Source organism: Lynx canadensis, chromosome E1 (assembly GCF_007474595.2).
Source record: "Lynx canadensis isolate LIC74 chromosome E1, mLynCan4.pri.v2, whole genome shotgun sequence".
Classification (NCBI taxonomy): Eukaryota; Metazoa; Chordata; class Mammalia; order Carnivora; family Felidae; genus Lynx; species Lynx canadensis.
Window position 1 is genome coordinate 17,835,058 of NC_044316.2, and position 101,632 is coordinate 17,936,689.

At 51.7% G+C, this 101,632-nt stretch overlaps 9 protein-coding genes across 12 annotated transcripts; 5 read left to right on the forward strand and 4 right to left on the reverse strand.

Annotated features, from left to right (window-relative positions):
- The first annotated feature begins 21,009 nt into the window (after window positions 1–21,009).
- SLC46A1 (solute carrier family 46 member 1) lies at window positions 21,010–27,740 on the forward strand. Its single transcript, XM_030295386.1, is given in 8 exon segments — window positions 21,010–21,067; window positions 21,070–21,105; window positions 21,108–21,250; window positions 21,661–22,024; window positions 22,027–22,512; window positions 24,928–25,011; window positions 26,460–26,616; window positions 27,156–27,740. Coding segments are annotated over 8 exon segments (1,371 nt in total). The 5' UTR covers window positions 21,010–21,024; the 3' UTR covers window positions 27,214–27,740.
- A 3,226-nt stretch (window positions 27,741–30,966) lies between these two features.
- On the reverse strand, window positions 30,967–48,461 carry SARM1 (sterile alpha and TIR motif containing 1). The gene is given in 26 exon segments (XM_030295387.1): window positions 30,967–31,151; window positions 31,236–31,357; window positions 36,410–36,459; window positions 36,462–36,598; window positions 36,676–36,740; window positions 36,742–36,779; window positions 38,741–38,842; window positions 38,845–38,973; window positions 39,064–39,100; window positions 39,102–39,142; window positions 39,145–39,157; window positions 39,421–39,449; window positions 39,452–39,472; window positions 39,475–39,597; window positions 39,600–39,630; window positions 41,601–41,936; window positions 41,938–42,066; window positions 42,068–42,100; window positions 42,102–42,183; window positions 42,185–42,242; window positions 47,586–47,630; window positions 47,633–47,779; window positions 47,782–47,893; window positions 47,895–47,951; window positions 47,953–48,030; window positions 48,032–48,461. Coding segments are annotated over 26 exon segments (2,169 nt in total). The 5' UTR covers window positions 48,056–48,461; the 3' UTR covers window positions 30,967–31,021.
- Window positions 48,462–49,664: 1,203 nt separating this feature from the next.
- On the forward strand, window positions 49,665–52,665 carry VTN (vitronectin). Its single transcript, XM_030295177.1, is given in 14 exon segments — window positions 49,665–49,874; window positions 49,977–50,043; window positions 50,046–50,096; window positions 50,175–50,275; window positions 50,277–50,493; window positions 50,573–50,595; window positions 50,597–50,713; window positions 50,969–50,980; window positions 50,982–51,126; window positions 51,320–51,472; window positions 51,898–52,064; window positions 52,066–52,240; window positions 52,477–52,511; window positions 52,513–52,665. Coding segments are annotated over 14 exon segments (1,404 nt in total). The 5' UTR covers window positions 49,665–49,811; the 3' UTR covers window positions 52,591–52,665.
- TMEM199 (transmembrane protein 199) lies at window positions 52,584–61,488 on the reverse strand. Of its 2 annotated transcripts, none has more exons than XM_032591127.1 (6): window positions 61,270–61,480; window positions 60,189–60,262; window positions 59,740–59,829; window positions 59,182–59,224; window positions 58,851–58,962; window positions 52,584–54,072 (listed from the first exon to the last, which is right to left on the reverse strand). In XM_032591127.1, exons 1-6 carry the CDS (start codon window positions 61,478–61,480, stop codon window positions 53,664–53,666), a joined length of 939 nt encoding a protein of 312 aa, XP_032447018.1. In that variant the 3' UTR covers window positions 52,584–53,663. The 2 variants fall into 2 exon arrangements, with proteins under 2 accessions (XP_032447018.1, XP_030151036.1); XM_030295176.2 differs by lacking the exon at window positions 52,584–54,072 and adding an exon at window positions 57,177–58,581 and having other exon boundaries at window positions 61,270–61,488.
- Window positions 54,102–54,915, forward strand: SEBOX (SEBOX homeobox). Its single transcript, XM_032591192.1, is given in 6 exon segments — window positions 54,102–54,113; window positions 54,213–54,269; window positions 54,271–54,399; window positions 54,535–54,604; window positions 54,607–54,896; window positions 54,898–54,915. Coding segments are annotated over 6 exon segments (576 nt in total).
- A 189-nt stretch (window positions 61,489–61,677) lies between the features above and the next one.
- POLDIP2 (DNA polymerase delta interacting protein 2) lies at window positions 61,678–70,276 on the forward strand. The gene is given in 13 exon segments (XM_030295173.1): window positions 61,678–61,723; window positions 61,726–61,852; window positions 63,192–63,273; window positions 64,138–64,167; window positions 64,169–64,236; window positions 64,927–65,023; window positions 65,194–65,269; window positions 65,505–65,612; window positions 66,075–66,211; window positions 66,980–67,006; window positions 67,212–67,337; window positions 68,377–68,456; window positions 69,229–70,276. Coding segments are annotated over 13 exon segments (1,104 nt in total). The 5' UTR covers window positions 61,678–61,692; the 3' UTR covers window positions 69,344–70,276.
- A 159-nt stretch (window positions 70,277–70,435) lies between these two features.
- Window positions 70,436–81,311, reverse strand: TNFAIP1 (TNF alpha induced protein 1). Its single transcript, XM_030295174.2, is given in 11 exon segments — window positions 70,436–73,003; window positions 73,006–73,069; window positions 73,071–73,088; window positions 74,751–74,839; window positions 74,842–74,945; window positions 75,918–75,970; window positions 76,046–76,134; window positions 76,549–76,719; window positions 77,322–77,454; window positions 77,456–77,645; window positions 81,177–81,311. Coding segments are annotated over 10 exon segments (1,053 nt in total). The 5' UTR covers window positions 77,636–77,645; window positions 81,177–81,311; the 3' UTR covers window positions 70,436–72,851.
- A 236-nt stretch (window positions 81,312–81,547) lies between these two features.
- On the forward strand, window positions 81,548–88,067 carry IFT20 (intraflagellar transport 20). Of its 3 annotated transcripts, XM_030295639.1 has the most exons (6): window positions 81,548–81,693; window positions 84,789–85,031; window positions 85,197–85,325; window positions 86,487–86,572; window positions 87,095–87,198; window positions 87,657–88,067. In XM_030295639.1, the coding sequence occupies exons 3-6, from the start codon at window positions 85,199–85,201 to the stop codon at window positions 87,736–87,738; spliced, it is 399 nt and encodes a 132-aa protein (XP_030151499.1). In that variant the 5' UTR covers window positions 81,548–81,693; window positions 84,789–85,031; window positions 85,197–85,198; the 3' UTR covers window positions 87,739–88,067. The 3 variants fall into 3 exon arrangements, with proteins under 3 accessions (XP_030151499.1, XP_030151501.1, XP_030151500.1); XM_030295641.1 differs by lacking the exon at window positions 84,789–85,031; XM_030295640.1 differs by lacking the exon at window positions 81,548–81,693 and having other exon boundaries at window positions 84,056–85,031.
- A 104-nt stretch (window positions 88,068–88,171) lies between these two features.
- Window positions 88,172–96,033, reverse strand: TMEM97 (transmembrane protein 97). The gene is given in 4 exon segments (XM_030295638.1): window positions 88,172–89,479; window positions 90,545–90,568; window positions 90,571–90,688; window positions 95,823–96,033. Coding segments are annotated over 4 exon segments (531 nt in total). The 5' UTR covers window positions 95,952–96,033; the 3' UTR covers window positions 88,172–89,219.
- Window positions 96,034–101,632: the final 5,599 nt, after the last annotated feature.

The following is a 101,632-nucleotide window of genomic DNA, read 5'->3' on the forward strand; positions in this document are numbered from 1 at the left end:
GCCTTGGGGCACCTAGGTGGCTCAGTCAGTTAAGCATCCGACTTTGGCTCAAGTCACGATCTCGTGGTTTGTGAGTTAGAGCCCTGCATCAGGCTCTGTGCTGACAGCTCAGGGCCTGGAGCCTGCTTTGGATTCTGTGTCTCCCTCTCTCTCTGTTCCTCCCCCTCTCGCACTCTGCCTGTCTCTCTCTCAAAAATAAATAAACATATTTAACAAAAAAAGGATGAGCCAGCCTTGTCAGACAAACGTCACTGTGCTGGGCGGGACAGGACCCCAGAGGTCACTTCCTCCAGGGCCAAGTCTCCATGTTGTGTTCCCTCCAAGAGGTGACCTGCTTGTATTCCAGGGGCCCATGCAAGAATCGGGAGATTCCTGGGACACACCGTCACCCCAGATCGCAGAGTCACTTTGCAGGGCACAGGCCAGAGGCAGGGGCCACCACAGAATTCCCCACCCAGGGCAGCTCCGGGATGGAGTGGGTGGCGGGGGGACAGGCAGTCTCTCCACCGAACAGGAAAGCATAAGTACTGGGGAAGGGGGTCTTGCCCACAATGCCAGCCCCTAAGCACGACTCCCCTGACAAAGGTGTGAATGTTTTTGGACATTTTGGGGACTTGGGTTGCCACTGACTGTAGGCATTTTGTGGCTCTTAAGTTGTCTCGTTGTCACATCTTTATATTCCACCCTTAGTCCTCCTTGGTCTGATCTTATTCTCGATTTTTAGCCTATGACATACAGTCTTTTTTTCTTTTTTTCTTTTTAAAGTAGGCTTCACGCCCAGTGCGGAGCCAAACACAGGGCTTGAACTCAAGACAAAATTCTCTAAGGCTAAAGACTAGAAACAAAGGAGAGACTGTGACTGGCTATGAAGAACAATATATGGAACATCCATAAGAAACACCAGTGCTACATAAAAGTATTTTAGTGAGGCGCCCTGGGTGGCTCAGTCAGTTAAGCACCCAACTCTTGGTTTGGGCTCAGGTCATGATCTCATGCTTCATGAGTTCGAGCCCTACATGGGCTCTGTGCTGATGGCACAAATCCTGCTTGGGATTCTCTCTCTCTCTCTCTCCCCTCTCTCCCTGCCCCTCCCGTGATTGTGCACGAGCATGTGTGCTCTCTCTCTCAAAATTAAAAAAAATTAAAAAGTATTTTAAATTCCTACAAATCACTAAGAAAAAGACCCAGCACTTTGCAGAACAAAGCAAATGACCAAAAAACATGAAAAAGACGAAATTTCAGCAATAGGCAAATAGTCAAAGAAAGCACCATTTGCCCATTAGATTGGAAAAAAATTTTTTTTTCAATATATGAAGTTTATTGTCAAATTGGTTTCCATACAACACCCAGTGCTCATCCCAAAAGGTGCCCACCTCAGTACCCATCACCCACCCTCCCCTCCCTCCCACCCCCATCAACCCTCAGTTTGTTCTCTGTTTTTAAGAGTCTCTTATGCTTTGGCTCTCTCCCACTCTAACCTCTTTTTTTTTTCCTTCCTGGAAAAATTTTTAATTGTAAGAGTGAGGAGTGGGAGTATAAACTTGTACAATTTGTCTGTGGAAGTAATGTAGCAGTAACCTTCCAAATTTTAAATGCAAATCCCTTCAACTCAAGAATGTTCCTTCTAGGAAATCTATCCTACAGAATTATTCAAGCGTCCAAACATTTTTGTACAAGGATATTCATTGAAACTTCAGTTTTTTTAAATGTTTATTTATTTTTGAGAGAGAGAGAGAGAGAGAGAGAGAGAGAGAGACAGAGCGAGAGTAGGGGAGGGGAAGAAGAGAGGGAGACACAGAATCTGAAGCAGGCTCCAGGCTCTGGGCTGTCAGAACAGAGCCTGATGTGGGTCGCGAACTCACCAATCAGGAGATCATGACCTGAGCTGAAGTCGAACGCTTAACTGACTGAGCCACCCAGGCGTCCCGAAACTTCATTTTTAAGAACTAATGATTACACAGATAAATTATGAAGTAATCATACAATGACATACTTTGCAGCCATTAAAAATAATGACCTATATGAATGAACATAGAAAAATGTTCACTGTCTACTATGAAGTGAACAAAGCAAGGTGATCCTATTTTTGTAATTAAAACAACAACAAAAACTTTTGAGTGTGTATCAACGTTCTTAAGTAGGTTGTTTTAGCAGAAAATAATTCATTAAAGGCCTTTGATAAGTCCCTGGGACAGCCAGAGGTCAGGTTCAGAGGCTCTGCCACTGGTAAGAAGACTCAAACCAGACCAGAAGACTCCTCCAGCAGAGCATGCTGTCACAATTCCTGGGCACAGGCATCACAGTTTACGTCAATAACACTGAGCAGTTGTTACCAGGATCTCCTTCATGCAGTATCAGGAGGTATCTCCCAGAAATTCCTCTGGATTCTGACAGTTCTTTTTTGCTCGCATTGCACAACAACCAATTTCTCCTTGGAAAACAGATTCGATGGTCTAAGCTAACATTGAAATCCCATCTTTTGCCTGATCAATTGGTGGCATAAAAGCCCACAAAGCCCAGGGGACCGTTTCACTTCCAATTCAGTGCAATCACTCTGTGTTCTCTGACGGAAGCATTTCTCCCTTCCTTTGGATGTTTTTCAATGTTCTTTTCCTAATTTCTTAGTTTAAGACCTAGCTTAGTATAAGCCCTTTTGCTTCCCAGTATAGGCACTTAAACTTATATATTTCCCTGGGAGGGCCATGTTGGCTTTATCATATGTGTTTTAAAAGGTCTTCTGATGCCTGGCTGGCTCAGTCAGAACATGCTACTCTTACCCTTGAGGTCGTGCGTTTGAGCCCCATGTTGGGTGTAGGGATTACTTAAAAAAATTAAAAAAATAATAAGTTGGGGCACCTGTCTGGCTCAGTCAATGGATCATTTGACTCTTGATCTCGGGGTTGTGGGTTTGAGCCCCACACTGGGTATAGATTACTTAAAGAAATCTTTTTAGAGGCACCTGGGTGGCTCAGTCGGTTGAGCATCCGACTTTGTCTCAGGTCATGATCTCGTGGTTCTTGAGTTTGAGCCCTACGTGCTCCCTCCAGTTCCATCCACGTTGTTAGTAACTGCTTGTTCTAATCAATTACTGAGAGAAGGGTGAAAAACTCCAACTATGGCTGTGGATTTATTTCTACCTTTAGTTCTTCACATTTAAAATTTTTTTTTTCCAACGTTTATTTATTTTTAAGACAGAGAGAGACAGAGCATGAACGGGGGGGGCAGAGAGAGAGGGAGACACAGAATCAGAAGCAGGCTCCAGGCTCTGAGCCATCAGCCCAGAGCCCGACGCGGGGCTCGAACTCACGGACCGCGAGATCGTGACCTGGCTGAAGTCAGACGCTTAACTGACTGCGCCACCCAGGCGCCCCTAGTTCTTCACATTTTAATTAATTAATTCATTAATTAATAGAGAGTGGGGGAGGGACACAGAGAGAGAGAAGCAGGTTCCCTGCTGTCAGCACAGAGCTCGATTTGGGGCTTGAACTCACCAACCTGAGCTGAAATCAAGCCCGAACCACCCAGGCACCCCTATTTATTTTTATTTTAAGTAGGCTGCATGCCCAACATGGGGCTTGAACTCATGACCCCGAGATCAAGAGTCACATACTCTACTGAGGGAGCCAGCCAGGTGCCCCTTATATATTTTTTCTTCATATATTTTGAATCTGTTATTAGATACAAACATATTTTTAAAATACACTTGGAAATATTCCTATCATATTACTTTTGCAATTCCATTTTTCTTGATTTTTATTTTTATTTTTTAAAGATTTTAAGTAGGGGTGCCTGGGTGGCTCCGTTGGTTGAGCGTCTGGCTTCGGCTCAGGTCATGATCTCGTGGTCTGTGAGTTCGAGCCCCGGGTCGGGCTCTGTGCTGACAGCTCAGAGCCTGGATTCTGCTTCGGATTCTATGTCTCCCCCTCTCTCTGCCCCTCCCCTGCTCATGCTCGCTCTCTCTCTCTGTCAAAAATAAACATTAAAAAAAAATTTTTTTTAAGATTTTAAGTAATCTCCACACCCAACATGGGGCTCAAGCTCTCAACCCTGAGATCAAGAGTCACATGCCTTACAGACTGAGCCAGCCAGGCGCCCTTTTCTTGATTTTTCTACGCTTAATTTTTATGTTTTCCTGCTTTCTTTAGGATTGAATAGAGTTTCCAAGTTAATTTTTATTTTATCAAAATAAACATCTCAATAGCAAAATGCAAAATAACACATCCAAATAGCCAAATATTCTGAGAGGCTAAAAACAAAATATAGAGGTTTCTGGCCCCACTCCTTCTCACTTTCCCAGTATCCCTCCTCAGCATCTGACATTTTCAAATCTTTTAGCCATTTGTTTTGGCATTTATATGATCCCTGTTTCTAAATGGAATGCGTACATGGATTAAAAAAAAATTTTTTTTTAAAGTAGGCTCCACACCCAGCACAGAGCCCAATGTGGAGCTTGAACTCACAGCCCCAAGATCAAGACCTGAGCTGAGGACAGCCTGAGTGGCTCAGCCGGTTAAACGTCCAACTCTTGACTTTGGCTCAGGTCACGATCTCACGGTCTGTGAGTTTGAGCCCCGAGTCGGGCTCTGTGCTGACAGCTCGGAGCCTGGAGCCTGCTTCAGATTCTGTGTCTCCCTCTCTCTCTGCTCCTCCTCTGCTCTCTCTCTGTCAAAAATAAATATTAAAAAAAAAAAGACCTGAGCTGAGTTCAAGAGTTAGACACAACCAAAGCCACCCAGGTGTCCCCATACACCCATATTTTGTTCATCAATTTTGAATGTTATCTACCAGCTTCCTATTAGAGAACAATTTAACTACAATACACTATATTGGGAAGATTTTGCTCTCTCAAATCAAGTGTGATTATAATTGAAAATTGAATCAGGGGCGCCTGGGTGGCTCAGTCGGTTAAGTGTCCGACTTCAGCTCAGGTCATGATCTCGCGGTCTGTGGGTCCGAGCCCCACATCAGGCTCTGTGCTGACAGCATCAAGCCCGCTTCAGATCCTCTGTCTCCTTCTCTCCCTGCCCCTCCCCAAAGCTGTCTCTCTCTCAAAAATAAACGAACATTTAAAAAAAAAATAATCCCCCATTCAGCAGCTGGGGTGCCGGAGAGTTACCCCAATGGTTTAGAGTAGCAGAGGAAATTTGACACTTCTCAGCTTTCACCCAATCCTCCTTAGTTTATTTATTTATTTTATTTATTTGTTATGGATATATATTTTTATTATACATATACATATATATACGCACACACACACACACACAGAGAGAGAGAGAGGGCATGAGTGGGAGGGGAGGGCAGAGACAGAGAGAGACACAGAATCTGAGGCAGGCTCCAAGCTGTCAGGACAGAGCCCGACACGGGGCTCAAACTCACGAACCACGAAATCATGACGTGAGCTGAATTTGGACCCTGAACCGACTGAGCCACCCAGGCATCCCAATCCTCCTTATTTTAAATTTCACTCCATCTTCAATTCCAGACATAATTTCAGCTTCTGATCAGGAACGATTGTGAGAATCCTACGGTGAAATTGCTTCCCCGCTGCTATGTCAAAATTCTGCGTCTCTGTTCTGCTAAGTCACTTGGCCCATATGCTCATTGTCCTGTGAAATGTTGCTGTTGTTCCCTTCTCTCCAATTCTTCTCCCCTTCCTTACTTTGGAACAGCTAGTTATCTTGGGGGCGCCTGGGCAGCTCAGTCAGTTAAGCATCCGACTCCTGGTTTTGGCTCAGGTCTTGATCTCACCACTCACGATTTCAAGCCCCTCATCAGGTTCTGCGCTGACCGCGCGGGGCCTGCTTGGGGATTCTCTGTCTCCCTCTCTTTCTGCCTCTCTCCTGCTTACACTCTCGTCTCAAAAATAAACAAACAAACAAACATTAAAAAAAATTTTTTTAACGTTTATTTATTTTTGAGACAGAGACAGAGCATGAGCGGGAGAGGGTCTGAGAGAGAGGGAGACACAGAATCTGAAACAGGCTCCAGGCTCCAAGCTGTCAGCACAGAGCCCGACGCGGGGCTCGAACCCACGGACCGCGAGATCATGACCTGAGCCAAAGTCGGCCGCCCAACCAACTGAGCCACCCAGGCGCCCCACAAACCAACATTTTAAAAAGAGAGAGAGAGGGGAGGAAAGAGAAGGCCCTGAGTGGGTGACTGGTGTCAAGGAGAATGGGGGAGGAGGGGTCTGGGAGGCAGAAATGGAGACACATCGGGGCAACTGAAAGGTACAGAGTAATGGAGGAAAGAGAATTAAATTTTCTTCCCTTGAGATCAATATCCATAAAGGGTGCACAACTGAATGCCTTGCCACAGAGTGAACACACGTAAGCAGCACTCACATCAAGGGACGTTAGCACCTCCTCCCAGTTGCCCTCAAACTGCCTCCCAGTTACCACCGCCCGCCATCTTCCTGCCAAGAGTAACCAGTGGCCTAATAGTTAATAGATTTTTTTACTGGCTCTTTGTAGACCATGTACAGTATCTGACTTCTTTCACTCAACACTACGTTGTCACATGTCCTCGTAGTTCTTGCTATTTAATATTCACTTGTGTGAATGCCCACAACTTCTCTGTCCGACTGACAAACATTTGAGTTGTTTCCAGAGAGTTTGGCTACTCAAGTCAAGACTTGATATTTATCTTCTTTTTTTTAAATTTTTTTTAAACATTTATTTATTTTTGAGACAGAGAGAGACAGAGCATGAATGGGGGAGGGTCAGAGAGAGGGAGACACAGAATCCGAAACAGGCTCCAGGCTCCGAGCTGTCAGCACAGAGCCCGATGCGGGGCTGGAACTCACGGACTGCGAGATCGTGATCTGAGCCGAAGTCGGCCGCTCAACCAACTGAGCCACCCAGGCGCCCCTATATTTATCTTCTTTTTCCTTTGAGCTATTCCGGTGTGGTGATGCTGCGTTGTGGCTTCAATGTGTGCTTCCTTGGTGACGTATGAAGTTGTCCAATTATTCATATGTTTATCAGGCATTTGAATATTCTCTTTGGTGATATATCGGTTTCTACTCCTCCTTTTCTTCCTCATCCTCCTTCTTTTCTTCTCTTTGAGGATGAGGTATAACCCACCTTCCGGACATGCCTAATACACGGGGGCTGGCGACGAGATGGGGTGAATCAAAGGCTGATGGGATCTAGAGAAGAAACACTGGCAGTCAAGCCTGGAGCGGGGAAGAGGGGTTGTGCGATCAAGGAAGCCTGGGAAACGAGCTGTGTGTGCTGAGAAAGAAGTTTCTGTAGAAGAGCATGCGACGTGTTGATAGGCTAACATTTCGATGTGTGCACCATTCTCCCCAGTATAAAGCCCCGTGGAGCCAAGAGGGCTGGTCTCTCTGACAGTTGTAACGCTCCAGGAGAGTCCTGGTGTCACGCACTTCTTGTTTGTAGGTGACTAAACTGTGGCTTGCTGGATGTAATTGTTCATTCGTACCTTTATAGGACTGTCATTCATTACACAAATCAATCCATCAAAAAAAAAATCTTCTGTCTTGACAGTTCTTTTTCGGGAAAGTATGCTTGCCTCATCAGCTAGGCTCACTTTCAAAATGGTTGGGGACTTTTTCTTTGAGACCAGAGGGCATTGTCATACCAGGCATGGCCACCAGGAAGCAGGCAAGAGCAGCTGGAACTGGGTCTGGAGAGTAAATCCATTAGAAGAAGGACCCGCTGAGAGAAGGAAGGAGGAGGCAGCTAAGCCGGAAAACCTCCTAGGCTGTGGAGATTGGAACTGTCATGCTACTGAAGCCTGGTTCCTGGTGCTAACCGTGGAGTGGTGAGCACTGAGCCCAGGCACACTCCTTAAGTCCTAGCTTGTCCCTTGGTGGGCTTGGCTCTGAGTAAACTGGTGTCCTAGAGCCACACGGCTGCCCAGCTGCCCTCAGGACCACTTGCCACGGTGTTAAGCTACTCAGAAGAGAACCTTGGGTGGACCCTGGTGAAGCCTGACCCAAGTATCCTTTAAGCATTGCACGGAATCTTCCCCATCCTGGCTTCCTCGATCTTCAGAATTTATCCAAGTTGTAACAAAAGGCCAGCAGCATGGAGATAATTGTTTTCCCCTAACTCACCTTCTGATAACAGCATCTTGCACCCACTGGGTGCAGCCATGGAAGAATCAAGGCGCCTCCCTCCTTCCTTGTCAGGGGGCGGGCATGTGACCCAGCCAGGCCAGCAGCCGGTTTCCTGGGAAGCGGAATCTTGAGAGTGATAGAAATGGGTTACGGTGACGCCCTGTAAAAGGTGTCTGATTATTCCTACTGCCCGGATTCCCAGAACTGTCCTGTGTCTTGTCCTAATAGTGACCTGGCTGTTCAGCATCCTTTTATTGAGAGTTTCCCTTCCAAGGACTTCAAACAAATTCATTTTAAAAAGGCACCCAGAGGGGCACCTGGGTGGCTCAGTCGGTTAAGCGTTCAACTTCAGCTCAAGTCATAATCTTGTGGTCAGTGAGTTCGAGCCTCACATCGGGCTCTGGGCTGACCACTCAGAGCCTGGAGCCTGCTTCGGATTCTGTGTCTCCCTCTCTCTCTGCCCCTCCCCCACTCGCGCTCTGTATCTCTCTCTCTCTCTCTCAAAAAATGAATAAACATTAAAAAAAAATAGATAGCCAGAATGTATTTCTTTTTCCTTGAGACTAGAGAATGCTAAGTGACACAGATGGGCCGAATCTGACAAGGTGACATCACATGCAAGGGATACTTGTATGGGACTGACAAGGGTCCCAAACCACCTGCATGTGGGCCTGGTGGTAAAAGTGGACCCAGGAGTAGAGCGTGGGATGGGAGTTGGGGGATTCTCAGGAACAACACAGCAGAAGCCAGCAAGGCAGTGAGAATGCCCTTTCTCCCTCCAAATTATGGTTTCATTTAAGATGGCATTTATTTGGACAAGCCAAATGATGCTCATGTGGCTCCTGCAGAGTGCTCTGTCCCTGCAAGACAGGCCACTTGGGGCACCTGGGTGGCTCAGCTGGTTAAGCATCTGACTCCTGGTTTCCACTCAGGTCACGGTTTTGGCTTAGGTCATGATATCGAGGTTCATGGGATCAAGCCCCGTGTCAGGCTCCACGCTGACAGAGTGGAGCCTGTTTGGGATTCTCTCTCCCTCTCTCTCTCTGCCCCTCCTTTGCTTGCACTGTGCTCATGAGCTTTCTCTCTCTCTCAAAATAAACAGACTTAAAGAAAAGAAAAGAAAAGAGAAAAGCCACTATGGGGAAGAATCTGGAAATCCCAGCAAAGGAGGAGTAGTGGAAGGAGCTAAACTCCAGGAGTTCAGCCTGGAGCCAAGAAGGCACGCAATCTTAAAATGTCACTTTTTCAGTCCTCTGACGATAATTCCTGGCTTGTTGGGCATTGCTAGGTAAGGCAAGACATACTCTCCTTCGGAGAACTAACAGTCTAGTACCCTGATGGGGTGGGGGGGGGTACAGGGCTCTGTGGCAGTGCCGTCTCCGGGTGGGGAGTGGACTTCTTGGAGGAGGGGATATCTAAGGTGAGTCTAGAAAGATGTGCAGGAAGGAGTCACTTCAGCAGATGGACAGGTGGGGTGGGCACGGGAGTGGGGCCTTCTAGGCAAGGGCAGTAGCTGGTTCCAGGGCTGTATGGGGAGCGGGCATGGTGTCTTTCATGGAGTGGGGACTGAGTGTGAGGGAGTTGGCATCAGATCAGAAAAAGCCTTAGATGTCATGTCATGCCAAGGGAACCACTGAAGGCTTTTGTTTTTTTTTTAAGATTTTATTTATTGTGTGTGAGAGAGAGGGCATGCACACGTGCACAGGGGAGGGACAGAGAGAGGGAGGGACAGAATCCCAAGCAGGCTTCATGCTATCAGTGTGGAGCCCAGCGTGGGGCTTGAACCCACAAACTGTGAGGTCATGACCGGAGCCAAAACCAAGAGTCGGATGCTGAAGCGACTGAGCCACCCAGGCACCCCACCACTGAAGGTTTTAAAGAAGGAAGAAACCAAATGAAATCGACATGAAAGAAAATCACTGTGGAAAAGATCTGGAAGCTGAGCAAGACTAGAATACATGAGACAAGTCAGGAGTTGGTTGGAATAGTCTGAGAAGGGAAGGGTCTGGGCTGGTGCAGTGGCAGTGGGGATAGGGAAGGAATCGTTGGAAGGTTACGGGGGTGGCAGCATAAGGGGAGGAAAGGAAAAGATGAGGTCACAGAAGGCCTGTCCACCAGGTAAGACATTTAGTGATGAGGATTGGCAGGTGGTCTTCCAAAGAGCCATCCTGGCCATGGCAACAGAACCTTGGGCAGCCAAGTGCCACTTTATCAGAACAGCCAGACCGTCTGGTTGTCAGAGGCTGACACGCAGTAAGGAAACCCATAAGGGACCGCTTCATAGTTTCAAGTACCGATGCGTTAACTCCCAGTAGAAAATCAAACTTAAGAGGCACCTGTAGGTCAAGCGTCTGGTCAAGCGTCTGGCTCTTAATCTCAGGTCAGGTCACGATCTCACGGTTCGTGGGATTGAGCTCCTCATCAGGCTCTGTGCTGACAGTGTGGAGCCTGCTTGGGATTCTCTGTCTCCCTCTCTCTGCCCCTCCCCTGCTCACGCATGCACTGTCTCTCCCTCTCTCTCTCAAGACAAATAAGATGTTAAAAGAAAAAAAAAAAAAAGAAAAGAAAAGAAGAAAGAAAAGAAGAAAGAAAAGAAAATCGAACTTCAGAAAACCTAAATAGATCTTCCCAGAGGGACCGAGTGCATGGGTCACTCACCAGGCATCTCTACCCACTCGTCCAGGACCCTGGAGGCTGGAGGGTCATCAGAGGTCACCAAGGGAGAAGGAGAATGAAGTGCGGGTATGGGTATAGGTGTGTGGGGACACTGCGAGGCTATTTATGACGACCACGAGCAACTTGCTGTGAGGACTGCTGTCCACTGATGCATCGATGATGCTTGTGAAGGGAAGGCTCACGTCTACTGGATTCAATGCCTCTCGCCCTGGAGTGGATAAGTTACCAAATTCCATCTCTCCCTTTGGTGTCCGTTTTCTGGACATCTCTCCCACCCTACTTTGGGCCACTTTTTCCTGTTGATACATCTTCCCACTACAAGCAGTGCCTTATTTCTCACATATTGTGGCAGTGAAGGATGCAAAAGGTGGGAAATAGATTTACCTGTCATATGGTGGAGTCTGTTCCTGGAACCCACAAGTGCTATAAAACCCCTATTTATTATGTAAATGTTTATGGGTATTTTCTTGTATGACTCAGTAAAAGCAGTCACAGGGGACGGTGGGGAATGAAGAGACTGTTCCGGAACAAAAGAGATTTAAGAGCCATAACATGCCCCGAAAATGCATGGTGTGGGCTTATCTGAAGTCGAATTCAAGTACAGCTGTTATAAAAAGACATTTCTTGGGAACAATTATTGAATACTCAGTATTAGATCATGTCAAAGAATTGTTAAATTTTAAATTTTTTAATGTTTATTTTTGAGAGAGACAGAGAGAGACAGAGAGATAGACAGAGAGTGAGTGGGGAAGGGGCAGAGAGAGAGGGTTGGGGGAGACACAGAATTCAAAGCAGGCTCCAGGCTCTGAGCTGTCAGACAGCCCGATGCAGGGCTCCAACCCACAAACCGTGAGATCATGACCTGAGCTGAAGTCAGATGCTCAACTGACTGAGCCACCCAGTCGCCCAGAACTGTTCAATTTTAAGGGGTGATAATAACATGGTGCTTATGTGAGAAAATGTCTATATATTTTAGAAATGACAGAATATCATAATGTCTGGAATTTGTTTTAAAATACTTTAGCAAAGGACAGAAATAGATGAATCTATGGCAAGATTTGATCATTGTTGAAGTTATGAGTATATGGGGGTTCGTTGCAACATTCTATTTGTGTGTGTGTGTGTGTGTGTACATTTTCATAATCATAAAAAAGTTAAAGACAGATCACATAGTAACATTAAACATAAGTAGCAATAAAATTAAAGTTCCTAGGGTAATTTCTTACCACCCAACTCTTATTCTCTCACCTAAGAGACGAGAAAAATTATTTTTTAAATTTTATTTATTTTTATTGAAAAATTTTTAAAATATTTATTTTTGAGAGAGAGAGGTAGAGCACAAGTGGGAGGGGGCAGAGAGAGAGGGAGACACAGAATCCGAAGCAGGCTCTGGGCTCTGAGCCGTCAGCACAGAGCCCAATGCGGGGCTTGAACCCACAGGCTGTGAGATCATGACGAACTGAAGTCAGACGCTTAAGCAACTGAGCCACCCAGGTGCCTCTTATATTTTATTTTTAAGTAATCTCTATGCCCAACGTGGGGCTTGAACTCACAATCCTGAAATCAAGAGCCACACGCTCCACTGACCGAGCCAGCCAGGTGCCCCGGGAAAAATTCATTTTAAAGCCTTGCTGATGCTGATTTTTCAACAGAAATTTTGCACAAGATAGTGCTGGAGAGTCTGATGTGGGTGGGTTTTAGTGGCTTTTCTTGAAAATTTTCAAGAGGAAATTGAATACTTATTTCTTCTCTTGAGAACAGATTCTGTAATGAGCTGGCTGTCACCAACAGCTTTACAGACCTGGGAGGAGGCTGAGGGCAGGGCTGAGAAGTCTGGCTTTGGAATCAGACACATGAAGTTCCAGTCCTGACTCTGACCCTTCATAAGCCACAGGATCTTTGGTAAATCACTGAACCTCAAAAAGCCTCAGTCTCCCCCTCTATAAATGGGAATGTTGATAACCACCTTGTAAAATTTTATTAGAATGAGTTCTTTCTTGGGGCGCCTGGGTGGCTTGGTCGGTTAAGCGTCCGACTTCAGCTCAGGTCATGATCTCACAGTCCGTGAGTTTGAGCCCCGCGTCGGGCTCTGTGCTGACAGCTCAGAGCCTGCAGCCTGTTTCAGATTCTGTGTCTCCCTCTCTCTCTGCCCCTCCCCTGTTCATGCCCTGTCTCTCTCTGTCTCAAGGATAAGTAAACGTTAAAAAAAAAAGATTAAAAAAAAAAAGAATGAGTTTTTTCTATCCTTGGCATATGCTAAATGCTCATTAACCATTAGCTACTGTTATTATTCTTGCTACATTTGGGTCACCGACATTTCTTTGTCATTATTATTATTTTTTTTGGTAATATGACTTTCTCAAAAAATATGGATACAGGAAAAGGTGGGGTTAGATTCCACTATCTACAAGCTGGACTGCCTATATCACGTTTTGCAGGTTCTCTCTCCCTCGCGGGAATCACCCGAGATTTCTCCACGCCACAGCCACCTTGCCAGAAATCGGTGTAACATCCACGGGGAGGGATCTTACACTCCCCTTGCACTCTCGGTGGACACACTTAGAGTACATATTTGGAAAGTGATTCAAGTGCACACTTTGACAACAGAGGAAATAAAGAAACTGTAGACTTAAAAAGAGATTCAAATATACATTTTGCAAACAAGAGGAATTACAGCGCGCAAAGTACGTACCTGAAAGGAAATTCAGACACACGTTTAAAGAGAAAGTCACTGTTTTCGCTCAGTGTTGTTAACACTCAGAAGGTCTGATATCATTTGCTTGTGATTATGGGAAGCTCATCTTCCTCTCCCTGAGGATATACAAGCCCCATGTTTATACCTGTCCATTCGATAGGCTCTAAAGACACCGAGAGACCCAGGAAGAGAGGGACGTGGGGAGACACTGGCAACAGCCATCACAAACTGCAGCTGCAAACAAGGTCAAGAACTAGGAATCCTGGCAGGTCCTCCCTTTCTGGGTATCTGCCTGAAGAAATGAAACCACTGTCTCAAGGAGATATCTGTACCCCTATGTTCACTGCAGTATTGTTTACAATAGCCAAGATGTGGAAGCAAGCTAAGTGTCCATCGATGGATAAACGGATGAAGAAGAGGGGCGCCCAGGTGGCCCAGGTGTCTAACTTCAGCTCAGGCCATGATCTCACGATTCGTGGGTTCGAGCCCCATGTCGAGCTTTGTGCTGATAGCTTGGAGCCTGGAGCCTGATTTGGATTCTGTTTCCCTCTCCCTCTCTCTGCCCCTCCCCTGCTTGTGCATTCTCTCTCTCTCTCTCTCTCTCTCTCTCTCTCTCAAAAAATAGATAAATAAACATCTTGAAATCATTGTTGCACCATGCGCTAACTTGGTGTAAATTATAAAAGTAAATAAATTATAGAAAGAAAAAATACACTTTTTAAAAAATGGATGAAGAAGATGTGGTATTCATATACTATGGAACATCATTCATCCATAAATAGGAGGGAAGTCCTGCCATTTGTGACAACAGGGATGGACCTTGAGGACATTACGCTAAGCGAAATAAGTCAAACAGAGAAAAGACAAACACTGTATGATCTCACCTATATGTGGAATCTATAAAACCAAACTCACAGGGACAGAAAGTAGACTGGTGGTTGCCAAAGGCTGGGGCGTGGGAGAAATGGGTGGTTAAAGGGTACAAACTTCCAGATGATTAAGTATTTTTTATATGTTTATTTATTTTGAGAGGGAGAGAGAGAGCTGTGTGCGCGCTAACAGAGGAAGGGCAGAGGAAGAGAATCCCAGGCAGGCTCCGCGCGGTCAGCGCAGAGCCCAATGCAGGGCTTGAACTCACAAACCGTGAGATCATGACCTGAGCCGAAACCAAGAGTCAGACGCTTAACTGCCTGAGCCACCCAGGCATGCCAATGAATAAGTTTTTTTTTTTTCAACGTTTATTTATTTTTGGGACAGAGAGAGACAGAGCATGAACGGGGAGGGGCAGAGAGAGAGGGAGACACAGAATCGGAAACAGGCTGCAGGCTCTGAGCCATCAGCCCAGAGCCCGACACGGGGCTCGAACTCACGGACCGTGAGATCGTGACCTGGCTGAAGTCGGACGCTTACCGACTGCGCCACCCAGGCGCCCCGAAAAAGTATTTTTAAGATGAGTAAGTTCTGGGGGCACCTGCCTGGCTCAGTCAGTGGAGGATGTGACTCTTGGTCTCGGGGTTGCGAGTTCTGGCCTCATGTTGGATGGAGAGATTACTTAAAATTGGAATCTTTTAAAAAAAATAGTAAATTCTGGGATGTAATGTATAGTGTGGTGACTATAGTTAACACTGTATGATATACTTGAAAGTCGCTAAGAGAATAGATCTGGAAAGTTGTCACCGTCCCCACACAAAAGGTACCTATGTGAGGAGACTGATGTGTTAACTAACCTTATTGTGCTAATCATTTTGTAATATATCCATATCAAATCATCATGTCGTACAGCTTAAATTTACACAATGCTGTATGTCATTATATCTCAAAGCCGGGGAAAAAAATGAGGAATCCTGCAAGAACCCTCTGTTGGCATTAATCATCTGAAGTGGTTTATCCAGGTGGGTGTTTTGATCCTTAATCCATCGTTTTTAGAGACATCCCATTTTGTTATGTTTCAGACACACCCTTGGAAAGGCAGGCCCGTCATTTCACACGTGTGTTTTTGTTTTTTGTTTTGTTTTGCTTTGTTTTGTTTTGAGAGAGAAAGAGAGTGTGTTTGTGGGGGAAAGAAACAGAGAATCTTCAGCAGGCTCCATGAAGCCTGACTCAGGGCTTGATCTCAAGATCCTGAGATCATGACCTGAGCCCACATCAAGAGACGGATGCTCAACTGACTGAGCCGCCCAGGCACCCTTCACAGATGTTCTTTAAATTTGCCTTTGCATCCCTCACTCACCCTCAGGGCAATGAGCACTCACCTGTGGCCCAAAATGCCTTTCCAGTATCTCCATCTTTATCCGAAGCACACGGCACTGGGGTTAGCCCTGTGTTTTCCCTTTTCCGAGCCAGTCTTACAGAACAAGAGCAAATGCCAAGCAAATGTCAGAATAAGCACATAGAAAAGCTAAAAGTGGGGAAGGTACCGTGGGACAGCCTGAAGTATTGGTTTGGCAGGGCTGTGAAGGTGTCCCGGCTTAGCCCCCGACCGGTGACCCAGGAGGGTTGGAGCATAAGCAGGAAAGGGTCCGTGTGCAGACCCTGGAGGGCAGCTGGCTGCCTGGACAGGTTAATGCTGTGGAGAATTCGAGAAGGCATCTGCTGCTGTCATCCATGTAATCAGCTAGGGATGCATTTTTCGCTTTCTCGCTCCCCCTGGCTAGGTTTCAGCCTCAGCTATGCTTCTCTGAGATCGCATTGGTCACTGAGATGAGGCCTGCCTGTCCCCCCCTGAGGCTGCTCAGCTGCGCCTTTGAGAGAGGAGCTGACCTCACGCCAGAGCGCGCTGTATCTTGCTTGTTACATTCTCTAAGGGTGAGCTTCTCAAGGGGCACCTCTGCTTTGTTCCTCTGTCTTAAACATCCAGCTGATACTTAGCCCATTGTGATCTGATTTCCTTCCCTTCCCTGGAAGTTGCTAGAACTTCCAGCGTGCCCAGCACTGACCCCCTAATTGCTGACACTTCCCTAGACGTCTCTTTAGTAACCAGCACATCACCACTCTTGACTACGAATTCTCTTCTTGGCTTCTTCAATACTCTCTTCAGCTCTCCTCCTCCCTCTTCTTCCTCTGTCCAGTGTTCCCCACTGACGGGGGCTCTCTGTCACTTGGGTCCTCTCTGGAAGGTCTGTGCACTCCCATGGTTACATCACACAAATGCAGGTGCCCCCCAGGCCTACCCTTCATGAATCTGGGTACCACTGCCCATGGGAGCCCCCTTCCCCCTCGATGTCACACAGGCACCTCAAACTCAGTGAGATCCGAACTCAACTCCTTACGGGCATAATCTGGTCCCTCCCGACTTCTCTGGCTTCACGCCCTCTCTCCACAGCAACACCAGATTGTGGTGGGCTCTGCCCTAAGGTGGCCTTATAGCTAATTAAATCAACCTAATATGGGAGGAAGCAGAATGTTTTCAGACCCTTAGAATAGCAGCTTGGCATTGCGTCACAGTGGTCCCATCTGCTCTATGTTCAGAAAGCCTCAGTATAGAACCTATAGAAACGTTGGGATCCCATTCCCAGACAACAGCAGGGCCCCTAAAAGGGCCCCAAGCTCCATGACTTCCAGGATCAGGAGTCCTTCCCCTGAGTGAAGGTGAGTGGCGGGGCGGTGATGAACTGAAACACACAGTTCCCTCCTAGCATTACCCGGTGTACGCTTACGTGAATGTTGCCACAATCTCTGAGTTTCCAAGAGAATCCAGAAATCTGGATTTTCACGTGAATCTTCCAACTGTGAAATGTCAGCAACAAATGCAAAATTCAAAATACACTATGTGCGCTGTTTAAGAACACTGCGTGAATCACTCAAAACCATATCCATATCTAGCCTGCGGGTTATGGGTCTGTGAACTAGAAAGAATAGAAGGTGTGGAGGCTTTGGAGTCAGACAGACACCAACTCAAATAGTTCTCTGAGTTGTAACGAGGATGAGAGGTCACATTTGTAAAATGGCCAGCACAGAGCAGTCCCTAAATGGAAGTCAATTGCCACTTAATCAGCACGACTGACACATCTACAAAAAGGACATGTTTACCTGGTCAGCATAGGACAATAGGGAATATGAGCACCACCAAGGAAGGGAGACTGAGTCACAAACCCTCACAGCTCAGTAATTCCATTGCTCGTTTCCCCTGTACTGGAAATGGGCAGCTCTACACGAGCCATGTGGCCAGTCTGTGCACAACCTTCTGATTTATGCCCCAGTCTGGTTTGTGTTTAGCTCTCTGATGCACTTAGAAAAGCCTGGTGCCTCAGACCATCACAGCTGGGGTTCTGAGTCTGGAACTAGAGGGAGGACTTGGCCAAAAGACATCCTTCCTGAGAACCCCTAGACATTACCCACATTGTCACCCCCAAAACTGTGTCAGCCATGAGGAGTGCCTGCAAGGTCTCCCAGAGGTCAAGAGGCCTGGGGCCGCATCCCTTATTTGAGGATCCAGACAAATTAAAATGAACAGTTGCCGGGATAGGTTTTTATAGTATATTTTAAACATTTCCATTTAACAAATTCACACACACACACACACAGCCGCACACAATAGAATACTATTTAACCGTGCGATTCATGGGTAATTAGATGACCTACCTTATCTACAGAAAGCCCTTCTTCACTTCCTCTCTGTTCTCCTGCTGACTTCTCTTCATCATTTCCTGCCTCAAATTCAGCTCCTCTGCTGAGAATCCTCTGACTTCCTCTTGAGGAACCTCTGAACTGATTTATGCCGCTGCATACTTTTATTATTGTGATTTGGGATTTGTGGTGCACCTTCCACTGGCCTGGGAACTCCTCCAGGGGGAGGGACCGGAGTAAACTCTTTTGTGAGATCGAGCCCCACGTTGGGCTTGCGCAGACAGCATGGAACCTGCTTGGGATTCTCTCTCTTTGCCCCTCCCCTGCTCGTGCTCGTGCGCGCGCGCGGCTCTCTCTCTCTGTGTCAAAACAAATCAATAAACTTAAAAAAAGAAAGCGTTAAGGACCCCAAAAAGCTTTAAAAATAATGAGTCCAAGAGCAGGAGCTCCAAGACAGGAAGTGCTTCGGGGACTCGCTCCTGTGGGGTAAGTGGTTGGGCAGCCCTGCCTTTCTCTGGACTCTGGCCAGCATTGCTCTCTAAGACTCAGCTGATCCCCACCTGCAACCGCCTCACTTCTTTCTGGTGAGGTCCCTCCCCACCGTCAAGCTCAGCTCAGCAGAAACCACCATCTCTCACCTGGACACAGCCACACAGGGGTTTCTTCTCATTTGATCCTGACAGTCACCCCAGAGACAGATGTCATGACTTCACTCTTCACAGACAAGGAAACAGAGGCCAGAAATTCCTTCACAGATGAGAAACGGAGGCCAAAAAGGCACTTGGCCAAAGTCTCGCAGCGAGGGAGATGTAACTGCAGCTTCCACCTCAGGGCTCTGGACGCCGGTGGTTGTGACATGGATGCCGCTTTGACTTTTAGAGCTGGCATGTGAGGAACACACTCGAAACAGGAAATGGCTTTCCCCTCAGGCTCTCTCTGCCCTTCCTCTCAATATCCAAAAATGAACAGCTCGTCAGGAGCTGTGGTTGGTGACTTGTGAAAAGGAAGTACCGCAGAAGTGCTGGTGAAGTGAGGAAGCCAGTCAGACGGATATCTGGTAGGAGACCATTCCAGGCAGAGGGAACAGCAAATGCAAAAACCCTGAGGCAGGGGCCTGTTAGACAAATCGAAGGAGCTAGGAGGCCACTGTGGCTAGAGCAAAGGAGCAAAAGGGATAATGTAGGGAAGGGATCAGAGAGGGCACATGGTCTTAGGGCCCTCTTAATGATGTGGCTTTCACCGAATGAAATGGAAACCACTGGAAGGTTTTGCGCAGAGCAGTGACCTGACTGTAGCTAGGTCTTAAAAGAGGTGGAAGAGAGACCTCTTTTAAGAGCACCACAGGCTTCAGCTCTGGGATGAGCTACACCCTGACCCATTCCCAGCTGAGGGGCCTTGGCATTCTGTCTCTCATTCTTGGTTCTACAGGAAATAGCAATAAAATTTCAGCTGGGCACCCTTTCCTGCCTGCAGCTGACATAACTGGGCCAAACTTTTGTGTAGGCGATGGAGAGGGGAGGGAGTCAACTCCAGGGGCTTGTGTGTTTAATGTGGAATTTTCTAGACAGGTTGGTAATGGTCCCATGGGGGTGCAGGCCTCATTCGGTCCACCAGTATCTAGCCAGCACCCATCTTTTGGGAGCCTAGGACTCTTTCTGCCTCAGGGGAGGTGGGGGATGGTCAATAAGCCAGCAACAAGACCATGCACAGTCATGGTAACCAGAAATGGGTAGTCCCCACCATCCCCAAATTCAGGCCTGTGGGTCATGGCACAGAGCTTGCCTCTGGAAATTCATTCTACTGCTCTATTGTCAAGGCAAGCGGCCTTTTCTGGCCCTGCTCCTCCTAGGCCTGGCCAGGCTCCTGAATGAGCAGCCTTGGAGTCCCACGGCTCCTCTCCTTTAAAGGACTTTCCACAGTTGAGCTCTTACACAGATTAGTAGGATTCTTTGAGGTCTCTCCCCACCCCACCATTCTAAGAACTACAGGGCCTGGTAAAGGCTTTGTCCGTGTCCTTCACCGCTGTGTTCTAGGAGCACCCCGGCATGGTCCCTGACATATAAGGGTGCTCAAGAAATAGGCTGAAAGAGTAAATGATAAAGGAGAAAGGCAGGTAATGTTTTTCCCTTTTATAGGCAATAAAACATGCCCAGACAGGAGGTATGACTGCCTTCTGGCCCAGTTCCTATAGCTGGAGCACCCAGGAGCACAGGGCCACACCCATAGTCTCCTGGGCCCTCCACAGTCTTCTCCTCTGCTCCTCCGCAGTCACTGCGGAGCCAGTCCTGAGCCCCCCAACAAGACCGTTTCCCAAGGAAAAAACCCTAGGGCAGGAGTAGCAGTAACAGCCTATTAATAACAATAACAGCACTTAGAATGTACCACTCTTCTTTCACAGCAGCTCTTTGAGGCAGGTTGTATTGGCACCCTCACTTTAAAGATGAAGAAATGGGGCACAGGGAGGTAAGTGCCCGACCCAGTAGCAGAGTCTAGGTCGTGGAAGCGAGGCCGAGAGCGTGAGGCTGCACTGAGTTGCCTCTGCTGCAGCGCCGAACATCAGCATAGGCGTCAGAGGTCAAGTGTTCTTCGAGCTCTGCCTTGGGTGCCCCATGTCCTCATTTCCTCATCTGTAGACCGTGAGCATTAATAATGGCTAGCCTATAGGGTTGTCGGAAGACCAATGCACGCAGTTTAGTACGGTGCCCAGCGCACAGGAAACGATCAATAAATGTTAATTATTGATACTTTTTGTTATTGTTAGGAGTGTTTCTGGGCCTGGAATGGAGGGCTGTAGGGCGGCATCCTTGCAGACTACAGGTGAGGTCATCCGGTGAGCCAGGGGTGCGCGGCCCCTCTCCCTCCCTTACCGGCCGGAGCAGGCGGGGCGAGAGTGAAGGGAACAGCGGCCCCGCCCCTCCAGGCTTTTTAAAAAAGGGGACGCTGGGCGCAGGCGCAGAATCGTCCAGCCATCTGTCTCGCGCCGGCCCCGACGCGCACGCGCATGGAGGGGCGCGCGAGCCCCCCGGACGAGGCCCGGCGCGCGCCCCGCCGGCCGTGCTGTGCCGCGGCCCCGTGGAGCCGCTTATTTCCTCGCCAACTTCGCTTTGGTCCTGCAGGGCCCGCTCACCACGCAGTACTTGTGGCACCGCTTCAGTGCCGACCTCGGCTACAATGGCACCCGCGACAGGGGCAGCTGCAGCAACCACAGCGCGGACCCCATCATGAAGGTAGCGGCGCCGGAGGGGCGCGGAGCGTGGCACCGGGTGGGCCCCGGGCTGGAGCGCTGGGCAGCCGATGGGGGGGGCCTGCGTCTGGGTCCCGGCAAGCTGCGGGGGCGGGGGGTGGGTATGGAGACTGGGTAGTGGGGGGGCCAGAGCCTAGTTGGCGCCGGACCGACCCCTGCAGTGTGGGGGGTGCTTAAAGTTCCTCTAGGTAGAGCAAGGACGTGAGGATTAGCAAAGGGAGTAAAAGTAAGGGCCTGGGACCGTAGTCCATTCCACTTAACCCAGCACCGGTTCTCTGAGGTTTAGGGCTCCAAAGATAGTCCCCATCCCCGTCTCTCCCAGGATGGTGACGGTTGGGAGTTGGGCAACCCAGAGTGAGGAACAGCACCCTGGTAAGATTCATGTCCCCACAGGAAGTGGAGACCCTTACCTCCCACTGGACCCTCTACATGAACCTGGGCGGCTTCCTTGTGGGGCTCTTCTCATTCACCCTGCTGGGTGCCTGGAGTGACTGTGTGGGCCGCCGTCCACTGCTGGTGCTGGCCTCACTGGGCCTGTTGCTGCAGGCTCTGGTGTCCATCTTTGTCGTGCAGCTGCAACTCCACGTCGGCTACTTCGTGCTGGGCCGCATCCTTTGCGCTCTCTTTGGGGACTTCAGTGGCCTCCTGGCTGCTGGCTTTGCCTCCGTGGCAGATGTCAGCTCCAGCCGCAGCCGCACCATGCGAATGGCCCTGCTGGAATCGTGCATCGGGGTGGCGGGGATGTTGGCGAGCCTTCTCGGGGCCACTGGCTCCGGGCCCAGGGTTACGCCAACCCCTTCTGGCTGGCCTTGGCCTTGTTGATAGCCATGACTCTCTATGCAGCATTCTGCTTTGGTGAGACGGTGAAGGAGCCAACGCCTGCCCGGCTCTTCACGCTCCGTCACCACCGATCCATTGTCCGGCTCTACGTGACTCCCGCCCCAGAGAAGTCCAGGAGGCATTTAGCCCTGTATTCCTTGGCCATCTTCATGGTGGTCACTGTGCACTTTGGGGCCCAGGACATCCTGACCCTCTATGAACTGAGCAAACCCCTCTGCTGGGACTCCAAGCTGATCGGCTACGGTTCTGCAGCTCAGCACCTCCCGTACCTCACCAGCCTGCTGGGCCTGCGGCTTCTGCAGCACTGCCTGGCTGACGCCTGGGTGGCCGAGATTGGCCTGGCCTTCAACATTCTGGGGATGGTGGTCTTTGCGTTTGCTACCATCACACCCCTCATGTTCACAGGTAAAATGCGTGGGCTTGGGGACAGTGTGTCCCAGAGGCACTGGGTGAAAACTGGGGGTCAGACACTCCCTGCACCTGCAGGTTCAGGCCTGTGTCTGGAAACATTGTTGTGCTCCTTGCCTGCACTGGAGGACAGACGAAGAAACTTCATAAAAATGCCATCTTTGTCAAATGGAGAAGACAGACCTTCAGTAGCCTCAGTAGTTAATCCACATTATCAACTATAAATTGTTGTTAGTAAGATGGAACAAAAGACAAAAGTATGGCTCATAGGCTAATTGCTTCACTTCTTGGCCTCCCACAGCCAGTATTTATGGTGTTCTTAAACAAAGTCCATGCCACTAATGCCGTAATACTCACTTCTCTGATAAGAATCACAGGCCCTACCTCGGTATCTTTGGTCAGCTTCTTTGGGTTTTTTAAAAAGCCAGTCTTCTCAGACCACAGATAACAGATTCCTGCCTGCGTTAGTTCTTTTTCTTTTCTGTTCCTCTTTTTTTTTTTTTTCTTGGTAGGAGAGGGGTAGCTGGAAATGAGGAAGTTAACTTTTTTAAAGGAACAGATTAGGGGTGCCTGGGTGGCTCAGTCAGTTACACACTTGCCTCTGGTTTCGGCTCAGGTCATGATCTCTCGGTTCATGAGATGGAGCTTCATGTAGGGCTCTGCATTGACAGAATCCCAGCCTGCTTGAGATTCTCTCTCTCCTCTCTCTCTCTCTCTCTCTCTCTCTGTCTGTCTCTCTCCCCCTCTCTGCCCCTCCCCAACTTGTGTGCGCACATGCTCCCTCTCTCTCTCTCTCTCATACTCTCAAAACAAATAAACTTAAAAAAAAAAATAAAGGAACAGATTAATTTTGATAGAGTCCTAAAATACGTTGTTTACAAAGTCAGCCGACCAGTAATCACCGATTTCTTAACTTGGCTGCTTGCCTGGAGAGCGAGGCCGAAGGGGACCGGGGACCTTCCTCTCCTGCCCACAGCATCTCCCCTGGCCTCAGTGCTGGGCTCAGTGCCCTCAGGGGTGCAGAGATGATGAAGGCACTGTCATTGCTCTGGGGAGCCTCAGCAGAGTGGGGTTCGAGGGCCTGACACCTAAACGGGCCCTGGGTGCCTCATAAACCCACTTTGGAGGATCTACTGTCTTCTAGGAGGCAACAGTCCCAGAGGGATAGAATCGTTATGGAAGAAGCAGTGTGAGCCTATGAGTAACAGATACAAAGGGAAAAAGAACTTGCATTTGCTGTGTATCCTCCACAAATGTTACCTCACGTACCGTTTCCTGGGGCTGCTGTAACAAATGACCACAAACTGGATGGCTTAAGACCATGGAAATTTATTCTGGCACAGTTCTGGAGGCCAGAAGTCAAGCATCAGTATCACTGGGGTCAAAATCAAGGGGGCAGCAGGGCCACGCCCCTGGCTGCTTCCAAGCTCCGGAGTCTCTCGGAGGGAATCTCCCTTGCTTCTTCCAGCTTCCAGTGGCTGCTGGAGTTCCTGGCTTGTGGCCATGTCACCCTAGTCTCTGTCTCAGTGGTGACATGGTCTCTTCCTCTTCCATGTGCCTTCTCTGTTCCGTGTCACAGCTCCCTCTGTTTCCCTCATCTAAGGATTCGTGTGATTGTATTTAGGGCCCAGTCTGGTAATCCTGGAAAAATCCCTTCATCTCAAGATCCGTAACTTAAACATGTCTTCAGAGACCCATTTTCCAAATAAGGCAACATTTACAAATTTCAGGGATTCGGCCCTGAAATCTTAGGGGCCTTCTATACCCCAGAACCATCCTGTGAGGAGGGCTTTGTTATCCTTTCACAGATAGGAGTCATGTCCAAGGCCACACAGTTAGGAAGCGATGGTGTCAGGTTTAGAACTCAGGGCCGACTCCAAAGCCCATGCTTGTTTCTGGACATTTTCAACATTTACAATTTACAAATTTCAGGGATTCGGCCCTGAAATCTTAGGGGGCCTTCTATACCCCAGAACCATCCTGTGAGGAGGGCTTTGTTATCCTTTCACAGATAGGAGTCATGTCCAAGGCCACACAGTTAGGAAGCGATGGTGTCAGGTTTAGAACTCAGGGCCGACTCCAAAGCCCATGCTTGTTTTCTGGACCATGCCATCTCCCTTCTAAGTGCAAGATGGTTGGGTGATGCCTGCTGCGACCACAAGAGGTATTGCGACAAGAACACAATTGGTGGGGAATCAGCATTCATTCATGAAACAGGTAGCAGGTAGGTCAAGCTTTGAGAAAGGTAGTCTCCCTTCCTTCTTGGTCATTGTCTCCATCACCAGTAAGGAAGTCCTTCCTGTGTCCAACCTGAGTCCCACATGAGGTATATATAGGAGTTCTGCTACATAGGGTGCTTGGGTGCTCCTCTCCCTGACTCCATTTCCTTGATGATTGTTTCTTTCTCTGCAGGGTACGGGCTCCTCTTCCTGTCATTGGTTACCACACCCATCATCCGGGCCAAGCTCTCCAAGCTGGTGGGCGAGTCAGAGCAGGGTGAGTGTCAGGGTCACCCTGTATCTGGTCCCTCATACCCAGTGTTGCCTGAAGTGGGCAGAGGGCAGCTGTGAGCCGGGAGGCTGCGTACCTTCCTCCCCTCCACCCAGGAGACGTTAGTAGCCGAGACAAATGCACTTGTGTCAAATTGCCTGGGATTGGCAGAGGGCCACAGTGCCTTGGATTTTCAGATCACAGGGTTGGAATTTGCAGTTCGCGGAGCACACTTGTTCCTTCAGGTAAATCCCAAGTGCAGGATTTACTCTCCAGAACTCAGCTTTTCCAGCTGCAGAATGAATGAGATGATGTTTCACTAGGGTCAGTGTGTAAGCTTAGAGGAAGCAGACAACCTTTCGATATTTCCTTGTCCCCGAGTGACAGTTGAAGAAGCAGAGACCCAGAGGGTTAAATTGGGTCACGCAAAGTCACTCAGTAAGTGGTGGAGCTGGGATGCAAACCTGGGTCTGTTTTTTAAGAGCAGCAGGTCTTGGGATGTGGTTTGGGTCCTGACTCTGGTACCACTGGCTGTGAGATCTTGGGCAGGTCCCTTTCTGTCTCTGCACCCGTTCTCTCCTCTGTTACATGAGCGGTTTGCTCTTGATGACAAGGGCCTTCCAGCTCTTGACGGTCGGACAGAGTTCAAACTCAACTTCTCTTGGGTTGTTGCTCATTTTGCAAAATTTGGGTTCTGCTGGCATATCTATAAAGAATAGCCTCAGGCCTCTGGGTCCTTAGACCCTAGTCTGGAAACATCTGGCTCATGCACTTTTCCCCATCTGCCCTGGAAGGAGGATCTGGTGCCATATGTAGCCCAGTAGAGGTTTGTTTTCTTGCCTCCCAAAACCCATGTACCTTCATTCATTCACTCAGTAAGCTTTTTTTCTAGCACCTTCACTGTGCCCTGAGATGCCAAGGGGAACAGGAGAGAAGAACAGCACTTACTAACTTACTACCTCCAGGGGGCCTGTGGTGGATACTTTACGTGTGAATTTAATGTTGCCAGCAGTCAATGAAAAATAGGTCTTAGCCTTATTTAACAGAAGGGAAACAGAAACCCAGAAGGATAAGCAGCTGATTCAGTGATCACACAGATAATAAGTGTTAGAACTGGGAATTAACCCAGCAATTAATCTCAAACAGGAGATGATTTCAAAAGGAGATAAACCAAAAACCACTTTATCAGGCTTTTTGGTAGAAGATATCACATGTACTTTTAATACATGGATTTAATACCAGCCATTTGTTCTGTAGTCCCATGCGCGAAGTGCTTTCTGTGCATGACCTCACTGAATCCTTACCACAACATATGATGTAGGATTTATTGTTGAGGAAGATGAGACTCAGAGAGGTTAAGTGACTTGCCCCAGGTCACACAACAGCGAGCTAGGGGTGCTAGGATTTGAATCTAGGCCTTTCAGACCTCAGTGTGTGATGTTTATTCTTCACAGGTGCTCTCTTTTCTGCTGTGGCCTGCGTCAATGGCTTGGCCATGCTGATGGCTTCTGGCATTTTCAACTCGCTCTACCCAGCCACCCTGAACTTTATGAAGGGGTTCCCCTTCCTCCTGGGAGCTGGTCTCCTCTTCATCCCGGCCATTCTGATTGGGTAATGCAGGGCTCTGACCCATGCTCATAATGCTTTATCCCAAAGTTGTCCTCTTTCTCCTCCTCCCAACCAGAACACTCCTGGAACCATTCTGCTTGATTCTTGCCTTGCAGACAGCTGCTTTAATCATCTGAGAACCATTGCCCAAGGGCAAGGCAGAGGGGCAGCAGAGGAAGGGTCAGGCTAACACTGCTTGTTGGCAAGGCTGTGTTCTCCCCTCAGCTCCCCCGGTCCTCCATTACCATTTTGCAGATGGAAATATGGTGGCAGAAATGTTCTAAAGGGAAGCCTGGAAACTTCCTCAGCTAGTTATGTCTGGGCCACAGGCTAGCCTGAACTATTGACTTCCTCCCCCGTAGCCATAAGAGTTGCTTTCCAGAGTCCTATGTCTCTATACATTGCCTTGTCTTCCTCCTCCCACTGTGGGAGAAAGACCTATACCGGCCCACCCAATAAGGCCTTGATACATCTTGTCACATCTCTTAAGTTGAGGGTGTCCCCCCATGTCAAATCTGAATCCTTTCTCTGGTCTCTCACAGGGTGCTGGAAAAGGCTAATCCTCGTCCTGAATTCCAGCAGTTTCCTCAGAGCCCCTGATCTGCCTGGACCCGAGGACAGAGGGCAGTGGGAGCAAGTGAACACTAACTAGCTGAAAGCATGCGTCTGGCTCCCAGCAACGCCAGCACCACCCCGCAAAGGCAAGTGTCTGCCTTGGAAAAAGTGGTCAAGCTACACTGCTGTGCCAGCCTATGACTCTAATCTAGAATTGTAACCCACACAGCCCCACTCCAGGAGGCAGCGGGGAGCCATCTGGACTATTTACCCTTGATGCCATCAGTCGTATAGAACCCTCCAGGGGAGAGGAGAGGTCCCTAATGCAGGTGAAGCCTCAGGGACCAGTTGAAGCATGAGGGCTGGCGTCTGTGCTTCCAGCCCACACTGCACAGCTCACAGGGCTCAGTTCCTGGTGTGCAGCCACCAGTCACTTCTGGGGTTGGATGCGATTCTGAGGGGAGGGGTGGGAGGGGCTGGGTCCCTTCTGGAAAGTGCTGCTGTCTCTGGCTGGAATCCATCCTCTGGGCTTCACAGTGCCAATCACAATAAATCCATATAATCACACTGAAGTGAACCTTCTGGCCCCCAAGGCATTGGGCTGTGGGGCTCTCTGCTTTCCTGTTCCTGGCCTGCCCACCATAGGTCAGATAGCAGCAGCCTCTGGGCTGGGCAGGAGTCCCTGAGCTGCCATGGGATTGTACTGGGCATGGCCAGCCCCCCCTCCCCCTCCATCTGACTGCTCATCTCTTCCCCTGAGCTGCGGGGCAGAGGCCTGCCAGACTTGCATCAGGCTCGTGGGAGATCCGGGCAGGAGCCCATTCCTGAGGGTCAGAGATCCAGTCCCTGAAGGCACCTGTACTGGTCGACCCGGCTGTACCAGCCCAAGCAGGGTCAGGTTTTGTCACTGCTCAGCCCTCCAGCACTCTTGTTGCCACCCATTTCAGCAGGGCCATCCTTTATCTGTGGGTCAATAGGAACCTGGAGATGTGACTCCTCGATATGATCCAGGGGCCCCAGCTTCTCAGAGAATGAGGGGCTTGTTTCTAGGGTGTTAGGAAAGCCTGGACCGGAAGCTGGAAGTCAGAACTGGATTCAGTATCCAGGCACCAGCTTTGATGAGAGCTGCAAGCCCCTGCACAGACCAGAGCAGGTGGCACTTGACTGCAGGCGTGCATTGGCCACAGTGCTTGGCTCCTGCTACCCTCATTCTCTGTCCCCTGCCCCAGAAATCACAGGTGAAACGGGAGGGGGGGGGGGCGGGTGCAGAACAAATCATGGTCAGCTGTGGCGTCTGTAGCCTGGGCCTGTTTCCAGATTCCCATCTCACCGTCTCTGTCCTTGGAAGACCAAAGCAAGGAGAGGGCCTTCCACGGACTATCCCAGCATGAGGCAGTGAGGAGGGTCAGGAAGAGGCTCTGGGCTGGTCTCAGGCCTGGGCTCTACTCTGGGCACTGCCTCTGGCTTGCTTGTGATCATGAGCAAGCCCTCCTATGTAGGTCTAGATCAGCAGTGCCCCAAATTATCTGATTGCCGGTGGACAAGTTAGGAAACACTAGATTAGATAATGTTCTGAGACCTTTCCCCCTCCTACATGCTAAAATGAGATTCCTCTTCATTGGCATGCAGTCCTTAGTCCCTGGGGAGGGGTGGGTGAGGTGGGTAGGGACCTAGCTGATGCCCAGCCAAGCGGAAAAGCCAAACCCTGCAGACCTGCGTCAGAGCAGGCTTGGGGGAAAGCCTATTTCCCAGCCCTCTGTTTCAGGACCAGCTCCATGGGGCCAGGCCCAGGTGGAAGACGAGGGCCAGGTGCCTGTCCTGGCTGTAACCCGCGCAATGTTGGTCATGGCAGGAGAGGCAACCCACTGAACACACTGGCCTTGGCTGGGGGGTCACACCTGGGCTGCCTGGTGGGATTGGTGCTGGGCTCTGATTCCCCAGAGACAGGATGGGGCAGCAGTAGAGGGTGTCCAGACAGCCCTCAACCTCTCTGAATACTGCCCACAGGGCACCTCAGGACGGGGTGGGATTGATGGGACAAAGAGACAGAAGTTTCTCCTGGAGGGTAGTCATCCCACTGTATTGTTACTGTCTCTGCTCTGCAAAGGCAGCGTCCAGTCTGCCTCAGTCACCACCACACCCAGGGCCTGGCATGAAGGGCACTCGTGTGGCATGAAGGCATCAAGAGCAGTGAAGGCCAGAGCTGGGGCCAGGACCCGCTAAAGACAGTGTCTCCTGCAGGAGGGGGAGTGGAAGGAACGAGTCCCAAGCCTGAAGACCTTTGACTTTCTGATGATGTGGCTCAAGAGCTACACCGGCCAGCACCTGTGGGAGGTGGTTCTGGAAGCTGAGGCAGCCTGGTGTGAACTCACTGCCCGGGGAGGGAAGAGGCAGGGCAGGCTCTAGCTGACCCTATTAGCTGAAGCCTGGGTTTACTGGGGGGAGGATATTTTTGCTCTCCTACCCTAGTGGAGACAGGGGCTGAGGGACATTCCTGCTCATTTATTTCTGTACAGCTCCTGGGTCAGCCTTTCTTGGTGCAAACCTGTCTCCCCCTGCTAGCCTCTTGGGCAAAGGAGAAGCCAGCTGTCAGTCCGAAGCCCTGCCCAGGGCACAACCTCCAGGATGATTCTCAGGACAGGCAGTGGACGGAGCACCAGGCGGCCAGGTCTGGATCGTGGGGCTGCCGCTAATGATTTGGGAAATGGCACATCATTCTCTTCCTTATCTGTAAAATGGAGATAATACCGGGGAGGGTTGCTCCGGTGGTTCTGGGAAATGGCAAATATTTGTGAGGGATTTGTGTTTTAGAGCCTTGCTAGTTCAAGTGGGTCATTCCTTGACCACCGCATCCACTCACCTGGGAATTAGTGAGAAATGCAGAAACCCAGGCCCTGCCCAGGTCTCTTGAATGCAATTTTAGCAAAATTCCCGGGGGAGATTCAACTGCACTCCTTGCCCTTCTTCAGGATCTTGCCTCTCCAACGTGTTGCTGCAGGTTCTGCCCAGGCTATTGCCGCTGCCGCAGAGTGCTGCCTCCCCCGGCCTCCCCCTGAGCATGTGGGTGGGGGAGGGGCCAGGGAAGCCAGCTGAGCCAGGCCAGTAGGAACCTGAGGCACGGCAACAAGGCTAAGTAGGATGGCTAGCTGCCCACTGAGATGGCCTCGGCTGCCCAGGCCTAAGCAGGGGACTCCTTTGCACCACTGGGTGCAGCGAAACTGGCCGTAGCCACAGACCAGCCAGAGTGAGGGCAGGTTCAGCCCAACGCTGACCTTGGATGTGGCTAAGGGGGCTGCACCTCAGAAAGGCTGAGAGCGGAGGACCAGGCCAGGCCAGCTAAGGACACTGAGTGGTTACAGGTCAAGGCCACAGGGTGGCAGGAAGTGGTGAGAGCCAGGCATGATTTAGGCGGAGAGCCATCGCTGGACCCTCGTGCTGGCTGGCTGCTGGGCCCAGGCCCTGGGTTAGCTGAGAAGGTGGGCATGGCCCTAACCCTTGTCAGAGACTGCCTGCCTTCCCCCTATGCAAGCTGGCTGCTGCTGTCAGGGCAGGACGGGGCTTAGTGTGCTGTGAACCCTCAATCTCCAGTGCCTTTCCCACACCGGAGATAGAAAACCTGGTGGCAGGGCCTTGGGTGGGGGGAGGGTCTGACCCTTACCCCCCAATGCCTGGCTTCCCTTCCCTTTCCAGACACTGAGGAAGCTGGGTTTGAGGTGGCCCATGAGGGTGGGGAGAGAGGGACAGTCATTTCCTGAGAAGGGCCCAGGCTGAGGGAGGCCGGTTTGAGGAGCTGCTTCTTCAGGAGGGACGACGGAAATGGGGGTCACGGCAGGGCTTGGGAACGAAGGACTGGTTAAGTTGGGCCCATGGGTGCAGCACCCTCCAAACTGGTGTCAGAACCTGCAGATGAGTCCCGGGAGGAACGGCCCTGCAGGAAGCGGATGATCTTCTCTATTGTGGCCTCTTGGTACTCGTGGGACCACCTGTGGGCACAGAGGCTGGTGGGTCAGAGGGCCTGCCAGAGGGAGCTGCTGGCTGGGGGCTGGATACCCGCCCCCCCTCCTCACTTGATGCCATTGAAGGTGAGCACAGCCTGCATGTCCTCGGGCAGGTCCTGGGGCTCTGGCCACTCGAAGCCATCAATGACGGGCACAATGTTCTTGCCGTAGCTCAAAGCAGTCACGATCTCCTGAAGAAAGAAAAGAGGGGAGGCGGAAAGAGACACAGGTCCCCATCTAGGGACCTGGGAGGCCAGGCAGACGCTGGGAGGGCCAACCACCCAAGGCCAAGCCTGGGGTGGGGTGCTGGTGCTGAAGTCTACCTTGACTTCTCCCTCACCACTTGTGGTATATTTGGTCTTTGCCCCAGATCCTTGATATAGAGCTCCTGAAACCCTGGGAATCCCCAGATGACTGGAGGATGGGTTGGGGGTGCCTAGACAGCTTCTGGATGGGGACTGGTTGCCAGGAAGACCAAGCTATGTTGAAAAGGTTGGAACTTTTAAGTACCCAACAAACATTCACACACACACACACACACACACACACACTGCCTAGGGGAGAGGGGCAGAGATTGAGTTCACTCGCCAGTGGCCAATGACTTAATCATGCCCACATAATGAAACTCCGTAAAACCCCCCAAGGATGAGATGGGTTGGTGAACACATCTAGGTGTTGAGAGGGTGGCCTAGAGAGGGCATGGGAGCTCTGGGCCTCCCCTGCCCATGCCCGCATGCCCTGTACCTTGTCCTAGGCCTCTCTCACATTTGGATGTTCCTGAGTCGTATCCTCTACAATGAACCAGTAATAGTTGAGTCCTTTCTGAGTTCTGCATGTCATTCTAGCAAATTATTGAACTGGTCGGGGGAGGGATGTGTATGTCCCGGGAACTCCTGAATTGGTAGTCAAGTCAGACAAATGCGGGTAGCCTGGGAACCCAGGACTTTCAACTGGCATCTGAAGTGAGGGCAGACTTGTGGGGCAGAGTCCTTAACCCTCTGGAGTCTGACACTTCTGGGTAAGTCAACATCAGAATTGAACTGAATTGTGGAACACCCAGTTGGTGTTGGCAAATTGCAAGAATTGGTTTGTTGGTGTTAGAAAAAACCCACACGATTTGGTGTCAGAAGAAAAACATGACCCGCTGCAGCCAAACTGATCTGTCACCAGCCCTGGCAATTTGTACTTCTTACTTTTTTCTCAAATCCACCCATTTTTCTCTTCTTCCACCCCACCACCACCCTGCTCCAACCCCCTCATATTTATCCCCTGCCAGGTCTCTCCTCATCCACTCTTGCCCCCTCTAACTTGTTCTCTGCGTTGCCCTTTCACCTGGCTGCTGTTTGCAAAATGCAAATCTGATCATGTCATCCCCTGCTTAAAACTCTTCAGGATTTTACATGGCTCTTAGAATAAAATTCAAACTCCTTAATGTGGTCTGAAGGCCCTGTGTGGTTGACCACAGCTCACTTCTCAGACTCTACCCCTGTACTGTTCTCCCAGCCACAAAGATCTTGTAGCCCCTTAGATTTGCTATCCTCCCTCCCTGCACAGGGCCTTTGCACATGCTGTTTCCTCAGTCTGGAATGCTCTTCCCTGCCCGTTCCCCTAACTAATGCCTACTCATTTTTCTGATCTGAGCTCAATCCATACTTTCCCAGGGAAGTTCTCTCACTTCTCTGACTAGGCCAGTTCTCCCTATTGTAGGCTCTTGTAATAGGCCCTTCAGCATATGCTACAGTTGCAAACTTAAATTAGTTAATGAGTGATTTGCTTAATACCTGTCTTCCACACATGTCTGGTTTTTACCCATCTTACATCTCAGCATCTTTCACAAGCCTCGCCCATAGTCAGCCCTTGCCAAATACTTAATGGATGGCTAGATGGTTGGAAGGAAGGAAGGAAGGAAGGAAGGAAGGAAAGAGAGAAAGAAAGAAAACAAGCAGCAAAAGAGAGAAAGAGGAGAAGAAGAAAGAAGGAAGGCAGGTAGACTGAATGGTTAGAATGAAGGAAGGAAGGAAGGAAGGAAGGAAGAAAGAAAGGAAGAAAGAAAGAAAGAAAAAAGGAAGGAAGAGGAAGGAAGGAAGAAAAATAACATAGCATAGCAGTTGGGGACTGAACTCTGGAATCATCAGATGGGGGTTCACATCGAATCTCTGACACAGGCTTTGTGGCCTGAGGCAAACAACAGGCTCTCAAAGCCTCTGTTTTCTCATATATAAAATAAGGTTCAAAATAGGGTTCATGACAGTCCCTGTCTGGTGAGATGGTTGGGGATACCTGCAATGTCCCACGACAAGTGGTTAGAACAGTGCCCAGCATGCAGTGGGTGCTTAATAAAAATAGGTGTTATTATTTCCTCTTCTGTAAAGGAGAATAATAAACCTACTTCACAAGGTTGTTCTGAGGATATTACTTACTATTAATGGGTGCTCTGGTAAGTGCTTATTGAATGTTTTTCTCCTTTCAAGGGAGAACCTCAGGGATTGGCCTTTTTTGAGTGCAGTTCACTTGTGGTTTTCCATATTGATTACTCACTAAATGTGGCTTCAGGGAAAGAAATTTTAAAACCAGAGGCAATCAAGCACTAACAACAACCAAGGAAGGCTGATGGAGCCTTTGGGACTGGTCCAGTGCAAAGGCTTCCGCCACCCCGCCTGCCTCCTCCCTCCTTACATCTGCTGGGACAAGGCTGGATGTCCAGTACCCTTGTGGAGCAGAGCCTTCCTGGGGAAAGAACCTGAGGAGCTTCCACCTTGGTTGGCTTTGGGGGAACCTCTCCATTTTATGAATGAGAAAGCAGGAAGCCCAGAGAAGGAAAGGGACTTGCTCCCAAGTCACACAAATGCCCAGACCAGGAGGGGCCAGGTGTCTGAATCAAGCCTTCAAATTCCAAGTCCAGGGCTCTTTCAACCAAGCCCTCTGCCTCTCTGCTGAGGACCTGTATGAATTCAGACCCTGAAGAAATTTATTTGGGAGCCTTTAGACATTTGTTTTATCCAAAATTACACACACTGAAGACAGCACACTGCTCATGGCACAGATTCAGAGTCTGGCCAAGACAGGAATAATGGCTTGTTCAAGGTCACCCAGCAGGTTCAGAATGAAAACTTGATTAGAGTTGACCTGGTAAACCTGGTGGACATGTCTGCTTTTCCCAGTAATCTCAGCTCCACCTGTGTAATCTTTTTTTTTTTTTTAATTTTTTTTTTTTCAAATTTTATTTATTTTTGGGACAGAGAGAGACAGATGAACGGGGGAGGGGCAGAGAGAGAGGGAGACACAGAATCGGAAACAGGCTCCAGGCTCTGAGCCATCAGCCCAGAGCCCGACGCGGGGCTCGAACTCACGGACCGCGAGATCGTGACCTGGCTGAAGTCGGACGCTTAACCGACTGCGCCACCCAGGCGCCCCTCCACCTGTGTAATCTTTGATTCAATCATTCCATAAACTCAAGAGCCTACTTTGCAGCTTGCGTGGTTGTGGGCATCGGGGATATGGAGTAAACACGGCAAGGTCTGAACTCCCATGGAGCAGGTCACCTGCCACCTAAGCTGGGCCATCAACCATGATCCTCCAGGCGTCTCTTTGGCCCAACACCAAACCAAGCCCAATACTCAGCTCCTAAGACATGGCTTTGGGGCCTGACCCTCTTCCCCACTGTCAGTCTGGATGCACTCTGGTGTCAGAGCCTTCTCCCAACAACCCCTGGCCTGGCGTCACTGCCCTCAGGGGATCCCTCTTCCCTGTGCTTTAAACATGGGTCTTCTCCTGGCCTTTAGGTACTCTGCAAACTGGTTCTGTAGTTCTTATCCAGCCAATGGTGTACTGGTCAATGTTTAACAATGAGCTCTCTGGGAGGCGGGGGGTGGGGTGGGGGGGACAATCAACCAAATAAAACCCTGATTCGTAGTGTTTATCAACTTCCTTAGTGTCGATGCTCCCACCGTGGCTGATTTCAAGCTACCAACACGACGTCACTGAACGTGGAGTTGGGAAGAGATGCAGACAATCATTTCTGGTGCCGGCTGAACCCAGCCCTATCCCACCACCTCCCCTCACACCCCATCAGATCTGTGCCATGGAACGCAGTCAGGTCCTGGAAAGAGCGTGGGCTTTGGAGTCGGACAGATGGAGTTCAGAGCCCAGCTTTTCTGATTTCAACACCAGTGTGGTCATGGGAAAAAATATTGTACCTCTCTGAGTCTCCGTTTCTTCATCTGTAAGCAGTTACCAGTGATGCACCTTCCTCACCCCCACTTTTGTTCTTTTGCTCACGCAGTTCTCCTGCCTGGGATGCCTTCTCTTCCACTCACCTAAATTCTTAAGACTCTTCTCACATTCTGCCTTCTCCGTGAAGCCTTCCCCGGTTACTCTGGCCCTTAATGTTTTCTCCCTTCTCCATACTCCTATGGCAAGTAGGAGGTTCACCTACCTAGCTTAGCACTGATACCATCCTACATATGATCTGGTCGTTCTGGGCATATTTTTGTCTTCTCAGCTGTTTTAGGACAAGGGCTCCATCTCAGATGACTGCTTTATCTCTCAGCCCAGGCCCCCAGTTCCTACTCACTGATTAATTATTAATAACCTGCAGATGTGATATGGATCCATCCCTCCATTCTACAAGTATTTAATAAGTTTCTACCATGTGTCAGGCACTGAAAATACAACGGTATTAATTAAACAGTGGTAGTACTCATAAAAATTGCAATAATAATTGCTACCATTATAAAGCAATTACTATAGAGCTAGGCATTCTGCTGAGCACTTCACACATTTTAGCTCTTTTAATTTTATAACAACATCCTAGGGAGTTAGAGACTACACTTATCCCACTTTCCAGTCACAAACACGAAGCTCACTGGGATTAAGTAACTTGTCCAAGGCCAGAGCCAGGATTCAAACTCAGCTTTGTGCTCTTCATGATTCCGCTGCGTCTGGCACTAGGCTCTCTGGCCCCTCTCCCCTCACAGAGGTTATTTTTCAAAGCATTTTCATCCTTCTCGCAACAATCCTACAAGGCGAAGAACACAGAGAAGTTATCCCCATTTTCTAAATGAGGAAACTGAGACTCAGAGAGCCTGAGTGACTTGCTAACGACCAATTACAGTCAGAGCTGTGGCTCCTGACTTTCCGGCTGGGCCATGGAGGTTGCTGATGGACGCAGGGAGGAGGAACGGGAGGAGGACCTTGTGCCCTGGACACAGGCCAGTGCTGGGACCACAGAGGCCAGCGCCTACCTTGTGCACCCAGTCCTTGCAGTCATGGTCCTGCATGCACTTGTCCAGTGCCCAGCTGACAGCACCAGCACAAAGTTGCGGGCACCTATGACACTCTGGATGAGCTTGTCCTCGAACTTGCCTGCTTCCAGCTTCTCCACATCAATGAAGACACTGAAGCCGTGCAGCTGCAGGTGCACCTTCAGGAGGCTGTAAAGAGGTCCCGTGTCACTGCCTTGGCCTCCGCCCCGAGGCCCCAGCCTGCCCGCCTGCCCACCCCTTCTCACCTGGCCAGCTGGGAGCCTGAGTTCCGGCGGTAGCTGATGAAGACATCTGGGATGTCCCCACTGGGGCTTGCAGCCAGTGCAGGGCAGCGGGGAGTGTAGCATTTCTGAAGCAGACAAGAGACAGCTTGGTTCACCATGAGGTACATCATCCCCTGCACACCCGCCTTCTCAGCCCGGCCCAACCCCGCCCAGCCCAGGCAGGGTGGGCTTGCTTCAAAAAAGGGTCACTGAGATAGCGAGATGGGCCTACGGGAAGGAGGGCTGCTAACTCTTAGTGAGTGCGTCTCAGGAGGTGGGCATTGTGTTTTAGGGACGTGGATTTGCACCTCCAGCCCTGCCCTCTCTCTGGAGCTTCAGACCTACACGGCCAGCTGCCCCCACACACACGGCAAACCCAATATGTCCCAAGTCCTTCCTGGGACCCTCCCTTCCTAGTTCCCACCACAGCCAGCACCTGGGTATTGGCCTGAACCCCTACCTCTCACTCATTCATTCAAACAAGTATTTGCTAAGCATTTACTGTATGCCTGGCACTATCCCTTGTGCTTGGGCTACTGCAGTGAACAGAACAGACCAGTCTTCACAACCCTGACTCCGAGCTCTGTATCCTTCCTACTTCCCAGGGCCCTCCCGATGTCCAGGCTCCCCCTCCGCCTTCTCAGTGGTCTCCCCAAATCCACACTTACTCGGTCTAATCTGTTGTACAGCAACCAGAGGGATTTTTCTAAAATCTAAGTCTGAGTGTGTCATTGCCCCCACTTAAAAAAACGTGCACGGCTCTTTTTTAAAAAACGTGTAAGCTATCTTTGCAGTAGGACTTCCCTGTTTTTAAAAAATGAAATCTTAGGGTTTTATTGGACGCTACGATGTAAAAATACTAAAGGCTTGATCTGCTTTAGTTAAATTTGCTGAATGCAAAGAATCCATCTTCATGTAATATTCGGCTCTAACACTCACAGACAGCATTTGTCTGTTTATGAGCAGAAAGACAGAGGTTCAAATCCCAGTTCAGTTATTTAAGGGCTTTGAGATATGTATTTGGGATTTCCCAAGGGATAACGTTGGAAATGTATTTAAATTCTTTAAAAACCTTAGTTTCATCATCTTTTCAATAACCCCTCAAGGACCATGTTCATCTTGGATTACGATGGTAGTTACACATATAAGCATTTTTCAAAACTCTTCAAATTGGACACTATTTTTTCTTTTATTTATTTATTTTTTCAGGAATTCCACTCCCAGTGTGGGACCCAATGCCAGGCTTGAACTCAATGACCCTGAGATCAAGACCTGAGCTAAGATAAACAGTTGGATGCTCAACCTACTGAGCCACCCAGGAGCCCTGAAATTGGACACTTTTAAGTTATACCTCTTTTATTACTTACAAATTTTTTTAAGTTGATTTAAAAAATTAACACCCACTGCGCAGAATGGATGTAGAGATTAATGAGATATATCTGTTTAAAACCTAATACATATAACAATTGATAGATAATATCAGCTAAACAGTAAATTAGCAAATCAGAGTAGTAAGTGAAAAGGGTTGCTAGAGCCCTAGCATCCATTCTGCCCTCATGACCTCCCCAAAGCACCTCCAGAACCCATACTCTGCAGGCTGCTGGCTAGTGGCATAAGCCTCCCTCCCCATGTGACCCCCTCCTTCTAGTCCTTACCTCCACATTTGCATATCTGCTCCCTCCTCCTGAGCTGCTCTTTCTGCTGCACGGCCCTCCCAATACATCCTTCAAGACCTGGTCAGACATCCTCTAAATGCCCAGACCTGCGTGGACAGCCAGCGCTTCCTCGCAGCCCCCATTGGAATCCTGGACATGCTTCCTACTGTGGTCACCGACCTGCTTATTCAGCGACTACTTCCACCCCCTCCCCCCCCACCCCGACTCAGCTCAGACTGGGAACTTCTTGAGGGCAAGTGCAGCATATTGGTCTTTGCATCCTCAGAATCCAGTCTGGCCCCGGGGATGTGTTCAGACCATCTACCGTGTGTCTCCCCTCACCCTGCAGGGCTGGGCTAGGCAGGGGTAGGGGCCTGGGTGGGCAGGCTGACCTCTGGCGGCCGTGAGGATGCGGGTGCGGTGCACGCCCAGGCTGATGCCGCAGTCCTCCAGGAGCTGTTGCTCAGACACGCGGTGCAGCAGGGAGCGGTCCAGCCGCAGCTGACCAGGCCGTACGTGTACTGGCGGAAGCGCGGGTCCAGGCTGCCCAGCCAGTCGGCCAGGTTGCTGCGGTCGCACGTAGCGTAGTTGGCGAAGGTCTTGAGCTCCGTGAGCTCCCTAAGAATCTGCACCCCGGGGGAGAAGAGGACGCTGAGGTCCTAACCTGGGACTGGCTAGTGGCGGAGGGCGACGGCTGGCAGTCAGGAGGCTCCGTACCTTTTGCGGGTGATGCCCGATTTCATGCCCAGGTCGGGTCTGGAGCTCTTCCTCCGTGAGTCGCAGAAGCAGGTCCCATCCACCTGCTGCTCCTGAGGGAGGGTCAGATGTAAGGAAGGGCTCTCCTCCTCAGCCCTTGGACCCCAAGCATAACATGCAAGGAAAGGGAAATGTAGAGTGCGATGGGTGAGGCGGATGGGACCAGAGCCGAGTGACCCCGAAAGTGGCTGAGTACAGACTCCCATCCCCAGTATGGCCCCCTGGCGCCGCGGGCATGCAGGCGGAAAAGGGGCGCGGTGGCCTCTGTGTACAGGGCGCCCCTAGCGGCAGCGCGCCTTTGGATGCGCCGCTCTACCCGGAAGCTCTCGCAGTAGTGGGAGAACCGATCTGCTGCAGCCACGTCTGACCTCGGCCTCCTTCCAGCTGGCCACGCAGGGCAGAATGGGCCGCGGCACCTCCTCGCCCAGCAGACGTAGCGCACGCTTGGCCAGCGCCGACGTGGTGCCGTTGGTGGAATAGGAAAACAGGCGTTCAGGCTCTGGATGGCTCCGATGTCGCTGAATACCTAGGGATGGATGGGAGAGGGTTCTTGGGTCCACCAGCTCGCTCAGCCATCCCCAAACGTGCCCAGTCCCTCCCTTCCCCTCTTCTCAGCGCTGAAACTCCCATCATCTACCTAGCCCTGCTGCATCCAATATATCACCTAGTTCTGTGGATTCTGCCGTCCTGAAGCTCTCTCAACTCTTGACCTCATGTCTCCCCTCTAACAGCTTCCATCTCCCTGGATGAAGTCTGAGCTCTCAGTGTGGAGGCCGGCCTGGCACAGTGTAGCCCCTGCTCACCATTCTCAGCTCAACTGCCCTTTCACAATCCCACACTTGGCTGACACCCACCCACTAAGGCTCTCCAATCTCTGGGCTCAGTCATGGCTTTCCCAGACCCTTAGTTCTTCTGGCCTGCTTGTGGGAATCCTAGTCATCCATCGGAATTCAAATTGATTAGCACCCCCTCCATGCAGCCTACTTTGATTTACCCACAGTTTGGCCCATACCTCCAATTAGGCCTTGTACTCTACATGCCACTGTTGTTAATAGATAATGCACCTTCCACTGGATGATAAGCTGACGTCATGTTTTAGTCACCTTTGGAGTCCTGTACCTGGCACATTGCAGGGTACAGAGTGGTGGCTGACGATCTCTTTTACTGAACTGCATTCACTTGGCCTTGTGGAAAGGGGGTGCCATAGCTGATGGTCCATGCCTGCTGCCCAGACCCAATCCTTGGGGCCTCACTCCCTACTTCCCTTCAAGTCCCTTCTCCCAAAGCAGAATGACCCTGATTTATAAAGCCAGTCCTCCCATGGCCCACCTCTGGGGCATAGAGGGGAAAATCAGAAGCTTCTAGAACCCCAGACCCTGGAAGAGGCCTCCAAGAACCCCCCAACACAACAGTCTCTTTTTAATCTGTGGGGACACACACAATAGGTGACAATGATCTGAGACACTCTCCTCTGAGCAGCCCAGATGACAGCTGTGGTACAGACAGGATGGCCCACACTGTGCCCACAACTCCCTTACACCAGCTGTCACCAACTCCAACCCCCCAGAGGAATGCAAAGGAGGAGAGGGGGTTGTAGGGATTATTTTGATTCTCCAATATTTAAAAAACAAAACACAAACTTCTGATAATTTAGCTATTAGTAGCTTCACATGCAGGATAAGAACTGCTGCCATGGTTCGCTTCCTCAGTTTTCCAGGATAAAAAAGAAGCATAGAGAGGCCCAGAAAGGGGAAGCCAGCTAGCCAAGGTCAACAGCAAGTTAAAGCAGAGGGCAAAAGCTTCAGATCAGGCCCTAGGCATAGGGAGCTCTTGGGACCACAGGTGGGAGTTATCTGGTCAACGCACTGATGTTCTGCCCCGCCAAGCGCCTGTCTCTGCATTCCCTCTCCTTCCTGCACTCCAGACCCATGTGACAAAATGGCCCCTGAGGTACCCCAGCTGGTCATCGTTCATAGCACTCCAAGCCCAACCTGTCCCAGTGAAACTCACTTTCTTCCCCTCCCCCCCCCAACCTCTCTCCAGTTACCCTTAATTCAGTACCAGGTGCCACCAGGCACCCAGCGTCTGTGTCCAAAGCCAGGAGTCATCCTCAGCTCTTCCCTCTCCTTCACCCCCACCCCACCCCAAGTCCTAATTCTATCTCTTCAGCCCCTCTGAGATCTGTCTGCTTTTCTCTGCCTCTGCTGTCATGCCCCAGCCCACCTTCCCAACTGTCCCCATCACGGCCTCCTATCTGGCTCCCTTGCCTCTGACCTCACCCTTGCCAATTCCATCTCTACAATTGCAGCCAGGATAATCTTTGTGAAATGCATGTTCCTGCTGAAAATCCTTGCTTTGCCTTCAAGGCCAGAATGACTGGTTTCTCATCTTCTCCTTGCTTCACCTAACTCTTAACATGTACTTCAAGTCCCTGTCACTCCCTCTGGGAAGCTGGTCCGACTGTCTCTAACCCCGGTCCTCCCCCTCACCCCACACCCCCTTAGTCTTGCCCGTGAGGCTCTTGATGGCCGCTTCAGCACAGAGGTAGAAAGCCCCGATGCACTGGGCCTCCAAGCGCGACGAATCCAGCAGCGGCACGAGGCGCTGCAGGTCGGCGGGCCCGCGTCCCTGGCTCGGTCGTCACTGGCATCCACCGGCAGCGGGCGAAGAGACGGGGTCTAGCGAGGCCACGAGCGGCTCCACGAGCGCCAGGGTGCCGGAGCGCTCCACCTCCCGCTCCACCTCCTTGTTGGTTGCCAGCACCGCCACCGCGAGGCAGGCGTGCAGCCGCAGCAGCTCGTCCTCTTTGGAGAAGGCGAGCGGGAAGAGCCAACTCTGCAGCGCGCTTCTCCACCATGCGCCTCTGCGCCGCCTGGCCCCCGTGCAGCGCGCAGTTGCCCAGCGCCAGCGCGCAGTGGCGGAGCAGCGCCGGGTCCGTGCGGCGGCACCAGTACAGCACCGCCGTCCAAGCCACCGGCCGCCACCAGCCGCTGGCAACGTCTCTTCCGAGTGCTTGAACATTTGCTCCAAGATGCCTGCCACGCTCCGCGCCAGCTCCACCGCTCACGCTCTTTTGCCAATTCAGGATCACGCCCAACCCGATGCGCGCCACGCGGTCCCTGCCGAGAAAAAGTGGCACTGGGACGGTGGAGTGGCGGCAGTCCCGGGGATGGGGGTGGCTTGTCCCCTGGGGGCCACGGTCTGGTCACTTAACCTCTCTGGCCTCACTAGTGTCATATAGGACATGAGGGAGAGCATTATCCTCCCTGCCTCTGCCTTTCATCTCCTGTCTGGGGAGGAGCAGATTTCTCGGATTATAAGGGATGCTCGATCCTGGCCGCCCCACCTCCTCCCTTACCACTGCCTCCGTCCCCCCACAGTGCATGTAGCCGTTAAGGACCCTAACTCTGGAGAAGATTCCCTGGGTCCTGGTTTCTTCTAGAAAGTTGGGGGGCCTTGAGTGCCTTCCTTATCTTTCTACCTTTGTTCCTCATCTCATAAATAAAAGGAATACCTACCCCATAGGGTCATTATGAGAACGAATGGTGATAATCACGTAAAGTGCTCTGCACAGTGCCTGGCACAATACGGAAGACTCACTAGACGTTAACTTGTCATCAGTTGAAGTATCACTTGAAGTACAAGCACTCTTAGCCTGCCCTCAAACCTTTCCTCGTCACTCCATGCAGTGTGACTGGGGTGTATTTATTCATTCACCCAACAGATGTTTATTGAGGAGCTACTGTGTGCCAGGCTGTGCTAGAGGCTAATTAACAGTGCTTGGAACTTACACACAGCTAATATGGAGACAAACAATAAGCAGGTGAACAATGAATGAACAGGTTGATACTGATGCGGGCCGTAATGCTAGCAAAACCGGGTGATGTAATGGATAGTGCATGGGTGGAGAGATAGGTCTGAGGAGGGTGACATCAGAGAGTTCAGTATCTGGAGACTCCTGCCTGAAAGTGTCTGGGAAAAGAGCATGACAGGCAGAGCGAACAGCGAGGACAAAGCCCTGAGGGCTGGGAGTTTGGCATGTTTGAGGAATAGAAAGAAGGCCAGAGAGATCTGCAATGTTTATAACCGACAAGGAAGAAAACAAAATCAGCAAGGATTCATATATAGAATATACAAATATTCACATCAACAAGAAAAAGGCAGCAAATTCAATAGGGAATGGCAAAGGATATAAATGGCAATTTATAAAAGAGAAAATCCAAAGTGTTACAAACAAAATAATTTGTAATCCATTAGTAATCAGAGAAGTGAAAATTAAATCAGCTATCACATGGGGGCGCTGGAGTGGCTCAGTCGATTGAGCGTCTGACTCTTGATTTCAGCTCAGGTCGTGATCCAGGGTTGTGGGATTGAGCCCTGTGGAGCTCTGCACCGAGCCTCTTGGGATTCTCTTGCTCTCTCTCCTCTCCCCAATGCACATGCGCACACTTTCCCTCTCTCTAAAATATAAACAAACAAATAATAAAAATCACCTATCACTTTACAACCTATTGGATAGGCAAAAAGCAAAGCTGGGTAACACAGAAGGGTTGATGAGGTGTGGGGCCATGAAAATGCTGACGCTCTCTGGTGGGAGGTGCACACTAGGGCAGTCAACTTGGAAAACAGGCTGGGATGCAATGGTGAAATTAAGGAGATATACATCCTACAAGCCAGGAATTGGAGCTCTTGAGCTTACAGCCTCAAGAAAGTATCACAGTCCACAAAAGTCTGTGGAAAAGGTTCACTGCAGGATTGTTTTTGGTGGGGGGAAGATGGCAGCAGGCTGGTGTCAAGCCTTGGAGAGTGGAGAGGTAACACGGGCAGGGTGACCACTCTGGAGGACTATGGAGCAGTTACAAGTGACTGAACAGATGATAAAACAACAATATAAAAACATATTATGAGTGGGTGAAAGTAAGAAATGAAATGTGCTTTGTAACAACAGCACTATTTGAGGTAAACTAAAAAATATATGACCCCCAAACAAGAAAATAAAGATTTACCAGATAAGGATATAAAGATATGCATTAAATATACTGAATGGGTCCTATGGCATTAAATCAGAAAATGGTGGGACAGGGGTACCTAGCTGGGTCAGGGTCGGTGGCGCATGAGACTCTTGATCTCGGGGTTGTGAGTTTGAATCCCACGTTGGGAGCTAGAATTACTTAAAAATAAAATCTAGGAAAGAAAGAAGAAAGAAAGAAAGAAGAAAAGAAAGAAAGAAAAAGAAGAAGAAAGAAAGAAAGAAAGAAAGGAAAGTAAAGGAAGGAAGGAAGGAAGGAAGGAAGGAAGGTAGTGGGACATTAATGAAGAGGAGAAGGGAAGATTGTGGAGACTGTATTCTAGGCACGTAATGTATACAAAGGCTAGGAGGTATCTGAGAACTGGTGCACTTGGGGACCTGTCCCCACTGCAGCCACACTGAAGTGAAGCCATTTCTAGTGGCTGAGGTGGAAGTTTCAAGGTGGGAGGGAGTAGGGAGAGTGGTGGGGGCCTTCTGAACCATCTAGAGGCATTTGTGAAGTGCACATCTTGATCAAAAATGGGGAGCCACTGAAAGGCTTCAGGAAGGGGAGTGGTCTGCTCTTGCTTGGGTTGCATAGTGCACAGGAAACTCACTCTGGCTGCTATAGGGAGGAAGGATCCCAGGGAGGGAGCCTGGATGCCAGCAGGGCAGGCAGGAGAGTTGCCACACTCCAGGCAGAGGTTGAGAGTTTTCTGTTTCCTGACCTCCACAAATATGTCCTCCACAGTGACATGACCCCCGAAGATTCCAGCCATGGAGTCCTTGCCCATGAGCACCACAATGGACCACAGTGCTTGTGACTTTGTGTCCATTGCAGGTCCCAGCTGAACCCCTAACACTGGCATAAGGCCAACACAACTTTGCTCAGAGGATGATCAGAGATCATGATCCTTGATCTCTACTTTGTGCTTCAGAACAATTGACTACATAAACTCTGAGACTATCAGGACCAGAGTGTGTCTAAGCAGTCCTCTGATCCCAACACCTTCATTTCCTGAGAACCACTGAAGAGAAAGTCTTGCTCAGGAACATCAATTCAGAGAGAGGACTTCATTCTGAGTCTCTAATTCCCAGTCCTCCCCTTTCCCATGCACTTGACACCCTCAGAGAGCTGAACTGTGTGCTTGTGTGAGAACTATGACTCAGATCCCAGCTTCTGCAGCCCCAGAGGCTGTGGTTCAAATCCCAGCTCCAAAGGGAGGGCGTAAAATTGTACACATACACAGACACACATACAAGCAGGTATATATAATACATATGTGTGTAAATCCTTGTAAATGCACAGAATTTTCTCTGGAAGGGACATCCTGTGCAAGAAACTTGTTTGCTTCCTGGTTTGTCTCTAGGGCGGGGGTCTGGGTAGAAAGCGTGTATCTTTTTGTATCTTTGCACTTTTTGAATTTATATGCAATAGCTTTCTGGTTTTGTGGGGTTTTTTTTTTTGAGTTTATTTATTTATTTTGAGAGAGAGAGAGAGAGAGTGCAAGCTGGGAGGGGCAGCAGAGAGAGAGAAAAAGAGAGACGAGAGAGAGGAGAGACTGATGAGAGAGAGAGATGAGAGAGAGAACCCACGCAGGTTCCCCCTGTCAATGCATGAGCCCATTGCGGGGCTCGAATCCACAATACCGTTGAGATCATGACCTGAGCTGAGATCAAGAGTCAGAGGTTTAAATGACAGCCACTCAGGCACTCCTGTTTTTTTTTTTTTAAGACATGTCTCCTCCCTTATTTACTGTGTATTTCTGGGAAAGCCATTTAACCTGAGTTAAGCCATTTAACCTAATTATGGTCCCCTGAAGGGGCTACACTGTAAATTGCAAAGGCTAGCAGTCACACCCTCACTGGATGTCATGGGACCAAGTTCAAAAGTTCCTGTTGGGCTTTTCTTGGCATTTGGGAGTGAGGGACACTGTGATGGAGGCTCCCAGGCAGTGGGTGTGGCAGCACTATGGGAAGAAGGGAATGGGAAAAGGAGTGTGTGCATTGATTGAGGAACTTTCTTTAAGAGGAGGTTGGTTGATGAAGGAAGGGCAAGATTTCATAAACTCAAATTCTCAGTGTATCATCTCTCAAAATTTCGAGGGTGACAGGACGTGCTAGACGCTGTCCTTGGTCCTGAAGGGCTGTCAGCACCACCACGTTGTTTCCTGAGACCAGGAGTTAGTAATTCTAAACCAGAGGAGTGTGTTAGTTTCAACCTTTAAAACGTCAGTGCCAATTTGCATCTTGCAGCCTCCTCTTCCTCGGGTGTTGGCTGCACCCACTCCCCAAGAGTTCTCATTATAGCTGCCACATCTCACATATCAGACCTACAGGGTACACCCGCAACCTGTGTGCACCACATCCAGTGAGCACCCACTCCGTTTGCTAGCCCTCCAAATTCACTGATGTTAGATGGAAATCAATGACTTTCTGAGCAAGCAGAACCCTAACTTGCTCTCCCAGCTTCACTTGCTTCATTCGTGGACTGTACTATTTCCACATCCACAAAGTTATTTTTCATTTTTGAAAATGGCAAGGAAAGCACCTCTAACCCATGGCCTCACACTTGTGACAGCTGCATGAATTCAAAGTGACCCTTGCAAGACCCTTCTACACCTGAGAGGCCTGAGAATTCAGCATGAGACTGCTGCGTGACAGTTTGGTCTGCTCTGACATCAGATGAGAGAGAAAATGAGTGCGAGGGTCCTCATGGTCCAGGGGAGATCCCAAGAGGCAGACAAGAGAGTCGCAGCCAGGCCTCAGTTGGACCCCACCTACTGGATCTATGGGGGGGGGGCAGAGAACACATACTCTAGCCCCTGCCTAGCTCTGCACCTGTTTCCTCTTCTCTTGCCCATTCATCCCAGTAGAAAACCTTCTGTTCCCCATTAGCAGCTGCAGAATGAGATCATGTCTGGCCTGTTACATGGGCCAAAATGAAGAGGGAGGAAGCAGGTGGTGGATTGGGGGTGGCACAAAGGGGGCAAGTAACCCTTAGGTCAGCACTCATTTCAGCAATCATTTCTCCTCCTCCTACCCCATTTCCTGAGCACTGTTTTCTCTTCCTTTCTCAGTGGCAGAGTGAAGGTAGCAAAGAAGGCATCTGGCCTGTGGGGAGGAGGTCTGTGGGTTTAGAGGGCACTGGCAGCTCCATGCTGAACCAGCAACAGATTCCTGTCCAACTACTCTATTCTTCCTCTCCCTGTCTCATTCCTCACGTCACCAGTCTGGGGAGTGAATCCTGGCGCACTATTAGTTTACTGTTGTGGCAAATCATTAAACTTTCGAAGTCTCATTTGCCTCATTTGTGAAATGGACACGCTGATCCCCAGAGGGGGTGTAGTACAGGGATTTTGGTGAGGTGAGGGAGGAAAAGGCACAGAGAGTGGCCCGAGAGACCCGGGCTGTCGACCACACTTGCTGCCCCACAGCACCCCGCGCTCTCCCTCAGCGGTGAGCACCCCTACCGGTCTCGGCACCCAGGATCTGCTCCAGCAGGCGGGCGGCCTGCACCGCGTCTCCAGCTCCGGCGCCTGCAGCAGTCGCAGCAGCAGGTCGAGGCCGCCGTCCAGGCGGATGGCGTCGCACAGACCCTGGGCTACTTCTCGGCCCACGGCCGGCAGCAACCAGGCCTCCCCACTGAGTTGGAAGACCTCGGCAGGCCGGCGCCCACGGCCCGCGCGCCCCCGCCTGCCTTCAGCTCAGACAGCGCCTGCTGCAGCTCGGGCAGCGCGCGCTCCAGGGCGCCCTGCACCTCGGCGCCCGCCCCGGGCGACAACCTCGCGGGGCCCGCGGACGCCCGCGGTCCACCATGGGCCCGCACCGCCGCCCCACGTCTGGCCCCGGCACCGCTAGACGCTCAGAGCCTGGCCTTGGGCCCGACATGGTGAAGAAGCGGCACCGCTTATAGGCGCGAGAGGAGCAGCGTCAGGACCATGGGCGCGTGGCTGCGGGGTACAATCCCGGTCCGGAGGGGTGCGGGCCGGGCGGAGCGCCCCGGAACTTGGGAAGAGGAGGCCAGGAGATGGGGACCAGGTAGAAGGTGCAGGAGAGAGGGATGGATAAAAGGGTACCAGGCAGGGGCGCTGGCCAGAAGTTTGGGGGAGGGCGAGGGCGGATCTGGAAAGGAGCTTTTGGGTAAAAGGATGCAGGCTCAGATGTAGAGGGTGGGCAGGAGGAGCCAGAGGGGAGCGAAGGATGGACCCAGACGTCAGCCGGTCTGGGAGGCAGCACAAGAACAAAGCCGCGGCTCCAGCCAGAAGATGCTCTGCAGCAGCCCCGCTCGGACAAGCCGCAGCGAGGGAGCCGACACTCCGCCCCTCGGTCACGTGGGACTCCTCCCTTTGCCGCCTGCGTAGCCTGCACCCGAGCTTCCCCAGCCACGCCCACGCCCTGCGGAGGGGTGGGCGAGGCGACTAGGGGAAGAGGGTGCAGAGCGATAGGACAGCCTCACTATCCCACAACGCACCCCCCCCCCCCGCCGACCCCGTGCCCCCGACACTGCAACGAGAAGGCAACACCGTGGAGCGTGCGCCCCTGCCCTAACTGTGGTGAGATCAACCATAATAACGATTCGGTACAACTCTCGAGACCCTTTAGGCCCGTTTCTCAAGCCTTGCAACATGCTTTAGGGGGTCGAGATTAGTGTTCCCGTTTAACAGCTGAACCGACTGAAGCTCATAGAAAAGAGATTCCCCCAAGTCACCCACCTCTCTGGTTACGGAAGAGAAAAATTCAGTTGGAAACTCAGAATCATTTTTCTTCCAGGTAGTGGGAGGGTTTCAGGAAGCCTGTGGACCCCAACCCTTGGCACAAATCAGGCGTTCTGTGCCAGGGGCGTTTTCTGGAAAGAGGGATGCTACTTCTCAAAAGAGTCTAAAAGTGCCAAGAACTAGGCTATCTTTGCGGATGGGAGACTGAAGGTGGAGACAGGGAGCAGTGAATGAGCAGGAGACCGAGGAATCAAATCCAGTCCAAATGGTTAATATTCACCCAATTTGCTGTGCTGTGAAGACCAGCTTGGGGAAATCAATGCACCAAGAGGTGAACCTAAACACGAAACTCTGTTATTGTTTTTTTAAACAGAGTTTTAAAAAATTTCCCCCAGGGTGCTTACCAGCATTCCTTCAACCCCCCTTTCACTGCCCTAAATACACAACGGGTGGGTGACACACTCAGCCAGGGATGTGCCTGTTCAAACAGATCGCAGATAAACAACCATTTATGGAGAATGAAGTTGGCGCTACCCAGGCATGAGGCCATTTTGTCTGCTTTAGCTCATGTAAACCCCCAACACATCATGAGGTAAGTATTAACAGTCTCACTTTACCAAAAAGAATACCAAGGCAGGCAAAACAGTTTGCCCAAGGTCACGCAGCCTCTGAGTGGCACAGTGGGCCTTCTTTCTGACCTTCAGACCCATGGTGCTATTCCCCTTCTGACATGACACCGAGCTTGGCAGGATCCTATTCACTGTTCTCTCGGGTCCAGAGTTCCAGGAACGTGACCTTTGCAGCCACTGGGGTCTGGGCACTGGGGGCTGGGCCAGAGATTGAGCAAATAGAGCAGCAGAGAAGGCAGCTCCTCTCCTCTGGCTCCTTCCCTCCCTGTCCCCCGCTCTCCCGCACACAGTGGAGATTGGAGGGAGCCCAGAGCCCAGTTCGCCAGCCAGGCTAGGAGCTGGAGGCCCTGCCATGGCATCCCCAAGGCCCCTACTGATACTTGCCATGCTGGCATGGGTTGTTATGGCTGACCAGGTGCAAGAGGGTGTTGGTGGTCGTTTGGGTCAAGAAGGAGTGGGCGAGGGCGGTCTGGGCTTGGCCGTGCCAACTGATATCCCCTCTATCTCCTCCCCACAGAGTCGTGCAAGGGGCCGCCTGCACAGAGGGCTTCAACGCGACAGGAAGTGCCAGTGTGACGAGCTCTGCTATACTACCAGAGCTGCTGTGAGGACTACGTGGCTGAGTGCAAACCCCAAGGTGCAGTCACGGAGGGGCTGGATGGGCCCGGGGTCCCCTCTGCAGTGGAGACTCACCAACCACCCACTGTGCCCACAGTGACGCGTGGGGATGTATTCACTCTGCCAGAAGATGAGTACGGGGTCTACAACTACTTTGAGGAGACCAGAGACAACAGCAGTGTCCTCCCACAGCCGGAGAGGCACCAGCCAGGGTCCCGACCTGCAGGCCCAGACTGAAGTGTCTCCTGACCAGGAGACCTTCGAGGAACCTTTTCTGAACCCTACACAGGGGACCCTGGGGCCTGAGACCTCTGATCAAGACATCCCTGAGTCCCCGGTGGTGGAAGAGCTATGCAGTGGGAAGCCCTTTGACGCCTTCACTGACCTCAAGAATGGCTCCCTCTTTGCCTTCCGAGGTGACTCCAGGGGCGGGTGTGGGGGGTGGGGGTCTGCCTCTGGGACAACCCCTCCCTCACACAGACTCTCCCATTCTAGGGCAGTACTGTTATGAACTGGATTGAAGAGGCAGTGAGCCCTGGGTACCCCAAGCTTATCCAAGATGTCTGGGGCATTGAGGGCCCCATTGATGCTGCCTTCACCCGCATCAACTGCCAGGGGAAGAACTACCTCTTCCAGGTGCCAGGCCCGGGGGCCGTGGGTCAGAGCCAAGGGTATCTAGACAGGGTTGAGGGCTGCTGTGCCCAGTACTAGGGCGGGCAAGATGGCTGGATCACAGCCTGCAGTCCCTGGCTGGGGCTCTTGAGGACGGGAAAGCCCAAGGCTCCAGGTCCTGGGCAACAAGCCTAGACTTGGGACAGCTGCCTGGGGTGGGGACTCGGCCTGTGCTCAGCCAGCCACCCTCTCACTCCCCATTCCTTCCCTACCGCTTAGGGTCATCAGTACTCGGCGCTTCGAGGATGGTGTTCTGGACCCAGATTACCCCCGCAACATCTCTGAAGGCTTCAAGGGCATTCCGGACAACGTGGATGCAGCCTTGGCTCTCCCTGCTCATAGCTACAGTGGCCGGGAGCGGGCCTACTTCTTCAAGGGTATTAAGGGAGTGGGTGGGGAAAAGAGCAGGCAGTGGGGCAGTCTGGGCTTTCCCTCCACACTCCTCTATGGGGAGGCCTCAAATTACGTTCGGCACTCCCACTCCCCGGCCAGGAGCTCCTGTCTCCAGCAGCCTTGGCGCTGGCTTTCTGGCCTCACTCATGAACCTCCCCCATCCCATTTCCCCACTCAGGAGACAGTACTGGGAGTATGAGTTCCAGCAGCAGCCCAGTCAGGAGGAATGTGAAGGCAGCTCCCTGTCCGCAGTGTTTGAACACTTTGCCCTGCTGCAGCGCGACAGCTGGGAGACCCTCTTTGAATTTCTCTTCGGGAACAGATTCTCTGGTATGGAGGGAGGGAGAGCAAGCCTCGCTTTCCTCCTCAAGAGGGCTGGGATCTCCAGGGTAGGGACAGGGCAAGGCTGGCCGGAGGGGGCCGTGATTGCGGAGCTGGGGTTCAAAAGCTGTTTGCTCAAGCCAGACTTTGCTTCTGTTGACCTTTGGGGGGAGGTCCACCTGGACCCCACACCTTGGACTTGCCTAGTGCAGCTGAGGGCACAGCCAGCAGGAGGAGGGCCTATGACTGAGGCAAGTGGGGAGGGATGCAGTGGAGGAAGGCTAGGGAAAAGAGCACCGAACAGAGTCAGAGGGCTGGGGTGCTGTGCTCTGCCATGAGCTTGCTCTGCCCTCAAGCAAGGCACGGCCCATAGTTGGGCACCAGATGAACTCTCCAGGCCCACCACGCTCTCATTAACCTCTTCCCTGCCACAGGCGGTGCTGGACAGCCCCGGCTCATCAGCCGGGACTGGCCTGGTGTGCCCAGGCAAGTGGATGCGGCCATGGCCGGCCGCATCTACGTCTCAGGATCAGCTCCCCAATCCTGGGCCAAGAAGCAGAAGTCTAGGCGGCGTAACCGTAAACGCTACCGCTCACGCCGTAAACCGTGGCCGAGGCCGCAGCCAGAACCCCCACCGGCAGTCCCGTTCAGCCTGGCTGTCCTGGCTCTCCAGTGAGGAGGACAGCCTGGGCATCTACAACTATCGTGACTACGACATGGACTGGCTTGTGCCTGCCACCTGCGAGCCCATCCAAAGTGTTTACTTCTTCTCAGGAGGTGGGAGCCCGTGCCATCCCCGTAGCTGGTCTAGCTGGGGTCTTCCCTGCTGTCCTGGTCCGCATGGGCTGAACATGGCCCTTGGGAGGTGACTCCAGAAAGCCAGGCTGGGAGTCCTAGGCTGCGTTGTGGATGTTCACTCACCCTTCCGGGAGAGACCCAGGGCTTCTTTCTCAGGGCAGGGGTGTGTGGCAGGGCCTGGCTGGTCTCACACCCTCTGCTGATCTCTCTTCCAGACAAGTACTACCGAGTCAACCTTCGCACACGGCAAGGTGGACACCGTGAGCCCTCCTTACCCACGCTCCATCGCCCAGTACTGGCTGGGCTGCCCAGCCCCTGGCCGCCAGTAGGAATCGGAGCCTGCACAGCTGGGCCCTCCACTGTTCCTTCCTCAACCACTTCCGCCCATCCCAATAAAGACCCCTTGGTCCTGAGTTTAAGACTGCTGTCCTGACTGGAGTGGACAGGCAGAGACCGGGATCTGCCTGGGGAAAGGAGGGGAAGCTGGGCTGTCACGAAGTCTTGGAGGAGGAGAGTGTCCTTGTGTCCAGTCCAGGTTGGGCTCAGGCTTTCTCCGTGAACCGGAAAAGCTCCGGCCTGGGGAGGGCCTCACGAGTGCTAGGCTTCCTCTTGAGCTAAGGAGCCCCTACAGCCTACCAACATTGGCGGAGCTTGAACAGCTCTGGTGATGACAGGAGCCACCAAGTGCCTTTCCCCAGCCCTGGGCTTCCTTTGCCTCTCGGAGTTTACTAGGGTCTTGGAGGAGAGAGGATGGGGCAGAGGGCAAGCGGTTCTGGTTCCGCTTTTCTGCCCCTTCTGAGCCTGCAAGGTGGTTAGCCTAGGACTGGTCAGCATGCTCCCCAAAACCCACCCCTAGGATGAGCCTTTCTTTGAGGCCTCTGTCTTGGGTCTGGGTCTGGGCACTGAGAGTAGGAGTGGAAAGGGCAAGAACTCAAGGAAATCCAAATGCACCCACTTCTCTTAGAAAAGGGACTCAGAAGACTTACAAGGATGAATACTCTGTAAACAAAACAAAACAAAACAAAACAAAACAAAACACAAACAAGCATCTTTCTTAAACTCCTCGATTGTACCTGTGAAACCTCCTCTGATTCCTGGACTCCAGGTTTCTGGACTCCAAGAAGCCCATCTGGGCTCTCAAGGGCCATGGAGACAGGGCTCGGTGCAGGCAATCTTTAAAGCAGACCCGAGGGCAAGCTGGTGGTAACATCTGCTCTCCAGCTCTGCTGAGGGCGGACTGGCTGAGGTTCATCTGCCGTCTCCCTGGTCAGCCTCCTCATCCTGTCCGGCTTCACCAGCCCAGCCCCAGGCTGTGGCACAGGACTGCATCCACCGTCCCCTGGGGGAACTGGGGCACTGGGGCACTGAGGGCTCCAAGGGGGAAGGTGAAGCAGTGGGAGTGCTAGAGAGAAGGATCTCTTTGACTTCCCTTCCGGGCAAATCCTGGGAGGATTTTCACAAAGTACAGGATTTCAGCCACAGACTGTGGGTGTGGGGTGTGAGGAGAAGGGCTCAGACCAGCTTTCTTTGTGAGGCCCTGGAGGAGCAGGGGCCAGAGAAGTTTTGCCCCATCCATACTCACACAAGCCCAAACGCTGTCCCTGGCTTCCACTCTTCCCTCTGGGACTTCTCTGCTCCCCATCGGCTCGAGATGAAACCTCTCCCCTCCTGGAGGCGGGGGGCCAGGCTTCTGAGCAGGATAAAACCCCACAAGGAGGGGTGGTGTGGGCACAGCCTTGGCATGGCCCTCCGGCTCCTCATTCTCTGCCGGCTCCATGGCCAGCCCTGTGGATGCATCCTCAACAGGTGATCTGGTGGGGAAAGGGTGGGCAGGGGGAGAATGAGGGGGAAGGTGTGATGAGGAAAGGCTGAAGCAGGGGAGTGGAGTAGAGGCTTCAGGGTCAGCTGGGGGTTTTGAGGCTGGGATGGAGGCTTTGCGGGGGAGCCCCAGCTGGACCCCTACTCCGGCCCCACAGGCCATGCCAGTGGGCTGGGTCCCCACCGGAGGAAAGCGGACCACTTTCAGCAGAGGGCAGCTGCTGGAGTTGGAGAGGGTGTTTGCAGCCCGGCCCTACCCGGACATTGGCACCCGTGAGCACCTGGCCCGGGTCACCTGCCTTCCTGAGGCCAAGATACAGGTGAGCAGTGACCCCCTCTCAGGGTGGGGTACTCTCACACAGCCCCTTTCCTCTGGGGCTGCCTCCAGGTTTTGCCTTCCCTGTACCTGGGGGAGGGTGGTTGGAGCCGAAGAGGATTCCTTTTTCCCTTACCAGGTGTGGTTCCAGAACCGCCGGGCCAAGAGAATCAAGAATACGAAGGCAGGAGGCCTAAGCCCGAGGCCAGAGCCCCCCCAAGAGCCCGTTCTCTTCCAGACACCCTCCAGCAGTCCCGGGAGCCCCGAAAACTAGGCCAGCTCCCGCCCTCCAACAGCACGCCTCAGTGTGCCTCACTGTGTAGACATGCCTCCTGCTCAGCTCCTGGCTTGGGTCCAGGGCAGGGCCGGGCAGGGGCTAAAGCTGTAGCCCCATGGGGACCAGCTGGGGCTTCAGCGACCCACCTTTCTTCAGAACGAGCTACTCCCCAGACCTCGTTGGGCAGCCTGTCTGACCTCATCTATGCCTCAGCCATTGTCACCCAACCAGGACCACTCCTAATCTGAGTCCTGAACTTGTGAGACCCCTCCTCTGGCTCTGCAGCCTACCCCCGCCCGTTAGGACTGAACACATCAGAAGTGGATCCCCTGTCCCTCCTTTTACACAAGGGAGTTCTCTTATTGGAAGGAAGTTAGCTCAGGGATCCCTCCCCTCCATTGTCCTCCAGGCCAGCCTAGAGTCACCAGCTACCCAGCACCCTGCTCCTCCTGGGCATATGCCCATCGCCGTGGCAGGAGGTACCTTAGAGAGATGAGGTCAGGGCCATGTTTTCCACCTCTCCGCCAGGCCTGGCCCCAATTCTTCTCATCCCAACTGACAACTCCTCTCCCTCTAAAGAATGGCAGCCGTCCCTCTGTTTTAGCCCATTAGCTAACTGCTAAGTGAGTATGGTGAGGAGGAAACTGAAACTCATCCCAGATGGTGGGGAACCCACCCTTTTGTAGCCCAGGCCCCCTCTCCTGACCTACCACCACCTAGACAATTAATCAGAACCATGGATCTGAAGAGGAAGTGATATTAGAGTAATACAGTGGAAAGAAAAGCTCCGGGCTTATGTTGATTTAATTTTCGCAAAGATCAGATTGGCTGCCCTCTGACCCGAGGCCGTGGAGACAACCTGACAGATTTAGCATGGGGCGGGGGGGTGTGTGCGTGGCAACACTGGTTTTCATATCACTGTCATCTGTAATACCAACTAATCTCTAAATAAAACCCAAACTCTATACCTTAATCTGGATTGTCGTGTGCTGCAAATGAATGGGGACAAGAGCCGTTTGCTTTTGAAATGTATCTCCATCACCTAATCCCTAAACAGGGTCAGGTTCCACACAGATACTGGGTGGGAGGTATTACCCAGGCTTCTACTGGGATTAGTTAGGGGGACAGTTAATTGAAGGGTTTAGGGCTCTGGCTACAGACCCTGGGGAGATGGGAGCCTCTGCTGGCACCTTCTGTTCCTGCTCCTACTGATTCCAGGACACTCCAGCTGCCTTCACCTCTGGAGCTGCTTTGCTCCAGAAAGCATAGGAGGGTCTAAACTGGATTCAAATCCTGGCTCTGCTACGTAACCCTCGCAAATCTCTGAAAGTCTATGAGCCTGCAAGCGGGGGTGGGGGTGGGGGTGGGGGTGGATAACGTATCTTCTCTCCATTTTGGGCATGAGAAGCAATGATGTTAAGTAAAGGGCTACATGTGATGTGGGACATGCTATAAAAGCTCTCAATTCATGCAAATTGCCTCTCCCTCTCCATACAGCAGGCTATGAAAACTGGGAAGGCCCCAAACTTCTTGTTCCTCTAGCTTCCTGCCAAGCACTCTCCTTTGGGAAGCCTGGGCCCAGACTGCACTGGAGAAAAATATGGGACGGTGAGATGGAGTAAGCGGCGGAGAGCAGAGTTCCTCCACTGCAATGAGAGCCAGAGGACAGGCCACCTGATCGCTATCTCCGGCTCTGCCCTTGCGGATGAAAAACCACTTGCACGGTGCAGATCTCCTTGGAGGAACTAGGTCTTCTACCCCTTGATCTCCAGAAGCTAGCACAGTACTTGGCTCATAAAGGAGTTCTCAGTAAGTGTTTGATGCCACAGAAGCCTGTTGGCTTCTGAGTAGGGGATTGGGATCAGGTAAGGACCCCATTCTAGTGAAAGGGGTGTGTGTGTGGAAGGGACTCCAATCTCAGGATAAGAAGACGCCATAGGTCAGAAGCTGTTTGAGGGGGCCTGCTCTTTATCTAACATTTGGAAGTCTTCTAACCTTCCAATCCAGGGTATCTGGGGGATGTGAAAGCTTAAGGCTATGTGGGCACAACAGGCTACCTGGCCCACAGAGTTCAGCACTGGTATAGCCACGAACCCCACAAAAATTCAGTGCATCTTCTAAACTACACGGGTTGCCAGAAACATTATAAAATGCCACCTGCACTTCTTCTCACAGTTGACATTCCTTTAATCAACAATAGAAATTCTAAGATTTCTCAACAAAGTGATCTATGGTGAAGAGAAGGACCTGAACCCTCCCTCTCTCTCACGTATTGTCTGGAGAAGCTCAGACTGGCAGAAACTGGCAAACACTGTAGAGCAAATGTCTACTGAGCCAATGTTCTTTCCAAGAACAGAAGAGTACCCTGGGAGAAAACAAAAGACCACAGGAGTTCATGGTGTGAATAAATGGAAAGGAGTACACCATTTAGAGCAGACCCTGAACGATGATCAGAACTAAGGAATCTTTGGGCTTCTGTGTTGTCACAAGACTTGAGATAAGAATACAGGGATACCATAAATATTTATTGAATAAATAACTATCGCTAATAGTTTTTAAGTACACGTATACAGACTTTATCACTATACCATTAATCTAAGTTCTTGCAAGTTTAACATTACACAGGGACTTCAGGACAACCTAACAGTCTTTGGCTCCCTTTACAGAAGAAGGGACCACAGCTGGTCATCTGATCTCTCTCAGCCTTTGTCTTCGGGAAGAGGGGCCCTAAAACCATTTCCTCTTCCACCTCCAGGATGGTTGTGAAGACCAAAAGCAACCACGGAAAGCAGTTACTCAACTATGCACATTTACAAACTATTTTTAGCACCCTGCCCCCCACAAATATTTTAAGAACCTACATAAAAAATCCTCCATTAGGCTTACGTATAACAATATGTGTACATACTCATGTTACGCGTACATATTCACATGTATGTCTCTTCGTGTTCACATATACAGTCAGACCTGACAACAATCCATACCTACAAAGAACATCTCCCTTTATTAGCTGAGACAATCCACGGTAGGCATACTCTTCCCACCAACACACACAAGCACAAGAGATTTTCAATTAAAATCACACATACTGTTTTGCCATCTAAATTGGTTTCATTTTTGGAGGCAGAGCAAAGGGTGATGGGGAGGTGGGAAGCTTAAGGAAGGCTGACGAGTGGCAGAGATGGGCAGAAGCATACAGAAAATGTGAAAAAGACAAGCGGAAGAAAGAAGATGAAGACAGAAATGAAGATTCCAGAAAGGTAGCTGCCTAGCTCCCAATTTCACCATCCCATACCAACCCGCCTTTCTCTTATTCGATGTCCTGTGATCAGTTCCTCTTCTGGCACAAGCTGGAGAAAGGAAATCCTTTGTTTTTTTGGAGCCTACTGATCTAAATTACAGGTCTGCATCAAGGATGTATGCAGCAAGGGTGACCATCAATTTATGCACTTGGGCAATTTCAAGGCAGTACTGTCTGCTTCTTGGAAGGCCTGTATTCTATTTACTCCTGATGGAAAAACCCAGCCTCAGCAGTGCCCAGATGGACTGGAGAAGGCAGATGGGCACTGGGTTCAGGAGAAGGTACTGAAAGACCAGTTCTTTTCAGTTGTTGTCTCAGTCTCTTTTACTGCCCCTCTGGAAATTGACAGAGGATGCCCTCCCCGCCCCCTGCAGGACCAGCAGGTGGCCTTGGCTTGGCCCTCTAACCGGAGCTGAGGACGAAGAGCCTGACAGGTTGAACTGAGAGTCAGTGACTGGCAGCTGGGAGCCTGGAGTCTCCCAAAATCCACTCCACACTTTGATGAGGAACCATCAAAGCTCTCCCAATTCGCCTTCCATCGCCCGCACCATGACATACAGCTCGGCCAGACCCACCACAGAGGCCACGATCAATGCAGCCAGGACCCGCTGGGGAGAGAGAACCAGGCTTAGGGATGCAGGTCAGCATCCAACTCTGCAGCCTCCAGCACCTCTAAGAAGAATGGGGGGAAGGAAGAAAAGAGGATCTGGATTCTCTTCAGGTTATTATGTACCTCCATGACTGCTGGACAGCTCAATGCTCCTCCTCTAAATGTTTGTTTAACACCTAACTTGTTCAAGGCACCTTCACATACCTTCCTCCCTCTTCCACCAATACCCCCACCTGGGGCACCCTGCCCTGCCCAGTGCCTACTTACTGAGGCCATTCTGCGAAGATATATTGGCTTCCAAGGTAAGTGCAGACGAAGGCAGCTGCTACCGTGACAATAAAGTTGAAGACGGTGATGACCAGAGCTTTCACTGACCTCACTTTGGGGAAGAACCCAGGGAAGAAACCTTTAGGTCAGCATCCTCCATGAGGCCCGCCCTCTTATCTCAGGACTGCCCCTCCCCCATCAAGTGGGTTACCCTCTAACGGCAAGGCTGAATAGCTTAGGCTTAAACCCAGAGCACTGGGGTGGAAAAGAAGTGCCATGACCAACCCCTCCCAGGGAGAGGCTTTAGCAATCTGATTGCCTAGCAGCTCACCTTGCTTTCCGAGGTCACTAAGAGTCCCACCGTGCCTCGAATCCTGGGAAAAAGAAAATGCAAATGATTTCAGAATGGAAGCAGCTCAGAGGTGGCCCAGAGAACACCCATTTGTCAGTCTGGGCTCTGCTCTCTTTATTCCCCAACACATTAACTCTGCCTTCTCCATGGATTCTGTTGTCTGGGACCGACTGGATTCTTTTCTGGACCACAGATCAAGCATTTCAGAGGAAGGGCATAGGCTCCCAATACCCATCTACTCCTCTCCTGCTCCAGGGCAGGAGCATGCCACAGAATAATAGGGAGCCCTGTCAGAAGAAAGGCTCCAAGGCTTGTCTCCATCTCTACCACTTTTAAGAATCAGTCACCATCTGAGCCAGAGTCTCAGTTAGGGAGTTGGGAATTAGACTGGGTTTGTAGGCAGCACAGAGCTTCGATAGTCCCTGAAGAGTATAAAAACCAAGCTTCCATGTTGTTTCTTCCCTATGTACCTCTTCCCAGCGCAGGGCTCTGCTTTCAGGGGCTACTCAGTCCAGGTACTGAAGAGCAGGCCCTTACCTGACAGGTGACATTGTGGGTGATCCGCTTATATTCCTCGTTGGCCAGCTGTATCTTAATCTTCTCCAAACGGGCAACTAGCTCTGGGTTCTGGGGCAGAAAAAATCAAATGACAAGGATATTCCCAGCTTTCTAGAAAGCAAGTAACAACCACTGGTCTCAGGGGGCAAAGCACTGCTAAGGGTGCCAAGAGATTCATGTACCAGTTCTGCCCCCACTGTTTTGGAAAATTTGTGTGTGTGGGGGGGGGGGGGAGGGGAGGGAGCGGGGGTGCTGGGAATCTGTTTTCCAAGCAGTCAAAGCAGAACAATATCCAGATCTCCCACCCCAGCTCTCAAGGATTTAAAAGACAAATGTCTGAGCCCAAAGACTGATTCATAAATCTGAATGTATCACGAATAAGTCCAATTCAGCCAATACCCACTCTCACAAATATATCCCTTACATACCCGGGGAGGCTTCACAACCTCTGGGAGATAGATTTCACTGCCTTCTAGGAGCTCATGAAGGTATAGTGTGGAACCTGGAAAGAAAAGATTTCCACAAACATAATGATAAATAGAACTGAGGTTGAAGGATTAAGATCAGAGAAGGGTCTAGTCCTTCTATTCTTTCTACCAAAACAAAGTATGGCCATTCGTATCTCAATTCATCTCCAAGATCATTTTCAATTGAGAAGAATCAAAGACAATTCCACATAAGTATCTCCTAATGCGCATACTGACTTTTGAATGTCAGCTCTCAATTATCTTGCCAATGTCACAACTAACACGTAAGCCACTTACACTTGCCTTTAGATTAGGTCATGCTGCAGCCACAACAGAACTGCCCAATATAGTTTTCGGTCACAGTAATGCTAAATACTCAGAGGACAGTGTACTAGATGACCTCTATAGTCTACCTTTTGTATGTCTGGGCAAGCCATGCTAATTATGGCAAAAGACCTTACAAGCCAGTGTGGTCTTAGTCCCTCCCTTTACAGTTAAGGGAACTGAGACCCAATGAAAGGAAATGACTTCTCCAAGGGAAGTTTGTGGCAGAGCTAGGACTAGGACTCAGATGCTACTCCAGTTCAGGTCTTTGAACAGAGCTTTCCATAATCCTATGTAAAAAAAAAAAAAAACAGAAACAAAACAAAAAATAAACTATCAGATTTAACTTGTTTTTGAGATGGAAAGAAATCCAGATCCCCAAACAGGACAAGCTCACTATTCTAAGTAGACCTGGTCTTCCTCAAAGATCAGGCGGCCCTAAGTAGGCCTGGTAGTTCACGAGGAGACTTTCAAGAGAAAAAAAAAGTGCACAAGTAAATTTGGTCATCCACGAGAAATCCCCATGGAAGTTGTTAAGCCAGTGGGCTGCCCTACGGTTTATGAGGTGACTCTTGGGTTGGCTAGATGGCCGTTCGCGGGCGAAGGAGAGTGATGGATTTTTCCCCCCCTCATAGCGATGACAGAGGTAGGAAAAGGCTCAGGAAGGACAAGACTCTGGAAAAACGGAGGCGAGTCCGGGTTGGAGACTGGGGCTCACCCCTCTCTCTCAAGTACTGATGCAGATCTCGGATCAAGCGGAAAGAAACCAGGCGCGCGGAGCCACTGGGAAAATCACCACTCTTGGGCTTCTTCCCTAGCGCGGTCTCAAGTTCTGCCCGCAGCTTCCGGGGCAGCTGTTCTGGCTCCAGCTCCCCGCCGGGGCCCAAGGCGCGCACCAGCCGCTCGCCGGCAACCAAGCGAGACGCCATGTCCAGCGGCTTATGGTCAGGTGACCCGGGGCCGGGACTTCCGCCCATCGCGCACCGGAAGGAGCATGGAGTTCGCGGAGCGGGACGAGGCGGGGCAGAGGGCCAAGGGGGCGGGGACGCGGCGCGGGGCAGTGTGGGGCGGGGGGGCAGAACGCCTCCCGGCCGCGGGTTTGGGCCCAGAGTCAGCAGCCGAGCGGGCGCTCGGGCGGGACATGGCGGGCTGTGTGGCCCGACGGGCCCTGGCCGTGGCAGCCGCTGGTGGTCCCGCTCGCTAACCGGGGCCCGGGGGCCGAGGCCTCTCTGTGCGGCGGGTGGAGCTGGGGCCTTCCCACCAGCGGCGACCACGACGACGCGGAGGCACCTCTCGTCCCGGTGAGGGACGGAGCGCGGGGGCCGTACGTGGAACCCAGGGAGCGTGTTCTCGGTCAGCGAGGAGGCAGGAGGCCGGGCCGGCAGAGGGTGATTGGAGTTCGACTTGGGAGAGGGTCCCGGCCGGGAGCCGACCTGCCCTGGCTGGGATGTGTGCCAGGAACAGAGAAGGGAGCGCGGCCCAGAGCCCTGGGTTGCGCAGGGCTGGCTCTGAAGGGGAGCTAGCAACCCTCCCGGAACGAATCCTACCTCCCCAAATGGGGATCCCGAGCGCTGTTGTTAATGGGCAGCCCTTTAATGAAGCCCTAGGGCTTTTGACTTGAACCCCCAGCCCCGGATTGGGACAAGGCCTCCCAAAGAAAGATGCTCGAAGTGGGAAGCAGGACTCTTGAGTGTGGGCCCTGCGTGGGTTCCAGGTTTCAGCCTGACCTTGGGGAAACTGGTTCTTTCTGTGTGACTTGGGGAGGGGGTTCGGAGGCCATGGGGGTGATGTGAACATTGTCTCTAGCCATGGGACAGGCAGATCACACTGGGGCTGGAGGATCAAGTGAGAGGAAGCATAAGGTTCACATCTCCAAAATACTAAGAATAGCAGACCTTTGAAGGACCCCTAGAAAGAGCAGCCCTGTCCAGAGAGGTCACAGAACACTGACCTTTTAGTGGCTGAGATTAGACCCTGGTATTGGGGAGAGATGATCACTATTTGCAGTTTAAGACCCCTGTGAAATTTGATGTAAATCCGAACAAAAACCAGATTTAGAGACTACTAAGTGCAGTGCAGGGAGCATGGCAGGACATCTGGAGATGATGCCCTCCAAGGGCAGGGTGAAGGCTGCAGTATAGGGGGATAGATAGAGATGGAATAATTACAGAACAAATATTTTTTGAGCACCTCATATACACTAGGCTCTGAGGGGAAACACAGACTAATCAGACATAGGCATTGCTCCCAGGGAACCTACAGTCTCTAGTGGAGATAAGACACGGGCACAAATAACAGAAATGGAAGGTGGGAAGGTCGGTTAAAATGCTGTGGGAGGTCAGGAGGGTGGGTCAGGGAAAGAAACAGAGGCAAGGGATACAAATAATGGTGGGAGGCATGATATGAGGAAGGCAGAGAGAGAAGAAAGGGTCTGGGTGCAGTCAGACCTAACACAGAAACTGAGGCAGGACCTAAAAGAGGGAAAGGCAGAATTTGGAGTGGTGGTTTGGCAGGACCCTTACCTGCTTCACCTGCCCCTCTGCCTGGCCCCTCTGTAAGTACCCTGGTAGCTTTTCTGTTGCTGTAGGTACCATTACCTTCTCAGCTCTTCAGCTGCTGGTTCTTTTCCATCCTAATCAGAAACCGACCAGAGGGCAAAGTTTTGGAGACAGTTGGTGTGTTTGAGGTGCCAAAACAGAATGGAAAATATGAGACTGGGCAGGTGAGTGCCGAGCTGGGTCATCTTTCATTTTCGAGGTGCGCCCTGTTTCTGAAAGCATCAGCTTTGGTCATAGACCCAGCTGTTAACAGTTTTCCGCCTTGGTGTCTAGTGCCAGATCGGAATCACAAATTCGAGATGGGGTTTCTGTTTTCCTGGATTTGAATCCATTTCACGTGTCACTGGGTTCCCTTTCCAAGTTAGCATGGACAGAGGTAATGTGGGCCACAGCGAGGAAAGAGCCAGGTTGTTGAAGAGTCCTGTAATATAGTGGATGGTGGGAAGCCCGTGGAGGGAGCTTTTAGGAAAGGAAACTTTTGATGCTTCGTCATAGTTGAATTGATTGCAGTGTCATATAAGCTGTGGGTGTGAGGCTCTTGTTTTTGTATCAGCTTTGTGCCAGATCCACTGAGATAGATTGAGACCCCTTGTAAGTCAGGACTTTTTTTTTTTTTTTTTTTTAATTCAACTCCTCGTCCCCACCCTCCCACCCCCTTTTTTGGTTTGCCTGCAGTGGACCGGGTGTGTATAGGAGTTGAATCAGAAAGCAATACCTTTGTGGAGTTGGCAGTCTAGAGACAAACTATGATGGGGTTGGTGGCCAAGCACTGTGCTAAGTGGAGGGGAGGTCAGGGAAGTCTTCCTAGAGATTTAAGCTACAGCCTGAAGGATCAGCAGAAGTCAGCCAGGTGAAGAGGGGGCGGGGGATAAGAGTGTCCTGAAGCTGGTGAGGGGTGGGTCACAGAGTTTAAGAGAAAGACTGGCAAGACGTCTGGTGTTGCGGCTACCTGTGCTGCTTAGCGGTCTGGGTCCCACCTGCAAGGACTTGGGGACTGCACGCTCACGGAGACCTCTCTTCCCTCCTAGCTCTTTCTTCATAGTGTTTTTGGCTACCGAGGGTGTCGTCCTGTTTCCCTGGCAGGCCCGACTCTATGACCGGGATGTGGCTTCTGCGGCTCCCGAGAAGTAAGTACCCCTGTCATTGTGCCTCATGGTACCCTTAGGAGGAGGCCTGAGTCATGGCCGACATACGTAATTGGGGTCCCAGGGGTGAATCCAATATCCTCCTGGGCCATCGGAACAGTCCCAGAGTACTTCCTGGACACCATGGAGACAAAAGTGCTGAGTGCCAGGGACAGTCTTATGCCAGAGGGTCCCTTTAGGCCCTCCCAGGATGCTTTCCCAAGCTGTTCTCTGTTTGCATTATAAGTAGCCCAGAAGGCATTTGAGGGACTGATTTTCTTGATTTCTTGGCATTCAGTTAGAATCTTTCAATCTCTTTTCCCTGGAATACATTAAAACAGAAAAGGCCCAGCTCCATTAAGTCATCAGAGACAGCCCCAGGGATGCGAGAAGAGCGGGGTACCTGGGGCTCCAGGATTGGAAGGAGGCAGCAATTTGAATTTTTCAACATGGCCCCTTTCCAAGGAGTAGCCAGAGAGTAAGACAAATGGTGACTCTGCACAGTGGGTCCCCCGTGTTCCTCTGTTACCCCCGGCTGGGCCGGGGTGTTGCTGTGCCGGTACCTGGCTTATGCCAAAGCCCCTTCCGGTCAGGCACTAGTCTGTTGAGGTGAGGAGGTAGGGAGCTAGGGCAGGCACTGCTTCTCTTTCTCTTGGGGTGATCTTAGGCTTCTTCCCCTACCCTACCCTACAGAGCAGAGAATCCTGCTGGCCATGGCTCTAAGGAGGTGAAAGGCAAAACTCACACTTACTATCAGGTGCTGATTGATGCCCGAGATTGTCCACATATAGTAAGTAAGCAAGATGGCTGGGCTGGGGGTTTCTCTCCATGGGAAAGGCCTGAGCCCGATGGGGACAGAGGGAGGGAGAAGGGTCAAATAGAGCCCAGATCAGCACTGGGCCCTGAGTTCTCAGGACTGGATAGCGACTAAGAAAATCTCTGACTCGCTTCTTGCCCTAGTCTCAGAGATCTCAGACAGAAGCTGTGACTTTCTTGGCTAACCATGATGACAGCCGGGCCCTCTATGCCATCCCAGGTGAGTAGTGAGCATCTGAATGTGCCCGTCGATGAGAGGTCTGGTGTCTCTCAGCGAGAAGATGCCGATGCCTTTCTGACGTCCTTTAATCTACTGGGAGGGATTATGGTGGCTGAGAGTGCTGGTGCCAGGCTTGTCCCACCTTGAGACAAGGCCAGGAATTGTGTTTCTTCCCAGCCTTGTTCCTCCCCTTTCCTCTGTGAGTTTCACCGTCTCTTTTCTCTCTCTGTGCCAGGCTTGGATTATGTCAGCCATGAAGACATCCTCCCCTACACCTCCACTGATCAGGTTCCCATCCAGCATGAGCTGTTTGAAAGATTTCTTCTGTATGACCAGACAAAAGGTGATCTCTCTCAAGAAAAGAAGCTGTAATGGAAGGGCCCTTTCTTCAAAGACAGTAGCATAGAAGTAACTTCAAAGCTGTATACCCACAACCTTATTCAGCCTCCCATTAGCATACCGAGTCAGGTGGATGATTGTTGTCTCTGCCTAACAGATATGGAAACTGAGGCTCAGGTGATAAGAAGGGAATCAAGGTTGCTAGTTAGAGGCAAGGTCATGGTTGCAGCAGGGTCTGAAAACTTGGGCTCCTCACTCCCAGCCCATTTCTCTTCCCACCATGTCACAGACCTCCGGGCTTATTCCTGGCAGCTCTGGGCCTTTTTCCATCCCGTGCTTTGTTTTATGTTTGGGTGCCTTATTTGGCTGGGTCAGAATTGGGAAGAGTTTTCTAGGAGGGGCAGTTGGAGAATGAGTGCAACACCCGGGACTCTGGCCTGGACCAACCAGTTATATCTTGCCCCAGCACCCCCTTTTGTGGCTCGGGAGACGCTACGGGCCTGGCAGGAGAAGAATCACCCCTGGCTGGAACTCTCTGATGTCCACCGGGAAACAACTGAGAACATTCGTGTCACAGTCATCCCCTTCTACATGGGCATGAGGGTATGTATGTGCCTGGCCTGGGCCCCATCCCTCAGGGATAGGCCCCGGTTGCCTGTGGTGCCCCCGTGTGACTGACGGAGAGTGGGTTCTGCTTCCAAGTGCTGCACACATTAGATCAACACTAAGACCTAGAGCAGGGAGACACTCAGGTTCTGGGAAGGAGTCCTCCAGGCTAACTTTCCTTCTCTTCTGGTTCAAAGGGCATCCCGTGTATGTGTGTATGCAGAATACATATGTGCGTGTTTAAATCAGCAGAGGCTGATCTTCACACATTGTATGTAGTAGATATTTATTGGGTTATTTCTTGCCTGGTTGTGAGCCTCAAAAAGAAATGAAACACTGGCCCTGCCTTCCAGGAGGAGCTCCTGGTAGTGGGAGAGGCCAGCATAGAGCATATTGGGTATCGTAACGCTGTTGGGCTACGGAAGGGCAGAGGGGGGCAGTGGCCTGGGCCAGCAGTGGCTGTAGGGGCTGGGGCAGCAGCTGGAAGACTGGAGAGAAGGGAAGGGCCTTGTGGCTGATTTCCGTTGGCATCCAGCTCCGCTGGTGATCTTGATAGAATGAGGAGGAGGGAGGCCAGAGATCGGTCCAGGGGAAGCGGCCTCCATTTGGGCTTGTTGGCCGTAGTTCAGCGATCACCCCACAGACATTTGCAGCATTGTTCTGCCTCCGTAACCTTCCGGGAACACGTCTACTCAGTTGGAGAGATGTTGATTGGAACGGACTTGGTCCTGCCCTCTGGGACTTAATTTTTTTTTCCCCCCCCAGGAAGCCCAGAATTCCCATGTCTACTGGGTGAGTGTTTCCCTGTGGGAGGAGAGAAGCTCAGGAGTTGTGCCCGGTGTGGGGGGCAGGGGGAGGTGGGGAGTTTGCCTCCGGGGGATACGGCTGTGTGCTGCAGGTGTCACTTTTTGTTGCCTTTTGCTCTCCTGGAATTCTGGGGGGACTGGCCCAAGGTCTGTTCTTTCTCAGATGTGAACTCTCGCCTCTGCCCCCACAGTGGCGCTACTGTATCCGCTTAGAGAACCTCGACAGCGACGTGGTGCAGCTTCGGGAGCGACACTGGAGGATATTCAGTTTGTCCGGCACCCTGGAGACAGTGCGAGGCCGAGGGGTGGTGGGCAGGGTGAGCATCATCAGGCCGGTAATGCCCGGTTCGTGGTCCTGCCCGGCAGGCCTGGGGGCTGAGTGCACGCTGTCCTGTTCTGTGGCTAGGGACCAGAGGCTTTGTGTGTGAGCGCATTGGGCTGCTTTGGATGAAACCTTACAACGACCCTGGGAGATAGGTTTCTTACAGCCTGTCCCACAGATGAAGGGACAGCGAAGCTAACTAAATAGCCCACAGTCCTGTGGCTAGTAGTAGCGGGACCTGGATTTGAATCCAAGTGAGTCTGACGTCGAAGTTTGTGTAGAGTTCTTGTTGCCAGCACGGAGCCTTACTAAAAATATGAATTTGAGCGCCCTTAGCTGGGGCTCCCCCCCCCCCCACCCCGTCCCCAACCACTACTCCTGGTTGTCCTTCCTCTGCCTCCTTACATGCCTGCATCCTCTTTTGGCCCATGAGATCTGATTTTGCAAACCGTGCATTACCCCACCCTGTCTCCTGAGAAATAAGGCACAAGAAATAGCCAGGGGCCACATGTAACATGCATTTATCCAAGTCAGTAGGGACTTGGGAGGCAGGGTGGGATACTGAGTAAGAACAGCGCTTTGGAGTTAGATGGTCTGAATGCCAGCTGTGTGTGGTTTACTCCTCACATAACTTTGGGCCAGTTATTTAACTGGAAATCTCAGTTTTTTCCTGTTAAAATGGGGATCACACCTATTACCTCCTAATTGTTAGCAGATTTAAGTCAGCAGAGGTTGGCAGAGCACATGGTGCCTGGCTCTTGGGCACTCAGTGAATGGGCACTGGAAGGGGTATTTACAGAGTAGGTCCTGTGCCTGTGATCTTTGCCCAGGGCCCACAGACGTTCGGTCTGAGTTTCTCTTTCCCAGAATCCGAATTAAAGGCCGGGGTCAGTGGCCGTGCTGTGGAAGGAGGTATTGGCAGGCAGTCATTGTGGGAAGCATGAGGGGGCATCCAGTCCTGATGAACAGTCAGCACGTGGCCCCGGGGTACAGGAGCTTGTCTGGCCTTACCTATCTTGTCCACACCCTTACAGGAGCCAGTGCTATCCAAGGAGCAGCCTGCGTTCCAGTACAGCAGCCACGTCTCCCTGCAAGCTTCCAGCGGGCACATGTGGTAAGTACGTGCCGGGACGGGGCACCGAGACTCCACAGACACAGCTGCAGGTCAGAAAAGTGAGAGCTCAGTTTGCGGTGAATTCTGGGCCAGGTTACGTCTTGCGGTGGAGACTCTCTGCTGTTCATTGTTGTGTGGGACTTCTTTGATTTTTTTTTTTTTTTTTTTAGAGAGAGAGGCACGACCCGACCCGGGGAGAGAGAGGGAGGGGGGAAGGAGGGAGGGAGGGAGGGAGGGAGAGAGAGAGAGAGAGAGAGACACTCTTAAGCAGACTCCATGCTCAGCACGGAGCCCAACTCGGGGCTCAGTCCCACGACTCTGGGATCATGACCTGGGCCGAAATCAAGAGTTGGACACTCAACCAATTGAGCCACCCAGGTGCCCTCCATGTCTGATTTTTTATAACTACCTGTGTTCTAGTTTCCCTGTGATTTTGTGGACTGAGGACTTGGGCCGAAGAGGTCTGGTGCTCATGTAGTTGGTTCTTTCCCTGGGTGGTTCACTCCTTAACCTGGAAGTAGAGTTGGGTAGCTCACGCAGTGTGCATCTGAGGGCCAGAATCAGGGCAGCTGTATCTTTTCTCATGTAGGGCCAGGAAGGGCCCTTGGGTTTCTGGACCAGTGTGATCCTGACACGGACCAGGCAGAAGAGAGCCCAGGCCTGCCTCATCCTGCTGTGTTCAGTTCTGGAGCTGAGGGCATAGGGCTCTCCAGATCCTTAGGGGGGGGCCTCAGCCTTCGCTCCCTCTAACCCAGGTGCTCTCTGACCACAGGGGCACGTTCCGCTTCGAGAGGCCTGATGGCTCCCACTTTGATGTCCGGATCCCTCCCTTCTCTCTGGAAAGCAATAAAGATGAGAAGACACCACCCTCAGGCCTTCACTGGTAGGCCAGCTGACGCCCGAGTGCCTAGGCTCGGCCCCTGAAGAACAGCTCTGGTCCACAATTGCTGCAGAACTCTCTCTTTACCATGGGCCACAGTGGGTCTGTCTGTCGTTTGCACCATTTGATCGTGGGCTTTTTTGGTGGGTGGGTATAATTTTCTCCGGAAGACCCGTGTAGGACTCCTCTGAGGCTGGCTTCCCCTGGCTACACTGTGTTCCAGTAAACCTTTCCACCAGGAATTCTGTGTTCGGCTGCCACAGGGCCTGGGGTTTCCTGGCCTGTCACACGAGTTGTTTGAGACATGAGGTTTGGTCAATAAACCAGTGCACACTTGGCCACCCTCGCCATTTCTGCCCCCAGGGGTCTCAGGCTCCCTTTTTGATGCCCTGGGGGCCTTTGGTTGCTTTCCTTGCTGCCCTTCCAGGAAGCTGCCCCATCTACTAGAGTATGGATGGGTTTCCCTCCCGAAGCTGGGGGTTGGCTGGATGTTTCCCAGGGTCGCGGTGCCCCAGCCAGCAGGGTGGGGGCTAGACTGGACTCCCCTTCTTTATCCTGCCAAGTGCAGAGCAGGAGGCCAACATCGGGCTCAAGCTCTCAGCACTGGCCAGCCATGGACATCGCTGGCTTCCCTGAGCCTGGGAAGGAGGGCAGCAAGCCACATGAGTTCCCGGGAATAACAGGCTTGCCAGATGAGCACGCGTCTCTCAGGCCTCCAGCCCACCCATGCAGAAACTCAGCGAGGAGCTTTAGGTACGTATGGACGGTGACTGAGCCAAGCTACTTTCTGAGCTGCTTGCTCACACATCTCCAAGAGCCAGAGAAGAAATGTGCTGCATTTTCCCCTGAATCTTAGGATTCCTGCTTCCCTCCTACCGTAGTGATTGTCAAAGAGGTTGTTTATTCTTGAATTAATATTAAATCTCAGTTCCAGCCCTTACTAGTGTTGTCCTTAATCCTCCACCAGGGGGAGCCAGGGTTGCAGGGCCACGGAGTGCAATAGGATTGTGACGCAGGGAAAACACAAGGTGGTGAACAGAAACACGAGAACCAGGGCCATAGCACTGCGCTGACCCAGCTATAACCACCGTGAGCACAGTTGCGGGCCACTGCAGCGTAACACAATTTTATTAGAAATTAGTGTTTGTTTCCATCACCTAGGCTGAGCAACAAAGAATTGCAGTTATGTGACAAAGAAGTTCTGGGCCGTTCTTTAGGCAGAGGTCAGTCAGGTAAGAAATCGAATAACACCCGGTACTGGTTACATGGGGTCACCAGCAAGTTTCCGGTTTTCTCAGAAACCGACAAGGTTTGACTTCATTTATGCTTTCTGTTTACTTTCCCTGGGCTACTCAGAGTTGAAAAGTACACAAAACCAAGAGCTGCTTTCTGCTTGGGCCTGAGGAACTCAAAAGAAAATTCTCCAAGCCCTTATGCCACAAAGTCTGGCTAAAGAAGCTAAAGTTACTTCAGTGATTTCAATGTTAGTATTTTCTTAAGACCAAGGAGATAGTTTCCATCAGTCCAGGACTACTGTGCTTTCTCAGGAAGAGACAGGTCACCACTCAGACAGCTGAGGATGTAAATGTCAAAGCAGTAAAGAGAGGCTGCAGGACTGGGGAGGGTCAAAGGACAGGCATTAAAATACCTCAGTGGGGAGCTGGGCCTTGAGCATTAGAAGGCTTCAGGAGGGCAGCGGAGGAAATAGCCAGTGGCCTCCGGCAGGAGCATTCCAGTCTCTGTGGGAAAGCCACAAAGCCAAAGCCGGAATCTGGCCAAAGAAATGGATTTGTCTTCATCTTGTTACTCCAGTGAAGGCCGAAAGAAGTGTTTGAGCCGATGACCAGGGTGCCTTGCCTGAAAGTCTGTATTTTCAAGGCTGTGACAAGTGTAAATGCCTGGTTAGTCACAGTTCTCCGGCCCCATCATGTCATTTCAGGTCCTTGTGGGTGTCTGCTAACCTTGGCCTGGCATTTGCCCATCGGGTCAGCCACGAGCAGGCCACTTAGCTATCGTGACAGCAGTCTGGAGAGATGAACCTGATAACCTGTGTTCCTTCCCAGGTGGCTACTACCCAGTGGTTACGCTGTTTTGTTAGGCTGGCTGATCCCTCCCTGATAGCATTCTTTTGGAAAAGAATTTGGATAAGCAGCCTCCCAAGGGCCAAGCCAAACAAGGCAGTGACCGAAAGCCCTGAGGAGGAACTTGCACCCTTGCCCAAAAGCTGGTGCTTGGCAGCTCTGTGGCCATATGACCCAACAAGAAAGAAATGAAGAAACCTTTCAAGGGACTCAGGCTGCTCACAGCACCCTGCATCCAGGCTCAGCACTAGGCAGAACCACCGCCCTCGGCCGGGACACAAAACCAGGAGAACGGGGTGGGGGGCAGTGGATATATGGCCAAGCACATGCCACCCCTGCACAGGGCTGCTTGGGACGCAGAGCTCATGCTCACTGTCCTCGGATGGGCATCCAAGTGCAGCGCCGACAGGCTCCACGGCCTTCCCGCTGTGGCTCATGCTCCTGGCCCCTGTGGTGGCTCTTTGGCTTTCTGGTGAGTAAAGCAAGCATGCCTTGAGGGCAAGAGAATCAAAAAGAGCAATCATGTTAGACCCTAAGAGTCAGTTATGTGACTTAAGATGTTGGGGTAAAATGTCCTTTCTCATGGGCCTCTTTAGCACCACGGTTCCCAATTTAAACATCCTTCCTTCCTGCGGGCTCTCTGGGCCACCTGCTTGGGCAGCCCAGCAAAGCCAAAGCTAGTAAATTTTTTTGGGTGGTGGTGGTTTTTGTTTTGTTTTTATTGCTTCTCTAGCCCCTCTCTGATTCTGCAGGAAAGAGGGGGTTACGGTCAGAAAAAGGTGATGTGGGTCAGGGCAGAATACAAATCTCCTGAATAAAAGTACAAAGTGCTTTAAAGAAACTGATCCCAAAGGCATCAGGAAAGGCCAAGGGCTCTGCCCTGCCCAGGGTCCTGGCACCCTCAAGGGGTAGCACAAATACCCAGTGCCCTCATTGTTACAGACTTAAAACTATTCGTTTCCTAGATAATTTTTTAAAAACAAAATTATGAAGCCTGTGCTTAAACACCATAAGGAAGAAGGAGCCCCACCTTCTGTGAGAAACTGGGCTCCACAGCACCAGAACGAACCCATTCCCCATGGACCTCAACAAAGGCCTAAAGGTAGCCCCTCAGTGGAGCAAAGGGGTACTCCAAAAAGGGCCAAGGGGAATGTTTTTGTGGGAGGTGGGCTGGTCAGTCCATTGGCCCCGGGGGCAGCAGCAGCTCCCTGTCAGGAAGGGCGAGCAAAGGGTCCAGGACTTGGTCATCTTGAAGTGTTCAGGGAGCAGGGCAAAGGAAGGTGGTCCCTCTCCTGCTCAGGCCCTCTGACTTCCTGGCATGCCTCTGGGTGCTGGGACAGAAACCCAGCCAGCAGCAGCGTGGGGTGGCCAGTGGGGCAGGGTTCCACAGGAGGGGGACAGGGTGTCCTGTGCCCTGACTCCCTGAGGGTCTCGTCAGTCACGATGGGTAGACTGGTGGCCGAGCTGCCGGTCATCGTAGGTGCTGTAGCGCTTGACGTGGATACGGCGGACACGGTCCCGCAGTTCAAAGGCCTCCTCATCTTCACTGGGGGAAGCCTGGCTGCGGCTACGGCTGGTGGCCCTCCATAGGAGTTGTCGGGGACTCGGGGGGTCTCGTACAGTAGGACGTTGAGAGTCTCCTCATAGATTCGGGGCCTCTGGGAACTCCACCTGGGATCAGGGGGCGAGAGAACCCCATGAGGTTTCCTCCACGAGAGGGAGCCGCACGTCCGGGCCCTTGGGTCTGTGCTGGCTCTACAAGGCCGCCTGACCTCTCTCACAAGACAGACGGCCTTCCGGCTCGTGAGGGAGGGAGGCCTCTCTGAAGATGTGAGGAGGTACGCTCTGTGGACATCAGGGTGCCAGAGCGTGGCGCGCTGCCCGTGCCCCACCCAGTCCCAGGCCAACAAACTAGTACGTGTAGAGGGTCGGGCCTGAGTTTTGTGGTCAGACCTCAGCTTAAATATGGCCCCCCCATTTACTAGCTGCCGGGCCTCGGTTTCCACATGTGTAAAAAAATCAGGGTTCATATCTGCTTCAGAGTTGTGAACATTACATGAAAGACCGGGGGGCGGGTGCCCGGATGGCTCGGTCGGTTGAGCATCCGACACGGTTTTGGCTCAGGTCATGAGCCTAGGGTCACGGGATCGAGCCCCACACCGGGCTCCACACTCATGGAACCTGCTTGAGATTCTGTCTCTCTCCCTCTGCCCTCCCTTCCCAACTTGTGTTCCCTCTCTCTCTCTCTCTCTCTCAAAAAAAAAAAAAAGGGATGGCGTTCAAGGCAGCTGAATTCTAGCCTAACTTGAGCTTCCAGCCCGGCCTGTCTCACAGGTGTGGTGCGAGGGCTCAAAAAGTTCACGGAAGAGAAAGCACTTAGGAAGGTGACGGGTGTTGCTGCCACTTCCACAGTGTAACCAGCCCCCACAGAGACCTGTCCCTGAATCTTGACTCCGCTGAAACGTGCACATGGGAGTCCCACCCCCAAAATGACAGGAGGAAGCAGGGCCACCTCCTATAAGCTGTCCCCCCCCCCCCCCCACCCCACCCCCCCCCCGCCCCAACCCTCAGACCGCCCAGCTGGAGGCACTGCAGTGGCCGTGCAGGTGCTTTACGAGCTCGGGGCTTTGAGCCCTCACACATGTGACCGTCCCCCACACGAGCTGCCCTCCGGGCTCACGAAGCCCTGCCGTCCCTCATACAAACATTCTCAGGGCAGCTACTCCCTGGGGAGGACAGCAGCCGCTTGCGGCCCGGGAGAACGGGGTTCGCGGGGTCCGTGTTAACGGTCACCTGTCAAATCCCCTCCGTACCCGGCGCCATGTGGTCACTGCAGAGGCTGAGCTGAGTGACCAGGAACCCACAAGGAGCAGGGCCGGAGGAGAGATCAGAGCAGCTGCTTCTGCCAGCCTGCACCGCTCTCCTGGGAGCCGTCTCGTGTTCGTTCTGCTTCTGGTAAATTCACACTGTCGTCCCCATGTTTGCAGATGAGGGAAGCTGAGGCTCACGTGGTTTAAACAGCTCAGACGATGTCAGAAAACTAGTAAATGGCGGAACCAGAATTCAAACCTGAACTGGGCCAACTCCAAAGACCCGGTCCTTCCCCCTGCACCACGCTGTCCCCTGCTGGTCGGCGGCCCCTGCCTCTCAGCTGACCCAGAAAAGCGCTCCCCAGCTGCTCCTCGAACTCCTGAACTGCCCAGCACCATCACGTGGGTTTGGGGGAGACAGAGCAAACCACACCCCTTTTTTGCTCCCTGTGGTGAAAGGCACAGCTGGGGCTACGCTGCTGTGTGTCCCGTCCCCCCCCACGCAGAGGGAAGCCCGCCACACCTTGGTCTGTTTCTTCTCCGTGGCGTACACGATGGAGGTGCAGCACACCTCTGCCAGCTTGCGACCCTGGCCATAGAAGGACCAGCAGCGATCTCATCGCCGATGACGTCCTTGAGGAAGAGCACGCGGCCGTTGAAGCGGCAGGGAGAGCTTGTCAAACAGCTCGATGTTTTCAGCAGGTGGTCGTCAGAGTTGCTGAAAAAAAGCCATGAAGGCCGGTGGGGCCCAGGAATGAGGTTCTGGCACAAGAGAGGGGGCTAGCTGGGCGTCTCCTCTCTGTCCCTCCCCATCAAGCACAACTGAGAAAAAGCCAAGATGCCAGAGGGGACAGGAAGAGAAAGGGTCACGGGCACCCTCTGGGTTTGGGGCCTGTGAGGAAAAAGAGGGGAGTTGGTCTTAAGTTAAAAGCAGAGAGGGGCGCCTGGGTGGCCTCAGTTGGTCAAGCGTCTGACTTTGGCTCAGGTCATGATCTCATGGTGCGTGAGTTTGAGCCTGCACTCGGGCTCTGCACTACAATGCAAAGCCTGCCTGGGGCTCTCTCTTGCTCTCTGCCCCTCCCCAACTTGCATGCACTCACACGCGTGCGCTCTAAGTAAAAATAAACTTAAAAAAAAATTCCACACATAAAAAACAAGTTAAAGCAGAAAGAACTGAAGGAGGGAGGTCTCCTCTCATTAGGCCCACAAGGAAGGAGTCTCGCTGCCATTGAAGCAGGAGGATCCCCTCCCTTGCTGTAGGGGTGATGCTGGCAACAGGCCCGTCCACAGGACTTACTGAGCCTGCGGCCTTCTGGGTCTAGCTAACTGTGGCCCAGCAGTGAAGCACAATGGCTGGCTTACGTCCTCGTCCACCTCATAAGTTAATGCTGGGAAGACACCTGGCAAGCTGCCTGACGTGGCACATTGGGGTAGGGGGCTGTTCCGTGTTCATTCTCATCTATATCCTCAGCCGGGGGCCCCGCGCCAGGTTCCAGACGCCTCTGCTGATTTCCCTTCTACTCTCCGTTCTTCCCTCCTGAGACCTGGGCCCTTCCCAACCCTGCCGGAGTGCAGGCGGCTTCTCTTGGGTCTGCCGCCCCGTTGCTGGCTGGCCAGTCGTTCTAGCTACTTCTGCGGGCCTTCCCCAGCCCCGGCGCCCGCCCCCTCGGCCCCAAGATGCCCACCCTACCTGGTGTAGGAATACTTGTTGTTGCTTCTATTGTACAGCAGCTTCACCACGGGCTGGGAGGGAGGAGAGCGTGAGGGCAGGCCAGGGTCCCATCCGCCCCTGCCCGCAGCCCTCAGAGGTGCCAGTACCTTGTGGAGGATTCGATGAGCCTCTCTTCCTCTTTCAGGGATGTGATGATGGGGATGTTGCACACGGGCTGGTAGGAGTCCTTCTTGTCCTGGTGACACACACAGCCGAGAACTTTTTGAGCTCTCTTGCTTGCCAGGCTAAGCCAGGCTTTCCCCAGGAGCCGTCAGAGCCCCTATGCCAAGGCCACCCTCTGCTTGTTGTGGAGGCATCTGGCAACAGAAACTGCCAGCCCGCAGGCAGAACCCCGTTTCCAGAAAACCTAAAATCCAGGTATCAAGGCATAGAAACCGGAAGCTGGGCTTAGTCATACCGCCTGAGTCCGTCACCTTACAAATGGACCGGCTGCCAGTGTCCTTGGCCTGGGCAACACCCACCTGGTGTATCTAACTTGGTTTGGACTCACGGCACTCGTCACACAGCCTTTCGGGAACTGGACCTTAGTGTCCCAAAGCACAGGACCAACTCCCTACCTCCTCAACCTAACGCGACCTTATCTCCGTACCTGCAGAGGCAGTCTGGCACATGTTCACCAGCCCCTGAATGAGGTAATATTTTGCTTCAGCCATCAATTCCTTGATTTCCTGCCGGTTTTGCGGGAGGATGATGGTGTCATCTCGGAGGTAATTCAAAATGGTGCCGAAGTGCTTTCCGCATCGGTCTATGAGGATCCAGCCTGGGGATGCAGACAGGCCCCAGATGGTGACTCTCTGCCTCCGGGCCGCAAGCAGCAGGCGAAGGCCACCTGACAAGCCTGGTGGCGGGTGGTAAGCAGCATGCAAGCCCAGAGCCCCCACCATAGGGTAACAGAAGCAGAACACAACCTGCAGCTCTTAGGCCTGTGGCTGTTCTTCGACCAAGAACTGGCACGTGCTGTGGGGACGGAGGCCTCCGGGCCCTGAGAGAGCCCACAGAGGCCGAGGCTCAGGACGGCTCAGGCCCACCTCCCGGGAGCACGGCAACCCCCGGGCCCTGCTTGTCTTCCGTGTACTGCCCAGTCACTACAGCAATGGTTCCTGTGAGAATCTAGTCCTCTGTGAATAGTTAAGAAGTATGGATCTCCTCCCTGGAAAGCGGTAAGCACACACCATTCCACGTCCGATTTCCAAGAATCCCGAAGCCCTACCGAGGACTCCAGGTGAAGGAGTCCTGTACCAGGTAACAGGAAAAGTCGATCTAGAGTCTAGTTCTGCCACGCGTAAGCGCTGCCCCAAAGGCACTTCCTCAGGGACACTCCTTCCCTCCTCAAGCCAGCCCAACAAGCCCCCGACGCCTCACCTTCTTTGTCGGTCAGCACCTCCATGCGCCCGCTGAACATGGCCTTGAGCATGGTGTCGTGCCGGGTTAGCGCCCGCACGGTGGTGTAGTACAGGGAGCCACCCACATTGAGCTGCACGTATTTGTTGCCCAGGGCCGCCTCCCTTGAAGCTGCCTAGCTTGGGCTTGGCGCCTGACGCTGGGCACAGACAGGTATCCCCTGACATCTCCCGCTGCAGGTAGATCACCACACGGCAGGAGGGTCGGCTTGGAAGGCTCCGCCGTGGTGGAAGGATCACGATGAGTGACTGGGCCAGTAGAGGCCAGAGCCTCATACTCTCAGCACTGTGAACAGGAGATGGGAGAGGAGACAGGAGTCAGCAGAGGACAGCCCTCAGCCGAGAGGGGCCAGGGGATCCCAGGAGACCGTGCAGTCATTCTCTCCTTGACCGCTGCCTAGACCTCGCAGAGGCTAAGGCCCTAGGGCAATAGCAAAAGAAGACACTCCTGCTATTGTTTCCGGGTACCAGGAACCAGAGCAGTCCCCCAGAGCCCACTCACCATCTCACCAGCCTCCCTGAGACTCGGCTCAGCTCTAGGCAGCAAGGAGCCTAGCAAACCCCTGGAGTTAGTCGGAGATGCTGGAGGCACAGACTGGGCAGCAGAAGTCTGTACCCTGGGGATCCACAGTCCTATTCCAATTATTTTCTTCCCAAGGTTCCCAGGACCCAAGACTTCCCGCCAAACCTACTGGGAATCCTGCCAGCGCAGGAGATTCCCAGGAGCCAGAGGGACAGGATGCGCTTCCTTTCGAAAGATTCCAGGCTCAGAAGCAGCCCGCACCAGTGCTGACTGTGAGCGCCGCCGGAGTCTGGCCTCAGAAAGGAAAGTAAAAGCAGCTTCAGGAGAGCTAGGAATGAGCCAGGCGGGAGGGCAGCGTCCAATGTTCCTGGCAGAGGTTACTCTGGCCCAGGGGGATTTTCCTGACCTTCCCCCTTTCTTGGCCCCAGCCCTGTCCCAAGTTCCTGAAATTGTCACCACTTTTCAGGAGAGAACAACGACAGGATGGCTATTTTTACTTCTTTTTCCTGAGAGGAGGCCCAGCAGCCCCATCTCTTCCTTTCGTTCTACCCACAGACTGGGGAGAAAGGGCTCCAAAGGATCAGATGATAAATCTAAAAGCAATTAAGTGATTTGAAACTGAAACGCTGATAGGCATTCATAGGAGGGAGGACGCGAGGAAGCAAAGGAGGGCACAGCCAGGTCACTCCTCGTGATCTAGATTCTATATGCTTCGGTTTCCTAAGGAATCACTAAAATGCATTCACTGAAAAAAAAAAAAAAAAAAAAGCAAACATCCACTGCATGTTTACTATGGTCTAGGTACTAATCTAGGCACTTAATATATACATTACTTCATTTATTCATTCAGCAATAAAACAATACTGAGTGCCTACTAGGTTAAGCGGTAGGAACAGAGAGATGAAAAGATAGTGACCTTGCCTCGAAGGAGTATAAAGAAGCATCACAGTGTTAACCAGAAGAAAAATAATAAGAGTTAGCATTTATTGTGCCCTGGTATGTGTCAGGCACTGAGGATACAGAAGACAATAAGTCATGGCCTCACGGAGCTTACATTCTAGGGGGAGGATCCAGACAATTAGCTAGAAAATGAATACATAGCGAGCAGTTCCAGAAGGTAAGAAATGCAGTAAATAACTAGTGACAAGAGGGTGACTAGGGATTAGTACTAATTAGTACAGGGAAAGCCTCTTTGGGAAGGCGACATTCCAGCTGAAGTCTGAAAGCGCATTCCAGACAGATGGGAGAGTAAATGCAAAGTTCTCAGTTAGACACAAGTTTTAGGAGCAGAAATAAGGCCAAGATGTCTAGTGCACATCTTGGCTTGATGTAAAGTCAGGTAACGCAGGGGCCAGATCATATTAAAGAGTCTGCATTTTAGGCAGGGGCGCCTGGGTGGCTCAGTGGGTAGTGTCCGACTTCGGCTCAGGTCGTGATCTCACTGCTTTTGCATTCGAGTCCTGCATCGGGCTCTGTGCTGACAGCTTGGGGGCCTGGAGCCTGCTTGGATTGTGTCCTCTCTCTCTCTCTCTGCCCCTCTCCCACTTGCGCGCACTCTCTCTCTCTTTCTCTCTCTCTCGGCACTCTCTCTCTCTTTCTCTCTCTCTCAAAATGAATAAACATTTTAAAAAATAACAAAAGTAAATAAACATTAAAAAATTTAAAGTCTGCATTAAAAAAAATTTTTTTTAATGTTTTATTTATTTTTGAGACAGACAGACAGAGCATGAGCTGGGGAGGGCCAGAGAGAGAGGGAGACACAGAATCTGAAGCAGGCTCTGGGCTCTGACTTGTCAGCACAGAGCCCGATGTGGGGCTCAAACCTGTGAACTGCAAAATCATGACTTGAGCCAAAGTTGCCATGCTTAACCGACTGAGCCACCCAGGCACCCCGAAAGAGTCTGCATTTTATATTAACTGCAAACAGCAATCGATTGGACTGTTTTAAGCAGGGGAGTGATAGGATCCAAGTTACTCACACTTTGAAAAGATCACTCTGGCTGCCGTGTAGAGAATGGGCTGTTAAAGAGTGCAAGAGAGGCACGTGTGAAGACCAGAGGGAAGCAGCAGTCTAGGCAAGACATGAAGGCCTGACTCCACTGTTGGTCACAGAGACCGAGGAAAAGGTGAAATTACCTCGTGTAGTTATCACAACACGCAAACATTTACAGTTACACATCACCTCCTGCAAGTTCAATACAGGAGCAGTGTGCTGGCTTCCCCAACTTTACTGCTGTGCTATCCAAAACAGCACTTAGCACAATGTCAAGCACCTTTTAAAGTATTTAATACATGTCAGTTAGATTGATATTGTCCCTAAAAAAGATTTAGGTAGGTCCCTAGGAATAATGTCCGTCCAAAAAAGGGGCCAGAGAGGTTGCTGTGTGCAGTTCTGAATTTCTGAGACTCACTTGCCCCAAGGATGAGATGAACCCTCACCGTCGGATTGCCCAATCAGTAAGTAAGTAACACACGAATAGTGTGAAATCACCTTCCTCCACTCACCCCCAAAGGAATAAATCCACCCCTTAACAGGTTTTAGCAAGTCCCACGTGTATTTGTGTCTGGCCCCGATTTCCCCAGGATAAAGAAAGCGCACCTATGCTCTGCTAAAGTAAAGGAACTCAAAGGCCAGGCGGCGGCCAACGGAGCCTACAAAGCAATTGCTTGAGCCCTGGACCACGTCAGCTCAGATGCCGCCCGCTCAGATTCTTCCCAGACCAATGGGCTCCAGGAATCTTGTGGCAGGTGACGCCCCACAAAGTAATTCCACTGAGAATGAAGTTTCCACTGATAGCCTCAGTGCTGTTCCTTCCGGACTTTGTGTGTGGATATTTGGGGATGTCTGCCTGGGGCTGAGGGCGTATCCGTCTCTCTCAGCGAGGCTGATGGGAAGCTAAGCAGAATTAAGGCAGGAAAACAACCACGGCCATGGAAAAAGGTGGGGTCCCTAAGGAAGAAGGAACCCAGAAATTCATCACACTAGGGTGGGGGCAGCCGATCCTGGGTTGAGGGGGCGGATGCAGGCAGGAATCTTAGGTGTGAATCTTAGGCTTCGTCCAAAGGGTCTGAAAGATTTGGCGAGACCCAGCCTCCCTGTGGTCTTCCCCGGCCGCACCCCTCCTCACCACCGAGAAACAGACCGATTCTGACACCCATCCCAGTGGAAGATGTGAGCTCTCCATCTCCCCTAAGCCGTTCCATGCCTTTCCCCAGGACGGGTGGGGGCTCTCGGCTCCAGCCCCGGGCCCGTCCATCCTGTCCCCCAGGGGCAACCACAGCCCGGCCTCTCACCGTCCGCGTGGGGCGCTTCTCCTCCTAGCTGGGTGCAAGCCGACCCCGTTCCGCCCTGGGCTGTGGCCGCCTGCCCGCCAGCAATCCCGGGCTGTGAGCTCACATCCTTCGCCCGCGCGCGGACCCCGCCCCGAGCCGCGGCGCAACCCCGCCCGCCCAGCAGCCTCGGACTCCACGGCCGGGCATGCCCAGCACACCCAATCACGGGGGAGGGAAGGCTCTGTAGTACTCCACGGAGAGCGCACAGCTACTTCCTGCGGCCTTTCCCGGCGCAAAGGTCTCTGGTCTTGTAGGCAGACCGACCCTCCTCGCGGGCCTCTGTTTCCCAGCAGGCTCTGCGGGCTGGGCGGGTAAGTGATTCCGCAGTCAGGTAATGACGTTGTGGGTAAACAGGTCCTGTATCCGTGGCAGCGGCTGAGTCCGGCGGGCGACGGCACCGGCTGCCGCTAACCGGGGGAGAGAAGCTGCCTGTCGGAATCAGCCCGGGCCGCAGCGCGCCGCCGGTACGGGTTGGCAGGTAGGCAGTGACTGCGGGCCGGGGGACGCGGGCGGACCCGGGGCGAGTGAATCTGACAGAGGCCGAAAGAAACGTGGGGACTCCGCGCGGTTCTTTGCGAGCGGTGTTACAACCCAGCTTGGGCCTGGAACTTAACGCGCTGATGCTAACAACGGTCTTGTGAGGAAACTGCGGCTCAGATCTAAGTTCAAGGCGCTTGCGTAGTGTGGACAGCCAGCTCCACCACCCAGGTCTTCCTAACTGTGTATGTATGTCCCATGCCCCTTTCCCCCCACCCCGCCGACGGCGCCTGCAGTGCGGGGAGTGGAAACTGGGGCGGAGAGTGTCGCCGCTGTCATCTTCTGGGAGCTCCATGCGGCCTCTTGTGTCCGGTGTTCCTCAGATGCTCAGACACGCACGTGTGGTGGGAGTTGGAAAAGAATCTGATAGTTGGCTGGGAACCCTCACCCTACCCTCCTTCTCCGGTCCTATCCATCTCATTCAACTCTGCCCTCCAAACATCCAGTTGGCGCTCAAGCCAGATACATGGAAATCTGGCCTCTTTCCTTCCCTCATCCCCAAACTCCTACGTTCATCCAGTCCTTTACTAAATGCTATCAACTCGGCTTACATAACGTCGCAAATTGGAACACTTTGCTTCAGCTCCAAGCCTTCGTTACTGTAAGAGCCTTCTCTATTTCCACATTCATTCCACAAACATTTGCTGAGTGCAAGCACTCGGTATGTGCAGGCACCGTGCTAGATGCTAGGGTTACAGTGATGAACCAAGGTAGGTGTAGCCTCTCTCTTCTGTTTCCTCCAATTCATTCTCCATCCTGGGTCACAGTGATCATTCCAGAAGGCAGATAGGACCACTCTGCTGAGAATCTGCTGTCTGCCCGCTACCCTTATGATAAAATCCGGGCTCCTGACTGCGGCTTTCAGAGCCCTCCATGAACCAGCGCTGGCCTCCCCATCTAGACTTACCCTGTTCCACACTCCCCCTGTTCACTGGGTTTTAACCACACTAGACTTTGGGTTCTTGGAAGGCATTACATTCTTTTAGCTTCAGGATCTTCACCCAGTGCTTTTCCTCATACTGTTGTCACAATTTGTGGTTATCTGTTTACTCTCTGTCCAGAGGTCAGGAACTGAAGCATCTTCTTCACTACTCTGTCTCCAGAGCAGGGACTCAGAAGGTGTCTCTGAATAAATGCCTCCTCTCAGGGACGGGAGTGGCAGTCGAAGCAGATTATTTGCTCCCTCGGGTTACTGGAAGCTTTCTAGAGCAGTTGGTCTGATTAATCACCTGGTAGGTGTTCAGTGCTCAGACTGTATGTGTAAATGTCACAGAAAAAGCAGGAAGACAGACCTTTTAAAAAGCTTGATTAAAATTGAAAAATAAAGAAGTATTTCGAGAGGCAACTATATTAAAAACAATAAAAAGCTTGATTAAAAAGGGGCGCCTGGGTGGCTCAGTTGGTTAAGCGTCCGACTTCAGCTCAGGTCATGATCTCGCGGTCCGTGAGTTCGAGCCCCGCGTCGGGCTCTGGGCTGACGGCCCAGAGCCTGGAGCCTGCTTCCAATTCTGTGTCTCCCTCTCTCTGCCCCTCCCCGGTTCATGCTCTGTCTCTCTCTGTCTCAAAAATAAATAAACGTTAAAAAAAGTTTTTTTTAAAGCTTGATTAAAAGGAAGCTTGGGATGATTAAAATGTTTCAAAAGGAAGATGCTAACCTATTTCCTTCCAGTAGGTGAAAGGCTCTGGGCCACAGTCAGACAGTCTGTAGACACGCATTTGTTGGCCCACAGTGTTGGATGTGGTATTTCCTTTAAATTTTGAATTCAGCGCTTTCCTTTAAAAGTCAGATTTCATGTATAAATCTGGATTTTTGGCTGTCTTGAAAATCAGTTCTGGTAACCGGGGGACTGAATTCTTTTTTTAACCATCGCTCCTCCTATGGTATACCTGCTCTGGAAAGTTACTCCCACAGTCACCCCATGTGGAAGAGAACTTTTCTAAGGAAGCCAGAAGGGAAACAGCTGGGGGAGGTGGGGGCAGAGGAAAGGGCAGGCACAGCACCAGGTGGTGGTAGCCTTTGGAAGACCTGGGGTCTTGGAATTGGTATAGCAGCCAATGGCTAGCCCTAAGTAGCATTGCCTCCCTTTGTAGACAGGGCGTGTCCTTTTGTTTATTTTATTTTTTAATGTTCATTTTTTCGTTTTTTTAGGGTTTTTAAAAAATGCTTATTACTTAGTTTTTGAGACAGCAGGGGAGAGAGTGTGCGTGAGTGGAGGAGGGGCAGAGAGAGAGGGGAGAGAGAGAATCTCAGGCAGGCTCTGCACCTGCTCAGGGCTCGATCCCACCAACTGTGAGATCATGACCGGAGTCGGATGCTTAACCGACTGAGCCCCCCAGGCGCCCGTTTTGTTTTGTTTTGTTTTGAGCCAGAATGAGGGTGCGTTTTCAGTTTCCCGGAATTAAGGCATCCTTTGGACCCAGGAGTTCAAGGTGGCCTGGGAGGGGAAAAGATATCCCTGCTGGTTCTCCTGCCCACAGAAAGAAACCCAAATGCCTTAGCTTGGCGCGCACGGTCTTCCTGATCTGGCGCCAGCCGACCTCTTCAGCTACATCCTCGGTCCTTCCATATTCTGGGCCGCTCAGTGACTTCAGGCTCGTGTCTGTGCTATTTTCCCTGATTGGAATGCCTTTCCTCAGCCTCCTTACTTGGTATGTGCTGACACGCCATTCCTTTTTGTTTTCTGCTGGAGAGAGACTGAACCAACTCTAGTCCTTGAGTTCAGGCAAGCATACAGTAGCCTGTGGCGTACATTGTGGTAAGGTTCTTCCTCCCGGCTTCTTTTTTAACTCTGATCTTTAATTCACGCAGATTTCCTCGTTTGCTTTTGGTGTTATTCCAGTACTGTGTTTGAAAAGCTTTTTCATGTCCTTTTGGGCACCTAATTGGGGATAAATATGCCATGGCTTCTCACGCTTAGTTCAAATGTGACTCCTCCGCCCCAAGCTGACCGCTGTGTTCTCCAGCGCTTGCGCGATATTTCTGTAAACGCACTTAACACAGTGTACTTTTCAGTTTACGTGTCTGTCTTCCTCCAGCTAAACTATGCGCTCCTCCCGGGCGGGCACCATGCTCCACTCATCTTTGTACCCCCAGCATCTAGCAGTGTTGGCCTGTAGAAGGCACTCAAGAAATGTGTGTTGAATGAACGGTGCCTGTGACAAGCAGCTGGACTTTATTCTTTCCTGACCCTTGCTCCTATGACACACCTCCTCCCGGCTGCCACTCTCAGCCCTTCAGAGCAGAACTTCTCTCCTCTAGGGAAGCTGGAAGGGAAACAGGTGAGGCTCAGAGAGGTGGAGGCAGAGGGAAGGGGGAGCCTTTGGAGGAAGAGCATCTGGGTTTTTGGCGTTGGTGTCTGGGGGCGGGAGCGGGGCTGGCCTGGGAGCAGGCATTTCCTTGGGTGGCTGGGAAGCGATTGGGGATTCAGCCTGGTTTCTTCACAGCTATGGCCAAGGACATCCTGGGTGAAGCGGGGCTGCACTTTGATGAGCTGAACAAGCTGCGGGTATTGGACCCTGAGGTTACCCAGCAGACCACAGAGCTCAAGGAGGAGTGCAAGGACTTTGTGGACAGTGAGTGTCATTTGGGGAGACGTGGTGCCACTCAGCTTTGAGCTTCCAACTGTGTCCCGCCCCCGCCCAGCCCCCAGCTCTTGTCCCTGCCAGAGTGGAGCTGTGGCTCCCTGGAAGTGGCGCCCGGCCTTTATCGATTCCCATGTACTAACCACCTCGTCTGCCCGCCCTGTAATGCGCCCACGTGGCCCCACACAGAGCACCAAACGGAACAAATGGTGAGATGTGGAGGATGTCCCATCGTTGCTTTTCTTCCCTCTCAGAAACCTTGAACCTCACGGAAGCAGAACTGTGGCTTGGGGTGGGAGTAGTTAGGTACTCCCGATTCTTGAAAGAAATAGTTTTCTCAGTCGCGGGATTACCATCACTTGGAGTGAAAATTGATTAACTGGAGTCTCTAGAAGTAGCTCAACAGACTCAACGAAGTCCTATTTTAGCTGGATACCCAGGACACCTCCTGTCCCAGGAGGCAAGCACCCGAGAGCAGCGGATACAGAGCACGTGTGGTTAAAGCAGGGATTTCTGAGCCTTCTGGGCACTCCATAGTCTGCAGAGAGCTTGGCTGGTGAAAGGTAGCTTGGGCTCCCTTGCCAGTCTTCTGACTGCATGCCGTCCCTCCTCCCTGGGTCCTAGTTCACTCCTCAGTAGGATGAGGTCCCCCCACACCCAAGGACGTTGAAAAAAGCGAATGGGAGATCAGCACCTGAATGCTTTGAGCTCTTCATTAGCTCTGCCCTCCGTGGGCAAACCCCTGCCCCCACCACCACCATTAACTGAAACCTAGGGCCATATCTGTGGCCAGTCAGGAGACTGTGTTCACGTCCTGAGTCCGTCCTTCTGGGGACATGCCCCTTGTGCTTCCTGTCACTCCTGGGGAGGGCAGGATGGAGTCTGTGTGGAGGATGGGCCGCCGGGAGCCTCACAGACCGAGGTCAACAGTCACCGGCTGGCTCAGTTGGGACTCAAGGTCCAAGTGTGCCCTGCTCCAGCTCTGAGCGCCTGGCCACCCTCCTCTGGGTTTAGACCAAGGGTGGAAGACTCTAGGCCCGTGCGCCAGACCGCTCGGACACACATTAGCCCTGCTCTCGCCACAAGGGAACACGAAGGGAGTGATGATGCAGAGAAAATAAAACATTTTGTTTTCTGTTCTTCCCCTAAAAGAAATTGGCCAGTTTCAGAAAATAGTTGGTGGTTTAATTGAGCTTGTTGACCAACTGGCAAAAGAAGCAGAAAACGAGAAGATGAAGGTAAGATGAGCGTGCCTTCTCCATCTTGGCCTGGGACACGGTTCACCAGCCTCTCCTCCTGCCCGCTGGACTTTTCCTTGCTGGGGGGAGGGGGGGCGGGGGATGGGATTATTTTAAGTAAAACGGGATTCTAAGTTAACAATTCCCAGTCAACTCTTTCCGCTAGTTGAACTCTTTTATGCTAGTGCACTTTGTCCATCATTTCATGTTCACATCGCTGAGACGGGTGGTCTTATGCTTTTGTAAGTGAAGAAGGCATACGGGGGGATCAGTGACCCGGCAAAGGACACAGGGCTCAATGGTGCACCAGAGGGGCCACTGGCACCCGTGTGCCAGACTCCGGGGCGGGGGGACTCGCGGATCTGCCCCTGAGCTGCGATGCAGGTCTCATCAGGTTATTCCGGAAGCCCTGGGCTCGACGGTCTGTCCCCGGCTGGGCACTGAGACCGCCCCCGAGTGGCCCTCCCTCGGCTGAGGACTTAGCTGAAGACGGTTTTAACGAAGCCACGACCTTCTTTCTAGGCCATTGGTGCTCGGAACTTGCTCAAATCTATAGCAAAGCAGAGGGAGGCCCAACAGCAGCAACTCCGAGCCCTAATAGCAGAAAAGAAAATGCAGCTTGAAAGGTAAGAGGTGAGGGTGTGAAGAAAGTTCTTTGCTCGACTGCAGTTCTATTCCTTCTTGAGTGGCCACCTCTTGTCCTTATTCTTCACCATTGTCCTCTCGGGAACAGGGTCCCACTTGCCATCTGACTTGAAGACTTAAAAAATAAAGTCAAGTCCTGTTTAATGAGAAGGAAAAAGGACACTTGCTGATACAAAACCACCTCTAGTGGTCTGGGAGCTAGAAGGCTCCGGTAGCGAGTCCGTGAAGCTGGCTAGTTCTCCTAGAGGAAAAGACCTGGAGACTTCTCACGGGTGGCCCTGGGTTGGGCTTCGCCTCTTTCTTTCTTACCCTAACTTCTTCATTACGAACTCACACCATTTCTTGGGATCGTTTAAATCGCTTACATTCTTCTCTAGAAGAATTAAGTCCACGGTTTATTTCATCCATTTTTAGGGCTTCTAACGATTTTGTTTTTCAGGTATCGGGTTGAATATGAAGCTTTGTGTAAAGTAGAAGCAGAACAAAATGAATTTATTGACCAATTTATTTTTCAGAAATGAACTGGAAATTTCATTTTATAGCAGGCCGGGCAAAAACAAAACCCAAAAAACCTCTGTACCAATCCAGTGACTTGACCAATGACCCAAGTATGTCCTGAGAGATGGTGTGGAAAAAACGCAGCATCTCTGAAGGCAGTAAGCAAGTCTGGGGGGCTTGTTGCAAATGTCAGCGAACATCTGCTGGGCAGTTAACCCCGTGGCCACAGTGGTCCAGGCTCTCACCTCTTGGCACTCTTAGCCTGAACTGAGCAGTCTGTAAATTTTGACCCTTTTTTTTTTGTAAAGTCACAAAGCTTTCAAAGGAAGAGCAATAAATTATTGTTTTCAAATGGCTTGATCTGCCTCTTTTCCTGTTGCCCTTGAAGTGTACATGGAACACCTTGTAAGGGAACCCCGGACGCTCTAGCCCCCAGGCCACGAAACGAAGCAGACAGTCGTCGGCAGCTACCTTTATTGGGACCGGACACAGGTGTCAGATGGTACCCCATCAATCAGACCATTATGACTTGTGAGCGAAACAGATAAAAAGAGGAAGGACCAGTTACCATTTTCCATGCATTCACTGAGTTTTTGGTTTTGAGTTGGCCTTGAGTACGTATTTAGAGAAAACTAAGGAACACCAACGGAGAGCTCCTGTATTTACACAACGGACACGTCAGGCCCAGCTGCCCCTCTACTTAGAGAACAAGCCAGGAATGACGATGAAACTATCAGGGAGGTGACGTTATCCCCCCGGAAGCACACTTCCAGAACAGGTTTGAGACACTAGACTCAGAGCGGGACTTATGTCAGGTGGTCTGTAAAAACAGAAGACTAAGGTCTTTAAGGAGACTTAAAATCTTTTCTGGGATGACCTGTTTAAGACAGAAAGAAAACACCTTCCAGCGTAACCCATTTCTGAAAGTCAGGCCAGAGCTAACCGTTGAGCAAAACCCAAGTCTAAACCTCTTACAGGACCTTTCCCCCCACCAGAGGGGGAGGCAAAAAAAACCAGGATATCATTTTCAATGAATATTAAAGTCACAGTTTTAAACTTAAAAATGGCCTGAAACATCCCACTCTTCATTTTGCTGGTTAATGACACGCTGTAGAGAGTCATGAATCGAGGGTTTAGTCACCTGTACGTTGTGGGTCAAGTGACTCGTGAACATGCCAAGCAGGCCACGTGTCTCAGAAGTTTATCCAGTTTCTGGTCTGGTCCTGCTCCCGGCGGAACTTGGGCACACAGTGAGGGATTTGGCTCCACCTCCCTATAACCCAGCCCACACCCCCCTGTCCGTCCTCGGGTGATTGGTCCGTTGGTGCCAGTGTTCTCAGAAGGGGAGGGTCTGATGGGGCTCCTGCCAGTGTCTTGCTCTTGTGTGTTGCTGGTGTGGTTCGAACGCTACCGAAAAACATGGGTTCTGAGCAGTTTTCTGCATACCGGGTCCAACAGGAAACTGCCCTGTGGGCATCTCCCGCCGGGCCAGTGGTCATTTCTCTCATTTCTTCTTTCTTTTCTCCTCATACTTGTAGTAGGGGCTCCGCAACATGAAAAGCAGAAGCATAAGAGGGATGAGAAAGTAGGGGGCGTAGACAGATACGAGGGTTAGTCGTTCGTGGAAAGTCTTAGGTCCTTGTCCTTTGAAACCGCTGGCTTTGGAGAAATCCTCAAATAGCAACGTGGAGAGAATTGGAATTAAAGTTGTCATGGTGTGAACGGAGTAGATGATTGCAGGGGTGCGGATCCACCGGCAGCCTCCTGAAGTTGGGGGAAGAGAAAGAGGTAAGCGTTAGGTATGTCCACGACTCCAGGGGCGCCCACGCCAGTCTCCACGCTTGCTCCCTTTCCACTGAATCTACCTCCTTTCCAAGTACAAACAAATGGAAAACCCGATGTGTTCTAGTATCTCCTAATGCACAAAGCTGGGGCTCTAGCCCACCGGCTGCTAAAGCGCCAAGGGTGGGGGTTGGAATTTAATTCAGAAAAACTCTAGTGGGGCGCCTGGGTGGCTCAGTCGGTTAAGTGTCGGACTTCAGCTCAGGTCATGATCTCGGGGTTCACGAGTCTGAGCCCTCTCTGCTGTCAACACCGAGCCCACTCTGGATGCTCTATCCCACTCTCTCTCTGCCCCACCCCCACTTATGCGCGCGCGCGCTCTCTCTCTCTCTCTCAAAAACAAAAAATTTAAAAAAAAAAGCAAGAAAAAGAAACTCTAGGGCAGTAAAACGGCCATTACGATCTATGCCAGTCTGGCCTAAAAGGCAGGGGGAAGGGCCTGCCCACAGCATCTGTTAAAAAGTATATACAGGTGAGAAGATCAACAGATTCTGCTGAGATGGATTTGGGAGCTCCAGTGGGAAACTGGTTGTATGAGCTTAGTTATCATGTACATTAGTATGGCCCCCGTCTTTCTAAAAGCGTTAGGTCACACGGGAACACTGTAAGAATAAATGAGAAGTTAAGCCCTTCAGGGATTAGCCTGATGCTACCGCTGAAAAGCCAGTATGGTGCTCCCCAAATCAGAAAATAAAAGCTAATGATAAATTCTGCAGGGGTAAAAAAAAAAAGGCGATAAAAAGGAACAAGTTCGATCTTGAAGCAGCCTCAGGTGTAGACAGATCTCCAGGTGACAGTCCTTCGGCTCAGCTACCCACACAGGCATCCACCTGAGCCACACTGATGTCCCTTTACAAGATCTGGCCATTCCCACCCCACCCTAGGTGACCCTCAGACTACAGGGATCACTCCTCTGAGATACTTCCCCCAAAGATTTCCGGGACTGGGTATCAGGGGACAAATGGGATTTTCCCCCCAGTTACCAACCTTTGAAGAAGGCATAGGCTGCTATGGGAAGAAAGGCAGCTGCAACACGAGCTCGCAAAACAGGAAGGACTTAAACCACGCTGGGGGTTCCTGTAGCAGAGGGTCTCTGAACTCCTTGGTATACCACTTCAGCAGGTTTCTCAACTGAGGAGAGAGAACGAGCACATTGAACACAGCCACCTGGCAGGACAGGCTGGCCGCTCCAACCCCCGAAGAGTCCCTCACTGCCCAGCCCCGAGGCAGCCTAGATGGCCCCTTCCTAAAGACTCCCTAGCTCTGACTCGAATGTTCCCTCCTGCAAGCCTTCCTCAGCTCTTCCAGCCCCTCTGCTACCCGTTCGTGACTCCGGGTAACACTAGCCCTGCATGTCAGCCAACGGCTGTGAAAACCACCCTAACATTTGTCCTTTAACAGCAGCTGCACATCAAGCTCCGAGGGCCAGACTGCCTCAAATACAGAAATGAATTGAGTTTCTTTGTCTTTTTCGGGGGGGGGGGCGCGCGGAACGGAAGGGAGAGAAGTTTAACCTCTTTAAGATGCACTTTCAGACAACTGAATCCCTAAATCTCAAGTTCCTCCATTCTTAACTACTGTAGTTCTGAAGAGTTCTCTTTTAGGAGACCCACAGGACATCTGGAGAACAAACTGCCCAAACAACAAACTGTAGAGCTTCTAGGCTGTCAAAGCTTGAGGGTTAGCAGTCCCGGTTCTAGCTTGGGGCCCACCCTCCTCTGATTACACTGTTAAATCAAAAGATGCAGATCTAGGGGCGCCTGGGTGGCTCAGTCGGTTGAGTGACCACCTCTTGATTTTTCACTCAGGTCATGATCCCAGAGTTGTGGGACTGAGTCCCACGCCAGCTCCCAGCTGAGCATGGAGCCTGCTTAAGATTCTCTCTCTCCCTCTGCCCCCTCCCCGACTCATGTGCTCGCGTGTGCTTCCTCTCTCTAAAAAAAAAAAAAAAAAGAAAAAAAAAAAAAGATGCAGACCCATGGCTACCAGCAGAGGAAGGAAGCAGAAAGGTTGGAGGTTGCCCATTCTGTGCCTTTAAGGGCCCAAAGCGTAGGGTTCCCCCCGCATCACATGGGACTACAAAAGGTCTGTCACAGTTTACATCCTGGAGATGGCGCTGTCCTGCCACACCTGTCTCCAAAGCTAAAAATATATATATAATATCAAGTTACAGCAAATAAAGGGAACTTCCAATGTAAGGATTTAGCTTGCAGTGGAAAAGCCATTTTTTTCCACTGCAGTATTTTTCCTGTTAATTTTTAGTCAAAAGATAAAGGCTCACCATTGTGAAACCAAGGCCTCACCGCTGAAGCTGAGCTTTAAGCAAATATCCAGAAACAAACATTCTGTTAGCATGATATTAATTTCAGAAAGGCTCTGGCTAGATTACCAGCTTATCGACCGGGTGATGTCTAATTTGTACTTGATCTGAAGTTGAAACTCACAGCAATACCCTTAGCTTCCTTCTAGGCACTCTTCAGGACGGTAAGGTGGCAGAAAAAAATTCATAAAAGGTTAAGTCACTGCACCTCTCCTGGGCTCTATTTCCTCGTCTGTGGAACAAGCAACTTGAGTCAAATGTTTTTGGAGATCCTTTTTTTGCTCTCCAGATATTCTTTAAAAATATTGGGGGGGGGGCGCCTGGGTGGCTCAGTCGGTTGGGCGGCCGACTTCGGCTCAGGTCATGATCTCGCGGTCCGTGAGTTCGAGCCCCGCATCGGGCTCTGTGCTGACAGCTCGGGGCCTGGAGCCTGTTTCGGATTCTGTGTCTCCCTCTCTCTGACCCTCCCCCGTTCATGCTCTGTCTCTCTCTGTCTCAAAAATAAATAAACGTTAAAAAAAAATTTTAAAAAAAATATTGGAGGGAATGACCTGCTGTCAAGATTTACCGTAGAAATTTAAAAGGCATCCTGGTTTGATTTCATTTTCTGTTCCATTTGTATACAGTCTATTTCATAAATCCAGGATGAGATCAGCAAAACTCAGCCAGCTCTTGTAGGTCATCAATTAGGATCCTAGCGCCCGCCCACAGTCGCCTGCGAGCCGCATGCTGCCGGAAAGGACCTGGACTAAGGGCTGAGGGAAAGCAAACCGCAGGCCCCTGGTAGAGTGAAGGGCTCCGGGTGCGGGCTTTGGGCAAAGCACTTAAATCTCACTGAACTTGCTTCCCAATTATAGCACTTCCTTCACTAATGGGAAGATTAAATGAGTTAATGTACACGGTCTTTAGAACAATGGCAAGCACAGAGTAAATCTTACAATTACTTAGTTGAACTTAACACGTATGTGGAGAAATTCAAGTTTAATCCTATTAAGAGCGCAGCATGCAACTGGTCCTTAAGAACTACTCTTATTAGGTAAGTCCCCCAAAATGGTTTATTACCTGACTCACATTTTTTGTTTTTAATTTTTATTTATTTTTGAGAGAGACAGAGTGTGAGCAGGGGAGGGGCAGAGAGAGAGGGAGACAGAATCCAAAGCAGACTCCAGGCTCCAAGCTGTCAGCACAGAGCCCAACGCGGGGCTTGAACTCAGGAACCGGGAGATCATGACCCGAGCCGAAGTCGGACACTTAACCGACTGAGCCACCCAGACACCCCTACACCTGACACATTGGACTCCACTTACCATTGGTGTCCATTAAACTACTGACCTGGCCTATAAACAGGGATTTTTTAAAATAGATTATTTTACCTTTTTAAGGCCACAATCCATTTTTTAAGTTTATTTCTTTGATAAAGTTTATTTGAGAGAGAGCGTGCGTGTGCGGGCTCGTGAGCGGGAAGGCGGGGAGGGGGAGAGATAGAGAATCAGAGTATCCCTGCTTGGGATTGAAGGGCTTGAACTCACGAACCGTGAGATCATGACCTGAGCCGAAACCAAGAGCCGGTTGCTTAACTGACTGAGCCTCCCAGGCACCCCTGGCACCAGAATTTCTAAACCAGGAATTGCCACTGAACAATCCCGCACTTTTCTACCTTAGGATGAGCACAGGCCGATTTCACACCTAGACGCTCACCTTAAACAGAACCAATGCTACCAGCTGCAAACGATACTGCACAATGCCTTTCCCATCCTCTCCATGTTCCAATCCAAACTAAATTCTTTTTGTTTCAGAGTAAGATTTTTCCAAGTATTGACTGGTTCAAACCAAGGAAGATCAGCCCCAACCATTATGGGATCGCCACAAGCATTTTAGTTCTAGGAGGAAATTCCTTCTATTTAGGGAAGAAAAACACAACAGATGTGAAGATTGGGCATTTTTTCAAAGAGAATCTGAGAATCCCTCAAGGCTTTTATTATTATTTTCCCCATAACCAAGCAACAAAACCATCAATCTCAACTCCAAAGCAACAAGAGTGAAGAGAGACAACAGCCCTTCCAAAATAGGATCCCCCCCGTGTCGCCAACACCTTCAAACAGCATCCGATAGAAAGACACAGACATACACAATTTCTGGCCAGGTCCCACTGGCAATGGCCCTTGACCTTTTACAATAAGTCAACATTAAAACCGAGAAAACTTTACCAAATCAAAGAGATAAGCTGAAATGGGGTCTTTATGATGCTGGACACATTTGAACTGTATTTGGGGGTGGTAAGCAAGAACCTGTGGGAACGGCATATTCAGAAGAGATCAAGAAAGCACCAGCTGTTAAGTCCGGAGTAACCTGGAGTAACTAAGGTAAGTGCCCAGTATTAAAGGGACTCATCACGCCAAACACTAAGCAGGCAGCTGCCTGAGTTTTGTTGGCCACACAGACTCTGAAAACCACAGACAAGGCTCCTTTCTTCAAGGCAACTAATGGCTGGTGCAGAGCGGTGGCGACCTGCTGAGAAAGCGGGTGCTACCTGCTGGGTCTGTGTGGCAGGCCGAGTAACAGTCCCCAAAGTTCCTAATCTCTGGAAGCTCTGAACATAACCTTATAGGGCCAAAGAGACTTTGCAGATGTGATTAAGGTAAGGGTTTTGAGTCTTGAGACGGGAGGTTATGCTGACTACCTGGTCGGCTCTAAACGTAACCACAAGTGTCTGTATAAAAGTGGGGCAGAGGGAGACTGGATTACAGAAGAGAAGGCGGCCAAATGATGACAGAAGCAGAGACTGAAGTGATAGGGCCACAAGCCAAGGAACACTGGCAGCCACCAGACTGGAAGAGGCAAGGAACAGATTCTCCCCTAGGACCTTCAAAGATTCCCCTAGGCCTGCGAGATTCATTTTCATCTTCTGACCTCCAAAACTGTAAGAGAACAAATGTTTAAAGCCATCGTGTTTCTGGTAATTTGTTACAGCAGCAACGGGAAACTAATATACCCTGTATGTGTGAGCTTGTGACTCTCCTCCCAGAAACCACAAGGCCCACACAGTTTTGCATACCCCATGGTATACCCCATGAGTTCAGGGACCTCAGGTGAAGCACCCGCCCCCCACCCCCACTCTGCAGAGAAAAAGCACCTAAAGGGAAACAGGTAGACAAGTCAGTCTTGCCCACAGTTCTGCACACGATGTGGAGAAGCACAGAACTGAGGACAGGAGCTCCCCGGGAGAAGGTTACAGGGTCCAGAGGTGAAAGGACCAGGTAAAATAAAACGGTGGCTCTGAAGAAACGAAAAGCATTAAAGCAAACTTTGGGGTAAAGAATACTCATTAACAACGAGGAAATGGGGCTTCTCGCCTCTATTTCTAGTCAGGTGATCATTCTTACTCGAACCTAATTAAAAGGGCTGATTTGAAAAGGTGTCGTTAATTTACTTACGAGCTTTCGAAGTCGATGGATCCTAAGACCGAAGCAATGACGATCCGTGAATGCCCTGTGTTATGGGTCTAATGCTATTTGCACTATTGCTTTGGGATTAGACGTTATTTTAAAGCTCTTTCAAAGAACACACAAATCCAACACGTGATTGAGACACTGGTTCATCCAGGCTACTTCCCTCAAATACAAGTGACCAGAGGTAGGGTGTTGAGAGCCTTACGCATACCCAGGGAAGAACTGTCTTTAAAAGGACCAAAGTGTCTGCTCCAAGCAGCTTGGGATAACGGTCCGGACCATCGAAAACCCCAAGCAAGACGTCGAGATGAAGGGTGAGGAGAGGGTGGGGCACGGGCAGGACCTAAGAAGGGAGGGAGGGGGGGAAAGGGGAGCAGAACCCTGGCTGGGCGGCGAGCGGGGGAGGGGAGGTCTTGGGGACGCCGGGGAACGATCGCAATGCGCGGAGGGGCCCCAAATTCAGCGACCGGCCGTCGGGACCGACCGTCGCCCTCACCTCGACGGGGTAGAGTTCGCGCGGCAACACCACCTGCAGGTCCAAGAGCAGAGTGATGGGGACATGGGAGAGGAAGTAGAGGCCCAGTAGCCACTCCAGACCGCGCCGGACACCCAGAGCCCCCATCATCGGTTGGTTGCGCCGGTGAGGAGCGGATGCCACACGAGCCCGGAAAGCCGACGTGGGAAGTGGGCCCGACCCGCGCCGCGTCCCAGGACTCCGCTCCCTGACCACCGCCCGGCCCCCGAGAGGGCTACGTCGGCCACTCCCATTGGCTGGCTGCAAAGCCCCGGCGGGAGCGGCGCTCGCCGCAGGGCACGCCCATTGGCTCGTACAAGTATAGCGTGTAGAGGCGGTGCCACCCCAGACCATTTCCATTGGCCGTTGGGGGCGCCGCGTGGAATGGGGCGGGGTTCCTCGCTCGCCGCGTGGGACGGCTCTCCGGCTTGCGGCGTGCAGACTGAACTGGGAGCGGGGGGCTGACGCCCGCCGGGCCTGGCTGCAGACTGCGTGGCGCGCTGTGGTCCCTTTCACCCAGTACTCCATTCATTCAGTGCAAAGGAGTAAACCTTACTGAGCGGCTCCTGTGTGCTGGGCCACGGGCGCTGGTGGAAGTGGAGCCCCTAATGCAGCCCAGCTGCCGCAGACCAGGGCCGGCCCCATAGCGCGTTGTGATCCGCGCGGTGGTGCGACGTTCACGGGCCGTGGGAACACCCGCAAGGTCCCAGCCCCGCCGAACCTGAGGGGCCTGGAAGCCTTCCGAAGGCTGCCTAGGGGAGAGCCAACTTCAATTAAGCAAGAAGCACAGGGATATAGCAAGAGGATGGGCGGGTCTTGGCTGGGGCAGGGATTGGCTGTGATGAATGAGGGAGGATTTATTCATTCTGCAAATATATATTTTTTAATTCACTTATTTACTTGGAGAGAAAGAGAGAGAGCGCGCGCGATCATAAGTGGGACAGAGAGAATTCAAAGCAGGCTCCACACTGTCAGGGCAGAGCCGGATGCGGGGCTCGCACTCCCCGAGCTCACCAACAGCGAGATCGTGACCTGAGCCAAAGTCCGCCATTAACTGCCTAAGCCACCCAGGCGCCCCTGGTTCTGTAAATATTGATCTTTAACTGCCCGCTGGGCCCAGCCATTCACTGAATGTCCCACCGACTGGGACACAGAAGTGAGCTGAAGAGAAGGTAATCGGGTTCTGCTGTGACACTGAGCAGTCTCCACAGTCTGAGTGGAGGAGTCTCGGGGGCAGTTGGATGAACCTGTCTGGATACGTAGATAGTGGGGCATCCGCGTTTAATTGGCGGTCGGTGTTGAGAGCAAAGGGCCTGTCTTAAGGGTGCTCCATCCTGGGGGGGGGGTGAGGAGGGGGCTGAGATACAGGTGCACAACAGGAGGGTGATGTCCCAAACATGGTGGGGAGGAGGGTCAGCTGGGTCAGAGCAACACTGAATGGCCCCTGCGGTGGCCCTGTGAGAGAGCACAGGTGTGGTGGAGGCAGGGGGCACATGACAGCAGGACAGGGAGTAAGGAGGTGGGGAAGGGAGGCAGGGAGTGTAGACCTCCGGTTAGGAAGGAGAGGAGAGAGAGGGGGCAGTGGCTGGAGGGAGATGAGCTCCAGAGATGGCCTACGTATTTCTCAGATTGACTAGAACGCTTTTCACTTACTTAGATGCTGTTTGAGGTTTCTGGGTGAGGGAGGAAGGTTGTCCTTGCAGGAGGGAAGAGAGCAGGAAATGTGGCTCACGGCCCCTGAGGAGCTGGAGAGAATGGAAGGGTTAGGGTTAAGTCAGAGGAGCTCTGTGCTCCCCAGGACGGGCCCCTTGGCACTAGAACAGAGAGATTGGTGGCAGTGTAGAGGGCCCAGCTGAGGTGGGTGGCCAACGATGTGGAGGCCCAATCTCCGAGGCTGCGTGCTTTTCTCCAGGGTGGGGTCTCCTCAGCAGAAAGGCTGTTGAGGGTGCCTGGGTGGTTCAGGCTGTTGAGCGTCTGACTCTTGATTTCTGCTCAGGTCCTGATCCCAGAGTCATGGGATTGAGCCCTGTGTCAGGCTCTGTGCTGATCGTGGAGCCTGCTTGAGATTTTCTCTGTTTCTCAAAAAAAAAAAAAAATTGTTTTTTTCTCTACTTTTGCCCCTCTCCCCTGCTTATGAGCATTCTCTCTCTCTCTCTCTCTCTCTCTCTCTCTAATAAAAAAGAAAAAAGGCTCTTGACTCCTCTAGGGCCGAGGTTCGGAAAGACATCGGTGAGGAGTGGCTCAGTCGGTGAAGCCACTGACTCTTGATCTCGGCTCAGGTCACGATCTCATGGTTTGTGAGATCGAGCCCCGCATTGGGGCTGTGTGCTGAGAGCGCACAGAGCCCCGCTGGGATTCTCTCTCTCCCCTCCCCCACCAAATAAACTTCAAAAAGAGTTAAAAGAAACACACTGGTGATTTTGAGACGTTGGATGAGAAGGGTGGATTGAAGAGGCGGAACATGCGTTTCAAGCTGGATGGGGAGGAAGCCCCGTGGGCCAGAGGGGCTGGCAGCCTGGGAGAAGGCGGAGAAGGAATGAACGTGAGGCCGAGGAGGCAGTGCTGGCAGGGGGGAGTCACCGGATGAAGAGGCCAGAAGGTTGGGAAATTATGACAGGGGGGCACGATGTCCAAATTCCTGGTGTTGGGAAGAGGTTCTGTGCAGGGGGAGGTGTGGGCCGAAATGGAGAGGAGGGGAAGGTGTTTGGAGATGGAGTCAAGGGACAGAGAGCCCAAGGTGCTGGATGGATGGACGGTGAAGACCACCTGGGATGGGGGTGAGAAGGCTGGGGAGACTGTTGCCAAGGTAGAGTCAGGAGAGCACCCAGGAGGAGGTGGGCATGGGCCAAGGCATGGCTCAAACCTCAGAGAGCGGAGGTTGTGGCCTTGGGGAGCAGGGAGGCTGGTGTGTGAAAAAAAAACGAACTGCCAACACGGGGGAGGGCTGTGGGGAAGCCGAGACCTTGGAGAGCGGGGAGTCAGGTGTCAGTTCCGGCAGGCGGTGAAGGCTGAGGGGTCTGGGAGGAGGGGGTCTGGGAGGAGGGGTCTGGGCTCCGGACAGGAGGGGGTGTTTACTATGGAGGACAGTCAAGAGCCTGCTGGAAGGGGAGCATAGCAGGGGAGGGAGGTGAAGGTTCCTTGTGGGGTGGCTTGAAGGCTGCCAGAACACAAAGTCCTGGCAGCCCAGGGTCTGTTGCGCAGGTGGAGCACTCCACGCGTTACTCCGGAGGGGCCTGGCAAGGTGTGCTCTGCCCCGCCCCCAAAGGTGGCTTCCAGGACAAGGCGGCCCACTTAGGCTGTACTCCCCTCCGATTAGAACTGCTTGCTGGGGGGGCAGTGGAGAGTGTGTGGGCGCCACCCCCCCTCCCTCCCCCCGGCTGGGATTTCCCCGGGAACGTGGTAAGCGTACAGCTGCTCATGTGAGTGTTTCTCAGAAAACCTCTCGCCCAGCCAAGTTTGTTATCTGTAGATAAAGACTTTCAAGGCCAAGCACTTTCCCTGCAGGGCTCTTCGGTCCAAAAAAAAAAAAAAAAAAAAAAAAAAAAAAAATCTCCGTGCAGCTGCTGTCTTCTATTTGAAATTCCTTCAGTGGGGGGCACTGCCGCTCTAAAGGGAGGTCAGAGAAGTGGTAGGAGGCAGATTGGTCTGGGGGAGGGAGGACACGGCCGTCGATCAGCGGATTCCCTCACCCAAAGCAAAGAGTAAGTCAAAGAGTGGCTTAAGAAAAAAGAAAAAGAAAAAAGAGGGGGGGGGGGGTCTTGAGCTGTCACCCTGTCTTTCTGAGTGAGCAGTGGCAGTGGTCAGCACCTTCTGAAAATCACTCGTATTGTGATGAGACAAACACCGTTAGCCCAGCAGCGCCCCCGTGGTGGTGGGAGTGGAATTCTAGCGGGAGAGGCGCTCCGAGGAAGGGACCCCGCTGCTTTCCTTCCGGCGGCAACTGTAGAGTTCTCCGCTCTCGGTTCACTATCCCATCTACTTAAAATGCACCCACACTTCCCCCAGCCCGGCATTTGAAGGGCCAAAGGCCTTCTCCCTGCTGGCCTCTATTTGGTGTCACCGCTGCCGGCTCTGAGCCTGCCTGTACCACTCTCGGTGACACGTTTGTTCCTTTCGCACCAGTGTTGATCTGAGCGCATGTCTCCGCGCACCTTTGCTGCTAGGCTGTGGGTTCCATATCTTCCTTTTACTGACGCAGAGCTGGAGTCCTTGTTGAGGGGACGAGATATGAAAGCGTCCTGCCGCATGGAGATTGTCACCTGCTAACGGAAAATGATGAGACCTGGAAAGCTATTGTGGCTGTAGAGTCAGCTGATGGCTTCACACCTCAAAACCAAAACGTCCCTTAACAGAAGATTCTGGGGCGCCTGGGTGGCTCAGTTGGTTAAGCAGCCGATTCGGTTTCACCTCAGGTGATGAGCTCAGTTTTGTGAGTTGGAGCCCCGCGTTGGGCTCTGTGCTGACAGGGCGGAGCCTGCTTTGGATTCTGTGTCTTTCCTCTCTTTCCCTGCCCCTCCCCTGCTCACGTGCTGTCTCTGTCTCTCTCAAAATAAATAAACTTAAAAAAAAAAAAAAACCAACTAAGATTCTATTGGTGCCAGAGGTGTAGCAAGGAGGCTGCGGAGGAGGGGGGGGGGAGGTGGGGGGAGAGATTCAGAGTGATCTCTTGAGATCTGTAGGTTTCCCTGAGGCAGAAGGCATCCAGCCACCTGTTTGGAGTGATTACCTCCTTTTCAGGTCCAAGAACCTGTGAACTTGGGAGGAGGCGCAGAGCAGGTGGAGGCCAATTCACAAAGGCTTGGTCTAAAATGTGGCTATTTTGTTGTTCATAGATCTTTTTGCACTGATTTTGATTTATTTAATTTTTTAAGGTTTATTTTGAGAGAGAGAGAGAGAGAGAGAGAGAGAGAGACTCAGAGGAGAGCACAAGCAGGGGCAGGGCAGAGAGGGAGGGAGACACAGAATCCGAAGGAGGCTCCGGGCTCTGAGCTGTCAGCACAGAGCCCGAACTCATGAACCGTGAGATCATGACCTGCGCCAAAGTTGGACGCTTCACCGACCGAGCCACCCAGGCTCCCTGTGATTTTGATTTTTTCAAAAAGATACTGCATTTAAGGTATTATCTATCCCGATGGCTGAATTCTTAGTACCCAGCAAACACTTTCTTTTTGCACCTTGGGGAGTGTCTCACTCACCTCACCCTAGTCCCAGCTCTGGCTGTCAGGTAGGAGTGGAGCTAAGTTTGATTTGGGGAGGAAGGGTCAGGTTACTGAGTCTAGAAAGCTAAAAGCCCATTAGGTTTGATGTCAGGGCCATAGAGAGAGACAGTGGGAGATCTTGAACAAGGCAGATAGGGATGATGTTTTAGGAAGATTCATCTGTTCCCAAATGCGCAAGGTAGACCGATGTGCGGGGAGGGCTGGAAGCAAGATCTGGAGTTTGTGTGACTAGATCATGTGTTTCCAGAAGCGTAACAGTTAAAAAAGGAAAGAGCTGGACATATTAGGGTCAGGCTATTTTCAAGATGTGTTTCACATACATTTGATTGTGGAAGTAAAGGGCCCATGTAATGACAGAGTTAACATTTCTCACTTGTCGAGTGCCTACTGATCCTAGAGCAGGGGTTGGCGAACTTGTGTAAGTGGCCAGACAATAAATATTTTAGGCTTTGTAGGCCATGCCACTTGTTATGTGAAAGCAACTACAGACAATACGTACATGAGCAAATGTGGCCATGTTCCAATAAAACCTTATTTACAAAAATAGGCATTGGGGGAAAAAAAAAGCAGGAA

What these genes read in the sequence shown, in the direction of transcription:
- TMEM199 (XM_032591127.1), bottom strand. Translation starts at nt 61,480, where the DNA reads ATGGCGTCTCGCTTGGTTGCCGGCGAGCGGCTGGTGCGCGCCTTGGGC. An exon ending in AGGTTGTGAAGCCTCCCCGG is followed by an intron (nt 59,830 to 60,188) that starts GTATGTAAGGGA and finishes TTTCTGCCCCAG; the next exon opens with AACCCAGAGCTAGTTGCCCG. An exon ending in ATCTTCGCAGAATGGCCTCA is followed by an intron (nt 54,073 to 58,850) that starts GTAAGTAGGCAC and finishes TTTCCCCACCAG; the next exon opens with ATCACCTGTTGAGGATGCAT.
- IFT20 (XM_030295639.1), top strand. Translation starts at nt 85,199, where the DNA reads ATGGCCAAGGACATCCTGGGTGAAGCGGGGCTGCACTTTGATGAGCTG. An exon ending in GTGCAAGGACTTTGTGGACA is followed by an intron (nt 85,326 to 86,486) that starts GTGAGTGTCATT and finishes TTCCCCTAAAAG; the next exon opens with AAATTGGCCAGTTTCAGAAA. An exon ending in AAGAAAATGCAGCTTGAAAG is followed by an intron (nt 87,199 to 87,656) that starts GTAAGAGGTGAG and finishes TTTGTTTTTCAG; the next exon opens with GTATCGGGTTGAATATGAAG.